Raw genomic sequence first — 144179 nt, 5'->3', positions numbered from 1 at the left:
CAAACTGATTCCGGCTATTCTAATTCCTGGTTTTCTAGTAACAACGGGAGATAATACTCATAAACCCAAAAATGGATCTTACTTACTTTTTTTCAGAGAATGCAGAGCCGATATTCCTAATCTTAGGTTCTAATGATAGGTCTTTTGATTCTGTCAAAAATTACTGCATGTTTTCGGATACAGCAAAAATTTACACCGTAGTTTAGAGTACAATGTCAAAATCATATAAGATTTTCTAAATTTGAATAAAAACTGATAGAGTTTTTACGTCATGTTAGTTGATGGCCATAGAAATCGACATCGATTATACCAGTTCTCGGGCTCCGGTGCCGAAAGTGTTTACAATTATGGAACTCTCTTCGTTTTCTCGTGTTTCGTTCTGCAGGTTATACTAGTTGATGCACAGACAATCCCTTGGTTTCTTTCAAATATCGAAGATAAACATTTTGATTAGAATACCACAGTATGGTATATGAGAATATGATTGAAATGAGAAAAGCATCATTACGCCACTAGGTGGATCAAATCAGGTTTTTCTATATAAATTATTTATTCTTTCATGACGATTCAGGAATCAATGGCAGATAGAACTATTTTCTCATTTTTCGATATTGATAGTTTTCCTAGGATTTGAAGCAGAACCTTAAACTTTATCTTTTTCCTCATGTTTCGTCTTCGACTCGTCAGTGGATAACAGTTTATGTCGAATTATTATGCCACCAAGCAGTTTAACATAAATCGCTAAGCTAACGTAAACTTAAACCTTATGTTGTTTTTATTTGTACTTTAAAGGTACTTTCAATTAATCACGATGAATGACACAAATCAAAAAACATTCGCTACATGCTGAGAAGTCTCCAGAGGGAAGAGTTTTACCATGCGGCTTACTCACCAGACCTGGCCCCATCCGACTGCCATATTTTTACCTCGTTGGACCAAGCACTTTCCTAACAGCGTTGATGAAAATGTGTAGAAAGCGATAGAAAATATTTCGAAAACATTAGCTATAACAGAGCTCTTAGAACTAATGTGTTTTATCTACAAAATACCGGCAATCAATTAAGAGCTCACCTGATATTATGTATTACAATGTGTCCAATGCGTCTCCAGATATGATTCGGAATTTGTTTGCCAAATAAAAACATGCAGTGAACTGGACTCGGTCGCAGTTGCTGTAAATGATGTCAATACTTTTATTTACCCATTTCGAATTGCCGAAAGGAAAGGATTGCAGTACCTGTGTACGATTCGCCAGAAAAACCTGTTGACTATTTTGTATTTTATTTTTGTATACTCGCGTACTCTTCTCCCGACACTGGAAATAATTACCATCGAGTTAACAGCGAGCCACAAACGTTTCGTGGACTGTTTCACGCTTCCCACTAGAAAGTTCCGGATCGAGACGAGCAGTGGAAAAACTGATCACGGAAGAAAAAAAAAAGTTTTATTTACACTTTTGTTCTTCACTTCTTACACTTTACTCACTTACATGGCATCTTCTTGACCCAGCTTCAACAATCATTGATTTTCTAAGTGTTTACCTCGTTAAAGACTCGATGGAAGTTGAAAAGAATGTGCTTTTTACCTACGTTTACATTAGAAATCGTTAGCAGAAAGAAAACTACTACCGACTAACCCGAAAGCACAACTCAACTCTGGAACATTATCTAAATGCAAGGTAAGTTTTTTTACTCCAGTGGAAAAGATTACTTCCAACCATAACCAGAAATCAATTTCCGAATGAACCGAATGAAATCGATTGTAATGATTCCCTTGTGGTGAACAGGAACATTAGGAGCCTTGTTTAAAGTAACAAAGTAAAACCTCCCTCGAAGTGTGACTCGTTCCAAGTTTTATGCTGTGTGGTTTAAAGTGTCACTGAACTATCGTGTTCTGGTGCTTAGCATGCCTCTGTTTATTCAGGCGAAGTGCGGAACGACAGTGAGATCCCACTACTAGTCTTCTTCCTTCATTGTGTTCAAGATGAATGCTCTTTAAATCCTTCACGGAAGAAGAGGAATTAAAGTGGAAAGTGACATTAAGCATGGTTGAAACAATCTACAAATGAAATGTGACTGGCATTGATAAACGACGTGTAGGTTGCTTACTGCCAAACTTTTCAACAAAAATTGAAACAAATACGGCTATTATATTTGTAACATTAGTAGAGTTACCTTATTATTACGCCAATTACTCGACTTTCAGTCAACGAATTGTGATAAAATAGAATAAAATATTTTTGCTTCGACTTTAAGAAGTAATACCACAGGAAAAATGGTCAAAATCTGTTCAATACTGCTGTTAAAGTGACGCGAAAACTCGAAGCAAATGCACTTATTTTCATCTTCTATCAAACAGCAGATCACACTCTAACTAATGGTTTTCGTATATGAGATGAATCTCAGACAAACTTTTAAGTTACAATAAGCCGTCTTTTTGAAAGTTTCCGTTGGTAAAGCTTGTCATCTATTAAATGGAAAAGGTAATGAGCGAACACACTGCACTCATTCACGCAGTTAAGATAAATATGACGGCACTCTGATTCAGCGACTGAAAAAGCCTTCAACTAGTAGATGAAATACGTGTCTATCCTAAATACGAAGGAAAATAAAAGAATTTGAAAATAAAAATTTGTTTGTGGTGCCATTGAAAATTTGCATTGGAAAATTTGACAAATTTACATTGGAAAATTTCATGAGCGTTGACAAATGTGCGCTTCGCAACACCCGGCGCGTATGAAACCACTATGCCGGTAGTCATATTTGTCGTCATAAGATGTGATTTAATTACTGGCCCACAAATTTATCAGCGGGCTTAGACTTGACGAGGTTCTGTTGTATTATGATATTAAGTTTCATTCAAATATGTTTATTTGTTGAAGAATGGCAAGACTCTATAGAAAAATTGACGAAAAATTCCATTCTTCTCAACCTTCAGAATTCTTTTTCAGAAAGTCATTCTAATGATCAAATAAAGGATATTCCACGAAAAATTTCGAATTTGAAAATGCAATAATAAAAATTGTTTGATAGATTTCAATGATTATACATTTATTGAAAGGTTGATTCATGAAATTTCATGAAGGTTGATCATTGAAATCTATCAAATCGTTTTTTAATTATTGCATTTTTAAATTAGAAATTTCGAAACAAATTATCAACACTTAATTATTATTAATTAATTAAATAAACATTAATTTTTTAGACGATTTTACGAATTCTTACCCAATAGTAAGTTACCTGTATGTTTCAACTCACAACTGAAATATCTGAAATATAGAAAACAAAAATCGTACAAAATTCACAAACAAGAAAAAACTAAACAATTCCATTGCACAGAGCTACACCAAACTTTTGATGAGTGCTACACCAGTGGTATCGGTGCAGAAAAAGTGTAGGACTAGTGTAGTGCTATAGATAAAAAGATCGGTTTCAGTGCAGCTTTCGCTATACCGGTGTAGTGCAATTTAAAAACGAAAACGACATACTTGCGATACGGATTTCGTTATTGAAGCTTTCCTTCGCCAACTTTGTGTTCAAGTTTTGTATGCAAGCACTTAATTTTATAGGGTTAAATTTCTCTACCATTATTACCATTCTGCGATTTCGGTTGAAGCGATAAACTTTTTCTCATTATCAATGGAGTTCATTTTATATAAATTAGAAATTAATCTTAAGTATTCAAAATTTACCTTGGGGTAGTTGTCAATTTCCCAGGCGAAACGACATAACATGGAATTTCATCCGAGCTTGCATGACACAAGATCAGAGCATACCAATTAAAGCCTCAAATCGTTTTGTGGCACTTTTTGCCTTGCTGTCTAGCAACAACCTACCTCTAGCATGCTACGCGTAGGACTGAAACGTTAGCTCTTCTATTTATAGATTCGCGTGCTTCCAACAACTTCGCTTTTGCATCGATTGACCAATCAGAGCGATGCTTTCCCTTGGATATATTGCTTACTCCTTCAAAACCGTCGTCTATGGCAGGGAAATCCGGTATGTCGGAGATTTTTAGCAGACAAAATAGGACACTGGTCGCTACTAATCAAAATTTCAATCATATATAGTTGAAAATACGTGGCTTCATACATTCAAATCAAAACTTAGAAATATTTCCAATCGAATGATGAAATAATATTAATAATTAATAAACAATAGACTGAGCTGTGAGTGTTTAAAACCTGACCACATTTCTTCGTGTATTTTTCCTGAGTTTCTGATTTGCACCCCTATATAAAAAATAAAGATGTGTTCCACATCAATATAAGCCATGGGTAATAGGCTATTTAAATGTATCGAACTAAGTAGTATATAATTATTTGCATTCGTACGGTTTTACCTTTTTTTATAAATACAAAAAATAGGTACAGAATTCTCTCAAACTTTTGAACAATTCCCGAGGCCCGGAGAGCCCAGTTTTCCACAGACTCATATTCATATGAAAAGTCGTATACTACCAAACAAGGTTCCTGAATTTCATTTGGATCCGACTTCTGGTTTCGGAACTACAGAATAATATGTGGAACGTAATTAAAATAATGTAATTCATTTTTCTTGTAGATGGCTGAACCGATCTAAGATTAAAATAAAATCTAAGAACTTCCGCTTTGGTTCAAGAACGATATTTCCAGAAAGTTGTTAAGCCCAGTCTTCGTTGCCTTCAACAAGAACGGTATGACTAATCCACGTGAAATGTCGCGAGCATGCATACTTGCAAATAGTGCTCTCGACGTTGCTCTCATATCGGAGCTCACAACTCGGGATATTTGTGCTATCACAGTTGATATGACTATTGATGGCATAGACAGAAAATATGTCTATTGTTCGGCATATTTGCCGCATAACCAACCTTTGCAAGCGATGACTTCTAAAAGGTTGTGTCCTACTGCAGCAAAAGTTACCACTTGTTATCGGCAGTGACATAAATGTGCCACCATGTCATTTGGGGCAGCACAGATATAAATTCGAGAGGCTCTGATATGATGGAATTTGTGAGCAGTACAAACCTGCACCTCCCTTATCTGATCATTATTTTTTGAGATCATTCAAACGTTAAATTTGATATTGTCACATATCGTAATCCCAAATCTACAAACTGGGACCTCTATTAAGAGGGCTTGGCGACTAGATTTTACGGATACCAACCAACAATTGAAACCCAAATTGATTTGGAAAATGTTGTCGACGAGACAATCTCACTCATAGTTGCAGCATATGAAGAGGCTTGTCCACTAAGGAAACTATGCAGAAGAGCTTGAAACCACCGACGCAGAGATGGCTCGGAGGCATTCGTGTCGGCTCGAAGGGCTTACAAAAATGCTCTTCGATCGTCTGAGCGAAGTGGTTGGAAAAGCCTCTGCACAAATGTCTCTAGTCTCAACGAGGCTAGCAGATTAAATAAGTTACTTTCGAAGTCTAAGGACTTTAATGTCGGTTTCTTAAGAACTTCAGATGGTGAATACTTCTCTGAAGAAGGTGATGTACTTCACTATCTTTCTAACACTCACTTTCCAGGATGTATGGATCCATCACTGACAGCTGTTTCCGAGACTATTTCAGGTAGTTAGTCTTGGGCCCTTGCTCGAAGCGTTGTGACGATTGAATCGGTCAAATGGGCAGTTGAGAGTTTTGCTCCGTACAATTCTCCTGGAAAGGATGGAGTTTTCCCAGTGTTACTGCAGGAAGGGTATGAACAAATGACTACTATCTGTTGGCGGCCAGCATTGCCGTCAATTGGTTTCGTTACTTTCGGCACGTCAGAATATACATTGCACATTTAGTGTAAAATAAGTGCGTTGTAAATAGCAATGACTTTACGTCTGCTTAGCGGATTATGTTGATCCGCGAGGTGGCATTAGTAGATCAACATAATCTGCTAATGCACTGATGAGCTGAATGCGAAACGTAAATAATTCATTTCAAACATATTTTGAAGAAAATACTTACTTTTAGTCTTGCGACAGGATATATTCCAAAAGCCTGGCAGGAAATTATTGTCAAATTTATTCCCAAAGGCGGTCGCAACACTTATGAGGAAGCGAAGAGTTTCAGGCCTATCAGTCTTAGCTCATTTCGGTACAAACATGTGATTAGGGCATATCGTGCGATATGCCCTTTTGAATGTTACGAAAAATAATACTCATTACTCAAGTTTTAAACATGAAATTCAAGCATATTGCGCACAATTTCGTAGATTGGGCTTCAATCTACGAGATTATATCGATTATTGTGTAAATGAAGGTTGTAGAGCCGAGAAATGAGCATTATATTTTGTAACATTCGCAAGGGTCTATCGTGCGATATGCCCTAATCACATGTTACTACCAATTTCTTCTTAAAACAGTGGAACGCATAGTCGATCACTATATCAGGAATGTTAATTTGGGCGTGCATCCGCTACATGGAATGCAACATGCTTACCAGCGTGGAAAGTCCACTACAACCGTGTTACATGATGTTGTGTACAACATTGAAAAAGCTTTCTCACAAAAGCAACCTTGCTTGGGAGTTTTCCTAGATATTGAAGGTGCCTTTGATAACGTGTCTTTCAATTCAATTCTGGAAGCAGCCCGTGGTCATGGCGTACCTTCAAGTATCACAAATTGGATACACGCAATGCTTAGCAATCGACTTCTTTGTTCATCGCTTCGGCAAGCAGAGAGTAGAAAGCTAAGTGTCTGTGGGTGTCCTCAAGGTGGTGTACTATCCCCACTTTTATGGAACCTAGTCGCTGATGGTTTGTTGAGGAAACTTAATAACCTTGGATTTCCGACTTATGGTTTTGCCGACGATTATCATATATTGATGACTGGTATAAGCATTAACACTCTCTTTGATTTAATGCAGCAAGCCTTGCGATCTGTTGAGCAATGGTGTTGTCAGCTTGGATTATCTGTAAATAGGGCAAAACTTCAATGGTGCTTTTCACTCATCGTAGGATAATCAGAGGAGCTCGTCCGTTACAATTCTTCGGTTCAGAGGTCACTGTGGTCGATCAAGTTAAATACGTCGGGGTTATTCTTGACTCAAAACTGAATTGGTCTGCTCACATTGACTTCAGAATTAAAAGAGCTTGCATGGCTTTTGGCCAATGCAGACGAGCTTTTGGAAAATCATGGGGACTAAAACCCAGATATATTCATTGGATCTACACAACTATTGTTAGACCAATTTTAGCACATGGATGTCTTGTATGGTGGCAGAAAGGAGAAGTTGCGACAGTTCAGTCGAAGTTAAATCATTTCACGACAACTCCTACTGCTGCTCTAGTGCTACTGTGGCGCTACTGTGCATTAAACCACTACACGTGTTTTTAAAACAAGAAGCATTATCTTGTGCATACCGTCTTAAGCTTACAGGGCTTTTAGACTATGCTACTAGCAACACTCGCTTGTGGTCTCAAATGGTTACGTGGGATGAGTATTTACTCGCTCCTAGTGACCTAACTCTCACATGCAGTTTTTTTTTTCAAAACATTCCATGTGAGCTATTCTCTTCGTGAGGAATGGTTATCAGGTTATTTGGAACGACAACTTGATGAACACATAGTTTGTTATACGGACGGTTCTCTGCTGAATGGTCGTGCTGGTGCTGGTGTCTACTGTCGTGAAATGAGGCTAAAGCAGTCTCATTCACTTGGTAGATACTGTACTGTGTTCCAAGCAGAAATCTACGCAATTCTGTGTTGAGTACAATCGGCACTTCAGCAGAGAATTTGTGGTAAACGAATTTATTTTTGTTCCGACAGTCAGGCAGCCTTTAAAGCACTCAGTTCGAATGATTCACGGTCGAATCTAGTGATCGCATGTCGAACTCAAATTGAAGACCTCAGCATTTCAAATGCTGTTTACTTCTTATGGATACCCGGCCATTCTGGTATTACTGAAAATGAATGGGTTGGTGAGTTAGCTAGAGCTGATGCAACGAATGGTTTTGTTGGTCCTGAACCAGTTTTACCACTTTCAACTAGTTGGATAAAGCACAAGATTCATTCTCTGGCTGCATCCAAACATGTCAGCTACTGGCGGAGCTTGCAAACTTGCGCTTAGACAAAAGCATTTTTACCAGATTTGAATCTGAAAATGTCAAAGTGTCTACAGCATTTATCCAATCTTGAATCTGTGTATGCGGAGCTAATATTAAAGGATATTCTATCGTTTCTCACCCAATGTGGTAAGGAGCTATAGTCATAAGGGTTCATCATTCTTCCTGGAGTGAATGAATCCTTTCTGTATTCACCTCAAACAGGTTTTTAGCAGATTGTTTGGCATCCTTTATGGGGTGCCGAATTTACTTCTTCTCATACATACTGCGAATCGTTCTGCACTCTTCCGGGAATGCAGAATGGTGTCGCTTTTGTAAAAGCTCTAAATCCTCTCGGGAGTTGGAGGTTTTATTACCCGTGCATTTTGGCACCTGCAGATCGTTCAGCATCCTTTCGGGGATGCAGAACGATCTATTTCTTTATGTTTTGTGTTGTTTTCCCACCGCACCCACTTCCCGATTCCCTTCCATTCTCCTTTTATCCTTTCCTTCACATCAGGAAGTTGATGAAAAGCTACGGCAAGGCACAAATCTCCAAATAACTAGGGGAACGTGCCACTTGAACTAATTAGTTCTGATTCCTGATCTGAAGAACTTCCAGTTTAGGAGATACAATTTAATTAGTATAACAATATCCATTCCACATAAATTAATTAGGTTTATCGGATTTGCAGATTTGGATAGTCGAATACAAAATAAAATCATTTCAGTTTTAGCAGTATTCAGTTTTCGATCCGAAAGGTATCCAACAATTTTATTTACACTGCGATTTCTCAAAGATACACTGATTTTCAAAAATTTTGAATCACCAGCTCCTCAGATGAATTTAACTGACTTCGGCTACACCGATTTTCGATTTTTTCATTACAGGGTAATAAGTGATTAAAAACAAAAACTGCCGCTCAAAACGACAGCCAATAAAATAATGTCATTAGAACTAAAACACCGAAGAATATTCATGCAAAAAACACCTGTGGATTGATAAAGTAAAAGGTATCATATCATTGCTAGGTGGATTAGGCACGTTTTTGGAGAAACTTTTAAAATTTCTTAACATCAAATGGACGGCTCAGGCGAACTGGTTATTTCGGTAGAACTATTAAGTTCTGAACGGTTCTTTAAAGTGTGCTGTTTTACCCATCTCTAGTCTGAACCAATTAATCGTCCGTCGTACCACAGGGCTCTCATCTTCTTTTAATTTTTCAGGTAAACGACAATGTGAAATCTAGGACTCTAAGCTCACATTTGTGGAACACTACAATACCATAATCAATAAATCGAGTAGTATGCAGAGATTCATTAAACGCTTCAGTATTAACTTGCAGGACACATATACAAATAAATCTTGGAATATTGTTGCCTAGTATGGAATCCATATATTATTGTTCACGAAGAACGTATTGAATGGATCCAGAAACAATTAATTTTGTATCCACACTTCGCAAATTAAACTGGACCGTATTTCCCCTTCCATCATATGAAACACGACGCGGATTAGCAATGCTTTATTCTATCAACGATATCAATTATCAACATGTTCAGTCTTCGTTACTATTATTGTAATCGAGTTTTTATGTTTCTGGCCAACAAATACGAACCCAAAAACTAGTTTAGTGATAATATAATAGAACTGATTATACAAAAAAATAGTCCGGTAAACCTAATGATGCGCCATTATAATCAATACAGTAAAACACTATCGATTATGCACATATTGTATACATTTACTTCACGAAATAAATAAATAAATTATTCCGAAAAACCTTTTATATGAAGGTGCATGACACTAAATCATTAGGGCTCCCCCTTCGACTATCAACGGATTACACTTCGATCGTCATCAGTTATGTTTACTCCAGTCGAAAAAACCATTATCGTAACAAAATCTGCATACAAAATAAAAAATGTCCGAGTTTGTGCGTTGCAAGGTTTTAAATACGTTATTTACAACTTGAACTGCTTTAAGCACTGATGAGCCGAAGGCGAAACGCGAAGAAATAGAAACAAGATATGTGCTTTTTGCACAAACAAACAAAACCCCTAAAGGTTCACGTTATTCACATTTAGTAGAAAAACCAAAATGAAAATCGGTCAAGTTTAACTATAACTCTTCGACGGCTCTTTCACCCTTTGAATAGACCATAGAGACAATTACATTACTAAAAAAAAGTTATCACCTAAATTCATAGTCAAATATAGCCCAGAAGGAAGTTCACATGATAGTAAAAATATTAATTAACTTTCACATTTCGGATGTCAACGAAATTGATGCTCACAAAAAACTTTAAATTTTTCTACCAACACTAAAAAATTATGATACTAATAATAAAATCACTTCTGAACGCTTTCCGCTGTTAGTGGGAAACCTATTGTGCGAAGTTATACTGTCATCCTTCTTCGAGTTTCATTTCTTTCCTCCACGGTCTTACAATTTCCATCTGATGGAAATGTTATTTTTTTCTGGGCGCACCCCGTGGTTTCATCTCCGCCACACGGAAATGTGTCATCGCCCATGCAAACGCAAAGCAGTATTCATCTGCCGTTGCTACTTTCATAGTGCTGGTGTGCCGCACCATCCTCCGGGATCGACCGTAGGACCTACTCTCAACAGGCAGCGTCGTGGCTAGCAGGAAACCGCCAAACCGATTCAAGGTAGGTATCCAACAGACTGCATCCACCCGCACCCAGCAATAATGCGGTAATGTTCCGACAGTGATGGAAAACGATGGTGAGTGAGAGCTCAAATAGAGAGCTGACATTCAGCATCCACCAGCGAAAGGAAGCTCACACAAAACATTGTGATTTCCTTATGGCAGTGGTAACCACGGATGTGGTCTAAAGGGTCCGGAGACGGACGTCGGTAAGGATTTTTCAGTGCAGCCAGAGCAACGGGAGATTCATTTCTGTTTGTTTATCCTTGAATTATAATGGGTAACCCTAGCACCCGAGCTGTGTTTGCCTCCTTTCGGGACCAGATAAATAGATTCTCAGATGTCTACAATCCTGTTGCGAAGGGTCTTATTTCTTGTTGTAAGCATCAATTGGAATCTCCCTTGACGATGCTCGTTGAAGTTATATCTTAGTGATAAAGGTCAGGTAAGAGAAGGGAAAACCAGTGTCCGACTGCGAACTTTGTTGACTCTTTGCGTGGTGAATGAAACGAATCAATTGGGAACGTTTAATCTCACTTGTGCAAGGTGTTTATATCTGCCTCATTCATCTTAGGATTTGAAATCCTTTGACAGGCTGCGATTCTACAACTCGATTCAATGCAACGTTTCAAGCTTAAGTACGAAAATCACTGCCTTTAATTAGAACTATGATTTCGATAACAAACAAACAAACAAATTTTCATTGTTTCTGATATAAGTAGCGCACTGCTAATTGGGAGAAAACCGAATTTTGAACCGAGACCTGTATTTTCAATCGGAGTGGGCTGGACCGAGTTTCACAAACTATGATTCAATTGAATGGTCTTATTTTTTAAATAATAAATTTTCATATTTCAAACAAATCCCACTTAAGAAATAACCGATTAATAAGTGAAAAAACTTGAAGTGCAACTCACGTCATCGTTAACGAGACTTCGCCTGTAGTTTAGATTAGTTTGAGGCTTTAGTTATTGACACGAATACATATTCCGGATGTAAAAACGTTCCATGATGTTGATATACCGTTTGATTAAGTGTTACAAACAGCTACTTTCCATTGCCATTCCTCACCAGTAACGGTCACCTGATATAACGTGTGAATCGTACTTCAGCCGACAAGATAATATTTTTGTTTTCATCCCAAAACGCTTTGAGATTGACGATTTGCCACAAGGGTATAGAAAGCTCTATGAGATCGTATTTATTGCTGCATAAATTATATATAACACTTTACCCTGTTAATATGGCCCACTTAAGAAAACATTCAGATATTTCTAAATGTACTGATATATTATCTTCGAAAATGTTGGTATTTCTTTGCAATACGTCTGAGGAACATAATTTTTGAATGATTTCGGTAGAAGTGATGAAAATTGATTGATACACATTTTCCAAAACGACCACATTCTCAGTTTTATCGCTTGCCGTTGGCATAAAGCCCCAGCATTGCCTCACAACAAATCAGTGGTATACCCCACTACAAAAGACATGTTGCCCACAACAATGATGCAATATGCCCCTTGAAATGTCGGTATAGAAGAAAATCAGGTAAAGAAGATATTATTTGCATCAGAAATCAATTGCATAATCAATTAATAACAATTGGAAACCAACATTTTCGATCCTCCCAACGCTACTTTTTGTGTTAGTAGCTGTTAGAAATCTTTAAAACAATATTTTAACTGTAAACTGCAAGTAGAGTCATTAGCACTGTTGAAAGTTAATTACTAAGTAGCAATCGACCATTAGACGTTTTCACGGTTAAAATGCTTGTTTAGTCGAAACAAAACCTTACATCGAAAAGCTGCCTAATGATATTTTCAGTTTTTTTTTTCATATTTTCCTGCAAAAGACAACTGCCAAACTTGCATAGCAGAAAGATCTTAGGAAAAGATACTGTTAGTGATGAAACTTTTGTGTAGAAAAGTTTTGAATACTTAAAAATGGAAGGGGAGAAGAGGTTTTGGCCAGTAGGAACACTTAATAACACTTTCCCCTATAGCTCTCTGATAGTGTCAGAACTTGACACTTGATTGTATAAACACATAACACATCAAGCTACGGAGAAACGTTGTGCGGAGTGTGGTTTACAGGAACTCATTGTCACCTGAATTAAAACGTGTTTCATCGGAAGCAATGTCCAATACAGTCTGTTTAAAATATATTCATACTTAGATGTTAGCAATATTAGAACTCACAATCCAGTTTATAATTCAGTCTATGTGTTTTTCGGCAGTGAGAATGCACATATACATATATTGCTAAATAAATAAATAATAAATTTCTTTTTCAAGAGTTGTTTGCCATAAGTGACCACCAAAATTGATTAATAAATTTTCTAGTTTGAAGAACTCGTTAGTAGATGACCAAAATGAACTCAGTTTTAGGCAATAGTGAACAACAACTTTAAAATGGAGCTCACTCTGATTTCTTGATTAAAAGATCTTATAGTCGCGAAAGTGACTGTCAAATTTCATTCGGTTTCGACTATTACAGAAAGATGTAAAATTGTTCAAGCCACTGTATGAAATGGCGGTGCGAAGTACGTAAAATCTCTTTGAAACTGTTGAATGAATGATGAAAAAAAACTTGTTTTAATCCACCTAGTGGTGTAATGCTGCCTTTCTCCAATTATTCATTTCCTCTTTTATATTACAGCAGAAATTCCCCGAAATACAACAATTCGAAAAAGTTTAGATAAGAGTTTTGAAGAATTCCATTGCATAAAACTACTACATTTGAATTTAAGTTAGTGAAAATCTATTCAATTATATGTGAGAAAGTGAAGTGAGCTCCATTTTATCACATTTTATTACAGTTGTCGGTACTTCCGGAACCGAAAGCTGGATTTCGGCATAGTGATACTCGGTTCATTCAACCATACACTAATATGACTTACAATTTTTTTTACGATTCTCTATGACGATTTGAATTTTTGAAAAAAAAATTAGAGGGTTGTATGCATCACGCGACCGATCACGATTACATTAAAAATGAAATAATTCTTAGGTACCCATAATAAATACATAAAGATGATGATATATGCACTAAAAATCACAAATTACAAACTAGCTCTACTTTTAGTGTTTACATTTTTGGCGAATGATCAAAATGACAATTAGATTCTTTCAAAACAATTGATTCTACTCTATTTTGATGCCTTCAACAAATTTTTACATTTGAAAATTTTTGGAAAATATCCTTTAAATGAAAGTCAATTATGATGATTTCAAAGTCACTTAAAAGATCAATTTTGGATACGAACAACCTCAAGATATAAATCTGGACAAATGAAACGATTTTATATCACAATAATTTTCAAGACAGAGAACGTACAAACTTAATCATTTTATAAACAGCGATTAGAGAAGATTTTAAATATTTTGTGAATGTGAAAAATTTCAATAACCGTCAATCAATAAACTCAGTAATAGTGTAATTTCAATTATCCTTCGTTAAAAAGCGTTGATAACCTTTGGAAAGTGTCTGAAAATAGAATGGCAGCAATACAAGGATGAAAATATGAGACACAGTCCGCAGAACATATTTTGTAACTTCAATTTTTTTTATAAATAACTATTTATTGGAATATGAGTTAAAATTAAATTATTAAGATATAAATTGGGTGTTCAGCCACAAGTGGTGACTTTTCAGCCCTGTTATATATATGAATTGGTTATTACCATGAAGACATCATTTGCTTCTGCAATTCTGAGATTTTTGTGTAGGGAACTACTTGTATTGTGTAATGGGGAAAAGGAACTTATATACTAACTTACTAACTAATACAGAGAGCGAATCGATTCCATTGAAGATTGCATCGATTTTTGTCGGAATTTGCTTATAATATTATGTGACATTACATCTAATGGTTCTATACTTGTGAGTCTGTGTAACTCATTTGTACTAAACCAGGTAGGACGCTTCAGAATCATTTTCAGAATTTTATTCTGAATCCTTTGAAGCGTTTTCTTCCTGGTGGAACAACAGCTTTACCAAATTGGTACCGCATAAAGCATGGCTGGTCTGAAAATTTGTTTATAAATTAACAATATGTTTTTAGACAGAGCTTAGAATTTCTGTTTATAAGAGGATATAAACATTTAATTATTTATTACACTTTGCCTGGATTCCTTCAATGTGATCCTTGAAAGTGAGTTTTTTGTCATACGTTAAACCTAAGTATTTAGCTTGATCAGACCATGTCAATTCCAAGCCATTCAATTTGAGAATGTGATTATTGTTTGGTTTAAGAAAAGAAGCTCTTGGCTTGTGAGGAAAGATAATTAATTGCGTTTTTGCTGCATTTGGTTTAATTTTCCATTTTGACAGATAAACACTGAAAATATTTAAACTTCTTTGTAGGCGACTGCAGATCACTCTTAGATTTCTACCTGTGGCTAACAGACTTGTGTCGTCACAGAATAACGATTTGTGACAACCAACGGGTAGATTTGGAAATCAGAAGTGAAAATATTATACAAGATTGGAGCTACGCTCGAACCCTGCGGAACACCGGCTCGTACGGGTAGCAATTCAGATTTACAATTCTGATAGCTAACCTGAAGCGTACGATCAGTTAAATAATTTTGAATCATTTTGATCAAATAAATAGGAAACTGGAAATCAGTCATTTTTGCTATTAAACCTTTGTGCCAAACACTGTCGAATGCTTTTTCTATGTCTAGAAGAGCAACTCCAGTAGATAACCCAGAAGATTTATTTGATTTTATCATGTTCGTTACTCTGACAAGTTGATGAGTAGTTGAATGTTCATGACGAAATCCAAACTGCTCTGATGAAAAAATTGAATTCTCATTTATATGAGTCATCATTCTCAACAAAATAATATTTTCAAAAAGTTTACTGATAGAAGAAAGTAAGCTAATTGGGCGATAACAGGAGTCTCAAGGCAACATCTGGAAGATTTTTAATAAGAATATTAAAAATTCCATCATTACCAGGAACCTTCATGTTTTTGAGTTTCCTAATAATTGATTTAATTTCGTCAAAATTCGTCTCAATAATGTCATCGTGTGATAACACTTGGGTTGAAATATGCTCATATTTCAGTGAGACTTCATTTTCAACGTTCAAATTAAAATTGTGTACACTCTCGAACTGTTGAGCAAGTTTTTGAGCTTTTTCGCCATTTGTAATAACGGATTGTGATTTATTCCGTATTGAATTATTTTTAGCCTTAGGCTTGTTGCCTTTCCGGTTGGACGCAGGCATTTTTGAAATTAATAAAATTTTAAATTAAATTAACTAGGCTAAATTAGTCTTCGATTAGACTCCTAGCTAGCCTTAAAAAAAGGCTGATTAATTTCTTAGTCACTCTAATATCACTCTTTGTATCACTTAGTCACTCTAATATCACTCTTTGTATCACTTAGTCACTTAGTTAGTGATTCAGGTAGCCTTGAAAAAGACTGAAGCCTTGAATCAATCAAACTCTAGGTAGCCAGAAAAAAAAAATTCCAGGAGCCAAGAGCTATACGCGTGCGGTGCGAACGACTGTTCAACACCGACTGTTGTAACTTCAATTGATTTTCACTTTTGCATATTAAGGAACCAATGCATACGCAACCAAATTCCTTAATTTTGTTCATATTGTAACCTGATTTTGTTAATACATGAACGAACATTGTCATAGTTACAACGCTTGTAGTGATAAGACACTTGTTGTTTTGATGTGAATGATAAATTAACTGACACTGGCGGTAACCCGAGTTTAGTAAGGATTCAAATGATACATGTAAAATCACAGATCAGCTTGTCTTGAGTTTATCACTAATACTGTTTTTTATTGCATCTGATAATTCTATATATGTGAGTCGGTGCAACTTATTTGTACTAAATTCCGAATCTTTTGAAGCGTTTTATTCCTGGTGGAACAACAGCTTGTTCAAATCGATACTGCATAACGATTCGCATTGCATTATTTTTGCTACACTCAGTCTGGATCCCTGCTATAAGATTCTTGGAATCAAGATTAGACCAAAATATAATGCTTTATACGACTAAATCAATTTCTAACTATTCAATTAGGTTACACGATTATTGTTTGGTTTAATAATAGGGTCTGAGGGATTATGCTGAGAGATGGTTCTTTGTATTTAGCCACATTTAATGAGCAATAATTATCTATGATTATCATCATAACACAACTTTATACTGAATTTATTTGCGCGCCACCGTGTTGTTTGTATGTTCCTATGGAGATTTCAGTATGCAAACTGAGGAAAATTCATCAATAAATCACAGAGATACAAGCGCTTCAAATTAGGTTCGAAAAATCTATCGTCGATCATTCTAAGTTGGCCTGCTAGATACCGGAGAATCAAGATAAGCCACGGGTAAACTATATTTATAGATTCCCTTTTGTGCTATAGTTCATACTGCGCAAATCGGACGAGATTATGACCTCATTCACCGCAACTGACATTGGCTCGTGGAAAGGTCAATTCAAACCAATTTTTCAATTACGTTACCTCATAAGTTTAAGTTGAATGTTTCCGACTCAATTGGTAGTTTAATTATATAAATTCATCAACAAATGACTGAGTTCTAAGCGTTCAAAATTATGATAGAAAAAGGTTACGCGGTTGTTTTTGCATTTTTTTAAACTGACACCCAGCCTCGTACAGTGAAGAGTTAGCAAAAGCGACAACCCAACGAGCGAACGCATATACAATCTAGTCATCACCTCACTGGACGAGCTACTTGTTTTATTCGCAGTCAAGCAGTCAACTGAAATCAAGAAATGATTTGCAGCATATATTCATAGGCTCCTCGTCGAACTACGCAGAATGATGCGGTGTTTTTATGCATGACGCAAAGTCTCCTATGCCGAACAAGAAAATGACGTCAATTTGGTCAGCTGGGATTGGTGGATGAAAACACAGGTCAATTCTAACCATTTTTTCAATAGTATGCTAATACTGAAACGACGTTGCACTACATGTTTAAGTTAAAAGTTTCCGAATCGATTAATTGTTAAATTATATCAATCCATCAACAAATGACTGAGTTATTAACTTTCAAAATTATGACGAAAAAAGGTTACGCGGCTATTTTTAAATTTTTCAATTGACCCCCGACCCCGTATAGTGGAGAGTAAGGCAAAAAACCTGTTTTGATCCACCTAGTGGTGTAATGATGCCTTTCTCATGTACACACAATATTGTGGTATTCTATTCAAATTTTTCTCTTCGATTTTTGAAAGAAACCAAGAGATTGTTTAAGCATAACATACAGAATAAAACATAGCTTTGATTGCGTAAGTCATCCTTAAGAAAACGAAATGGGTTCACCTTTCATTTGAATCTAAGTTTGTGGAAATCGGTCAAACCATCGCTGAGAAAAGTGAGTGAGATCTATTTTGGAATACATGACCACTATTTCCGGTACTTCCGGAACCGGTTATCGGGAACCAGGATAGCTGGAATCGGTTTGTTAAGTTGCCTACTGATAATGACTATCGATTTGTGTAGTTTTGAGACCAGTTTAGAATTTTTGTCACGTTTTTTGTTTCGCCGGTTTAAGTGACGGTGTACAATATTGAACACACTTTACTCTATAATTCCGGAACCGGAAGTCGGATCCGGATGATATTCAGGAAATCCGTACGGGACCGGAAGACCTTTCATTTGAATCTAAGTTTGTGGAAATCGGTCAAACCATCGCTGAGAAAAGTGTGTGAGATCTATTTTGGTATATATGACCACTATTTCCGGTACTTCCGGAACCGGATATCGGGAACCAGGATAGCCGGAATCGGTTTGATTAGTTGCCTACTGATAATGACTATCGATTTGTGTAGTTTTGAGACCAGTTTAGAAATTTTTTTACGTTTTTTGTTTCGCCGGTTTAAGTGACGGTGTACAATATTGAACACACTTTACCCTATAATTCCGGAACCGGAAGTCGGATCCGGATGAAATTCAGAAATTCCGTATGGGACCACGAGACCTTTCATTTGAATCTAAGTTTGTCAAAACCGGTTCAGCCATCTCCGAGAAAACCTCGTGAGATTATTTGACACATACACACACTCACACACACACACACACCTTTCTATATGAGAAAGGCAAACAAACAATGATTTTTCAAATGTGTTAGACTCTACCCGTCTGTTAAGGTGAAATGTAGTTCCAAAAATGCAGAATTTCACCTGCTGGAGTTGAACGAATCGTCGCACAAAGCATAACAAGCAGAACCGACACATATTTTCAGCGATTGGCGCAGTGGGCTTACCACAAGTTTTGTTGGCTTGGAAAACAGACTCTGTTGATTCGTAGAGGATTTTTTAATATTTCACACTTTGAATATCCAAATTCAATCTTTATTGTTATTAATTACCATTATGTTAGAACCATGAGTATTTATTATTGACCAACATGAGGTTATTTTTATACAATGTATTGACTAACATGTTAATAATATACATACTTGAGTTTAGTAGCAAGCATAGATTCTCCTCATATAGAATGATTGAGAACAAGAAAACTTTCAAGTATTTTCGGTACTTTTGCCGGTAGTTCACCAGGCCCCTCCCGCCAATGAAATTTATGTAAAAGTATTTACTTGATAAGCATGATAGAGCGCAGCCGAATTTCATTATCGAAACACTGTTGGAATAATAAATAATTGTACATTCTGTGTTAATATATTCCATTCCAATTGAGCTTTGTTATAGTTGAGTGACGTTTTGCGTCATAAGTTATTTACCTATGAGTTCGAAATATGGGGATAAAAATTTTCATAGCTTATGCGAATCATTTTTTATTTCAAAAATCAACCCCGTGGAACGGAACAGTAACCGTTTATATATTTCAAAAACCAATTACAACTCGGCAAAGCAAAATTTCAAAATTCTAAGAATACTTAGTTGGGATAAATTTAGTTGTGAAGACTTGAGTGATTTTGGTGTTTCGAAAATCGGTCTAGCTTTTGAGTAATTGATCAAAAACGCTACGCGCGCATTCCGCTAATATGAGCCCTCACCAATTGATGCTTTGGTGCTTTGTTTGGTATGGTGCTGGCAAATGATGAATTATGACGGACACTCTAAATAATTGGCTTTAAGTAGGATGTGTAACTCTAAGCTTGAAACATGAGCGACTGAATGAGTTTTAAAACCATTGGTGAGACTTTAAGACGGATTCGATAGAGACTTTTCCATATTTTAAGGTAAGCTTTAATGGATGGAATAAATAGCGTGTATAAACTGCCTATTTTATTGCTTTTGGAATAAATACAAACAGTAAAAGTAAAGCAAGCCTTTTGTTTCTGGCACGTATCCAGAGGGGAGGCCCGGCAGTTTGAAGGCACATTTCTTAGGCTCTAAGAGGCCGAGGGCAACTTAAATAATTGTTCTTTCACATACTATTTACTCATACATATTTTATACGTACAAATTTTACTTAAATAAGAACATGATTTTAATTTTCTTAAAACACATTTTCTTGGGAAGCAAAATGGCTAAAAAACAAAAAAAAATGCAGTTTTTCCAATGACTGAGTAGAAACATATATTGGGGAATAGGTATAGAGAGAAAAGACTATTGTTTGTTGTATGATGAATAGAGAAGATGTTTGAATATATGATACCGGTCGTGAGGCGGCCAAGGATTTAGACCATGTTCGATATACGCTAACCAAAACCCAGTCGTGTGGTAGAGCCGTGTCTATCACACTGCTTAAGGTGCCGGTAACGGTAGCGCGTATTCACGGAATGCATAAGACCGAAGGTTCGAGTCATGTTTCTGGGCGAATCTTTTTCCAAAAAAATCATCTTTTCTGCGAGTTTCTCATTCATTTGGTTTCTCCAACATATGTTTCCACTCAGTCATTGCAAAAACTGAACTTAGTTATGGCGACTTTATGTCAAACCAACTAAAATTATCAAATCGATAAGATTACACCGTGGAATAGTGGCTTCATGAAGCTTGGTGGTTTCGAGAAACTCCACTGCCAATCAAGCTCGCAGCGTGAAAGACTCTGCGATACGGTTTCATTTAATAGTATCAAAATTACTTTAAATGAAGCTAGATGATATGAAAGTGAAGGTGTCCGAACTATTAAATGCTACAAGGATTAGAACTAAGCGCAAACGTCATAGTTTAAGAAAGATTGTGCAGGTTTTGAAAATATTCTGCAGCTAGGTGCCGAAACATGATTATTCGGGCGAAGGCGAGCGCATTTCGGAAGCATGTTTGGCTATGCTGAGATTTAGATTCATTTTAATACGCACAAGAACAAAATGGTTACCAGACAATCTACGGTAATCTTTATTGCTACATGTAATGGCCTAGGAAGGCTTCATGGGTCGGAAACATCATGATTTTCTGGCATTATCATGGTGTACTTTTGGTATTACATGGGCTGAAAAGTTCCGGGCCTAGCACATAGATGGCGCTAGTTTTATTGCAATCACCTTGTTTTCATTTAATACTAACCTTTAAAAGACAGCTGTTAAAATTTGATGACTTCTATTGATTAATTTGTGAGTTAATGTCCTAAGAGTGACGCTACTTTTGTTACTTTCAGGACAATGGATCAATAACAATTTCGTGTTTTAATTTTATAGTGCTTCTTGGTGGGAAAAAATACCGTTCAAGCGAAGCAATGGCTTGAAAAGTATTATGGAGACTCCACTCCATCAGAAACAACAATAAAACGTTGGTTTGCTAACTTCAGAAAGCAGTGGACGTCCAAATGAAGCGGTATCGTGAAGATATCAAAAGAACGTGTTGGCTTAAGGATCAAGAGTAAACCAAGTTAACTTGTGTTGGTAATTTGAGTATTATGTACATTTTATTTGGTACATATGTCATAGATCTATGTATTCATATATGCAGTTCTACCAGTTTATCAAAGTGCCACGATTGAGTTTTAAACAATCTTTTTTAACAATAATTTATTCTCAAATGAATGTTAAGCCTGACTTTTTGGATGAACTATCAGTTTTGATCAATTTTTCACCAACGTTTGATGAAAAATTGCTTACATTTTATGAATGTAACCGTCAATTCTCTAATAAAAAAGTTAGCAACACTGCATCAATGCATTTGTATTTAATTGCGCTACACAAAATAAACAAAACTAAATATTTTCTGTTCAAAAGCAGTTTTCTGGAAAAAAAAGTAGTTTTACGACAACATTCCACATCCATTGCCTTTCGCGTGTTAAATTAAAGGATTCTATTTTGCGGGTTTACTTATAGAAGGTACGTAAATCTTTATATTGCAATAATTTCTGCAAGAGAAAATTATTATAGGAATGTGTGTGTTGCTAATCAAATGTGTTAGAGGAAGTGAGTTGAAACAGAAATAATTTTTCTTGAGCAGTTTTAAGGAAAACGGAAGAGTTTTAGACTAAGATTTTCGCTTTGCTTGAATTGCAATTTTAAGCAGAATGAACTGATTGGTTTATTTTTCAACCAGCTGGAAGATTTATAAATTAAAATCAGGAAAAGAAGCGCCGAAATTTTTTTTACGCACGCATTGTTGACATTACTCATACGTTTGCAAAGAGTCTTGCTCCTCAATATTGCATGAGCATTTGACTATGTGAAAGCTCTGTTCAAAGTGGGTGCCGCGTTTGCTCACTGTTGAACAAAAACGAGAACGTGATGATGATTCTGAGCAGTGTTTGACCATGTTTAAAAGTAACAAACCGAAATTTTTGCTTCGATATGTGAAAATGGATGAAACATGGACTCATCACTTCACTCCGGAACCAAAACGATCGTCATCTGAGTGAACAGCAACACGTCCAAAGCGCTCGAAAGCACAACAATCAGCCGGAAGGGTTATAGCCTCGGTGATTTGGGATGTGCGTGGTGTAATACTGATCGACTATCTTGAGAAAGGAAATACCGTTAACAGTGAACATTATATAGCGTTATTGGAGCGTTTGAAGGCTGAAATGGCAAGGAAACGACCGCATATGGCAGAGAAAACAATTTTGTTTCATCAAGACAACGCACCGTGTCACAAGTCAATCCAAACAATGGCAAAACTACATAAATTAAACTTAGAATTGCTCCCCCATCCACCGTTTTCGCTAGATTTGGCTCCCAGGGACTACTGGCTGTTAGCAGATCTGAAAATATCATTAGCTTTTCGTTTGAGTGTTTGAACAGAATGATTTTACAAGGATATATTTTTTAATATTACCATTTAATTCTGTTATAAGTATATCACGTCACTATACAAATTCACTATGTATCTCACAACACTATAAATTATGTATAATAAACGTCACATCACATATACGCATTTCGAATACAATTTATATTCTTCTTCAAACCTAACACGCTGAAGAAGAATATAAATTGTATTCGAAATGCGTATATGTGATGTGACGTTTATTATACATAATTTATAGTGTTGTGAGATACATAGTGAATTTGTATAGTGACGTGATATACTTATAACAGAATTAAATGGTAATATTAAAAAAATTATCCTCTGAAAAATATGCTCGCCCGTAAGAAAATTGGAAGAGTTTACTAAATAGTTTTAAGATAATTTTTACACTTCAAATTGATGGCTTTAACAGTCTCTAATAAAGACAAATAACTACTTAAAACTTGAAGATTAGGTAATCCATAGTTTTTCCATGCTCGGAATATAGGAAAGAAAAATCCCGTTTACAGGACGAGCTTCCCTTAACTGGTACTTGCTTCCAAAAAAAAACAAAGTTTTCGAAATCGCACCGATAATTTGATACATAAGCAATCATTAGTAATATTTTTTCCCGAAACGAAATCCTGGGTACGGGCCTGTCTGTGGAAACAGCTTTAAAACAGCAAAACAAACAGCATAAATTCGGCTATACATCTGGCTTATGATATCAGTGGCCTAATTTCGGAACCGACGACTCAGGCCAGTACACGTACATTAAATAAACACAATATTGATGTGTGCAAATAATAAGCAACTGAAATTCGAGTAAACCATGCATACTTTAATATGTTTGTAAACTGACAAAGTTATGAATTAATAACGCACAGAGTAAATATATTTTTAATGCATGTGAACAGGGAAATTTCGGAAAGTTTGCAAGTACGGTAAAATGATGATTATCTCGAAAAATCCGTTCTACATCCAAATCGTCAGGTTATTGTTGAGAGGATACACATTTGTAACAAAAATGGGGTGAGTAATGCCGCAGACGAATACGAATAGAATTGGTAATCGTTCGTATTTGTTGATGCAGCTTTTACAGCTTCGGTTTTAGAATTATAACGGTGCATTTATATTAAGGATTGACTTATTGACGACAAATATTTCTACCACACAAATCAACAAAGCGGAACAAATGAGAGTAAAAATAGCAACATACAGAAGTTTGAAGTCGATTATTTCATTTCGGATTTGCTAATTTCATTAAAGGAACTATCAAACTTCTGTACGAGATTATTTTCTGGCAATCAAAAAGGGCCAAATTATTTGCACTTTGGTATTAATTTCGCACTGCGAAAAAATCACAAAGCTAATCAAATTATACTATAGTTGCACTAAACTGATGATTTTTATCTCCGATTATCAAAGAAGTTATCTTTATAGTTCTTTAGATAACTTGTACAGTCATTATATGGAGTGTTAACCTTTTACACCTACTCAGGTACGATCTGTAGAGTCTGTAAACTGTTTCAAATATGCAGAGTGATTCACTATCAATCGATTATCTCGAATAGGTAGTCCATGTCATTTCTAAGAGAATGTATACCTTTGCTAAGGATGGTAGATGCAAAGCTTCGAAGAGGCCGAGCTCTAGTTGCATTTCTGTTTACATGTTATTGACAACAAAGTTCCAAGTTCACAATTCAGTTCGCTTTCACATCTCATCCAAGTCAGTCGATAAAACAAAACCGCTTACGTTCGGGACGGAAGAAATCAAGTGCAGTATTGTGTAGTGCACAATAGAACGATCTCGAAATGAGTTAACCAAACGAACAGAAGCACCGCCGCTACAAAAGAATACAATTATTGTTGACTTCAGGCTGTGCAAAATTCGACCTACGATACGAGAATTTGAAGGTTTGCTTATAGAGCAAATGCATATTGACATTTAACGTGTGCATTTATTTTAAATAAAATAAGACAAATAATGTTTTTTTTATATCCAGTTCTATAAAGAGTTGGATGCAATTCAATTCGCAAAAGTCAATAACAATGTGCACTATGTTGAACACGAAAACATAAAGTACAACATTCCAGTATACAAGGAAGATAGTGCTATAGAAGTGCGTGTGCATGATCATCCCTCAAGTGTTATCGATCCTTATATTCGCAAAACTATATCCCAATACGGAGAGATTCTCTCTATCGAAAAAGAAAAGTGGAAGAACTTTTTCCCCGATATACTAAATGGCGTACGTTTGTTACGCGTGCGCTGGGAAAAAGCTATACCTTTATATGTGACTTTCGGTCAGGATAAAAGAATGCTGTGCAAATCACTTGTAACATATGACAATCAGATGGCCACATGTCAATATTGCCAAAAAGCTGTTCACTATGGTAAGTCATGTAAAAAACTGGACAAGAAGACGTCTGCACCAAAGGAAAACAGCGCTCCCTCCACACCAACCCCACAAAAAAACCAGTACAACGGAGACAGCCATCAACAGCTATGAAGCTAGCTCTCCAACGAAACCAGTTGTTCCAATCGCCAGCTACAGCTAACAACGCACCGAACCTCCAGACAAATATAGGCAATAACGATCGTTTCGCCAACAACAGTGACACCGAACCAATGGACGGTAGTGTGAATAGCGAACCACTGCTCCCCCCTCATTCGCTGGATAGCAATGAAAAAGCCTCTCCGCAAAGAAAGAAGATTACAACGAGATGCAGTAATTAAAAAAATAATTTCCTTTTTTTTATATAATATTTTTTTATTATATGGCCACGTTAAGCCGAAGAGCGATTGAGTCGAAATAAAAGTTTTATGAATAAAAAAAACTTCCAAACTTTTCTCAGAGATGGCGTGACTGATTTTGACAAACTTAGAGTCAAATGAATAGTCTTATAATCCAATACAAAACTTATATATGTCACTTAGATCCGACTTTCGGTTCCGAAATTATAAGGTAAAGTGTGTTAAAAATTTTATACCAAAACTTAAAAGGGGTAAAACAAAAAACGCAAAAGGGTAAAAGGCCACAAAACTACTCCAATCAGTAGTCATTATAAGTCGCCAAATAAACCGATTTCTGCTATCCTGGTTCTCGGTATCCTATCCCGAAGCACCGGAAATAGTGATCATATTTTCCCAAATGGATCTCACTAACTTTTCTCAGTAAAGGTTCGACCTATTTTCAAAAACTTAAGTTGAAATGAATGGTCTTGGGGTCCCATATGAAATTCCTGAATATCATTCGGATTCGACTTCCCGTCCCGAGGGTAAAATGTGTTAAAAATTGTACACCATCACTTAGAGGGGTGAAATAAAATTCGAAAAAAAATTATAAACTGGTCTCAAAATTACTCCAATCGGTAGCCATTATCAGCAGACGGCTAAACAAACCAATTCCGGCTATTCTTTTGAGAATCGAAGAAAATGATTATGAAGAATACCACGGTATCATTTATGGGAGTATGATTGATATGAGAAAGGCATTTTTTATTTACGACTTCAATTCAGAAATTAAAAAAATCGTTTTTTTTTTGACGATGTCAAACTAACTAGAGATTGTACGAGGAGAAAGATTATTAAAATTGTAGAGCCATAGTATTCAAGAAAGAGCAAGGATGTGCAGATGAAGTGCAGAAAATTGAGACATGACAAAGGTCATTTAAGTAAGCAGTAGGCTTCTCGGAGCTAAGCTTTCACTTTCTACCTATCATTTATAGCAAATTATCTGGTTCCATTGCAATGAAATTTAGTTATGAAATACTTGTCAATCCCGGATTGGCAGCTCAATGGATAGGGCGCTGGTCTCACAAGCCAGTTGTTGTATGTTCGAGTGCCGGCCTGGAGGGATTCTTAGTGTCATTAGAATCGTATTACTAGCCATTCAATGGTTCTGTACGCCAAGAATCGTCTGCGGCAAAGTCTGGTGAAACAGAAGGTAAATTTCCACAAGAGGGATATTGCACCAAAGTTTTACTTTACCAATCCTTCATCTAAGCATAGACTATCAAAAAAGATGGGTGAGTAATGTCAAAGACATAACTAGATGACGTGAATACAAAATAAACTGTCATGCTTTTTCTCACTTCGGATAAGTTTTCCTTAGTTTAAGCGAATTCTATACCTATTTTATTACATATACGTCGAATCTTACTAAAAATTTGGAATAATTGCATTTTTCATGATACTGTAAGTAAAATGATGGCAATGACCGACTTACAACATGTAAAAAAATCAAATGAAACAAAATATTTTCAGTGCATAACGCTCAATATTCGTATTATTGTATTTTCAGAAGTAAGTTTTGGGAAGTGTCGAAGCATATTTGTTAAATTATTGTATCTGCAAGATATAACAATAAATAAGTCATATATTAAAAATAAAAGGACACAATAAAACAAAATTTCTTGAAATATGCTTTATTTTGGCTGCTTGAATTTGTAAACTTGAAATTCATAAGAATATTTAAAACAAAAAGTGTTTTAAGAGATTCATAATAACTCGTCAACTCATAAAGTTATGAGTAGCCTAATTTCCACTAATCGTATTGTCTGTTGGAACTGTCATGTAGCTTAAAGAGTTCTTAAGGAATAACATAGAAGTATAGGTGATCAACCGACCACAACAAGTATCACACTCAGCATTCACATCTCTCGCTTTTGAACCGAATGAGCAGTACACAGCTCATGCCAAAGATTTTGATATGTAACAAAGAATGAATAATTTCGCTACAGGCGAGCGCTTCGGTTATAAATTGAGTGACTAAATTGACCGTCTTAAACAACGTGCACAAATATATCACCCTTATATGGATAATTGTTGTAAGCGAATTCTTTAGCATTTTGCCTCACACAATTCGGGTCGTTTTGCCCCCAAAAATATGAGACGATATATTTGACGATTTTTCTATAAAATTGAAAATATATCGTCTGTATTAGAACTAATTTTAGAAACCCGAATGATTGGCAAAGAAGTTCACTGGTTACAAAATTAAAATCGTCTTCCTCACCCTAGAAAATTACTATGGAACGAACATCAAAAACTACTTATAACAGAGACATAATTGATTTTTCGAAAGTTTTCCAGATATGGTTGAATCATGGCTACCAAAATTTTAAAGTAATCTGTTGTTATGGCGGACTTTCAGCATCATTAAAATTTCAGTGAAAAAAATTGGTAGCTTTTGAGAAAAGCAAAAGGTGCATTATGCCTCGGGGGTACGTTTTACCCCATCTTCCCCTACATCTCAACCAAGTCAGTCGATAAACCAAAACCGCTTACGTTCGGGACAGAAGAAATCAAGTACAGTATTGTGTAGTGAACAATAGAACGATCTCGAAATGAGTGAACCAAACGAACAAAAGCTACCGCCGGTACGAAAGAATACAATTGTTGTTGCTTTAGACAGTGCAAAATTCGACCTTGAAGAACTTGAAGGTTTGCTTAAGGAGCAAATGCATCTTGACATTAAACGTATGCATTTACTTCAATGCAATAAGACCAATAATGTTGTTTATATCCAGTTTATAAAGAGTTGGATGCAATTCAATTCGCTAAAGACAATAATAATGTGCACTATGTGGAGCATGAAAATATCAAGTACAACATTCCAGTATATATGGAAGATAGTGCTATAGAAGTGCGTGTGCATGATCTACCCTCACGCGTCCCCGATCCTTATATTCGCGCAACTATGTCCCAATACGGAGAGATTCTCTCTATCGAAAAAGAAAAGTGGAAGAATTTTTTCCCCGGTATTCTAAATGGCGTACGTTTGTTCGGTCAAGATACAAGAATACCGTGCAAATCACTTGTTACCTATGACAATCAGATGGCCACATTTCAATATTGCCAAAAAGCTGTTCACTACGGTAAGCCATGTGATAAACCGGACAAGTAGACAACTATACCAAAGGACAACGGTGCTTCCTTTACACCAACCCCAAGCAACCCCAGTACACCTGTGACAGTCACCAACAACAGTGAAGCATCCCCTTCAACGAAACCATCCAACGTAACCCCTATAGAACAAAGTACACCAGCTGCAGTTAACAGCTTACCATCTAACCAACCAGCAACTGCAAACAATGTACAACAAGGCGCATCTACAGCAACTAGCAATGAAATCAACAACAATACCACGCACAAGCAATCCCTTGGTTTCTTTCAAAAATCGGAGAGAAAAATTGTGCAAGAAATCCACAATATTATACATGAGAAAGGCAGCACTAGGTGGATTAAAACAGATTTTTCCGTCATCTTTCGGATACATTGCTCAATAGTGATTATTTTAATCCGCCGTGTTTCCATCTATAAAACACCATCAATCAGTCCAGTTTTTTTCAGTTTTCGCTTTACAATATTTCCCAATTCAGTGAAATTTGGACTTTTTCAGATCCTTTATGGTAAAATTGACTCTGTTGACATGGTTCAACTGAAGTATCTATCGACTGTAGTGGCAACCTGCCAAAACTCACAAAAAATTGAGAGGGAGTTACGTGATTATATTCGGGCTTTGATTTTTTCCTTTCTCATTTGCAGTTCACTAGCCTAATTCTGAGAACTCGAAATAAGCAGTATGACACTTTCAGATGTAAAGCAATTCGAAAGATACACGCAAAAGTCAACGATCGCAAAATAACTAGAATGTTAGTTGTTTTTCTGAATTTGATTGGTTGAAATTTGGTACAACTAATCGATTGTTGTTTTAACTAAACTGTCATTTTTGATTTATCGTGCTGGAAATTTAGCCATTACATCAAACAAAGACACGCAAGCAAAATATGTTTCATTTGTTCAACGAATTATTGAATTGTTTGAACTTAAGACGCCTGTAATAAATATTTTCTTACTGTTAGTCTCTTCGGAAAACAGATAATCGCTCACCATTTTATAAAACAAAATGTTGCCTAAGTAGCTGCTTATAGCTCTAACTGAAAACTCACTTATAAAGTAGAAATGTAACAATAGATTATAATTCCCAAGATGGAATTAACCAGCAAAATGTTCACAGGGCATTGATAAAAGTTTACTCCACTTACAGGATGGCTCGCTGAAAGAGCATTTCTAATTCCATTTTCAAGAATGTAGCTGATAAACCTAACGCGATAGGTGCACTTTCAAAAAATATATTATCGCTCACTTCAGCAGCAATTTTTTAGTGTTAAGCGTAGTTAAATACATTTACATGAATTGTCCGAAAATACATTACTCAAAGGTGAAATTAAAACATTAATACTGTGGGAATATCTTTTCAGTGCATCGAAAAGTTTGTTTTACAATTAATTCTTATGTTCTTCTGCATACTTTCACTTACATGAAACGGCGTCTACGTAACTGTTTCATTTCGATCCGACTTCCGGTTCCGGAGATATAGGATGATATGTAAAAAATATGAAATATGAAAAAAATATGCACTCACTCTTTTCAGAGATGGCTGAACCGATTTTCATTAACTAAGATTTAAATAAAAGGTATTATGGTCCCATAGTTTGCTATTGAATTTCGTTTGAATGTGACTTCCGGTTCCGGAGTTATATGGTAATATGTAAAAATTTGAGAAAAAGTTTACACTCAATTATCTCTGGAAAAACTCAACCGATTTTCGCGAACTAAGATTCAAATGAAAGGTCTTATAATATCCTAAAAATTTGTAGAACATTCTATCTAGATCCGACATCCGGTTCCGCAACTAAAGCGTGATAAGTGGAAAATTACCAATTTTATTAGTATTTTTCTACGAACGTTGGTTAAAAACAGGTACAAATCCCATAAAACTGTCTGATAAATTCTTCTAGTTTGCAGAGCTTGTTAGTTTGTGGGCATGAAAACTTAATTCGGCACTACTGGTCCCCTCTTTTCCTGTTCCGAGAGCACCGAAAGAGGAGAAGAAAAACTCCTAAAACTAAATTCACTTCGATTTCTCTGCGATGCTTGAACCGATTTTCACAAATCTTGATTTGAATTAAAGTTCATACTGTCTTTAAAGCTTCTGTGAAATTTCATCCGGATCTGACTTCCGGTTCCGCAGTTACAAGGCGATGAGTGTCAAAGTTTTCAAATCGCTATACAGAGTGACAAAATGTAGAACACCGAAAGAAGAAGAAAACACAAAACGAACAAGACGTGCTTTGTTCTATTCCGTACACGGTGTGTAGTGATGTCAATAATAATACTAATAATGATAATAATAATTATTATTATTATTATTATATATATATTTCTGATATTACATCCTTCAAGATTTTATCTGATCAACAATTCTTCTCCATGTAACTCGATCCATGGCTGCTTGCCTCCAACCACGTCGGCGCCCGATACTATCCAGGTTTCGCTCCACTTGGTCCAGCCACAGTGAACGCTGCGCTCCTCTTTGTCTCGTACCTGCCGGATTAGAGGTGAACACCAACTTGGTGGGGCTGTTGTCCGGCATTCTCACGACATGCCCCGCCCACCGTACCCTTCCAGCCTGGGCTACTTTCCGGATACTTGGCTCACCGTAGAGTTGCGCTAGTTCGTGGTTCATTCTTCTCCTCCACACTCCATTCTCCTGCACACCACCGAAGATCGTTCTCAGCACCCTCCTTTCGAAGACTTCGAGTGCTTGCAGGTCCCCCTCGAGCATTGTCCACGTTTCGTGCCCGTAGAGAACCACCGGTCTTATCAGTGATTTGTACATGGTGCACTTCGTGCGGGGGTGAAGTTTCCTGGATCTCAATGTTTTGTGGAGTCCATAGTAGGCACGACTTCCGGATATAATGCGCCTCCTGATCTCCCGGCTGGTGTCGTTGTCCGCAGTCACCAGTGAACCAAGATAGATGAACTCGTCAACCACCTCGAATTCGTCGCCGTCGATCGTAATACTGACTGCTGCCCAGACGTTGCCTATCGCGTTCAGTTCCGCCAGCCAGCATGTACTTTGTCTTAGACACATTTATCCTCAGTCCTACTCGTGCCGCTTCGCGCTTTAGTCGGGTATACAGATCTGCTACCGTCTCCTTGTTTCTACCGATTATATCCACGTCATCAGCGAAGCACACGAATTGTCCGGACTTCGTGAAAATCGTGCCCCGCATGTTGAACCGCGCTCTTCGCATAACTCCTTCAAGTGCGATGTTGAACAGCAGGCAGGACAACCCATCACCTTGTCTTAATCCCCTACGTGATTCGAACGGTTCCGAGAAACCGCCCGCAATCTTGACACAACACTGTACACCATCCATCGTAGCCTTAATCAGTCTTGTCAGCTTCCCAGGGAAGCCGTTCTCGTCCATAATTTTCCATAGCTCTACACGGTCTACCGTGTCGTATGCGGCTTTGAAGTCGATGAACAGATGATGCGTCGGGACCCGGTACTCACGGCATTTTTGGAGGATTTGCCGTATAGTGAAGATTTGGTCGTTTGTTGATCTGCCGTTGATGAACCCGGCCTGATAACTCCCGACAAATCCATTTACCAGTGGTGATAGGCGCCGGAACAGGATCTGAGATAACACTTTGTAGGCGGCATTTGACACTGTGATTGCCCTGTAGTTTGCACAGTCCAATTTGTCACCTTTCTTGTATATCGGGGTGATGACCCCTTCCTTCCACTCCTCCGGTAGCTGTTCTCTGTCCCAGATCTCTTCGATTATTCGGTGCATGCATTCCGTCAGTTTCTCCGGTCCCCTTTTGAAGAGTTCTGCTCCTAGACCATCCTTACCAGTTGCTTTGTTGTTCTTGAGCTGTTGGATAGCCTCCTTGACCTCGTTCATAGTGGGCACTGGTACATCTCCGTCGGCTGTAACACTGACATAATCTTCCTCCTCCAACGCCTGATTGTCCGCCTGTGCACTATTCAGATGTTCATCGTAGTGCTGCCTCCACCTTTCGATCACCTCACGTTCGTCCGTCAGGATGCCACCTTCCTTGTCTCTACACATTTCGGCTCGCGGCATGAAGCCGTTGCGAGAGTCATTCAGCTTCCTGTAGAACGCCCGTGTATCCTGAGAACGATACAGCATCTCCATCTCCTCTCTCTCCGACTCTTCCAGGTGGCGCTTTTTGTCCCGGAAGAGGCGAGTTTGCTGCTTTCGTCTCTGTCGATACGATTCCACGTTCTGACGGGTGGCTTGACACAACATCGCTGCGCGTGCTGCATTCTTCTCGTCCAATATCTCCTGGCATTCGCCGTCGAACCATTCGTTCCGTCGACTCCTTGGCACGTATCCCAGGACGCTCTCCGCAGCATTGCTGATGGCTGCTTTAGTTCTGGTCCAGCAGTCCTCCAGGGGAGCATCATTGAGCTCCTCCTCCGCTAGTAACGCTGCTTCGAGATGCCGCGCGTAGGCAGTCGCGACCTCGGTGTCCCTCAGTCGGTCCAGATTATACCGCGGCGGGCGCCGGTACCGTACGTTATTCACAACGGACAGTTTTGGACGCAGCTTAACCATCACAAGGTAGTGGTCCGAGTCGATGTTAGCGCCCCGATAGGTTCGTACGTCGATAATGCCGTCCATCAATCAGGACGTGATCGATTTGTGTCTCCGTTTGCATGGGTGATCTCCAGGTGTATCGGTGCAGGAGGCGATGCTGGAAAAACGTGCTTTTTATGGCCATGTTCTTGGTGGCAAAGTCGATGAGTCTTAGGCCGTTCTCGTTCGTTTGCTGGTGGGCGCTGAACCTTCCAACCACCGGTCTGAACTCCACCTCCTGGCCAACCTGAGCATTGAAATCGCCGATGACGATCTTGATGTCATGTCTTGGGCAGCGATCGTATTCACGTTCCAGCTGCGCGTAGAATTCGTCTTTGTCGTCATCGCTACTTCCGAGGTGGGGACTGTGCACGTTAATTATGCTGATATTGAAGAACCGGCCCTTGATCCTCAACCTGCACATTCTGTCGCTGACCGGCCACCATCCGATCACACGCTTTTGCATCTCCCCCACCACCATAAAAGCTGTTCCCAGCTCGTGTGTGTTGCCGCAGCTCTGGTATATGGTGTGGTTCCCGCGAAAGACCCGCACCGTAGACCCCTTCCAACACACCTCCTGCAGCGCTACGATGTCGAACTTGCGGTCTTTCACTATATAGGATAGTATACGCGTGCTTCCGATGAAGTTGAGAGACTTACAGTTCCACGTACCGAGTTTCCAATCTCTTGTCCGTTTTCGTCGCAAAGGTCTGAGCCGATTAGATCCATCCGAATTTTCTTGTTGAACTTCCTGAGCAAGCTCTTTTTATGGGCGGCTAGCTAGGCCTGCGCCAACCTTGCAGTAACGCTTAAGGACCGCGAGAAGAGAGAGATTTGGGCCAGGTGCATATTGAAAGGCGGCTCCAACTCGCCTTGTCAGGGCCAACTGCTTTAGGTCTTGTGGTTTTTTAGGCCTAGAACGTGTAGGGCCCACTACCTCGTCCTACCCACACCTGCAGTCAGCCCCCGCTACATGGTTCGGGTCGCGAGTCACAACGAGTTGCTATCGCGACTAAGCATTATCCACCACCTATGACCCGCCCGGTTGCTTGCAGCTCAGCTTCCCTCATAGTGCTCCTCCTCCACCACAGGGCCCGGGAATTATTATTATTATTATTATTATTATTATTATAATAATAATACTAATAATGATAATAATAATAATAATAATAATAATAATAATAATAATAATAATAATAATAATAATAATAATCCTCCTACATGTTTTATGCTGCTGATTCATGCTGTTTAGCTTGATTACATATGCAGAAGTAACAGAAACGCAGGTTCGTTTCGTTTGTTAGATTACTTTTAATTGGTTTAATAGAAATAGAGAATGAAATGGTAAGTATAGGTTTAACCACGTTCAGAACTGTTCCAATTTGTAGGTCATATTTGTTGCTGGCAAACGAACCAACTTCGGCTTATCCGTTCATCGGAATCCGGTTTCGAAAGGATTGGAAATGGTGATTAAAAACTGCTAAAAGAATCTCACTCACTTTTCTAGGAGATGGCCAAATCGATTTTCACAAACTTATAGGTTCAAAAGAAAAGTCTTATTGTTTCATACGGAATTCCTTAATTTGTTGTTGATACTACTTTCGGTTCCGGAACTACAGGTTAAACAGGATTTATTGAGTTTGTGAGATTAGAGTTTCTGAGCAAATTTTCCTATTTCTATTCAATAAACAGTTGTTTTTGCGAACTTCACGGTTATATCTATGATGTAATGAGTAATATGAGAAAGGCATCATTACACCACTAGGTGGATTAAAATAGGTTTTCGCTGTCTTCGTTCTCAGCCAAGTGACAACAATCGACGTTTGTTAGACTTTTCTATATCAAAAACATTCTATCCGGTCTTCTGCAAGTACTTCGGTTTTATGTTATATAGTTAAACTTGAACAGAATCCAGTACAAAAGGGGAACTTGGGGTAAAATGAAAATGATAGCGTTTCGAACGTTTCTTAAAACGTGGAATCGATTTTACTGATTTGTGGTTAGCTGTATCATACCTTCAAAAAAGTCGTCTAACCGACCAATCATTCGGGTAATAATAATCTACTTACTTCAAACTAAGCCTAACTAAAAGTGTTGTACAAATTTAGCAAGCCAACATTTCAAACCTTCTAACAATTCTTTACCATCTTCGTTCGCTTTTCATTTGCCAACCACAATCAGGGCGCAATTTTGATAAGATTTTGACCTGGAAAACACCCAAAAATGTTTTGTGACATCATGTAAATGTAATTTTCACAATTTCTGAAACGACCGATGTTTAAAAACATCACAATGTTACGAGGGGTAATAAAATGTGTTCTATAAACAATCCCACCGATTTTCCCATTAAATTTCGATCGTGTTTGAATAACTATTATACACCAAAGTATCTTATTATCATTTTGTTGTACATATATGAATATGTTTCATCTCGGTTTCAACCTTCAGGTCTTTCGCCGAGGGTGCCTCTTAATATCACCTATTCAAACAACAAAGCCGTTATGTTTTATCTTCCTATTAGGCCCCGTCTTAAATTCGACAAAGTTTTTCATTTCGGAGCCGGAATTGTGAGGGTTCTGGTTTCAAAATATCTTCTTATTAAATGGATTTGTAACTGCAAAAATAATCGATTCGAACTTCAAAACTACTGCTAGAAATTTCCTCAAACGTAACTTTAAATCATCGTTTTGAATTGCATGGAAAATAATTTCTGCAGGTTACGGAAACATAAAATATGAGTTTTGCTCTTTATTGGCAAACAGCTCAAGTAATTGATTTTCAAAGACCTCTCTTGTTCTCAATTTCTCATCTCTAAGAAAAACTTGCCTAGCATTGCAAGCAATAAATGATAGCTATATAGAGTTTCTGACGAGTAACTGTAGACGTTCGAGGTCCGGCGTAGTCCTGATGGAACACCACACCTCATCTGTTGCCCAATTCTGGAAATTTCTGATCAACCGCCAGCTTAAAACGATCCAGTTACTGACAGTATTTAGTGTTCTAGTCCAACCCAACCACGAACTGTTATAAACATAGATTAATTTCGTTCCGTTTGGTGAAGGCTTTGCAGATGGACATTCGATCCATAATGTGTTTTGCGTTAATTAATGCGGCTCCGAAGTATCAAGCTTCATATTGAATTCAAATTTGTGCAAATGGTTTGATATTACTTCATGGAATGAGACGTCCTGGACCTAACAAATAAGAAGTCGATTGTTTTCCGTCAAAACTTTTTTATGTTTCAGTATAATCTCCATCTAAAGCGATAACCCTAACTCCAACATTCTGATACCCTTTGAAAAAAGGCGGGTGGGTAATGTCAGAGACATAACTGGATGTCGTGAATACGAAAACAACTGACATGTTCCTTAACACTTCCGGATATCAATTAGTTGATCAATTGTATGAAATTGTATGTAGAATTTGAAACGATGCACCTAAAACTAAACTAAAGTACAGATTAGTTACATTTAACATTCTGAAACACAAATCTTATGAAATAACCAGTATAGTTTTTATAATAAAATAATGGTGGCTCTGAAAAGAACCTTTAATGAAAGCGTTTGTGATGGAGAGTGATGAGTTGAATTCGAATTCCGATGGATGCCGCTAACTTCCGTCATCTAATTCCAGGCTGAACTGTTGTACGTGGGTGCGATACTGATATGGTTGGTGTAGGTGTAGCGTTTACAACCGATTATAATCTTCCAATAAAGAAAACATTAATTCGCTGGGTTGGTCAATGATACAATAGGCCTAATTCATTGAACGAAACTATCAATATGCTATAAAGACTCGTTTCTAGCATTCAGGAGGGTTAAATTGCGTAATTCTCTACAACATTAAACTCTGGAACATTTTTCGCAAAAACAAAGAAGGCTTCACTTGATCTCGATTACTGTGAACTTCAAACAGCGAAAAGTGCACAAATCTGACCAAGCAGTTCTAGATTTTCACTAAACTGAGGATTTGCGAACAACAAATCCTATTAGTTCTTTAGAAAACTTTTGAGCCATTAGAATGGCTGATTTTGTGTAATGCTCTCCACCGTTGTTTTTTCATCAATGCAAATGACTGGCAGCTGTGACGTAATCGCTCTTGTCGGAATCGAAACTAGCTTTGCAAACGACACACAACACATCTGCTCGCAGTGGCGATAGAATCCAAACTGGTCCAATTTTTGTTAAGAGGTTTATTTTTCGTGATTTCGTTTGTAGCTTTTTCACTAATGGGCGGTCCTAACGGCTATAAATATAGCCGCATACAGAATTTTAAAGTCGATTATTTTGCATAATTTATTGAAAGAAACTATCAATATGCTGTAGGGATTCGTTTCCAGCATTCAGAAGGACCAAATTGAGGAACTCACTACGATATTCACCACTTTTCGGAACATTTTTCTCGAACGATTTGTTGCACAGCAGCAGATATTTTGTTCTCTTCCTCAGAACGCGTTCTGATTGGCTGGTGTTGACATGGGTCAAATGAGACAGGTTAGTGTACTATTTAAATACTTCAATGCTTCTGCTATACACGTTTAAGTTGAAAAATTTCGATTCTATTGGTAGTTAGATTATATAAATCCTTCCAGGGATCACTGAGCTATGAGCTTTCAAAATACGAGCAAGGCAAACGCGCCTTATGGATTATCCCTTTTGATACTCGTTTGTACCAAACATTTCAGAAAAGTTCAATTTTGAATTATTTGAGATTATGTCACACAACTGATAATTTTACCATAAAATTGTGATCATATTTTCGATAGCGTGTAGCAAAAATTATGTTGATTCGTTAGATACAACAAGAGATATTCATGATCAAAAACTTATCACTCTCTCAGAGGGTAAATTTTGAAAAGGCACACCATAGTAAAGTAAGTCGCATTCACGACAAAAAAAATTCGTTTCCGCAATAGCCTCAGCATTCGACGAATATTTGTTTTCCTGAGAGAAGGGGAAGAAATTCCTTTTCAGGTTTGGAAATAGATAACGGTCGCTGGGGGCCAGGTCTGGAGAATACAGGGGATGGTGGATGAATCCGAACAGCAAATCATTCAACTTCACCGTTCCATTTTTTATCAGGACATGAAACTTGTCTTTTTCCATATCTTGATGAAAACTGGAATTCGTCTGAAACGACCAGCTATTATTGAAACACTATTGGATAGATTGTCATACAATTTTTCATTGGGCCATCTAGAGGCTTGCTCTCAAAAAAATATTTACACGGTTCGAAGCTATTCACGTCTTTTCTGTGGGTTGCTCGGGACTTTTCATTTCATGTAGTAGTATCGATCGATCGATCTTTAGCTCCTAGAAAATTCAACGACCAATAACATACTGAAAAACTTCGATTATCTTTGTGATATTATCGACATTTATGACGGCACGTCTATCTGGGCGGGGAGCATCTTTGATACAAAAAATTCCTAAACACAATCGACAAAACCAAAATCGCACGGAATTAGCTGTTGTCGTATCGAGAACATGAACACCACTTACAATTTCAGTCATCCGGCTTGAATATCCGGATTTGTCAAATAAAAACTGATAAATGTTCCGCATCTTTTTTTTGTGACTTTCATTTGCACCATTCTACATTTTTCATTTTACCTTGGTTTGTATTAGCATTAATTTTAACCAGTTTCGAGGAAAATTTCAGAACTCTTCGATCAGAAAAGTGCCAAACAAAATGATTTTATTTTTATTTCCACATCCAAACTTACTCACTTACATTAAATATGCGCATTCCATCTCCGAAATATTCAAGCGTCAGAAATTTTTTTTTGGAATTCACGTCAAGTTCAAGAGGGAATTTTCCGAGACTTAAAGAAGAAAAGGAAACAACTATTTTGAGTGATAAATTATGAAAAACAGTTCTTTTCGCAACAAAAGGCGAGAGGGTAATGTCAGAGACATAACTGGATGGTGTGGATATGAATAGAACTGACATGCTTTTTCCACACATCTGAATATCGATAATCGCACGTATTAGTTGATTGATTGTGTAAATTTTATAAACTTTCAATACTTTATTTGCACAATTGTAATGACACAAATATAAGACCGAACAAACAAGAGCAACAAATTACGATTGAATAAAAAATGCAAAGTTTAAATTCATTCATAAATTGAAAAATCCTCAACAAATCGTTTTAAGCCATCTAACATCTCTAAATTTATATTAATAATTAGTATGACATTAATTTCTATAGCTTACATGTCAAAACCGTTTCAAAAATACGAATTGAAGACCGATTCGATAGAATAACCACAAACCAAATGCTATCACCTTCGATTTTAAGAATTCTAAATCTATAAATTGTGGATATCAACTCGCAAAGCGTGGATAAAAAGCATCTATAATTCCTTTAGAAGTTCAATACTGATATGATATCGATCGCACAAACTAGATATTTTCAGTGAACATCTTATAAGCCCATTGTAATTCCATATATAAAATATCTTGTTCGAATAAAAGCTAGTTTAATAAAGTTTTGTCATCATGCAAAAGGTTTTGATCTGTAACAAAGAATAAAAAATTTCACAATAGGCGAGAAAATCAACTACAAAAGGATTTTGATTATAAATTGAATGGCTAAATTGGCCGTCTCAAACAACATGCACAAATGTTGTATCCCTCATATAAGTAAATTAAAAATACACTTTTTTTATAAACAATACATTGCTAGTGCCTGTTTTACTAGCGAACAAAATATGTCGTAAGCCAACTGCACTCAATCACTGAAAACATTCCGTATTATGTATCGGTTTCGCACGATACGCTTTGTGCGATGATTGGTTAAATGCACTAAATTTTACTTCAATGCTCTTTCCTACCTAACATGTTTTGTGTCATTTGTCATTATCTCATGGTTCAGAAATATTCATCACAAAATGTTGATTATATTTCCAATTATATGGAAAAAAGTAAATTTTTGCTTCAAATACAACAAGAGATATTCTCGATTAAGTTGGCAAGATCAGGTAATTAACCCCGGTGGGACCTTGGTCGTATGCTAACAAGAAAAGGGGAGCTTGTCTCCACTTCACGGAGAGCGAGCCTATCCGAGAGTCTATTTCCCATGTTAGGGGCGGCTGATTACCGTCCTTGTGTCACCGTGGGACTCTAAACAGTGCTGATATACAAAAATCCAATTAGCCACCCAGTCAAGGAATCCACTTCGCCTCAAATTTTCTATTGCGAGCTTATAAGGAACACTATTAAACGCATTCGAAAAATCTTCATACAATGCATAAATTTGTTGTCGTTTCTCGAGTTTGTAAATCAGTGATGAAACATAGCTCATCATGTTAGTCGTTGTTGATCGTTTCGTGACAAAATCGTGTTGGTCAATGCTGTAATCTGTAGCTTTTGACGTCATGATCGTTACCAGTTTTGTGAGCCGGAACGTAACAGCCTCTTTCCATTTTGCCAGAAATAAACACCCAGCTAAGGAACAATTAAAAAGCAGCGAATTTTCAACAAGTGTTTTTCATTAGCTTATTTCCCAAAAAGATGGAAAAACGCTAAAGTAATTCCTATCCTTAAACCTGATAAAAACCGACCAGAAACATCAGCTTACTTTCTTCTATCAGTAAACTTTTTGAAAAAATTATCTTGTTGAGAATGATGTCTCATATAAATGAGAATTCAATTTTTTATCAGAGCAGTTTGGATTTCGTCATGAACATTCAACTACTCATCAACTTGTCAGAGTAACGAACATGATAAAAGCAAATAAATCTTCTGGGTTATCCACTGGAGTTGCTCTTCTAGACATAGAAAAAGCATTCGACAGTGTTTGGCACAAAGGTTTAATAGCAAAAATGTCTGATTTCCAGTTTCCTATTTATTTGATCAAAATGATTCAAAATTATTTAACTGATCGTACTCTTCAGGTTAGCTATCAGAATTGTAAATCTGAATTGCTACACGTACGAGCCGGTGTTCCGCAGGGTTCGAGCGTAGCTCCACTCTTGTATAATATTTTCACTTCTAATCTTTCAAATCTACCCGTTGGTTGTCAGAAATCACTATTCTGTGACGACACAAGTCTGTTAGCCACAGGTAGAAATTTAAGAGTGATCTGCAGTCGCCTACAAAGAATTTTAAATATTTTCAATGATTATCTATCAAAATGGAAAATTAAACCAAATGCAGCAAAAACGCAATTAATTATCTTTCCTCATAAGCCAAGAGCTTCTTTTCTTAAACCAAACAATAATCACATTCTCAAATTCAATGGCTTGGAATTGACATGAACTGGTCAAGCTAAATACTTAGGTTTAACGTATGACAAAAAACTCACTTTCAAGGATCACATTGAAGGAATCCAGGCAAAGTGTAATAAATATATTTACAGGTGATTTAATCTCTCATACGATGTAATTTATAAAGACTGTGACTGTGACTAGTAAGTACGACTGTACAAATTTAAATGCACCTTTTATCTGCCAAACAAATGTGTGCTTCTGTGGCTCCGTCGATTAACAGACTGTGATCCAATGATTCCCGGTTCAAGTTGCGGCGGTCGCTATCAGTATTCATTTTTTCTATTGCAATGAATTTCATGTCATGGAATTTGAGACACAATATTAAATGTTCTTCCACGTAAATTTGCGTGAACTGCGACGCTTCATTTATGTACATCTAATAAGATGTAAAATCACAGGCATTTTTCGAAGTGTGAACATTCGAAAGTAGTTTGAATCTTTGCAATTACCTGTAAACTTCCTTATTATTGAAAAGACATGAATCGCATTTACGTTAAGTGTTGGTTATAACTTTTAATTTAAAACGAACACAATTAGTTGCTTCGATTAGTTTAGTTTGCTACTTTTTTGATATTTATTATTATAATTTTTTGTTGCTAATTTGATAGTTATTGAAAAAAACATCAAACTTTTGCATTGCTTGCATTTTCCTACAATTTACAATCGATTTCCTACAATTTTTTCTCAGATACAATGTTTGTTTAAATAACAGTTTAAAACAAATTGTACGTCAAAAATTTATCCGAACCGGAGCAAGTCATACATAATTTGCTCTACAGTTATACTGAATCTCTAAAGCTTAATTAGATAGCTAAGTTCCAATATTATCAGTCACAACTCGTTGCGATCCACTGAATACGATTAGAAAAAATAAAACTTACACGTGACGTAAATCCAGGCGGGGCAAGATTTCTTTAGTGATGACATAACCCTACATCTATCAACATTTATAAATTAATTTTATGTCTGTTTCGATGTCAACTTCAGCTAAATGCTACGAAATTACATGTTTTAAGTTATAAATTTATGTAAGTTGCGACGCTCCTTTTATGTGCATCTATAGAGACGCAAATTTACACTATTTTTTTCCAAGTGTGTACCGTGTACGTCTAAGTAGAAGTGTTGGCATTACATTCCCTTTGTGGAACTTTATCTTTCTGTTTCAATGGACTTCGCAGCCGATTCATACACACAAAAAAATTGAATTTTACAGGTGACTCAATCCCTTATACAATCTAATTCATAAAGACCTAATTTGTCAAATGACGGAGAATTTCATTTGTAATGACTTTATGTTCGATTAGCATGAATTTTACTGGTTTCGACTGTAACTTGCATTTTGCTAGCAGGTGCGACTGTATGCACTTAAGGTCTGAGGACAGTGGGTCGCGTATAGATTTTGAATCTTCCTCCCTGACTCCCTAAATTCCCTTTGCGTCTGTGTGTTTTGGAGCCTTGTTGAGTAAATTTGATTTCTCCCCTCTTCTCTTCTTTTCCCGGACACCACCAGGAAACTCAAGCGAATAAAATGGCGGATGCATTGAAACTGGCTTTGTTTCACAGAAGAATACAAGACTTCTTTTTTATCACGATAACATATATGTTTTTATGCACTAATCGCACCTAAACTAAATTACCTAGACTTTACCACGGTAGATTAATGAGACAAGCCTTCAAACCCGAGATATTCGATAAACAAGTAGTGGTATGCAATTCCGAGAGTTCCATTTTACAGTAGTTCTTTAGACTTTGATTTGAAATGGAAAAATTACAAAAAACCTACGTCTTTAGCATACTGTCCTCAGCCCTTAAATGCACCTTTTACCAGTCAACCAGATGTGTGCTTCTGTGGCTCCGTCGATTAACAAGCGTACTTTGTGATCCAATTGATTCTCGGTTCAAGTCATGGCGGTCGCTATCGGGATTATTTTTTTTATTTCATTAATGTCATTGAATGAATTTAAGACACAGTATTGAATGTTCTTCCACGAGAATTTGCGCGAACTGCGACGCTCTATTTATGTGCATTTAATAATGTGTAAAATCACAGTGCTTTTTTTAAGTGTGTAGCGTACATAATTGAATGGTTAGTACTATGATCCTACTAACACTAAGAATTCTTCCAGGTCGGGGCTTGAACATACGATAACTGGCATGTAAGACCAGCGCCTTACGCATTGAACCGCCAACCCGGGTGTAATCGTACGTACTCTACTCTAAAATCCTTTAACATATGATAATTCAACATTTTGTATTTCGGGAATATACCAAGCATTCGATTGTACGTCGTTGATCATCTTTCTCGAAAATCACATTGGAATGCATCTATCGAGGATCCTTCCAATAGTCGCAGTCTGCTGAACAGAATTCTGGATACTGGTATATAAAAAGCATAGAGAAGTATTATGCCTCGTTAGTTAGTACAATCAAGTCTGCGGCTGGTCACCGCAACATATTTTGCTTCAAGGGAGGCCATCGAGCTAGTCCGAATATGGTAGGGTATCCTTTTTTTTGTCGTGAATACAACTTACTTTACTATGGAGTGCCTTTTCAAAATTTACCCTCTGAGAGAGTGATAAGTTTTTGATCGTGAATATCTCTTGTTGTATTTAACGAATCAACATAATTTTTGCTATATGCCATCGGAAATATGATCACAGTTTTATGATAAAATTTTCAGTTGTGTGACATAATCTCAAATATTTCAAAATTGAACTTTTCTTAAACGTTTGGTATAAACGAGTATCAAAGAGGATAATTCATAAGGCGCGTTTGCCTTTCTCGTATTTTTAAAGCTCATAGCTCAGTGATCTGTGAAAGGATTTAAATAATCTAACTACCAATAGAATCGAAATTTTTCAACTTAAACGTGTATAGCAACAGCATTGAAGTATTTCAATAGTACACTATTGAAAAACATGTCTCATTTGACCCATGTCAACACCAGCCAATCAGAACGCGTTCTGAGGAAGAGAACAAAATATCGTCTGCTGTACAACAACAATTCTGTATGCGGCTATTTTTATAGCCATTAGGACCGCCCATTATTGAAAAAGCTACAAACGAAATCACGAAATATAAACCTCTTAACAAAAATTGGATCAGTTTGGATTCTATCGCCACTGCGAACAGATGTATTGTGTGTCATTCGCAAAGCTTGTTTCGCTTCCGACAAGAGCGATTATGTCACAGCTGCTAGTCGTTTGCATTGGTGAAAAAACAACGAAAAGGAGACAACGGTGGGGAGCATCACACAAAATCAGCCGTTCTAATAGCTCTAAAAGTTTTCTAAATAACTATTAGGATTTCTTCTTCGCAAATCGAAGGTGAATATCCTCAGTTTAGTGCAAATCTAGAACAGTTTGATTAGATTTGTGCATTTTTCGCTGTGTGAAATTCATAGTAATCGAGATCAAGTGAAGCCATCTTTGTTTTTGCGAAAAATGTGAAAAAGGGGAGTGCTTGCATAAAGTGAAACATTTCAAAAATATTTTATCAAATTTTTGAGCCAATATTAACAAAACTCTGGAAGATATGTATATTTATCTTTCCTTATCTTATACTGCGAGGAGGCAAGACCTCGGTGCACAAGACAAAAAGTTCTGCTTCGATTGTCTTGAAAATTATACAAATCATTTTTGAAATGTTTTTTATGACAAAATACAAAGAAAAAAAAGGATCACTCGAAAGCGTAAGACGCTCTAACTTGTTTCTTTCGGTTTTATAGAATATAAGCTTTAAATAAGTTTTTCCAACCATTACATACATTGTCATAAAAAAACGTTCAAATATTTTATGGTAGGGAGAAGATATTTCCCAAAATAAAAGAACAAAGTTTGGTTCGCACAAATAACGGCAAATTTTTTTTCAGAAAATGTACCGAAACTTTGAATCGACACTGTATTTATTCTTCATTTTTGAATCACAACGAAAACGGTAACCGATATGAAATCATTACCTAACTTTGTTTTGTCAAATTTTGTTGCGGTGACCAGCTGGCGGCCAAAAACAGTCAATGCGATCATGTCGTAAGAGTTAGGTTAGCGGAAAGTTACTGTGACTTAGTATTATGAGATGTGAATTCGTAACACTATTTTGACTTCATTGTCATCATCATAATCCGGCTTGTTTCGTTGGGTTTACCATGCGACTATTATTTAACATAGGATTTATTTTCTTTTTATGCATAAATTACAGGTGCGCCTAGTTGACCAAATAACCTGATTGGAACCGGTTTTTCACATTATCAATCACATTTTTTCATAAAATAAAACATCTTCGGCAATTATTTCACAACGTTCTGGTACCACTGGTCCAGAGATTTATCTGTATTATACAGATTTGCACACGCACATACCGATTTCATACAGAATACAGATTTTATACAAATTTCCTAGATTCAATACAGATTTATACCGAATTCACAACAATATGAAAGAACAAACTATACTTGGTGATTTTGTCTGAGCTCTCTTTGGTAAAAGTGACGATATATACAGATTTTTTATTCATGGTAAAACAGAATCTCCATGAAATCATCTGGCATCTCTGCACTAGCCAGTCGAATAAACCATTCGTGCGTCGACCAAGTCACAGCCGAGTGATTTTGAGTTCAAAATGCTTTATATTTTCCTTGTCACATTACTGTGAAACCAATGGTGGCAATAACTCCCGTTACCGTCTAATATCGCTAAGTTGTCGTCCCAGTCCAGAGAAGGAAAACCCATTTTCGCAGTTTCCCTGATAATTAAAACACCAACGCAATCGAACTATTCCGAAAGCATGCCAGACAACCGCAGAACAAACGAACGAGGTATGACGATTTTGTCAAGATGCAAGTCGGGCTATCATCGTCGGTGACAGAAACCGCCTGGAGATGAGTGAATTGAAAAGAACTGTTCTCAAAACCTGGGAGCTATGCGATTGTTATGGGTCAATGAGGATGACGGGTGGCGTCGGAAAACGACATGACTCTGCGCATGGGATGCGAAACGAAAATGAACGATTCGACTTGGTATGATGGCACAGCAGAGTGGTGGTGATGGTGGAGGTGGTTGTAACGCAGTAAAAATCCTTACGGATACGTGGTTTGAATTTCGATTTGCATACCTTTACCACCTCCCGGATAGCATTATTCAGGGTGTTTTGCATGCTTTCATGCTGAAAAATCGTTCGTTTTTGTTACGAATTCGAACGTTATTTTTCATAGTCTCCCGTATCGCTTTCTTACATGTTGTTACTTTGTTCCCGTGTTCGCCAATTGAGACCGAAGCACCAAGTCGTGCGTAATTGAAGTAAAGGTTGGGGATGCTATCATCATTTAGAAGCATTCGAGATATTTCCGCTTCGATTGTTCCGATGATTTTTTACAGGCAGCAGGACGGATGGCAACATAAAGATGAATAATTTAAGCATTTAGTACTTCGCAATAAATCTGTCTGATGTATTCACTTGGAAAGATCACGAAAGCTACATTATCGGTGCTGAAATTAATCTCAATTCAGTTGTAGATATGCTTTCTATGATTTTAGAATGTTAATCACCAGAATGTTGTTTCAGGCTTCTAAGAAACAACCTTTGTTCGATTTTTTTTATTTTTGGTCGTTGTTCAAACTAAAAACTACGTTTTATCACACACAAAATCCGCTGTAAGTAACAAAAACGAAAAGGTACAACACTTTTAAAGTTTATTGTCTATAAAATCGAAGAAAGCAATGCCTTTCTCTGGAAGGCGGGTATTTTTTCATAACAAAGCATTTCAAGAATATTTTGTCAAAATTTCAGGAAGCACACGCTTAGAAAAAGTTACTCAGAGTTTGAGTACTAGTTACTCATTTTCAAATGATACATGGAAACGTCAAAAATTGAGTAATGTTACCATCAATGATAATGAGTAACTCTTACTCTAAATTTGAGTTTAACGCAAGAACTCGTTTTTATGTTACCATTAGCAAGATCAGTCTAAAAGTTGTAATAACCATTTGCAGCAACATGTTCTATTTTTTGTTATTGAGATCGCTTATTTCAAGGGTGAGTCGCTTAGCACAAAACTGTGTCTGCAAAAAACCGGAATGATAAACTGTGCTCTAGGTTGGGCAATCGACGCAGATATTGTGTCCAGGAGTGCTCCGTATTGTGCTTCAGAATGGAAACGAATATGTCCAAATGTCATTAATGAGGAATAAGTATCTGATTGGTCCCTCAGCATTACTAACATGTATGTTAATGTGCGATTGATACACTACTCCAAGCGACCGCCACTTGATATAATGTCTCGAAGTTAGAAATCAATTGTGAAAGGAATAATAAATAAACACAGTAAGGTTATTTCAAGTATTGCGTTTCAATTAGTTAATATTTTAATGCAATACACTCAGAAAAGGAGCAATTTTTACGCAAATTTGGTATATGTGGAATAAAATTTTACTCAAAATGTGAGTGCTAATCACTCTATTCTTGGCACATGTACAAATAAAGCATTACTCAGTGAATGAGTCTATTTTACCCAAACATCGTTTCCAGTGTAAGAACTCAAATTTGAGTAACTAAGGACTTAGTCTAAATTAAGGTTGTTCCACTTTTTCTTTAGATGAGTGAGATCTTACTCATTTCTCAGTAACAATTCTTAAGCGTGCAGAACCCTTGAACCTGAGCGCAGAGATCTTGCCGCTTTGCAGTATGAGATACGAAAAGATAAATGCCCATAACTTCCAGAGCTTTGTTCCGGAAGGAAACAAAAATTTGACAAAACATTCTTGAAATGTTTTACTATCAATGATAATTGTGCACACTATATGTTTCAACAGAATACATAAACTAGTAGATATAAAGACGTACTGCGATGAGTCCGACGATATACAAAAATATATTTCTGCTTGACAGTGTGCCGTGTCATACTGGTAGTCTAAATGAGGATACATTAGAAGATTGGGAAATATTATCGTATCCGCCGAACTCTTCTAAAGAATTTAGAAAAAGCCTCATCGAATGTTTTGCTTCGAAAAAAAAAACAAATATCTTGGGATGGTATCCAATTTTTTTTTGTCTTTCTTGTTTGAGTTTTCTTTATAACAAAAACATATTCTCCATCCATCTAGTGGTGTGATAATGCCTTTCTCTTAAATTATCTTAATTAATCGATCTAGTCATCACAACATTATTTTTATCTGTTTAATTAGGGTAATTTCTGACACAAATTGGGGCTCATTTTTATATCAATTCATTCAGATTGATTCCAAAGCACACAAAATTATGCCTAAGCGTTTATGTCGTATATATTCGGCAACATTTCTCTACCCATGTGTATCAGCATTAAGGATCAAGAGTAAACCAAGTTAACTTGTGTTGGTAATTTGTGTATTACGCACATTTAAAAAAATTTTTACTGATTCTGTTGTTGAAGTAAACTAACTATTTATTACATGTCAACCCAAGTTGAGTTGATATTATCGGCAATGTATATGTTGATCCAATTCTGCTATACCTTTACATCTAGAAAAAAATTTATTTATGATCTTATTTGTGTTTAGATACAACAATAATTGAAATGTAAATGTACCATATTAAGTTTATATGTCTTATAAACCAGAGAAATTTTTTTCCACGTGAATAAACAGCAAAAAACTACCGACGGTGCACAATACTCGTCGCACAGGAACGCCGGGACTCAATCTCAAGCAGCTACGTAGCATTCGTACTTCAGAGGAATACGCGCAACAACTGGAGTTAGTGCTATCAACGGAAGAGCAGCTTGGCGCGGCGACTCTTGAAGACGGCTGGAGGAACATACTATGAAGCAGTACTATGACGAGCATCTGAATGGCGAAGCACAAGATACAGAGAACGGTACAAGAATCAATCTCGGTGCACGCTTAGCCGACGACAGATTCCCAGCTCCTGATCAGTCGAAGATAAGTGAGGAGATCGGCTAGCTGAGGAACAACAAAGCCGCGGACAATGACCAGTTGCCAGGCGAGCTGCTCGAACATGGAGGAGAGGCACTGGCTAGAGCGCTGCATTGGATGATTTCTAGGATTTGGGAGGAGGAGATTCTACCGCAGGAATGGATGGATGGAGTTGTATGTCCCGTCTACAAAAAGGGCGATAAGCTAGACTGTTGCAATTACCGCGCAATCACATTGCTGAACGCCGCCTACAAGGTACTCTCCCAAATTCTTTGCCGTCGTCTATCACCGATAGCTAAGGAATTTGTAGGGCCGTACCAAGCGGGATTTACTGGAACCCGCGCCACTACGGATCACATATTCGCGATAAGACAAGTACTCCAGAAGTGTCGTGAATACAACGTACCCACGCATCACCTATTGATTGACTTCAAAGCGGCATACGACACAATCGATCGAGAACAGCTATGGCAGATCATGCACGAATACGGTTTCCCGGATAAACTGACGCGATTGGTCAAAGCAACGATGGATAGAGTGATGTGCTGCGTCCGAGTATCTGGGACACTCTCGAGTCCCTTCGAATCTCGGAGAGGGCTACGTCAAGGTGATGGACTTTCTTGTATCTTGTTCAATATTGCCCTGGAAGGTGTGATTCGAAGAGCGAGGATCGACACGAGTGGTACGATCTTCCGAAAGTCCGTACAACTTTTTGGCTTCGCTGACGATATTGATATTGTGACACGTAACCTTGAGAGGATGACGGAAACCTACATCGGACTGAAAGCTGAAGCTAGGCGTATCGGACTGGCCATAAATGCGTCGAAAACAAAATACATGAGAGGAAGAGGCTTTAGAGAAGAAACACTATGCCTCCCACCACGAATATTGATAGACGGTGACGATATCGAGGTGGTTGACGAGTTTGTGTATTTGGGCTCACTGGTGACCGCCGATAATGCCACCAGCAGAGAAATTCAGACACATATTTTGGCAGTGAATCGTGCGTACTTTTCTCTCAGAAAGCCCCTTCGATCGAGAAAAGTACGCACGCACGGAATCGACCATCTACAAGACGCTCATCAGACTGGTTGTTCTCTATGGCCACGAGACCTGGACTATGTTGGCAGAGGACCAACGCGCCCTCAGTGTTTTTGAAAGAAAGGACCATCTATGGCGGAGTGCAGATGGAAGACGGAACGTGGAGACGGCGTATGAATCACGAATTGCAACAGCTGCTAGGAGAACCACCTATCGTACGGACAGCTATAATCGGACGTCTACGATGGGATGGGCATGTCATAAGGATGTCGGACGACAGCCCAGTGAAAATGGTTCTTGAATCTAATCCGACTGGTACAAGAAGAAGAGGAGCGCAGCGAGCAAGGTGGATCGATCAAGTGGAGAGTGATCTCCGAAGCATCCGTGTCTTGAGTGGCTGACGACGAGCAGCCATGGACCGAGTTATGTGGAGACGTATTCTTGATACAGCAAAGGACATCCCAGGTCTAAAGCTGTTCGGTAAGGTAAGTATGAAATAGTCTGAGCAAAATATTAGATCTCTGATGTGTCGAGTATGAAACTGAAATAAATTACATTCATTTTAAAATTATTAAAAGATGATTTCGCTTGAACGAACTTGTTTAGTTTAGAGAAATATGTAAGAAAATTTCATACAGTTTCACACTTCGTACTGCCATAATTGCAGGAGTTTCTCTTTTCTCAATTTGGATTATAAATTTTTTTTCAGTGTTTCAACTTTAGTTGTTTTTTTTTCACTTAACCATCGCTTCGTTCAACATACATATTTAAAAATATTTATTCCTAGTTTTTCTAGAGAACTCTTTCTTATCAATTTTTCTTAGCATCTAGGAATAAATCTATCTGCCTATATTAATAATTAAATAAATCTGTTTCACTGCTTTTGTGATTTATTGAATGCATAAAAGGAAAATATTGGATATGATTAATCATCTCACTCTGGATAACCGACAGTAGTTTTTAACTTGAGGGTCACGTCACGCTTTAAACTATTACAATAAAAACCAATGATATTTCCCGCTAGCCAGCTTCTCTGATAAACTTATTTGGATATATTGGTTTAAGAAGGTTTCAAAATTGTCTTTCATCGCGCTTCATGTGCAATTTTTGTTCTATAAATTGAAAATATTGTCAAATGAATGATGTGCCAGATTTCGTTTCGTACACCAGATTTCTTATTGAGAACATACCAAGACATATCTCAGATCTTCTCCCATCTCTACTGATACATATCCTATTCTGTGATACTCGTGGAGATCCAGTGGTACCAGATGTACTCTAGAAACAACGAGTGTCGGACTAATATCCTTTTCCTACCTCAGTTGCACAGTCTTTGGTCGTGGCCGGCATCGTTATTGATTATATAATGAAAAGTTTTGAGTGAGTGAGTGCACAGTGAAAATGATTTACTACTCCCAAGTATCATTTTTTTTTGGTTCATTGTGTATTTTCACTCACTCGATCAATCACGAAATGCAACTACGGGCGGTCTACTGCTGCTTAGCTTAGTTTGAACAGACAGATTGATAGGCTAGTACTAAGATCCTACTGACACTAAGAATCCTTTCAGGTCGAAGCTCGAAAAAACAACTGGTTTGCGTGAACATTTTGGCTCATGATAGAACCATGCAAAGCAAAGTAGGCTGTAGATCTTACTGGGGGTTTTTATTATAATCAAAGGTTCGGTTACCCTACCACAAACGAATTTCCAGACATGACAGTCACGATTTTTTTTGGCGCACATCTACGGTCCTCCGTGAAGCTGGCACCAATGGTGATAAATTGGTTGCACTGCTGAGTTCCCATCATACATTCCTAATGCAAATGTCAAACCGTGAGAACCCTTTCGATTCGGTAGCTCATTTGTATATATTGAGATTTTATGGCACACTTTGGTTGAAATGATAACGATGCAATTAATCTCGCGCTCCACCAAGCGGTGAGTGCGGTCATTTCAGAAGGTACCGGGAACGAACCACATTTTTCAAAAATATTTATATGCACATACATGTCTTTATTATTTATCTTTGACCCTACCTTACGATACGGTGCCACGTTAAAAAAATTGTCAACCTTAACTTAAGTCGTGTTTTCCAGCTTGCATTTTGAAAACCAGAGCATCCCTTTTTTGAAGGATATGTGTGTATCATCATGTATACTCTTTGATTTTGACTCTTGATCATTAGTTGTGGAAATGCATCTGAAGCAAACGAAAAACACGTGTCAGAATTTGTCTAATGCATCACGGAAATTCACACTACTCGTAGTTGGTAACACTGTTGATTGTGTCATCAGTACACTAAAAGTGTTCGAAGAGCATTTGTCGACATCCAGGAGCACTAGACCAGAAAGAAATCAAGAAATCCAGTTGCTGCTTCAGAAAATTCGTCTTCGGTTATTTCAGATTGAAAAGCACAACTTATATAATCGTTCACTAGGATTTTAAAATACGGTCTTTTATTCGTCGCATTTATTCATACTGACAAGCCATTCACGAGTACCGTACATCTGAAGAAACAGTTATTTGGATCCCACAAACTGACCTAATGAAGGGTTAAAATGCATCAACCCTGTCAAAAAAATTGAAGACGAATCTCATTTGAATGATTTATTTAAAATTATGACATGTACTCCATTTTCATAGAAGTAGATTTTTTAATCACTGAATACTGAATAATTTAACTAGTTAAAATTTGCCAGGACGACCGACGCTTATCCCCATCAAAATCATTCTGTCTTTCATCATTTGACTGACGCAAAATTATTCATGTCAGTATATACGCATCGATTGGAACATTTCGTTCCTCCTTTTTTATTCGAATTTTACTACTGACCAGTAATCCCCTCATGTTTTGTGAACGAAGCGAGACATGTCTAGATATATCAGCAGCATAATCTTACCATTCATTTCAAAGGATTAACGTATGGTTATTAATATATATGAATTATTCCTAGCCCATGATTAGAATCACAAATGCAAACTGCAGTATTGATAAGATCGGAAACTAAATATGTCTTAATTTATTGAAAAGTGCAACATACCGAAACACTTCCAGCAATGTTCGAGTTTATTTCATGCAAATATTGCTTTAAGATGAAGCAGTTATGTAGATTGATGGTATCTAAATACGATTTGCTTTACATGCCAATCGCTGGCATCCGGTAGGACTTGGAATACGTGTATAAACATCCCTAGATCCAGGCGATCGATTAAGAAAAGACTTGAACTCAATCATGCTCATTCTATTGATTCCATTTAGTACAACCAGAATCAGACATTTCTCCGAACGTTGCTCACTAACTAATAACGTTTGTAGTACAAAAGTAGACTGACCTCGTTTGGTGTTGAAAAATAATGCAAAAGATACCCAGTTATAGGAACCGATGAGAAGGTATACGTTATTAAATGCTGCTCAAAATCATAAAAGAAGTATGCCAAGATTTCCCACTCTATGGAGACACTGACAGCGCTTCCCGGATAAAATGTGATAGCAAAATAATATCATAGTAATAGTTCATTTTACTAGCATGGCTTATTTAGGCATAATTTAATTATTTAAAATGCAAAATGCTTCAATTTGGTATGTGTGCTTATTTTGCTACTATCCCGTAATCTAGAGATAATATAATTTATGTAGATATGAGACCAACGTATTTAATATTTTGATAACTTCTAGAGAAGTTTCAGAAATTTGTAGTGAATTTAGTGAAAATGCAAAAATCTAATTTTGTGTGATGTTTTGGATTATAAAATGTACAAACCAAGTGAAATATTTTCTTCTTATTTCATTCATTCATTCATTCGATATTCACAAACTGGAGTACCCACACAGAGTGACGACATCTCATCCGTAATGTTGATAACAATTCAAAACATTTATTCCGAAATGTTGGCGGCTTCGTTACCTAACCCAGTTATCACTCTAACTGCTGTCAAATTGTTCGCTTGAAACCTAGTTCTGACGTTGTTGATCTGAAAATCGAGCCAGTTTCGAACCTGGTTTTTATATCAGGTTTGCTCGAGCCTCCGTTGCTAAGTGCGAAACAAACACAGTTTCTTTTAATGTGGAACACATTTTTGTTTTCTATATAGCGGTGCAAACTAGAAACTCAAGAAAAATACACGTCGAAATGTGGTCAGGTTTTGAACAATTACAGCTCAGTCAATTTTGTATCAATTATTAATATTATGTCACCATTTGATTGGAAATATTTCTACGTATTGATTTCAATGTACATAGCCATGTATTTTTAATTCTATATCATTGAAATGTTGATTAATAGCTAGCAGTGTCCTATTTTGGCTGCAAAAAATCTCCGGCATACCGGATTTCCCTGCCATAGTCGACGGTTTTGAAGGAGTAAGCGATATATCAAAGGGAAAGCAGCGCTCTGATTGGTCAATCGAAGCAAAAGCAAAGCTGTTGGAAGCACGCGAATCTACAAATAGAAGCGAAATTATAGCTAACGTTTCAGTATTATGCGTAGCTTGCTAGAGGTAGGTTGTTGCTAGACAGCAAGACAAAAACGTGCCATAAACGATTTGAAGCTTTTATTGGTATGCTCTGATCTTGTGTCATGCAAGATTGGATGAAATCCCATGTTATGTCGTTTCGCCTGAGAAATTGACAACTACCCCAGGGTAAATTTTGAGTGCATAAGATTAATTTATTATTTATATAAGATGAACTCGGTTGATAATGAGAAATATTTTATCGCTTCAACCGAAATCGCAGAATGATAGTAATGGAGAGAAACGCTATAAAAATAACTGCTTTCATACAAAACTTGAACACAAGCTTGATGAAGAGAAGCTTAAATATCGATATCCGTATCGCAAGCATGTACAAACATTGATTTGTAATTGCATACATTTGGGCTAATGATGTAATTTCGTCGGCTACGAAACAAATACAAATCACGATAAATAGGGTCTATATTCTGGGTTCGCGTGTTCGGTGTTGATTCCTAATGAGGATCAATCTAAGCAGACTCTTGTGCATTTGCGGATTCAAAAGTGTGACGATTAATTGAAAATGTCAATTATTAGAAATTTTGGTTGAATTGTTCCACATCAACGGCTCGAACAACCCCATGGGGCTGATCCTTGTAGTTTTTTTTTATTCAATAATATAATTTTTTTAAGGTACACTGCTTAAGCTCTAAGGTGCCAAGGGCTTTTCTAATTTTATTAACGATTAACTTAAAACTAGGATAGAATAATTGGATAATGTTGTATTGGGGTCGCAGTGGTCGACTTTCCAGCCTTCAGCTGGCGATCGGCACTGGCCGATGGATTGAATATGTCATGAGTCTTCCAGGTGACGTTGGCCGCATCCTTCGGTCCGTGTGGGTCCGCGGGAAACACCCCCAGGCTACGAATACCCGACGGGTGGCCCGCATGCTGTATATAGACTAGAGCGGCCTTCCGTGGGCGATGATGGTGATGTTACAGAAAAGAACGAAAAAAAAAATAAAGAGTAGTAAACATTGCGGAAAACGAAGTAAAAAGGGAATATGGGAACGAAATGACTAAAAACGACAGAGATCTAATTAGTTGACATCGAGATGGTGAAGAGGCGGGGAGGGGGGAAGCAAAAAGGTTAGTAACGACAAAAAGATCTTGTTAGTTCCGATGAAGATGGTGGACAGGGACGGGGATCGAAAGAATCGGGAGGATGTTAGTGTCGATCCTGTAGGAGGAGATTATACTTTATGAGCGAGATATAACAGATTACACTTGTATATTAATGTGTTTTAGGTAATTGTATATAAGAAGCATATATGAACTATCCCGACTCGCCAACACATCCCGAACCGGAACCTCAGGCGGTCTACCTCGGGCCCTGAGGGATTCCAATAGCTCCGATCTGGCGTCGCGATACTCTACGCACGACCACACGACATGCTCGATGGACTGATAACCATCGCCACAGGTGCAGAGCCCGCTCTCCACGATCCCGATACGCCAGAGATGTGCGTTGAATGTATAGTGATTTGACATGAGACGTGGCATAACATGAATGAAATCACGACTCACGTTCATCCCTTTGAACCAAGATTTCGTCGATACCTTAGGGATAATGGAGTGTAACCATCGTCCCAGTTCGTCATTCGTCCATGAAGTTTGTCAACTTTCGAGAGTTTTCTGACGAGAGATACTAAAAAATTCATTGAAGCAGATTGGTCTTTCATAAATATCACCTTCTAATGCGCCCACCTTAGGCGATGAGTCTGCCTTTTCATTACCCGGAATGGAACAATGCGAAGGGACCCAGACTAACGATATTGAATAAGACCGTTCAGATAAAGTTCTCAAGTGTTCCCGTATTTCCCCAGGAAATATGGGGGATACTTTCCTGGCTTCATTGCCCGGAGAGCTTCTATTGAGCTTAGACTGTCCGTGACAATGAAGTAATGGTCTTTGGGCAAGGTTTCAATGATCTCAAGGGTGTACTGAATGGCAGCTAATTCTGCGACGTAAACTGAAGCCGGATCACTGAGTTTGTACGAAGCGGTGATGTTCTGATTGAAGATACCGAAGCCTGTGGACTTGTTGATGTTTGATCCGTCAGTATAAAACATCTTTTTACAGTTGACTGTTCTAAATTTGTTATTAAAGATAGTAGAGGCCACTTGAGGGCGTACGTGATCCGGAATTCCATGAATCTCTTCTTTCATGGATGTATCGAAAAACACAGCAGAATCAAAAGTATCCAAGAAATAAGCACGGGAATTAATATTCTGAGCCATGTAATCAAAATACAAGGACATAAAACGGGTTTGAGAATTGAGCTCAATTAACCTTTCGAAATTTTCAATCACCAGAGTATTCAAAATGTCGCATCGAATGAGCAAACGATATGAGAGATCCCAGAACCGGTTTTTCAATGGGAGAACGCCCGCCAGCCTTTGTTTGCAAATTTTCGAAATTATCACTTTGAGAATTTTGGTTACCCTGATCGTTTAGTTGGTTTTGGGGTTCATGGTGAAAGATGTCTCGCATGATTCGAAAGCAATGTGTTGGCACTACATTCTTTCTGTGGAATTTGGCCTTTCTGTTTCAACAGATTTCGCAGCCGATTCTTAGCATACAGAATCATTTTATGGCTAGTACTACGATCCTACTGACACTATGAATCATTCCACGTCGGGGCTCGAACATATGACAACTGGCTTATAAGACCAGCACCATATGCATTGAACCGCAAACCCGGGCGAATCAAACGGTGCACAAAACAAATCCAGCCGCTGATGTGCATAGCACATTGTTAAAAAAAACTTCAAGGATCAGCCCCATGGGGTTGTTCGAGCCATTGATGTGGAACAAGGCAACCAAAAACCTAATGACCGATATTTTCAATTAATCGTCACACTTTTGAATCCGCAAATGCACGAGTCTACTTAGATTGAACTTTATTAGGAACCAAAACCGAACACGCGAACCCAAAATATAGACTATATTTGTCATGATTTGTATTTGTTTTGTAGCTGACGAAATTACATCAATAGCCCAAATGTATGCAATTACATGTTTGTACATGCTTGCGATACGGATATCGGTATTTAAGCTTCTCTTCGCCAAGCTTGTGTTCAAGTTTTGTGTGCAAGCAGTTATTTTTATAGCGTTTCTCTACCATTACTATCCTTCTGCGATTTCGGTTGAAGCGATAAACTTTACTCATCATCAATCGAGTTCATCTTATATAAATTAGAAATTAATCTTATGCACTCAAAATTTACCCTGGGTTAGTTGCCAATTTCTCAGGCGAAACGACATAACATGGAATTTCATCCGATCTTGCATGACACAAAATTAGAGCATACCAGTTAAAGCTTCAAATCGTTTTATGGCACTTTTTGTCTTGCTGTCTAGCAACAACCTACCTCTAGCAAGCTATGAGTAAGACTTAAACGTTAGCTATAATTTTGCTTCTATTTGTAGAATCGCGTGCTTCCAACAGCTTTGCTTTTGCTTCGATTGACCAATCAGAGCGCTGCTTTCCCTTTGATATATCGCTTACTACTTCAAAACCGTCGACTATGGCAGGGAAATCCGGTATGCCGGAGATTTTTTGCAGCCAAAATAGGACACTGCAAGCTATTAATCAACATTTCAATGATATACAATTAAGAATACATAGCTATGAACATTCAAATCAATACGTAGAAATATTTCCAATCAAATGGTGACATAGTTAATATTAATAATTGATACATAATTGACTGAGCTGCAATTGTCCAAAACCTGACCACATTTCTACGTGTATTTTTCTTGAGTTTCTAGTTTGTACCCCTATATAGAAAACAAAAATGTGTTCCACATTAAAAGATCCCGGGACCGACTGTGATGACGTTTATAATGTCAAACTATCTTCATCGTTCAGAACATTGCTTCCTATAAGGAAAAACCGGGCAAATCTAGTAATGGTTTAAGAAGTGTTACCTGCACTCTAATTTAAAATAAAGATTTGTGGTATTCTGATTTTAACGTGACCAAATTAAGCAGTCATCCGGAAAAAAATGTGAGCAAGTTTTGATAATCTTTGTGGATGAACACAAAATCAAAGTCCGACTGAACTGGAAGTGCATTTATGATCGTATGCGAAAATCTGGGCATGAAAAAAATCTTTTCCAAATAGCTGCCTCGTTCGATCATAATCTAACAAAAGCAACAACGCATCAACAATCCAGAGAGCTGGTCGGCACTGTTTAGTCGCAATAAAAAGGATTTCTTGCATTGGTATGAAACAGTGAACGAAACATGGGTCTATCTTTTCTCTCCGGAATTGTTTCAATATTTAGACGATGAAAACGCAACAGGTAACTGCAACAAGTATGGCGTCAGTTTTTAGATGCTCGAGGTATAATTAACGTCGACTATCTTAGAAGGAAGTACCAACAAAAGTTTTTAGTTATTAATGTGTTAGGAGCTATTAAAGCGTTTGAAGTATGGAATCTTAAAAAACGGCCTCATATGAAGCAGAAAAAATCTTTAACCAAGACAATGCACCGTGCCACAAGTCAATGAAAATAATGGCCAAATTGAACGTATTGGGCACCGATCTTCACCCACCATATTCTCAATAACCTAGCCCCCAGCGACTACTTGTCATTTGATGATCTGAGAGAGTCATCGCCGCAATTGAAGCCTATTTTAAGGCCATGGACAAATCATTCTATAAGTATGATATAAAAAATTTAGATGTTGCTCAAGAAATGTTGTTTTCCTAGTTAGTTTCTGAGCTTTTTGGACGATGTGGAAGCATCCTTCTCTACGGCAGTATCGAACCGCATAGAGTGCAAGTCGATTCGACACTGAATTTGCTTTTCTGTGAGTAATTTTCTCAAATGTGAACGCACTCATTGAAGAGCAGAAATCATATGGAAACCGTGAACTTATGTATACGAAACCGTTATATCAATTAGAGGAATGACCATGGTTTGAAAAACAGGGAGAATTAGATATTGTTCGTGGTTGAGTTGTAGATGTTCAAAACCTAACCACTGTCTATATGGATTTACTTCTATATTTTGAATTTGTACCCCGGTATAGAAAACAAAGACGCAATCCTACGTCAAAAGATTTTGCGTGATTTCATTTATGTGAAGATAAATAATGGAAAGGCGAGATGTGACAAGGTTGATTTAAGCAAGCTGAAATCTTTTACTAACTTAACTTTCGCAAGAGGAGTTGAACCAAAGCATCTTATCAATGCAAATCACTCGAGTCTCTGGTATGTTAGTTATCAGAAGTTGTAACTTTCTACTAGCGGCTGCATTCTCGTACACAATTAATTCTTCACTATCTCTAATAGTGAAAAAGTAAAAATAGCATGATGGGTTTACATCAGGTAGCGGTGAGTGCAGCGCTACTGAATACCGCTTACAACCTAGGCTAAACAGACAGCACGCTGTGACTTTTATTCTGATGTTCAACTAGCTGTATAGAGATTGAGAAAAATATCCATACAGTGAAGAACTCAACGTGTATAAGAATTCTGTCCCAAGTAGAAACTGATAACTTCTGGTAACTTTTCTTTTACCGGTTCGTATAGTAAATGGTAAAAGACCTTTTTCGGTACTTTCCGGCATAACATAGACTCGAGTGATTTGCATGAATGAGATGCTTAAACTCGACCCCTTTGGTTAAAGGTAAAAGTTAAGTCACCAAAAGATTTCTGCTTGCTCAAATTACCATTGTCACGCCTCACCTTTTTGTTGTATATCTTCACATCCTCTACCTTGAGTACTAGCATTTTATAATTCTGATTTTATTTTTTATTCTCAGTTACAATAAAACTATTTTTATTGTTATAAATGATACTAATATTACTATTATTTGTTGTTAGAAATTTCAGGTGGGTAATTACCCACCTTTTTGGAATTTTCGGGTGGGTAGTACTACCCACCGTACCCACCTCTTTCACCGGCCCTGCCTCCGGAGTTGACTTCCTTGGCACGTTTGTTCCACATTTTGGTCATCTGAGTCCCGTCCTGAGTCGTTTTTTACACTTTTCTTAAGCTTTCGCTTCTCTATCGCCCAAAATCTCTCGATGGGCTAGAACTGCCGGCAGTTGGATAGATTTATGTTTTTATCGATAAATCTACGTTATTGTCACGGTAAAACTGGATGACTTACCGGCTGTAGTGGCAACTCGCCAAATGTGACAAAACTTTACGGGACCTTTTTGGGCTCTAACGAAAGGTGGTACGCGGGTTTTGAGGATTCTTCCTTGTACAGCTTCGAGTTCATCGTCTTATTCGTCACGAACACTTTGGTCTTTGCTCATGTATTATGCAATATTTATCAATATTGTTTGAAGTAGTTTTTAGTGCCTACGTGAAAAGCTTTAAGTCATTCTTGTAATATCCAGTCATTTGAAAAATTACGATAAATTGAACTACAGCATATATGGATATACTATTTGATGTCTTTTCCGATCGAATTAGTTTTCATTAATACAACAAAACCCTGCCTACTAGACACCAACGGAACCCACTGTTCCAAATCAATAACGAAACTGTTATTGATTGGTTTCTGATGCGACAATCACCAAATCGAACCATCTCCTTTAATAGGATTAAATTCGACATCCCAAGCCGTAGGAGTATTTGTTTATCAATTTCATGCACGCCAAAAGTCAGCAACCCTTCATTGAATCCACATAAATGCTTCCATATCCCCAAAGCACAATTCAATGTATGAAAAATGGATTGGGAAACGTTTACTCTGCAGAAATGCTGCAGATCCACCCTCTTCGCTGCTCTTCCATTCAGCCAGGACTCGCTAGGGCTCGAGAAAACACCGAAACTCAAACAAAACCCCGACAGCTCGAGACTGGAGAAAGTGGAAACATAATCCATTTATAGCACAAATTTGAATGTGTGTGATATAAAGTAAGATATCAAATTGGTATCACAAAAGAAACACGGGATAAGATGTTCGCATTACTTGCTGCTCTTGCTGATGAGGAGTGCGCCGGATGGGTAGGATAAAGTACCGGCTGGAGAACACAGCAACAATCGGAAAGGATCTTTTTATATTAAACCCATAGCCGAGGAAATGCTTTCTTTGCATGACGCTGGAGCACTGGATGCTGTTTCGACCCGATTTGTCAAACTATTTAATTGATTGATACCAAAAGTTGATTGATATTCCTAAATCTGTTTATTTATCAACTTATGGTATATGGAAAAGTAGTACGTATTACAAGCACTCAAATCGTTTCAAATTATTGCATCCATCATAATTTGAAGCAATAATATTCGGTGCTCAGTTTGATTTCTTTACATTTGTTACGATTATATTCATTTATATATTATTTATTATCATCGGACATTACAGTCTAAATGATAAGCCCGTTTGAGTGTACCAAAACATTTCAATGGCACTATTCTCAAAAAGGCATGAAAACCGCTTTTCCAATACGCTAAAATTTACACATAATACATACATAATTGTCGTTAACTATACAAACATCATATGTTAATCATACAAACACCAAAAGATAGTACACATAAATATCACAGAAGTTGTAGTCTTCGTATAGAGGATGCACATTTTTTTATGAGTCGCCAAACTCGAAGGTACACTCTGCTCTTGAAAAAGTACGTATCACTGAAGAGGCTGGTTCGTGAGATCCATAACTTGTCCGATGAAACATTGTTGATAATAACGACACATCGCGAGTTCTTCTAGTGGCTCGAACATCCAAATGGGATAGCAGTTCGGGTGCTTCAATTTCACCATTCGGAATTTTCGCAACTGTTCAGGACTGTTCGCTTTTTTAGTTATAACACATGGATCAATAAGTCCCGAGACTAACAATGGAAACAACATTTTTTTTGCAATTTTTTTTTTATTCATCAACATATTCACCTGTTAGGGTGATACAATGGTTCCAACGTTTTTCCAATTTTTCAATAACATATTAATAAAAAAAATTATTTTTCGCTTCAAAATAAGCTTCAGTTTCAGCGATGACCTCCTCATTTGAGCCAAATCTTTTTCCCTGGAGCATTTTTTTAAGATCAGCAAAAAGCCAGTAGTCACTGGGGACTAAATATGGCGAGTATGGGGGGTGGGGAAGCAGATCAAAGCCCAATTCGTTCAATTTCGCCATTGTTTTCATCGACTTGTGGCAGGGTGTTTTTGTTCCATCGAAAGCAAACGCGGCACCCACTTGAAAAAAAAACCTTTTTCATGATCAATTTTTCATGAAGGATAGTAAATACACTTCCATATGATATCTGTGTCATCTCAGCCATCTCACGGAGCTTCACTTTACGATCTTTCATTATAATTTTTGTCACTTCACTCACATTTTCCGGTGTAACGGTTTCCACAGGTCTACCCGAGCGTTCCACGTCATTTGTGTCGGTACGACCACGTTTAAACTCGGCCAACCACCGACAAATCGTTGCTTTTGATGGACAAGAGTCCGGATAACATTTTTCAATCCATTGTTTCGCTTGCACGGTGTTTTTACCCATTAAAAAACAATGTTTTATCAAAACACAAAACTCGGTTTTTTCCATTTTTTAAACAAACTACAAAACGACTTTACTCCAACCTCGATAACTCAGCTGTTTCTGGTCGGATCGACTTAAAATTTTGACCCGTTTCAAGCAACTAGTACTCTAGAAAGACGTGGTTACTGGCTTACTACGAGCGCCATCTCTGCTTCAGTCTCGGGACTTATTGATCCATGTGTTATGTAGTCGCGTGCCATTTCGAATACCAGGTAAAAATTCCGCCTCACATATTATCTTGAATGTACCGTTCTCAGACCTGTGGGAAAAGGTCATGTAAACGCACTTCTTCCGCACCGTTAATCACGCTTATAGGGATTTTGTATTTAACACTATCATACTCAACACTATCCACCTCATAGTTAACCAAAGCGAATGCAATTACATCTCGTTCACATCTAAACAAGTTACAAGCGATGTTAAATTGTATTTCATATACATCTTTTACGTCTAGAAGCATTCGTATTACATTCATTCTTTTTACATCCTCTTCCAACATCGCTCGTATCTTTGCAGCACTTGAAATCAGTACAAATTGAATTTGATCGCGAAGATCAAGTTTCAAACATTTGTAGATCATATTTGCTCATTTTGACTACGCACTATTGTTCACTACACAATGTATTATTTTTGACATTGTCGGTTGAAGTGTGATTGTGTTAAAAACTATTCGCACTATTCCGGGACGACCGGGACGGGACCATCCGGGACGCGCACCGTCGGCGCCGGGAAAAGCTCAACGAGGAATATCGGTGGCAACCAAATGGATTTTATCCCGGATCCGGGATTCCAATACATGCACACACCGGCAGCTCCGTCATCGCCGATGAGGAAAAAAACGTCCCGGATAGTCCCGGTCGACTCGGAATAGTGCGAATAGCGTTTTAATTCCGTACATTTTTTGTTTCGTGAACGGTATGACAGGTTTCGATTGATGGGCTAGCTAGGAAAAAACAAGTGATGCAAGATCGCCCGTACAAAGCTGTTGGTAAAAGTATTTCGGTTTCAGCGGCTCAGAGTCAAGAACTCGAACAAATGAACTACGTCGTAATTCTCCTCAGTTTATAGCCAACGGAAAGCGAAGTTAGTAGGACAACAGTACCACCTGGAGAAAACACTGCGCTGGCTTTCCATGGGTTTCGAAAAAAAATTGAGTTTGCATGGGAGATGAACTTAGCTCACGTCCCTAGCCAATTGTAAAGGTCTAGAGTTGCAGCAAAGTACGATAGTATTTCGACCAACCGAATTGCCCCTCGCTTCTCCAGCAAATTCCCAGTCAGTAAACGTAGTGGAAGTTGGCAAAATTAAAACCGGAATAAATTATTGGTTTCATAATTTTGCTTCTCCGTTTTGTCTGTATGTAAGTGCAGTCAGAAATTGCTAGTAGAAGCATACTGGCCAACCTATTAAAAAAGATTCTGTCGCCAAAATAATTGAACCCAAGAAATGTGTACTCCGCCACATAAACTAGAAGCGAATGAAGGTCGTCTTATCTCAAATAACCATTCGGGAACATAAATTAGTGTCGTTCGCTACAAAGTCTGCGTGGTTACTGTTCTAAAGTTACATAACCTTGAAACGAAATACTGGAGAAATTGTTGCTTGTTTAAAAAAAATCAGATAATGATTGCAGAATAAAGTTAGAAATTGTTGCGAAAGTTCAAGTCTTCTCCATGGTGAAACCTTCATTTGAGCTCTTACTAAATTACCTCGATCTTCTATTTATGCCACCACATCAAATATCCATGTTTTAACATTTCTCTAGTAAAATTTGCATAAATTTCATAAATGTACCTGAGTTTGAATTCCCATGTCTTACCACAATCTCACCTTTCCTAATTGTAAACAGAACAATCGAGTCGCTTTCAACTCTGCAATCAATGTTGAGCCTAATAATTGAGATTTTCATTTAAAACTATCCCCAAACAGAAATAAATTGATACACGCTGTTTGAAAGGGTTTATATTGGAGATGATTTTCCCAAAATGTTAATCCTTCAACTGCCATATTGGTGGAGTTAGGGTGGTTCTTCTGATTTTCATTTTATTTAAATTTTTCAAAAACCTCTTTAGCAAAAAAAATGAAAAAACATGAAATGTTTTAAGAATTATGGGAAACCTTTCTGTTTTTCCAGAATTTTTCAACATGTATTTTATGTGAAAAAATATGTTCAAAATTTTCGAATTTTCTTTTAATCGCACTTCAATTTTGGCACCACTCTAGATTATACATCAAAAATTTATCATTTACGCTGTATTTTTTCAGATTGTTAAAAAATGTGGACGGGTATAATATCAGACTTTAAAAAAATAAACCATGAGTCTCCATCAAATTGTCATCATCCGATGGAGACGTATAGTATTTAGTTCTGAAAGCATATATCACATGTCGTTAGAACAAAATACCATGTGTTCTCATCTACAACTTGAGCTCAGGGCTTGAGTATTGACGTATTTAATAATGATAAAAGAATTTTAGTCCTTATGTTATTCACACACGCCCGCATGCCTGGGTCAATTTACCAAGCAATGACGTAGGGAATGCATTAGTGACCATGTGTGCCAGCGGACGGTTGTAATTCGTTTCTAACTTCAACATTCAATATAGTTAATATATGATTTGGATACAATAAATGTGAAAAAATGTAAAATGACTTATCAGTCATAAATAAAAACTTTAAACCGTATATTCTAACCTAAATATTTGTCAATTCATTAGTTCTAATTCATGTTTCTCTCACTGGTCCTTCGTTATGAAAATTCGTGCTTAAGCCATGAACTCAAGGTGTAGATGGAAACGCATGGTATTTAGTTCTAAGGGCATGTGATATATAATAAAAAGATCACACGCGGTGGTCTTTAAAAAAAAACTTTTTATTCCTTTAATTAAATTTACATTTAACACTATGCTATGCTAACTGAACTCGTCGCGCGATTGAAACTGAATGTATGCCCTACCTATCGAGGTTCTACTTAATGGTTCTAATTGCTGATCATGCTATATTGGCCTGGGGGTGAAGTCCACCGGGCTGGAATGCTTGCAGCGGCGTGTTCGAACGAGTTGGCAAAGTCCACCGGACTGTACTGCTGATGTCTGCACTTCTGCAGTGGCGTGGTCGAACGAGTTGGGCCGTTGGTGATTGATCAGTATGTAACTCCTCCGGGGGGTAAAAAAGCGTGACCTCACGCGTCCTGATTTGGTTGATCTCCAGGTGATGGGGTCTTGGGTTTACTTTTCCTAGTAAGTTTTGATAATATTGTGCATAATGACTTTCTGTAGAGTAAAAAAGCAAAAACAGATACTGTTATGGTTAATGCCGTAGAGATGGAGATTCCTCCTAGTAGGCTCCAATCCCAAAGTTTGTTATTGTACTGCATTAGATAGACATGGTCGATCTTCTTCCTGTTGGTTATTGTAAAGTTGTTGATTAATTTCAGTACGTCGTCCTCTGGTTGCAGTTCCATTACAAGGTTGTGCATTGCTCCATGTAAAATATTTGTTGTTATTTCCTTCGTACTCGATGTAAACGATTCGTTTCTGTAGGAAATGCTACAGTTTGAAAATGATATTAGGAAATTTCCGGTCAAATTGCGGTCATCTGGTCCACAATTGGTTTGTATTAAATCGTTCCGGGCATTATTAATAAGTATCATGCCGTCTGTAAGGAGAGAACTTTTTGTCTCCAACGATTCTTTTGTTGAGCATTTGCTCGTCTTTCCTTCTATCAAAGGTTGTATACAACTATCAGAATACTCACGAATGAAGGCGCTGCGTTGAATATACGCGGTCGGTTGGTTCGTGGAGTACAATGTTTTTCCAATTTTTAACAGATAATCTGGAAACTGTGTGATTATCTGTCCATCTTTCGTCGTTGGAATTATTCGAATGATGGATCCTTCTTCTTTTTCCAGCTGTGGGACCTTTATGATGTACAAAAGGGTTTGATCGTTGACAGCTACGCTGGGTTGCACGAGGTTTAGTGCTTCGTCCGGGAGGTCCGTCTGAATTCCCTGATCTTCTAAGATTTTCCTGATGATGAATATCTCATTCAATGAGAGTATTTTGTTGCTGGTTATTGCCAATTTGGAAAGAATAACGGCGTCTGCTATGTCCTCTAGCAGCTTGTTGATAACGTCTATTTTTATCATGGTGACGATGGTCTCCATTTCGTCCAGTATTATTCTGTTTTTTGCTTTGTTCTCGATGATTGCGTTGATACTCCTGGTAATTGAATTCAGTCGGTTATTGAGCTGTTCGTTTACCTGGTATTGTTGGTTGTTGTTGGCGATCAACTCGTTCATTGTCTTGTTGATGATCCTCAGGTCTTCTGCATCTGGGCTGCCTCCTATCCATTTCCATGCCGTTCCGAAAGATTCCAGACTTCTGCGTCCCCTGTGGTTCCTAGGCTTGATCTCTACAAAATTTGAATATAATTCTTTTATTTTGAATTTTGCTATTTCTGTTAAATGATTGTTAGTTTTTTCGTGAACAACGTTGGTTAAAAGATTAACTGTGGCTTCTATATTTGTCAAATTGATAGGATGTATAATTTTTATATTCCCTGTTTGAATTCTACATTTGCCTGTAATCAATGTTAAGAGAGGTTGCTCATTTATGTTAGCTATTTCTAATTTCTGGGCCCTAACGTCAATTATTGCGACGAGCATGAATATTTTAAACCCTATCATTATTGGAATTTGATTAATTATTGATTATTCAACTAAACTTGTACTATTAAGTGCGTAATAACGCGCTGGAAAGAGAGGAAAAGATTGGTGTTGTCTTGTCGTTCTGTCTGTCGATAGCGTCTTCTCACGTATCCATGTAACATCGATCGCAACTGTGGCCTAAAAGAAAAAGAAGATTATGATAACTTTGGTTCTAATTTTTTTTTTGTGTGCTGCAAAGAAAAATTTTTTTATTTGTTTTTTTTTTTTTGTCGTGATTCCTGGAGGAGGGTACCGGAACCTGTAACGAGAAAGAAATGAATAAGTAAAGTTGAAATTTTCATCTTCTTAAACGTTTAATTTTGCTCTTGTTACGTTTTACATTCCTCGGTATTTTAACTGTTTTGATACCATTTTCGATACATTGAGCGATTGTAAAGCGGGGGTCTAACTTTTTTCGAGTACCCTTTTTCACAAAAACGTCTTTGCCAACATCGACTACGGGTGGATCTTCCTTGTTAGCGTTGTACTTTTGCATGTTCTTTTTGGCTTTGTTTAAGTGAATTATGGCGTTATCGAAAATTTTTTGTGAAGCTTCTGCAATTTCGAGAGGGTTTACCAAATTTCTCTGGTTAAATATGATCTCGTTTGGAGTAAACGAGGTGGCAGAATGGACCGTCTCATTGTAGAGTGAAGATATTACGTTCAACATTTCTGGTGAATGTAACTCTGGGTATTTATGTTTGTTTGTGTTGAAAAGTTCTATTATTGTGCTGTGGGTTTTTTCTATTTGACCGTTGGATTCGGATGAAGATGCGAATTCTATTTGAACTCCTAAATCTGCTAGGAATCCTTTAAGTTGAATACTAGTAAAGGAGGCTTCGTGGTCACAGACTATAGTACGTGGTGTTCTGAAGTTAGCAAAATAAGTTGTAAGAGCATTTTGAATGTCTAGAGTATTTCTCGTTGCAATTGGAATTAACTGAAGGTGTTTGGAGAACGCGCAGATGAGGGATAGGTAGTTGTGGTTGTCTATCCCGAAAATATCCATATGTACTCTCTGGAATGGAGTTTTTTCTATTGGTCTGGGGGTAATTTTTATATTGTATGGTTTTCGCTCATACTTGTGTTGGAAACAGATGCGACAAGAATTGTTATACCTTTTGATTTTTTTCAACATTTTTGGAAAATAGTAAGAGCGTTTGAGTTGTTTCTCAACTTCTTGAATGCCACGGTGTGCTCTTTCATGTTCTTTTTTTACTATCGAATCTTGCCTGTGCTCGGAAGTAACATCATTTACCATATTTTGCGTTATGACGAAGTGTGAAGGGGAGTCCGAAAAATGTTCACGGTACGCTTCTTGGATTAATTGAAGTGTATCTTCTGGAGCATGAATTGCAGTTTGTTTGCCGTTGTGGTAATTTTTGAGTGTTTCAATGATTAGGTTCTTATCCAAATTGTTACTGCAAACTGTTGTGCGAGTGTGGTGAGGGAAAATGGTTTCCTGTGTTGTGGTGTTTATTCTGGCATGTTTGAAAGTAATTTGATTCTTATATGAATTGATGGGACGTTCAGTGAAATGAAGAAAGAAATCGTCTGATGTGTCAGCAGAATGGACGGTGTCTACGTCAGATTCAGCGGCATTGTTTTGTACAGATTCTCCATCAGTGTCGTTTCCGTTTTCTAAAGCGTTAACTTCCACTTTCCTACTCAAAGCATCGGCAACAACGTTCGTCTTGCCGGTTCTGTACTCGACTGTGTAGTCGTAGTTTTCGAGTTCCAGTCGCCAACGTAGGATTTTTAGATTTTTTGTAGAGGTCTTGATAAATGTTAGTGGCTTATGATCGGTAATCAGCGTGAACTTATGTGCGTATAAGTAAGGTCGGAACTTCTCGACGGCCCAAATAATCGCTAACGCTTCTTTTTCAGTCGTGGAGTAGTTGACTTCGTGTTTGTTCAGAGTTCGGGATGCAAAAGCTATTGGGTGATCTTTTCCATCATTGATTTGGGATAAAACAGCCCCTAGAGCATAATTTGAAGCGTCGGTTGTTAGTACATAAGGTTTCGAAAAGTCTGGGTGAATCAGAATTGGGTCCATTGTCAAGATTTTTTTACATTTCTCAAATGCCTGAATGTAAAGTGCGTCAGTCGTGTCCAGTTCTCTGTCTTTCTTTAAGTACTTGGTCATTGGGTATGCTAATTTGGAGTAGTCTTTAATGAATTTTCTGTAATAGCCCAGTAATCCTAGGAACTGCTTAATCTCTTTCTGAGATTTGGGTAGTTCCCATTTCTAAATTTCTTTAATTTTTTCGGGGTTTGGCTTAATGCCTTCGGCTGTGACAATGTGGCCTAAAAATTCACAATCTCGCTTCAAAAATTCGCATTTGTCGAGTTGAATTTTTAAGTTTGATTGTGCGAGCCTTTCAAGTACTTTGCCTAGATTTTCAAGATGTTCCTGGAGGTTTTTGCCGAAAATTATTATGTCATCCAGGTAGACATAACATACACTACCAATGAGGTCTCCTAAGATGGAATTCATCGCTCTTTGAAAAGTGGCGGGTGCATTTTTTAAACCAAATGGCATCCGCAAAAATTCATAGTGCCCTAAGTCTGTACTAAATGCAGTCTTCTGTCGCGATTTTTCGTCGAGTTCTATCTGGTGGAAACCAGATTTCAGGTCAAGCGTGGTGAAATAACAAGAGCGCCCTAGGTTGTCTAAAATGTCTTCTATCTGTGGGATGGGGTGTCTGTCGTCAATTGTTTTGTCATTAAGTTTTCTATAGTCTATAACTACGCGAAATTTTTTGATACCAGAAGCGTCTGTCTTTTTTGGGACGACCCAAATAGGTGCATTCCACGGAGATTCTGAATGTGTGATAATTCCGTTTTCCAGCATATCTTCTATTTGGTCCTTGACAGTTGTCTTATGAGCGTGTGGGTATCTGTACGTTTTCGTATAAATTGGAATGTCGTCGGTCGTGTTAATTTTGTGTTTAATTTTAGTCGTTGCTGTTAATTTTTCGTTATCTCTAAGAATAACTCTGTCGTGTTTTGCAAGAGTTTCTAAAGTTTTTAATTTTTCCAGTTCGGTTAAATGGTCTGTTCTAATTAATGATTCGATTGTCTCTGTCGGTATTTTGTCGGTTTGTTTAGCCTGGGTAAAGAAATTGTTTACTTCGAAATTATTGACCTTCAAAGATAGTTTTTTAACAGGTATTTCCGGGGGTACGGGGTTATTTGTTCTGACGAGAAAGGTGGTTTTATATTGTTCTGACTTGTATAATCCGGGTTCAATAAAGATATTTTTAGTTAATTTTGAAGGCTTGGTGACAATCCAGTTTCCATTTTTGTCACTTGGTAGGGTTATAAAATGGTTGAACTGTTTTGATTTACGCCTGATTGTGTACTTGTGAAACTTAATCGTTTTGTTAAGTACATTCAGGGTTGAATTATTGTAATCAAGTGTTGCATTAAATTTTGAAAGGGTTTCTGAACCTATCAATCCATGGAAAAAATTATGAAAATTTAATTCATAAACCGGAATTGCTGGTAATTCTGAGCCTAAAAGTGTAGCCATACCTCTTGACGAGATAGTCCTACTTCCACAAAAATTTTTGGTGATAGTTGGTTTAATTTTCTTAGGATTCTTAAGAATCCCTGGTCGAAGAATGTTTTTGTTTGCGCCGGAATCGATCAAAATGTTCAGAGTAATGTTTTCATTCGTGTCAACAATTTTTAAGTATGGTAGGAAGTCGTGTTGTTTTACGGATCCGTGTCTGGCGTCGTCATCGTGCAAAAATTTGCTTCTACATCGCTAGAGTCGTCGTCGGAATCAATTTCTTGATTGTTGACGAGCTTCCGATTTAACGTCAGTCTGCTTTTAAGGGATGGGTCGACCTCCATTTGGTCCGCTTTTTGTTTATTCTCGACATTGCTGTTGTTGCCATAGTTTTGAGTTCCTTTTTGATTGGTGTGATTTTGGGTTCCTTTTTGGTAGCGGCCATCCGATTGCGTTTTTTCCTTTAGTGTTTGCCTACTATGTCCTGCCTGAGAAAACAACTGTGATGATATTTTTTCGGCAGAAGTGAATTTGCAAAGAAATGCGTAAGCATTTTCTATATTCTCAGGTTTTGCTGCCTGAGCATATCCAAAGTACGGGTGTCTAAGCCCCGAAATGAATGCGGCTAGTGCGTCTTCGTCGATGAATTTGCAGATCACTGCCCAGTTGTTGCAGTAGTCCGGGTTTTGTTTAGCGATCGTTTTGATGTTTTGCACTATTTCTTTGGTTCGTCTAAAATATTTGTGGATGTTCATATCCTCATTTTGTTTGTTGGACCAAAGTTGAGCTTTGTATGTTGCCAGCTCTTGCCGATCGCCGAATGAATCTAATAAGATGATTTTTACATCATCGAAATTAAGCGGATTACCCGCGAGGCAAACCGCGTCTTTTGCGATGCCTGTGATTTTATTGAGCACCGCTTGCTCATAAATTTGAAATGTTTGGTCGTTCACGAGGTTTTTGAAAACGTTTAGGGTATTTTCCGTAGAGGTAATCCAAGATTGGAGTTGTTTGCGGTTGCCATCGAAAGTGGGAATTCCTTTAATCGGATCAGGAATTCTAAAAATGTCACCTGCCAACTGGGTTTGTGGTGCGGTGTTGCTTCTTGAGGAGCCAGGGGGGCTTGCCATATTCTGTAGCACTGTATCGTGCGCTTGCTGTTTCGATGTTATTTGTTGAATCGTCACATTTAAACTTGTAACTTGATCTACTAACTGCGCGAGCACTTGTTCTGCTGTTGGCGCTTGCTGCTGCTGTTGTTCGTTGAGGGACATTTCTTCTAAATTGATGTCGAGATTTGCAATTGGTATGTGCGCTAAATCTCCTGAATCGTTTGAACACTCACTATTGCTATCACTGTGTTCGTCGTCGCTTTTGGGTGTGCGTATCGCGAACAGGATTTCTTGCAATTGGCTCATAGGGTTTTGAAAAAAAATTCAAAAGAAAAGGGTTTCCAACTTGTCGTCTATCTGGTAGTGCGTCAAGTCGGGACAGAGAAATCGTCTATCTGGTAGTGCGATTTTCTGTAGAGGTATTGCGTCTATCTGGTAGTGCGCGAAACCTCCTCGTAAATAACACTGCACTTAGTTAAAAGGTCGGATAAGCCGAAAAGACACCACAAATTGTCGCCTATCTGGTAGTACGTCAACGGGACAGAAAACTCGTCTATCTGGTAGTGCGAATTTTCTGTAGGAGTTTGCAAAATCTCCTTGCTAAAGACTCACTGATCACTTAAAAAAAAGGTTTGTGTTACTCACGGTTTTGCTGTCGTGTCCTGTGTAGGCCGGGCTGACGATGCTGGTTACTCCAGGTGTTGCTTGCGGGGGGATCCTCAACTCTGTGGCGATGAAATCATCTACGTGCCACCGATGCTTTGTTCTCTTCGTATGAACGCGGCGGAATCACTGTAACTACGTTTTCGTGTTCGTAATTTTTCCACTTAATCACAAGCAATCACTCAGCCGACTCCGGACGGCTGCGCCAATAAAAAGATCACACGCGGTGGTCTTTAAAAAAAAACTTTTTATTCCTTTAATTAAATTTACATTTAACACTATGCTATGCTAACTGAACTCGTCGCGCGATTGAAACTGAATGTATGCCCTACCTATCGAGGTTCTACTTAATGGTTCTAATTGCTGATCATGCTATATTGGCCTGGGGGTGAAGTCCACCGGGCTGGAATGCTTGCAGCGGCGTGTTCGAACGAGTTGGCAAAGTCCACCGGACTGTACTGCTGATGTCTGCACTTCTGCAGTGGCGTGGTCGAACGAGTTGGGCCGTTGGTGATTGATCAGTATGTAACTATATGATGTTAGAACTAAACACCATGCGTCTCCATCGGATGATGGCAATTGTATGGATACGCATGGTTTTATTTTTTTAAAGTCTGATATTATATCCGTCCACATTTTTTTAAAAATCTGAAAAAATACAGTGCCATATACTCATAAATGATTTATTTTTGATGAAAAATCTAGAATGGTACCAAAATTGTAAGAGCGATTAAAAAAAATTCGAAAATTTTGAACATATTTTTTCCCATAAAATACATTTTGAAAAATTCTGAAAAGAATCAGAAATGTTTCCCATAATTCCTAAAATATTCCTGATTTTTTTTTCAATTTTTTGCTGAAGAGGTTTTTGAAAAATTTAAATAAAATGAAAATCAGAAGAACCACCCTAACTCCACCAATACGGTAGTTCTAGAACGAGCGTAAAATTATTGAAATCGGTTGATTCATATCCGAGAAAACTGAGCCGTAATGAGATTGGTCGTTTACGTCACTTATACCATTTTATCTCCAGAACCAGAAGTAATAGCCCTTTGAACTCGATCAATGACCCAATATCAGCTTTTAAACGAGCCTGGAATCATTGTTAAAATCGGAGAAGCCATCTCAATTGAGCGGTAAAAGCAACGGGGCGGTTTATTCATAAAAGTTTCTATAAATTAATTGGATTATACATTACTACAAAACATGTCGATTTACTACATTTTTCCGTACGGGCCATTGCTTTGCAAATTATTTTACAGCACAAAAGCTTTTTCAAACACCAAACTATGTTGTCATTTGTTGTTCGCTTTTAAAATAATATGAAGAATGTTTCATTATGCAGCAAACTGTTCGTTTGTTGTGGTTTGCATTATACTGCGACTGATGAATTCTGACCTAAGTATAGTGATCAAACACATATTCATTATGTTACTAGATACAGTTAGTTACTAGAATCCGGCTTATTTATTTCATTTAGTATGGCACTCATTCTAGTTTCATCGCTTCTCTTTGTTTGTATACCGAGCTGTGAACGTACCCCGATGAGCACTCAGAGCATTAAACACAATTCTCTCGTCGGATCAAAAACGTCTCTCAGAAATTTCCTCCTCATATATCAGCAGTTTGGTAAGCGTTTTACCTTAACCGGAAGGGCCATGGAAGCTGTATCGGTTTGTGTACTCTTGCCATAAACATCATCACCACTCAAATTAGTACGATATGAGCGCGGTTCGCATTGACACATGCCTGCGGTTGCAAGCTGCTTACGAGCGATGCTTCAGTTTATGCTCGCAGGAAGGCTCGTGGCTATGCTCTAGGCTAAGGCTCTTACGTGCGGTCCCGGTTGAAGTATTATGGGCGCGCAGAGAGAAATTTATCAGTAGAACATCTAATTAGGACCAAATAACATCGTGTTCACTGCTTCTCCTGTCGTCGTAGCCGGAAATTTTTATATCGCCGCTGACACATTACTTAGACACCGCATAAACGATTGCCGGCTCAAAATGTAACGTAATTTCTGTTTGCACTCGTTGCCCGAAATCGTAAACCGACCACAAGACTACGCACTCACTAAAGATTACGTTTTACAACCGAGGGGCCGAAAGTAAGGTTCAAACAGCAGAGGGAAAGCAAAATTTTGATTAAATTTTGATGACTAACACGAACGGACGACAAGCATAAACCAAGACGAATCGTAAAATCCTGGCAAAACTTGCCAAAAGTAGTACATCTCGAGTATGGTTGGGATTTGATGAGGAGAAATTTGAACACGTAGGTCATGGCTCGCACAGTCCTACGCTACAACAAATGGCCACCGAGGGGCAACAGCTGAGAAAGTGTTTCAAGTTGAAATTTTAAACAGCACTATCAAATTACGTGACGTTCGCTCCTTTCGTCAGGTGAGTAGGTGGTTATCCAGAGGCAAAAGTAGAACACAATGGATGCATGTATTCGAGAATTTCGACAGAGTTGATGAATGTTATTCAGTATCCATGCTTTTCGGGGGGAATTACATGTCAAACATCGAAACGATAGTCAATCGAATTCTGTTGTTGTCAGGATTGAATTGAAATCCTAATTTGATTTCAGTTTACGATTGAATGTGTACGAATGGTAATAGTAAAACGTTAACATGGCGGCCAACGACACTTTTGCGATTCACCAGTCCAGGGGATCTTTCTTCAATTCCTTTGTCTAATTTTGTTAACTGACGGCAAGCCACTTCCGAGTTGATGCTTTAATTCGCGAATAATAACTCAAAATGAACGGAACGTTCTTGATTCCACCAAACAGAGAGTAGTGATTTGATAAATACGGGCTTTTGGTGTGATTTGTGTTGGCTCCACTGTTTTGTTCAAGAGTCTGTTTTCGCTCCACTTTATGGTAAACGATCCATTTTTCATAACTATTTTCTTTAAAACGAATAGTTTTTGTTACGTTTTAGAAATTAATAGCAGATATTGTTGCGTTCAGTGTGAACCGTAACCTTAACCATCTGAACGTTTGAGCCCTAAACTTGGTACTATTCTACACAGCAACAGTTTAATAAAAAATTAGAAGATTTAAAAGTTCTCTTATTATTTGACCAATTTAAATAATTAGTATGATTTACTGTGAACTTTGATAGCTCGAAAATATTCCACAGTACTTGAAAGTTGATAGTTCATCAGTACATGTGTTTTTATTTTCGTAGGAAATTCAGCGTGGAAGAAAACCTTCTAAAACCGCAAAACAATCCGACATTTGTAGAAAAATTTTTTAATGGAAAACCGACACAAGGTCCGAACAATGGCGCATTCTTTTACATATCTAGCACCACTGCTACTAGTTTTTTCTAAATAAATGCGTTTATTTCATAGGTAATATACGTAAGTTTTTCTTCGCCTTGGCATCCACAATACATAGTACTTTAAACCTAACACATTTCGAATATCATATTAGTATGTTGGTATTCATTAGGTAATCTAAACTCTGTTTTTATCAATCGATTTGCTATTATAAATTACATTAAATAAAATACATTTATTTTATGCATGACCTTATAACTATTTCAGGTTTGTTTGTATCAGTTCATCACTTTTATTCAGTATCATATAGTTGACTATTGGTTGAACTCATGGAAGAGAAAACAGTCTAACATAAAATAAAATTTAAATAGGAACTCCAATGAACTTAATGAAATGATAGAGAAGTTTCGTGTCAGGAAGATCACGACAAGCAAGAATGTCGCGAACTGGGACATTGGATAGTCTACCTTGAGTACGCAAGGAATTTATTAGTTGAGATCTCACATCACGATACTTCACGCATGTTCAAACAACATGGTCAATATAGCGATAACCTTCGCCACAAGCACAATGATTATTCTCGGAAAGTCCAATTCGAAGGAGATGTGTATCTAACGTGTAGTGATTGGACATGAGTCTGGACATCACACGAATGAAGTCCCTACTTACATCCAGTCCCCTGACCTATGCCTTTGTCGATATTTTAGGAATAATTGAGTGCATCCACCGACTCAGATCGTCTTTATCCCAAAAGGCTTGCCAGCTGGCAAATGTTCTTTGCCGAGACGCGCTATAGAATTCGTTGAAAGCAATCGGTCTCTTATAAATTTCACCCTCAATAGCACCACGTTTGGCTAAAATATCGGCTCTTTCATTGCCCGGAATGGAGCAATGAGCCGGGAACCTAACAGTTTCATTTTGCCCGAGAAAAACGGTTCATTTTTGCCAGCAGCGTTTGAGCGAATGGCTTCGATTGCACTCAGACTATCTGTGAAGAGAAAATAATGACTGGGAGATAATGTGACGATTACACTCAAACTATAATGAACTGCTGCTAACTTTGCTATATAAACAGATGCAGGTTCTTGAAGCCTAAATGAAACCGAAACATTATTGTTGAACATATCAAACCCAGTAGTCTCTTCAATTCGTGATCCGTTCGTGTAAAATATTTTCTCAGAATCAATATGCCTAAACTTACTTGTAAATATTTATGGGATTTCCATCGAGCGTAGGTGTTCCGGGATTCCACGCACTTCACGCTGCGTAGATGTGTCGAAAAATAGAGTTGAGTCAGGGACATTTAGGAGGGTGTCACGGATAGAAATATATCTTGAAGGGTTGATTTCCTGTGACATATGTTTAAAATATACTGTGAAAGACCTCCCGCCAGAACTTCAAGACTCATTGTATGTGTCGAACGCATGTAGCGCATGAATTTGCTCAAGTTTGGTAATATGCGAGTTGGCAGCGGAACGAAAGCAAACGCATCCATATTCCATCACTGAAAGTATCGTTGTCTGATACAATTTTATTAGATCTTCCGGATGAGCACCCCACCAAGATCCTGTTATTGTTCGAAGAAAATTTACTCTTTGTTGGCATTTTGTTATCTGATACCTAATGTGTCCTCCCCACGTGCATTTGGAATCAACCCACACCCCGAGGTATTTGAAAGTCAAAACCTGTTGGATCATTCTTCCCATCATATGAAGCTGAAGCTGCGCGGGATCATGCTTTCTTGAAAAGACGACCAGCTCTGTTTTCTCCGCAGAGAATTCGATATCCAGATGAACAGCTCAAACGGACAAGTTATCTAAGGTATCTTGCAATAGTTTCTACAGATCAATAGCTTTGGGTACAGTAACTGAATCCACGCCATCATCTGCCAATTGTCTTAGTGTGCATGGGGTTACTAGACAGCTGTCAATGTCATTCATGTGAAAATTATTGAGGAGAGGACTGAGGCATGAGCCTTGTGGGAGACCCATATAGCTTATTCTGAATGTTGCCAAATCGCCATGTGAAAAATGCATGCGTTTCTCTGACAAAAAGTTGTGCAAATAATTGTTTATAACCACTGGGAGTCCATGTTGGTGGAGCTTGTCTGAAAGAACATCAATGGAAACTGAATCAAATGCTCCTTTAATGTCTAAAAATACAGATGTCATTTGTTGCTTTTGAGCGATGGTAATTTGGATATCAGACGAAATTAATGCAAGGCAATCATTCGTCTCTTTATTTCTACGGAAGCCAAACTGAGTATCTGACTACAAACCGTTCGTCTCGACCCAAGTGTCGAGACGTCGAAGAATAATTTTTTCGAACAATTTTCTGATGCAGGACAATATTGCAATAGGTCTATATGAGTTGTGATTCGAAGAATGTTTTCCCGGTTTTGAATGGCGATAACTATCACTTGCCTTGCCTTGCCTCAATATTTTGCTCAAGAAACTTGTTCAACAATTCCAACAATTGTCTTTTTGCAAGGTCGGGCAGATTCTTCAACAAGTTGAATTTAATACTGTCCAACCCAGGAGCGTTATTGTTACAAGACATGAGTACTACGGAAAATTCCATAATTGAAAAGGGGCTATCAATGGTATCATTATTTGGAGAAGATAATAATGCTATGCGTAGGAACAGAATCAGGACAAACTTTCCTCGCCAAATCAAATATCCATCGAGTATTCCTCACTCTCATTTCCTACGTTACGATTCCTCATTCGTCTGGCCGTATTCCAAAGAGTGCTCATTGAGGTTTCTCTTGACAAACCTTCGACAAAATGTCTCCAATAGCTACATTTCTTGGCCTGAAGTATGCTCTTGTACTTGGTTTCTAAAATCAAGAATTTTTCAAAATTTTGAGGAGTTTCTCCTCCTTGTTTTAAGAACGTCTTGAAAGCATTTTGTTTCGCGTGTTTAGCATGTAAGCACTCTTTGTCCGACCAAAGGGTTGGAGGGCTACTGTTAGACGATGGACCAAGAAATCGTTTGGTTTGTGCTTGCTCTGCGGCCTCCAGAATAGAACAAACGATGAAGTCATATTCTATATAGATGGATTCGTGAAACAAAATTTCACGGATTAATTCTTTCTACTCCATTTCCAAAACAATAATCATGAATCACGGCTAGATTTTTGTGTGTGCATACCTTAGTTGAATCCAAGTATAAGTAAATTGATTTGAAATTGATTCCTAATTTCAGTGTTTCTTCTACCAGAAACTGGTAACTAGTAATTGATTTGTCAATTAACAAAATCTTCAAATTACAAGGAATTAGTCAAACTGGAACTCATTATATTCATCAACTAACATAAACCACAAATAATAATAATAATAACGTTTTAAACATAATCATGTAACTCCGAAACCGAAAGTCGGATTCAGAATACATTCATTGAGCCATAAGAACTTCCATTTGAATCTAAGCTAGTGAAAGTCGGTTGAGTGTTCACTATAATATCGAAGTGTGTTGAATTTTAGTGTTCTTAACCTCTAACCGGCTCACCGGGTTTTCTATATTTAACACTCATCTCCTGGAACCGGATCCAGGCAAAAATTTGAAGGTTTGTAAGGGAAAATAAGACTTTTAATTTGCAACTGAGTTTAGAAATGAGCTCCGTATTAAAATGTTTGACAACTATTTACTGTACTTCCTGTACCGAAAACCTTGGACGGGAGCAGCCAAAATCGTTTAATTTGGTCCTCAACTAATAAGATTTACTAAATGAAATAGATTTTATCATAGTTCCGCAAAGTTTTCACGCTCTTTGCATTGTCATTTTGTATGACGGTTTGAAATTTTTAACACTCATCACGATAAATGCCGGAAATTGGATCCTGATAAAATTTGGCAGCCACCTATGGAACTATAAAACCTGTTGTTTAAATTTATGTTTATGAAAATCATTTTTGCAATCTCCGATCAATCCCTCAGAAAGAGTTCCATTTCATAATTTTCGAACACTATTTCCAGTTCTTAAAGAACCGGAATAAATGAAGTTAGTATGTGGTAATCTATATACATATATATATATATATATATATATATATATATATATATATATATATATATATATATATATATATATATATATATATATATATATATATATATATATATATATATATATATATATATATATATATAATAATAGCTGAAAAAGTGTGTGTAGCTAATGTTCTTTGGTATGCGCGGACCGATCTACAAATTTTTTTGTTCGAAAAGTGACATTTATGCGGAGGTTTTAGGCTATAGTATATAAGGAAAGTCCTTCAGGAAAGTAGAAAAAACTAGAAAGTTGGCTCGTTTATGGAGTTCTGGAATGCTAGCTAACTGTAGAGCAAAATATGAATACTAGATTATTAATAAAATCGTTTGGAGCAAACGAGCTGCCAAAATTTCACTGAGCCTACTTGATTCACGTGTTTCTTTATTTCGAATCACATGTTCAATTAAGTAAGGGCGCCAAATGAACAGCATGCAGGTTTCCATTTTCCGATATATAAATTTGAATTCAATGTCGTGAAGTCAAATTATAGAACGAATATAAGCAAAGAAAGTGATTAACGTTTTTATAATTCGTTGCTTTCCTGAAACTCCTGAAATGTGAATCGTATCTTCACGATAGTTATAATTATTGCTGTCACAATGCACTGAGACAACAGGATTGAAGTGTGCTGGCACTTCAAATTAACACCTCTTACTCAAACACCAAAACTGTATCAGAGTTATTCGAAATTTCAAATTATTTGCATTTTAGTGGCTATGAACAGTTTCGTCCAATGTACTCGAACCAACCCGTTTGCATCCTATTATTGAATTTCATCGATGGAACCGAGATTTGGGAACTCATCGACATGTTTTACCTATTCGAATGATTCACTCTCTTGCTCATAAACTGTCAAACTGATTTTGGTTGTATTTTGCTTGGATCATTTGGGACTGCAGGAAAAATCTGCTTTAAAGTGCGAGGTGTACGTGTATTCTGGGGAAAAATGTTGAGATCGAATCAAAAACAATTGTCAGATGATTCGTTTTTACGGAACATTCTACCATTTGACTTTACTGATCGCGAGCAATCATGAGGGTCGATCGATTATTCTGACTTAAGAGTATTCGGAATAATTTCTATCCAAAGATAATTTTTGAGCTGTGAGAAGTTCACCGGGACAGCTCCTGGTGCAGAAATAAGAGGAACAAGTACAGAAGGTAAGTTCAGGAAAAAATAAAGAAGGTACAGGAACAAGTGCAGAAAGTACAAAACCAAGTACAGAAATGAGGGAAACAAGTACAGGAGGTACTGGCACAATTGCAGAGAGTGCAGAAAAAGGTACAGAATGTGCAGATGGTACAAATATAAGTACAGAACCAAATACAGAAAATACTGGAACAGGTATAGAAAGTACAGAAACAAATTCTGAAAGAAGCACAGGAAGTACAGGAAAAAACACACAAGTTACAGAAACAAGCACACAAAGTACAAAATAAAGTGCAGATAATAAAGTAACAAGTACAGAAAAAAGTTTAAAGTTCAAAAGTTAATCGCAAACGTTGTCGAGGCAACAATTTTGAATGGCAAATTAGAAGAAGAAAAAGTATTTATTCAACGCATTCCAATTATGCCCACTGATATGACATTTCAATATTAACGTCATTTTCTAATCAGTTTAACTTTTGTGTTACCGTCAATCATCGTTAGGGGTTTTAGCGTGGGCAGTCGTTATCAGTCTGTAGCATGAATTTAGAGTTTTTTTTTGTCGTTAATACGACTTACTTTACTATGGGGTGCCTTTTCAAAATTTACCCTCTGAGAGAGTGATAAGTTTTTGATCATGAATATCTCTTGTTGTATCTAACGAATCAACATAATTTTTGCTACACGCCATCGAAAATATGATCACAATTTTATGGTAAAATTATCAGTTGTGTGACATAATCTCAAATAATTCAAAATTGAACTTTTCTGAAATGTTTGGTACAAACGAGTATCAAAAGGGATAATCCATAAGGCGCGTTTGCCTTGCTCGTATTTTTGAAGCTCATAGCTCAGTGATCTGTGAAAGGATTTATATAATCTAACTACCAATAGAATCGAAATTTTTCAACTTAAACGTGTATAGCAAAAGCATTGAAATATTTCAATAGTACACTATTGAAAAACCTGTCTCATTTGACCCATGTCAACTCCAACCAATCAGAACGCGTTCTGAGGAAGAGAACAAAATATCTGCTGCTGGACAACAAATCGTTCGAGAAAAATGTTCCGAAAAGTTGTGAATATCGTAGTGAGTTCCTCAATTTGGTCCTTCTGAATGCTAGAAACGAATCCCTACAGCATATTAATAGTTTCTTTCAATAAATTATGCAACTCCGAAATGAAATAATCGACATTAAAATTTTGTATGCGGCTGTTTTTATAGCCGTTAGGACCGCCCATTAGTGAAAAAGCTACAAACGAAATCAGGTAAAAAAAAGCCTCTCAACAAAAATTGGATCAGTTTGGATTCTATCGCCACTGCGAGCAGATGTATTTTGTGTCGTTTGCAAAGCTAATTTCGCTTCCGACAAGAGCGATTACGTCACAGCTGCCAGTCATTTACATTGGTGAAAAAGCAACGGTGGAGAGCATTACACAAAATCAGCCGTTCTAAGGGCTCTAAAAGTTTTCCAAAGAATTATTAGGACTTGTTGTTCACAAATCGTAAGGAAATATCCTCAGTTTAGTGCAAATTTAGAACAGTTTGGTTAGATTTTTGCACTTTTCGCTGTGTGAAATTCACAGTAATCGAGATCACGTGAAGCCTTCTTTGTTTTTGCGTAAAATGTGGAAAAGGGAAATGCTTGCATAATTCATACAATTGATCAACTAATTGATATTCGGAAGTGTTAAGGAACATGTCAGTTGTTTTCGTATTCACGACATCCAGTTATGTCTCTGACATTACCCACCCGCCTTTTTCAGATGGTAAATTGTACGCTGCCTGTTCGCGTTTCGGCAAACAATCGATTTTATATATTTTGTCCTGTTGTCCGCGATATAAAAAGATTGGGGCCACTATCATAGACCATTATAATGATATTTTTCTTAAATTATAATAAAAATTTATCAGTAGTTTTGATTTTCCACATCTAATCTAATATTATTGCGCTACAAAGTGTGCAAGAGTCCGCTAGTTTCTGTATAAAATGTTCAAAACGACGAATGTGACAATGAGAGATTCTCTTTGTTTACTTTCTCTTTCGATTATAGCGTAATATTCCTGCTTTTTTCGGTAATTTCTTCAGTGCAGATTCAAAGATGATAACTTTAATTATTATTATCGGTAAATAATTGGAGTGAAGGATTGCTAAGAGTACCATAATAATCGAAAGAGAAAGTAAACAAAGAGAATGTCTCATTGTAACATTCGTCGTTTTGAGCATTTCATACAGATTTAGGGTTTTTTGTGCTGTAGGTGCATATTACCGATTTTATCATATCTTTACGTTTCGTCTTAGACTCGTCAGTGCAAAGCAGTTCAAATTGAACTGCTGGATGCATAACTCGGCAGTTCAATTTGAACTGCTCTGCACTGACGAGTTAAAGCCGAAACGTAAAGAAATGATGAAGTTAGTATATTTTACAATACGATTTTGCAGACATTTTGTGTCCAATTTCTAGAATTCATATCATTTGCACGCTCACTTATGAAAAAAATCTATTCAAATCAAAAATTCTACAACAATCTGCGAGTAATTCCGGAACCAGGAATAAATTTTTAAATTCAGGAATTTTTGATACGATTCCAGGACCTTTCATTTGAATCTAAGTTTTCTGATAATCGATTCATTCATTTCCGAGAAATGTAAGGGCCCATAGAAAACTGTAACTCCGGATCCGGATATCGGATTCAGATAAAATTAAGGGATACTTTTTTTGCATAAGAATGTCTCTAAATGTCTCAAACATTTATGAAACGTCGAGTTTGGTGTAGCCTCAAAAAGTTGAATAAAAAAAAACAAATATTACCAAGTTCCAGAGATGACTTAAAAAATATTGTACGAGATAACAGTAGATTTGTACGTTTCGTGAACTTCTAAAAAAACAAGAAACTTCTATAAAACAAGAAACAACTTTAAAAATTCGCATTAAAGAACGCATAACTAAGCTTTCAAAGCATAAGAAAGACACATAAAAACCGTTTTGCTCAAAAGAAAGTTTTTAGAGCGACTTTTAACTTTTCTATATACTGCCCATACTCGTATATCAGTCCCATATGAATTTTGGCCATTTTTGAGTTACACCGGCGGATAAGGTCTATTTTTACCCTACTTTCAGAAATTGCAAAAATAATCTGGGGTTAGTTCAGTAAAGTGTGGAAAAAATATCACGTCGGGTTTGTCCCATATGTAAAGTACTCGCATATCAGTCCCACGCATTAAAAAGCATATTTTAGTACCCAAAAAACGTACGTGTTGTATAATTTTTTTTCAGGCTGCTGAGCCAGTATTTAGCACTGGCAGAGCATGCTTAAATTCCGCTAATGTAATGCCATTTTTGTTTTTAGCACTGCACATGTGTAGTGGAGCACCGACTGTACTCGCTCCATCTTGGGTGTAATCAAGGTATCATTTCTATCCTACACCGGTGTAGTAAAGCAAAGTCTTGGCATTACATTCCTTTTGTGGAATTTGGCCTTTCTGTTTCAACAGACTTCGCAGCCGATTCTTAGTGTACAGAATCATTGCATGGCTAGTACTATGGATCCGGTGTAGTGCCACCGTTGAAAACGAAAACGTTATAAGATAAACTGTCTTTGAATTGATCTTTGGATACAGGAAATGTTTGTTTGCTAAAAAAGAGTGTATCATAGTATGGAGTTTACATAAAGTAGGTAACTAAAACAAAAAGAAGCCATGTGAATCGAAACTCCATGTATTCACAGATTTAAGTACGCTTAACAGGTAAGTATACCCAAAAAAACTTTTTGCCCTTCTTTGATTAACAGTAGAATTACAGTACTACTACAGTGTACTGGTTAACACTGAGCTTTAATTGAAAATAATCAGTTGATTGCATGTCCAATACATCGACTTTTTTCTTCGCTTTCTATACAGTTTTTACAAATTCTGGGTATGTTACTGGCTGATTCTGACGCATCGCCTTCTCCACAGCAGCATGGAAGGAATCGGCTGCCATAAATGTATGACCTGGGTCAAAATATTTTAGTTTTATCTCTTTCATCTGAATTGACGGTGAGTTGATCAGCTACACCAGTTGAAGAAACAGTCCCCAGTTTTTGTTTTGTGCCGCGCAATTATCAACCCAAAAAGTAATCCTGTTCATTTCAGTGCATAATTACTCGATAAAAACAACTGAAAATGTCATTGGCTGTCCTGCCCGTAACAGCTTCATTCCACAAGCATGCGATAACTGTATTCGATTTTGCATAATCTCCGACAGGTTTCATTAAACGTCAAAAGACGTTGGGAGAAAACTACAGTCTTAAACCCTTCAAGACGGGGCAGTTGGATGGCCTACAAAAACAAATACCAGATTAATTTATCTCAAACAATGTAACTATATTTATGTGCTCAAAATGTATCCTATATTCGAACACCTTCGCTACAATGAAATTTACAGAATCAGTGAAATGTGTTGGCTGAAACCATAGAATGAAAACTAGTGCATATTATTGATATCATAATACTGAAATAGTCGAAGAAATTTACAGAATTGTGTAATACCCATTTGAATGCGGTGAATCAAAGTATGATCTCACTATTTTACTATTAATATTAATGTATTCGCCTTTTGCAGATCCACTTTTGCTAGTACTATTTCGTTCGATTTAATTTCTTGACCATCTGCGCGATATGCGTCTCTTGACTGCTTAGCAAGCTTCAAGTGTTTTTCGTACTTTTCGCAGACAGAACAACCATGACTTGAATCAGTATCTTTATGGTTTGATCGATTTTTATGTTGCTTAGCTATGGTGCACTTTTCACATTCTTCTTGACCAAGCTTGACAAGTGAAATGTTAAGTTCCTTGATAATTCTAGAGAAGAACGTGTAGCTAACTGTCAACATAGGGTGAATTTCTTGGTAATGATTGTGCATTTCTTTCATGATGATATCTGAGGGTAGGTAAAGTCTATTTGGAGCATGCTCACGCCGATAATGTGAAACTGTGGGGTTGTACAATATAATGTGCGCTTTTACAGGATCCTTCTTCGCAACACTTGTGCCATACTTTCCTCGTTGCTTCTGCATGGCTACTCCTTCCACATCATAATGTAGACATCGATATATTATATTTCTGTTGAAACATATTTTTCAAATTTTGTTATGAATTTATTCAATTGTTTTACCCGCAATGCTTCCCGTATCCAATGGTGTTAAGAAAAAATTCTCGGCAAACTTGCACGACGGTTTTGTCGGGTGATTCAAGGGAGAAGCGATAAGTATATAATTTACGAGGATCGTTTAATTTATGATGATAACTGTTTCTCGTTCTCATAGGTTTACTCTTTCGCGAATAAAAGCCACTTGACCATTTTGGTCCATATTCCAGAATGCTTGATGAATATTGATTTGATCGTTTTTCGATATCCCATTAGTACAATTTTTCCGACAGTTACAATGCATAAAATTAGGGGGATGTAAAATGCGGCGCTTCTTTGCAGAAACCAGCTTACGATATTCCATTTTGGATATTTTGCGTTTCGATCGCAACTCCTCGCAAAAATAGCTTCCTTCAGAATCAAACGTTTCAGCTCTTTTGCCATCACTTTGACCAAAACCTACAAAATCACTGTTTGAGCTGTCTTCTGTGGAAGTGTCTCCACCATACAATTTAATTGCATCAAGAGCTGACATGATATAATAAACTTAAATAAATCGAATGATTAAAACATTAAACTTGAAATTTTGCCACGTGCGAAAAAAGCATAGCATGCTAAGATGGGACTGGTATGCGAGTATCTTTTTGTTCTTCAACAAAAGTACTCGCAAATGGGTCCCATCTTGTTGCGTAACAGATTTTACATAAACGAATGACAAAATATGCAATATTTCATTCCAGATGAAAAGTTTATAATGTAATCCATGTATGTGATTCAAAAGTACAACGGATTAATCAACACAGTGGCGGAAAAAAGCGAATTATTTCCGAAATATTTATTCATCTTTTTCTCAACTTGTCGATTTTCAATATGGGACTGATATGCAAGTATGGGCAGTATAAGGAAGGCCTAAATTTTTATGCCTCGCTCCATCTGAATGCTCAATAATCGCGTTAAAACATCCAAACTCATCTATTCATTGCATGTGACCGAATTGACCAGGCAGCATATAAGGATTAGGAAAAACATATACTGAATTGAATCAACTTAGGACATTGGCATTTAATTGACACTCGTTGCATACGCTCTGATCAACGAATTCATTTGAAAACTAAATGCAAGGAAAATCTGTTTGCTTTGATGTTACCGCTTGTACAGACACAGTCAATTAATTGACTCGTTCAATAGTTTGCTGATTTGACAAATTCACGCTTACGATCACCAATATTCAATATTCAACTTATAGCATTACGCACAATGCATCTACTGATAAACGAAATCAGAACTTTGTCTCTACAACAGGATTTAGACCATTCATACGTCATTAGTGTCATTTTCGCTTGATGCCAAACCTAGCCCAGTTTTCACACTAATTGCTGTCAACCCATTTATTTGAAGCCAGTTTCGAATCTAGTTTGCTCAGATGTGAATTTTTATTATTTTCAACTTAGCAGACCACTGAACTGGAAAAATGTGTTCACTATTTTTCGAAAAAGTAGCAAATCTTTGCACATGCTTCCTTAAGAGCAAGCTATTGAATTGCATATTTTTTCACACGCCATCCTGTAAATCCGAAACCGGAGATCCGATGCATATGAAATACAAAAAAATATAGAGCTGATTCGAATTTTACCCTTACGATATGACTATTTTCGGAACGGATTTGATAAGTACATGCCGAAAATCGATGTTTTGAGTCGTTCTGAAATCCAAGACGGCGGCTTGCGTTATATCGGTATTACTTGGAAACCCACATTCTAAGAGTTTTAAGGAATATCAACTACCCGAAAGTCGCCACGCCACACCTCACAATCTCGGTAACGACTAGAAAATATCGTAGCCCTTAAAAAAAACATTATAGCTGCATTATTTAAAGCCACCTAGTAGAATGAAATCGCTTGCCTTTGTGCTTTTTAATCACATCTTCCGTAAGTCGGAGGATTATTTTCGATTTTCTAAATTGAGCTGATTTCTGGTATTCGCAATATCACTGTCATAAATTTATTTTGTCATATTCAATAACACCAACAACACAGCTTGATTCAGCTACGAAAGCTGTGTAGATTGGCACGCACCGATAATAACATTCGCTCGACATTTCCCGGATATTCGGAAATGTTTTTGCTGTCAGTGACAGACGCCTTTTAATGTCAACCGAAAATTATCCGGTTGTCTTAAAAATAGCACGTTTCGCACATATACCAAGAGATATACTACACTCAACCCGCGCGGCTTGAAATAAAATTAAAAAAGTCACATGTCCCTGAAAATTGGAAAATGCGTGTGTCTATTTATAGCCTTTACCCGTTCACTAAGTGCTCCTGTGAGCTAACAGAAAGGGCTCATTATAGCGTTACCAAAGCAGATGGTTGGTTATGCGTGGGTTAAACTTTTGTAGCTATCTGAAAATCAGGTTTCCAGAGTGGAAAAGTTATTTCCGAACAAATTGAGACCTTGTAGCGTGACCCGAAATTCGTACTTCAACTCGAATTGTGTACATGTTCGATAATTTGCCGAAAAGATGCATACCAAGCAGGGAACAATTTGCGGTAACTTTTGTTTCTAAGTGCTGTTGTAGCAATCACGTGGTTTCAATTAAAAAGTTTGCTTCCGTCACTTCGATATGGTTGCCTAGCTTATCGATTAAGCTTTCTTTCCCTACCTAAAGTTGGAAGAAGGAACATCGGGCGGCAATTTAGAATGCGCCGCTTGCGTAGATGCCGATTGCCTATTCTCTCCAATTCTGTCTCTCTTTGCTGTATCGTGACCTTTGGACTCGCGAAGCGACGATGCGACTTACTTTTCATGTTCTTGATATTCAAACATTGACCCGAAGTTCGTTGATTTGGGGATATGAGACGGTTAGATGTGGACTACTAAAGGGAAAACGAGAATTCGGTTCGGTTCTGAGTAGTCCAATATGGGTTCGTAATGCGATTTCCGGTTTCTTAAATCCAAAATCTCGTATCTGAGGATTAACAGTTTCTCTGATCAATCATTTCAATTTGATCAGTGGAAGAGATCAGAGTGGTTAAATTTGTGTAGTTCGTGTTCGAAACAGGTTAGTCTTATAACATGAGACTTTTTTTAAAGCAGGCAAAGTTACAGAGTTTATTTCAAATAGGTATTAGCGCAGTTAGGAGTTAGTTGAAAGTGCGGAGACTTTGCGTGCAAGTGCGAAGACCATCAAAAGGTAATAAAAAAGGTTAACGTACGGCGTGTAGACAATAGCTTACAATGTCGATCAGCCGTACGACGGCTTTTAATTTCAGATTTTGCGCTTGGTGAAGCTACAACCGCACCGCCAGCAAAGTTCATCCGTCCTCCTGCCACCACGCCTGATCCATCTGCTCGTGACCGTATGGTTAGTTACCATCAAAACGAAGGACACAACGATTCCACGTGTCATCTGCGGCCATCGCAAATTCGCCGCGTGCCGGACTCTGCTCCGTTTTTTGTTGCTGGTATGCTGTTTTGAGGTCCAACACTACCAGCAGTTACCCTTCAACCCGAGGACCTCACCCGGAGAATCTGCGCTAGGAAGCGCAAATATCGACAGCGACACATCTGCGCGGAATTAGTACCGTGCGCAGCAATACGACGTAGCAGGTAGCAGAAAGAAGGCTGGTCGACTAATAAGAGTGAGTAAACGCCTAAACCCCTGCGCAGGGTGATATAAAAGCTCCGAAATTATAGTACAGTCCAGAATCTCCACCCGCACTTGCTAGGGCCCTGAACCGGGAAATAAAAAATGTAATTTTTTTTGTATATAGGAAATGTAATTAGGAGTAAGTTAGGATAATATATGTAGTGTGTCGAATTAATGTTCGAATATAGTTTAGTAACTAGGAAATTCGAATAAATGTTCGAATTTAAATAGAAACCGTTAGGTGTTTGTTGGTCGAATAAATGTTCGATAGTGATTCACGTTCTTAAGATTATGTGTTGTCATTTGAAGTAATATTCCGGTAGTTTTGTCTCTTTAAAGGGTCTCTGGTTCGCGGTCGTTTCGTTAATAGTTTGTGTTTCAGTACTCTGGGTTGGACTGCTCGGGAAAACAGTCCCCACTCTGGTTTCTTCGCTGGCTATTATTTGGTTGTTCTTAGGGGTTCTGCCAGTGAGGAATCTGCGAGTTGGTTGGGAAAATCGGTTGTTTATTCGCGGATTCGTTAGGTGATTATTAGGGATCGACCTTTGACTCGGAGTACCCTTTGATGTTTGCGTCTTCCGTTTCGTTTTCCCCAAGATTATTGTAATCTGACCCGCTCTGAGGCGGAGTTTCTAGTCGGGCAACCTTGAACGTGACAAGTGGTCCTCGTAAGAGGTGGCGCTTAAGCCACTTGTTCGTAGATCTGGGAAACGATACAGCAGACAGTTCCGTTACACCGTAGTGCACGCTACATTTTGGCGCCCAACGTGGGGCCACGTTTCTAGGGAATTCGGAAAAAAAAATCAGATATAGATATAGTTTTTTTTTATTAATACATAAGGTTCACGTTATTATTTGCATTTGTTTCCATCATACATTTTTTGTTGTTGCAATATACTCTATTTTCTAATAATAATTCCTTTTCTAGCTTCTTTAATAAAATTGAGTTCGGTACGTTGTCGGTACATATATAAATATATTTAAAACAATCATAATAGTTGTGGTGGTGTTGTGTTATTTCCATTCTACGTTTATACACTATTTTGATTATGACCAATAAATACCCTCACGCGGATCATCTGACCAATGAGGAGGTAGATTATGAGTTGGTCATACGGGGTAGAACGGGGCAGGTGAAAGATGAGCCTGAAGCCAAATACCGGCTATTGAGGAATTTATTTTATGAAGATGCACGGGAGAATAGAGATTATCCTTCTCCGTATACCATTGATCAGGAATTTGATTACATTTTGGGAAAATTAGAGATTTTGAGGGGAATGTTGGACAAAGGACCCGACGATAGAGTTACGTCGCGTCTAAAACATTTTTTACTGCGAGTAGCGCGATGTAAGACTCCCGATTCGTCGTCCGAACGAATGCAGAGAGAACTCTTACACGAGATACGGGCCTTGTTGAACAGAACTAATGGACGGAAGATAACTGAAGGAAAACAGAGTAGAGAGTTGGCTGCCGACACTCGTAGAAGCGATTTGTTGTCCCAACATGAAGAATTAGAAGTTGTGGAGGACATACTGGGAGCGGAAGGACGAGACGACCAGCAAGATCTGACGAAGGGAACTTATGATCGTTTTGGCTCCAATCAAGGTGCGATCAAGAAGCAGTTGGAACGGACACCCGAACAGGTGTCACGGGTGGAATCTAGCCAGCAACAACAAGCATTGCTGAGTCGAATCGCTGAACTGGAGAAGGAATTATCGGAGACTCGCTTGTCCGCATCAGTAACTGTAGTAGATAGGCACTCTGAGGGAGAAAATCCAGGGGAGCCACTCGGGTGGCGTTCCTCGAGACCACTTGGCTCGCGAACCGCTAGCTCGATGCCGGTTGATCAACATATTAGCCCTCCTACTACCAACCTTCGCCAGATGTCCAGATCCTTTATCTCGCGGAACGCTCGGTCCACGTTCATGGAAGGAGCCATCTATTCTCATCCGGGTATGGACCGTACAAACTTAGATCCTCCGCAACAGTTTCGCAGCGGTTGGTCCTCCGGTTACGTTCGAAGTACTCCAAAAGATCGACCCGCCGAGAATAAAAAATGGGACCCTCCAGCGACTAATAACTTCTGCAAATATGCAGGCACTTCACACCGCGAGCGACGAGATAGTTTGGTTTCAGGTGGCTCGCGAACGTATTCCGAGGACTCCCGTCGGCAGGGCGTTGTATCCTACAACTTGGGCGAATCCTACCGTTATGCTTCGGACGAAAGTACGGATGACGAGAGGGATTGGCGTACCAGAGATCATCAACCAAGGAGAGGTAGAGAAGACCATCGACCACGGAGAGGTAGAGAAAGAGAATGGTACACCGAGGCGGATCAACCAAGAAGACGTAGGGAAAGGCGAATAAGCGATGCTGAAATACAAAACGCCGATCGACGTATGGAAAAGTGGCACCTAACCTTCAGCGGAGATGCTCGTCAACGTCCCTTGGAAGATTTTCTGCATAAAATTCGCCGATTAGCAAAAATGGACCGAGTAGCGGATGATGTACTTCTGCAACGTGTTCATACGATCCTCCGGGGAGCAGCGTACGACTGGTACCTATGCTATTCCGACGAGTTTCTCGATTGGAATGATTTTGAAGAGAAAATAAGGTACATGTTTGGGAATCCCAACAAGGATCAAGGAAACCGCCAAAAAATTTACGAACGAAAACAATTTCGTTATGAAACATTTCTGACTTTCAAAATGGAAATCGAAAGATTGAACAAACTCCTGACGCGACCGTTAGATTCGGACCGAATTTTCGAGGTTATCTGGGACAATATGCGGCCTCACTACCGATCGAAGTTGGCTTGTCGAACGGTACGTGACCTCAAAAAACTGGAATACTATGCGTACCGCATAGATGCACATGACCCAGCGTACCGCCAGACGCGAGAAGGACTATCGCGACCAGCTCATATCAACAGAATCGAGGTTGAAGGAGAAGAGGAGGATTCGTACTCATCTTATTCGGAGACCGAGGAGATAAACGCGATAGGAAGGAGGTACGATCGTGAGCGGAAACGACCCTCGCAACCGCCGCAGCAGCATAGCGTTAACCCAGAAGCAGGGAGAATAGTTCCCTTGTGTTGGAATTGTCGTGCGACTGGACACTTATGGAGACAGTGCAAAGAAGAGAAACGAATCTTCTGCTACGTCTGCGGAACTCTCGGGAAGACGACGACTACATGCGAGAACCACCCCAGAAGTCCACCGACGGACACCAAACGGTTAGTGGGAAACTAGACCAGGAATGCAACGAAGGGAACGATGGCATTCCTACGAATTTGAAAGTTCCCAGTGATTTACCTTTCGATAACCCTTTCCAAAGAGTCTGTGAAGTTAGAGTTCAAACCGAAAGCTGCCCACACATCTCTGTTAAGGTATTCGATACCGATTACGACGCTCTACTGGATTCTGGAGCCAGCGTTAGCGTTACCAATATTAAGGATATCGCGAAACGAAATGGTTTAGAACTAGAACCGAGTCCTTTAAAAATTGTGACCGCTGACAAAACCGTACATGAGAGCCTTGGTTTGTACAATTGCCGATAAGATTCCGGGGCGTAACAAAAATCATTCCAACACTCGTAGTGCCACAAGTATCCCGAGCGTTAATCCTGGGTTACGATTTTTGGAAACGGTTCGGCATTCAGCCTATGATATTGGGCGAGAACGGCTTCGAACAAATTAGTACGATTCAGGAGATCGACAGTGCAAAACCCAGTCACGAGACAGTACAGATACCGATGCTACCCATTACAACACTTCCCGTTTTGCAACAAGGTGAGCCGGATGAAACTCTGGATATCCCTGCTTTGGAGTTGCCGGAAGCTTCGAGAACCACACCGGAAACCATCGAAACAGAGCACGAATTGACACAAGGAGAACGTATACAACTCGTGGAAGCAATTAAGTTGTTCCCGTGTACTACCGAGAATCGGTTAGGGAGGACATCTCTATTGCAGCATGAAATCGTGTTGCGAGACGAGGCCAAGCCAATACGAACGCCTTTATACCGTTGTTCCCCGGCTGTACAGGCCGAAATGGAAGCAGAACTGGAGAGATATAGACGGATTGATGCCATCGAAGAGTGCACCAGTGAGTGGGCAAGTGCCTTAGTTCCCGTTCGGAAAGCGAACGGAAAGCTTAGGGTATGTCTTGATTCCCGACGAATAAATGCGTGGACCAAAAAGGACTCCTATCCGATGCGCAACATGGGAGGTATATTTCACCGCCTGGGTAAGGCTACCTATTATTCGGTTGTGGATCTGAAGGATGCGTATTTCCAAATTCCGTTGAAAGAGGAATGTCGGGATTATACCGCCTTCAGAACCCCACAAGGCCTGTTCCGTTTTAAAGTTTGTCCATTCGGGTTGACAAACGCCCCGTTCACGATGTGCCGCTTGATGGACCGCGTAATTGGATTCGATCTAGAACCTAATGTTTTCGTATATCTTGACGACATCGTAATTGCAACGAAAACATTTAGCGAGCATGTGCGACTTTTGCGCATTGTGGCGGATCGCCTAACCAAAGCCAACCTTACGATTTCTCTTGATAAAAGCCGTTTTTGTCGAAAGCAGGTAACTTATTTGGGTTACTTGCTTACGGAGGACGGAGTGTCGATCGACAACAGTCGCATTTCTCCAATTCTCGATTATGCTCGACCAAGAAACGTAAAGGATATACGCAGGCTGTTAGGGCTTGCAGGATTCTATCAACGTTTCATTCGAGACTACAGCCGAATTGTCGCTCCAATATCTGACCTGCTTAAGAAAGCGAAAAATAGCTTCCGATGGACTGATGCGGCCGAAAATGCGTTTGAGGAACTACGAACGGCTCTTATATCCGCGCCAATCCTTGGAAACCCTGACTTTAATCTTCCATTTACGATCGAGTCGGATGCTTCTGACAATGCAGTTGGAGCAGCCCTTCTGCAACAACAAAACGACCAACAGAAGGTAATCGCTTATTTCAGCAAAAAACTAAGCAGTACCCAGCGGAAATATGCTAGCGTGGAGAAGGAATGTTTGGGAGTATTGTTGGCGATCGAACACTTCCGTCACTACGTCGAAGGCACTCGGTTTAAGGTGGTCACCGATGCGCGTAGTTTGCTCTGGCTCTTTACCATCGGGGTAGAATCCGGGAACGCCAAACTGCTAAGATGGGCCCTTAAAATTCAGTCTTATGATATCGAGCTGGAGTATAAGAAAGGTAAAAATAACATTCTAGCGGATTGTCTTTCTCGATCGGTGGAGACCATCTCACTTCAGCAGGCAGATCTGGAATATCGGAATCTTGCAACGAGAATCTATAAAGAACCCACCAAATTTCCGGACTTTCGCGTGATAGATGAACGGATTTGGAAGCTCGTAAAGCAGGATAGCAAAATAGAGGATGCACGATTCCAATGGAAAAGTTACCCTCCAATGGCTGAACGAGAAGAGTTAGTTCGCGATGTACACGAGAGCCCACCTGGGTGCAGAAAAAACACTGGCCGCTTTGAGGGAACGGTATTATTGGCCGAGGATGAGTAGCGAAGTAAAACGTTTCTGTCGAAGATGCTTGACTTGTCAAACCAGCAAAGCCACGAACCAAAACACCACCGCACCGATGAACGAGCAAAAGAAAATCGTTCAGTACCCCTGGCAGTTTCTCGCAATGGATTACGTCGGTCCACTTCCAGCATCAGGGAAAGGTCGGAGTACTTGCTTGTTGGTAATAACTGACCTTTTCAGCAAGTTTGTAATTGTACAGCCATTTCGACAAGCTACTGCTGACTCGTTAGTCCATTTCGTCGAAAACTCGCTGTTTCTGTTGTTTGGCGTACCGGAAGTTATTCTTTCGGACAACGGAACTCAATTCGTTTCTGCTTCGTTCCGAAATCTGTTAACTCGGTACCATGTGACCCATTGGAGGACACCAAATTACCATCCGCAGATTAATGACACCGAACGAGTTAACCGAGTGATCACCACCGCCATACGTGCTTGTATCCGCAAAGACCATCGCGAATGGGCAAACAATTTACAACAAATTGCCAGTGCGGTACGGAACTCAGTACATGACGCTACGCGGTATACCCCGTATTTTGTGCTATTCGGAAGAAACATGGTATCGGACGGGCGTGAATATCGGCACCTCCGAGATGCATCTTCCACTCATGATGGGCAACTGAAAGACGACGAACGAGATAAGCTTCTAGCAGATGTCCGGAAGAACCTCAAGTCGGCCTACGAGAAGCATTCTTCGTACTACAACCTTCGGTCGAATGCCAACTGCGCTACCTACTCTGTTGGAGAACGAGTCCTCAAGAAGAATACCGAGCAATCGGACAAAGAGAAGGGTTTTTGCGCTAAGCTAGCTCCGAAATATGTGCTAGCTGTGATAAAGCGAATCGTGGGTTCTCATTGCTACGACCTAGAGGACTTGAAGGGAAAACGATTAGGCATTTTTAATTGCGCATATTTAAAAAAGCTCAATTCCCAATCGCCTTCACCTTCTTAAATGTTTGTGTTTTTATAGCTATGTACCCTCTAGTGAGGCAACAATACATCTAAGGATGTACGAAAATAATTAAATAAAACTCTGGTTTTTTCGAGCTATGTATCTCGCACTTAGTGAGTGGAGACAAATGCACCATGATGCGCAAGCTCTGGTTGCCTAACATACGTCCAACCATGCGACGTGTACCCCCACAACAACATTTATTTACTGGGGACGTGTGGTTGGTTCCGTTCAATTGGAATTCTGGAACGAGAAATCTACCTTATTGTTAGTTACTACTGCGCGTATAGCCTATCCCCTCGACCAGAAATCAGAGCGAGTTCCTGGCGTTAGTCGGAACGATGAGCTATCAATACCAGAAACTCCGAGCCAATGAGGCGTTGAAGAGGAGTACCAGCAATGAGAAGCTTAGCGAGAGTTCAAGATCGGGGATGCTTGAATGATGACCGTATAAGACTCGGATGACCTTCACAAGGTCGATGACGAGCAAACACAAGTCAATCGAGCTGGCAGTAACAACTAATGATAAGGAAAGCTTTCGTATTCCGAAAGAAATCCGCTGGAAAGTCTGAGGACAGGGGGGATTGCCTGTCGGGATTAGTTCGGTATTCTTTTCCGAGACCGAGATAGAAGAGGTGTTGTGCTATTCACAATCACCCCGAAAATTGTAAATATTTTTCCTTTCGGTGTAAATAATGTTAGTGTTTTTACACTACATCGAGTCTTAATTCTAAGTTAGTACCTAGCTCTGTAATTTATTAGATATAGCCTGCTACTTAGAACTAGATATTCATATTATTTATTTATTTATTTATATACACCTTTTTTTTTTGCACAATTATTTATAATAGGATACGCATGATTTTTTTTTGCATGCTGATTCAGATTTTTTTTCATATTGCATATTTATTTTTTTATGCTAATTTTTTTTTTTCATTATATTGCATATTTTATTTTTTTTATATGCTATTTATTTTTTTTTCGGCATGTATATAATTTTTTTTTTGCATGCTCGTGATTTTTTTTTCTGTGATATTTTTTTTCATTCTCTTTACACATGTTTTGGGTGCATAGAGTTCTGCATAAAACTTATTTAGTATAGAGATTTATTTTTTTTGTAGTTTAGTTTGTCTAAATACTAAATTACTAAATATTTACCCTGATCTATAGTGTTTAAATCCAACACTATTTACATAGGGACGGTCTAATAATCGTTGGGTCACTGTAGCACTGAATTTCTCGTGACCATTATTTTTCCTCCATGTTCGGTTGCTCCTGAAAATCAAATAATCCTATTAGATTCTGTTCAAACACTTACCTGTTATTGGAGTAAAACTCTCATTGCCGGTATCCACAGGTTTCTTCAAAACCAACTGCGTTTCAGGAAGTCCCGGGAGCGATGTCGGCTTTTCCTGGTGTATCTCCTCCTATGGATTCCTATCCTAAAACTAAAAGAAAAAAAATAATTAATAATAAACTTGCCGTCTGCTAATCTACCGTTCCGTTGATTTCTAGCCCTATTTAAATTACTTACCTGTAGAATTTAAGGAATTTAATTCCCTTCAACACAACACTACACTCCACTTCAATTGTACTGTTTACTTTATTTTGACGTTTCGTTTCGTGGCTAGGTTGGTGGTTCATTGTGTGCGTGTAATGTATGAAGCTTTTGGAGCTTTTTTATGGCAGGGTATTATTATGCTTTCTTTATGTTTCATTTTGGCCGAAACAGATTCGGTGTTAGAAACATAATGTAAAGTGGATGCATAGGGTAATGTTTATGTTGGTTCAGTATGTGTGTTCATGTGACCGAAATATATCTCGGTGTAGAAACCATGCTGAGACAATAGGAATTTTGTTGGGAGATAATTTGGCAGATTTCTCATTGACCGATGCATTTCGGTGTTAGAGTTACTGTCTTGGGTACGTTTATGGGATATTATGTTTGTTGTTTAGAGAGTGTTGTCCAGTAAAGGTTCTGGGGTTCTCTTGAAGATAAAGCAATGCGGTGAGTTAGAAGAAGGATACCTTTCCAACTTATGATTGGAGTAGTCCGGAGATCTAACAAACCTGTTACAGTTATGTTATAGTGTACTGTCATATGTGTTGTATGGGAATCGGCTTGATCTAAAATTGTAATATTTTAGATGCAATGCCATAATTTGGGAATTTATGTTTATAGTGTGATTGAGGGTGAACTGCCAACAGAGTAGCGGACGAAACGTCGAAGATGCTCCGTTTCTGTACCGATGTTGAACCTTATGACTTCAGTATTTTTTTTTTGTATATAGTAGATTAAGCTTCTAATCGTGATTGCGAGTAATATATAAGTCTTTAAATCTCTTGGCTCGATATTTTGTTGTTTGTCCAGATTACGATTACGAAAATTTGGTTTTACTCCTTCAACCAAATTTTCGTAAAAATCGCTGGGGTATTATGTAGCAATCACGTGGTTTCAATTAAAAAGTTTGCTTCCGTCACTTCGATATGGTTGCCTAGCTTATCGATTAAGCTTTCTTTCCCTACCTAAAGTTGGAAGAAGGAACATCGGGCGGCAATTTAGAATGCGCCGCTTGCGTAGATGCCGATTGCCTATTCTCTCCAATTCTGTCTCTCTTTGCTGTATCGTGACCTTTGGACTCGCGAAGCGACGATGCGACTTACTTTTCATGTTCTTGATATTCAAACATTGACCCGAAGTTCGTTGATTTGGGGATATGAGACGGTTAGATGTGGACTACTAAAGGGAAAACGAGAATTCGGTTCGGTTCTGAGTAGTCCAATATGGGTTCGTAATGCGATTTCCGGTTTCTTAAATCCAAAATCTCGTATCTGAGGATTAACAGTTTCTCTGATCAATCATTTCAATTTGATCAGTGGAAGAGATCAGAGTGGTTAAATTTGTGTAGTTCGTGTTCGAAACAGGTTAGTCTTATAACATGAGACTTTTTTTAAAGCAGGCAAAGTTACAGAGTTTATTTCAAATAGGTATTAGCGCAGTTAGGAGTTTGTTGAAAGTGCGGAGACTTTGCGTGCAAGTGCGAAGACCATCAAAAGGTAATAAAAAAGGTTAACGTACGGCGTGTAGACAATAGCTTACAATGTCGATCAGCCGTACGACGGCTTTTAATTTCAGATTTTGCGCTTTGTGAAGCTACAACCGCACCGCCAGCAAAGTTCATCCGTCCTCCTGCCACCACGCCTGATCCATCTGCTCGTGACCGTATGGTTAGTTACCATCAAAACGAAGGACACAACGATTCCACGTGTCATCTGCGGCCATCGCAAATTCACCGCGTGCCGGACTCTGCTCCATTTTTTGTTGCTGGTATGCTGTTTTGAGGTCCAACACTACCAGCAGTTACCCTTCAACCCGAGGACCTCACCCGGAGAATCTGCGCTAGGAAGCGCAAATATCGACAGCGACACATCTGCGCGGAATTAGTACCGTGCGCAGCAATACGACGTAGCAGGTAGCAGAAAGAAGGCTGGTCGACTAATAAGAGTGAGTAAACGCCTAAACCCCTGCGCAGGGTGATATAAAAGCTCCGAAATTATAGTACAGTCCAGAATCTCCACCCGCACTTGCTAGGGCCCTGAACCGGGAAATAAAAAATGTAATTTTTTTTGTATATAGGAAATGTAATTAGGAGTAAGTTAGGATAATATATGTAGTGTGTCGAATTAATGTTCGAATATAGTTTAGTAACTAGGAAATTCGAATAAATGTTCGAATTTAAATAGAAACCGTTAGGTGTTTGTTGGTCGAATAAATGTTCGATAGTGATTCACGTTCTTAAGATTATGTGTTGTCATTTGAAGTAATATTCCGGTAGTTTTGTCTCTTTAAAGGGTCTCTGGTTCGCGGTCGTTTCGTTAATAGTTTGTGTTTCAGTACTCTGGGTTGGACTGCTCGGGAAAACAGTCCCCACTCTGGTTTCTTCGCTGGCTATTATTTGGTTGTTCTTAGGGGTTCTGCCAGTGAGGAATCTGCGAGTTGGTTGGGAAAATCGGTTGTTTATTCGCGGATTCGTTAGGTGATTATTAGGGATCGACCTTTGACTCGGAGTACCCTTTGATGTTTGCGTCTTCCGTTTCGTTTTCCCCAAGATTATTGTAATCTGACCCGCTCTGAGGCGGAGTTTCTAGTCGGGCAACCTTGAACGTGACAAGTGGTCCTCGTAAGAGGTGGCGCTTAAGCCACTTGTTCGTAGATCTGGGAAACGATACAGCAGACAGTTCCGTTACACCGTAGTGCACGCTACACTGTCTCGTACTTCGTTTCCCAAAAGAGGGTTAGCAGCTTTCCTCGTCTGTATCATGGAAACGATATTCACACAAACTTGATTGCTCATATTTCGATTGCCGCAGGCAGCGGTTCTTTCCATGAAGCTATCACTTTCTCGCAGCAGACCTCGAGAAGGGAAAATGTAACCTAACACTTGGAAAATTCTATCGCTAGCGAAAATCCGTTTCGAAAGCCAAACTTTGTTCTAATTGGTTTTACACTTTCCAGATTTTTACGGCTGACGAATCGATGATGGTGGTACAACTGGATGTTACAACTAAACAAATATAACAGAAATTGTCTGCTAGGCAGCAGACTTACGGGAATTGAAATTTATGATAAACTTTGCAGAGCTGGATCCACAAAACAAATATTGTTTAAATTTGCAATATTGAAATGTTCCCTGTTCATACAATCAGCATATTTCTATGCCCCAAACGAAAACAGATTGTCATTCTATGTTCCCCAAGGAATTTCAAAATCAGAAGGAGTTTGTTTACAAAGGCCCAAATATCGATTTTATTAATTATGAGACCCATTCCATTTAGTGCCAATGAGAAGCAATCAAATATTTTGCTTAAAACTGGATGTTGAAAATGCGACAGGGAATATCTTTCGCATAAGCCAAGGCTTTTGGCTTACGAAGCAAATTTGCATAGACGATGGTGATAGAAATCTATTTCCGGGATTAAAGGAGCTGATTGATGTTGAATCATTTTCCGTTGCGAGAGAACACGAAACGACTGGCGCAAGCGAATGTATTTGCAGACTGTCGGAAGCCGAGATTAAGTTAAGTTATATTTATGGTTGTGGTGTTCTGCTCTGTATTTAGTGATTTCCATCTGATAATGCTTCTGCTGATGTTCGACCAGTTTTGTTTTAGTCCTACGCATTGTGGGTAGACGCACCACTAGAAATGACAAATTTACCATTTTCAATTTGAATAATTTGTCACATTTGATGTTCAATATTTCTCCAGCCGGAAATCTTAAATTTCGTTTTCATTAGGTTTTCTCAACTGCTTTTACTATCGAATATCTTTTTGTTTGAGTGGAAAAAGCCAATATCGTAACTGGAGTCACAAAACCAGCGGACCAATGAGATATAATGATGAGAGGCTCGACGACAGTTAGCGAAACCGGTGCCAGTCATTCTAAGCTCATTCAAAACATAATGTATAGCTCATTCAAAACATAATGTCTAGCTCACCTTTCAATTCAAAAGGACGAATTACGAAAATGTTTGGCTGGGTGTCAAGTCGAGGACCAATCTTAAGCAAGAGATGTTTCGTCCAGCTAGAACGTTATTGAATTGTTTTGAAATTGTATTGTATTCATAAAAATTGCACCAAAATTTATCAAACCCAAGATTTTTTTTGATAACTGCGTCCTGTTGTTTACACCTTTCTCTTCTCGCTTGTCTTGGCATCACTAAACCGGTTCGACTTCCGATACAATTGAAAGTTGTCTCGGTTCGAGATATAATTGACAAGAGTGATTGATTTGGAGCAACGTGGCAAACCCGGGCAGAACTCCGATTCTCGGATCATGAACTGTTTGAGTATTTCTGGCTGAAATTGAATCATAACGCGCATTACATTAGTTGACATGGTGTATTTTTGTTATCTTAGTCTACTTTGCAGTACATATTCAGGTGTGTTTAAAATTAGAAATTTTGCTATGCCTTCGAAAAGCCAAACAGCTCAGTAATTTGAGCTCATATATTATTCTGAATCATTTTCAGTATTGAAACATTGCGGCTTCGAGCAATGACACTTCAAACACTCTAAACAGTTATCTATTTATTACTCCGTGTATAATTTTACACTGTTTTGTACATATTTGATATTCAAGAATCCAAGTAGTCAAATGGTGAATGGAGAGATAACTCACAAGTTCCTATCTCATGCCTCCCCGAGCATCTATGATGACATTTGGTCAATAGAACGGCGTCGACTGGGTGCTATTGTCTTCTGCGTTAGTAGCAGAATGAGAAGGTGCGGAAAGGCTTGTAATTTGAAGCCCATCCCAAAGTGCAATATTTATCATAGTATATTTCAACATGTGGTTCTGGTGTTTGTTGCATTATTTGTTATATATTGTTTTGAATTATATTACATTGTATTATGTTGTTATTATTATTATAATCACTATAATCATTATTATTGTTATTATTATTAATATTATTAATATTATTAACATTATTATTATTATTATTATTATTATTATTATTATTTTTATTATAATTATTATTATTATTATTATTATTATTATTATTAATAATATTGCAGTACTGCGACAAAAGAAGAGCATAACTTACACTGCGACATCACGGTTCGGATAGTAAATGGTAAAAGACCTTTATCACTACTTTCCGACATACCAGAGACTTGGGCGATTGTTCAGATGCCTAAGCCCGACTCCTCTGGTAGAAGGTAAAAGTTAAGTTACTAAAAGATTTCTGCTTGCTTAAATGACCCTCTGTCACGTCTCTTCTTTTCCATTCTATATATTCACATCCTTGCTCTCTCTTGAGTATTATCATTCTATAATTTTCATTTTCTGTTTCTACAAAAATGGTCTCTGGTTAGGTGAATATCGCATAAAAAGTTATACATTATATCATAGCATATTATTTCTTATATTGTCTTCTTATATTATATTTAGTTATGTTATATTATGTTGTATAGTATTATACTGCATTGCATTGTATCATATTATATTGTATTAAATTATATTATAGGTATATGTATTGTGTTATATTGTATTATATTATATTATATTTTTTTTTTCATAAATACGTTTATTTCTTAAGGCAGTTTACATAAGTTTTTCTTCGCCGTAGCATCACTTTTACATAATATTCTTATCCTAATTTAATTCTAACACAGTCACAACGTTTTGCATTTATTAAAACATATTCTCTTATTACTTAAATATCACCTTAGGTAACTCGTCATTAATTATGAAATCTACTCGGAAATATTATTTGAACCAAACGATTAACTTCTATAAATTATAAAATAAGCTGTTATTTTCAGACATTTTGTTAATAATTTCATAAACTGTTTCGAGTTTGTTTGTATCATTACATTATTTTTATTCTAATTTAGCTATTGGTTGAACTCATGGACACAGCTGGGATCAGAACTAAGTCTTGAAAGGGGCCTTTATTAAATTGAAACTCCAGTTTTCTTTATGAAATGATAAATAAGTTTCATGTATGAAAGGTCACGACAAGCAAGAATGTCTCGAACTAGGATATTGGATAGTCTACCTTGGGTACGCAAAGAATTTATTAGTTGAGATCTGACATCACGATACTCCACGCATGTCCAAACGACATGATCAATATCTCGATAACCTTCGCCACAAGCACAATGATTAGTCTCGGAGAGCCCAATTCGAAGGAGATGTGCATCTAACGTGTAGTGATTGGACATGAGTCTGGACATCACACGAATGAAATCTCTACTCACATCCAGTCCCCTGAACCATGCCTTTGTCGATATTTTCGGAATAATTGAGTGCATCCACCGACCCAGATCATCTTTATCCCAAGAAGCTTGCCAGCTGGCAAGTGTTCTTTGGCGAGACGAGCTATAGAATTCGTTGAAAGCAATTGGTCTCTCATAAATTTCACCCTCAATAGCACCACGTTTGGCTAAAATATCGGCTCTTTCATTGCCAGGAATGGAGCAATGAGCCGGGACCCAGACTATAGTGATTAGATAATTATTGTTCAATATGTCGTTCAGGCACTGTTTTTTTTTGCCCAGGAAAAACGGTTCAGTCTTGCCAGTCATGTTTGAGCGAATGGCTTCAATTGCACTCAGACTATCTGTGAAGAGGAAATAATGGTTTGGAATTAATGTGACGATTACACTCAAACTATATTGAACTGCTGCTAGCTCTGCTATATAAACAGATGCAGGTTCTTGAAGCCTAAATGAGGCCGAAACATTATTGTTGAACATACCAAACCCTGTCGCTTCTTCAATTCGCGATCCGTCCGTGTAAAACATTTTCTCAGAGTCAATATGCCTGAACTTACTTGAAAATATTTTTGGGATTTCCGTCGAACGTAGATGATCCGGGATTCCACGCACTTCGCGCTGCATGGATGTATCGAAAAATAAAGTTGAGTCAGGGACATTTAGGAGGCTGACACGGATAGGAATATATCTTGAAGGGTTGATTTCCTGTGACATATGGTTAAAATATACTGTCATGAATTTTGTTTGAGATCGAAGCTCGACTAGTCGTTCGAAATTATTAATTACCATGGGATTCAGCACCTCACATCTTATTAGCAGGCGTGATGAAAGCTCCCAAAATCGATCTTTATATTATATTATATTATATTATATTATATTATATTATATTATATTATATTATATTATATTATATTATATTATATTATATTATACTATATTATATTATATTATATTATATTATATTATATTATATTATATTATATTATATTATATTATATTATATTATACTGTGTTATATTATGTTATATCATATTATTTTAAATTATGTTACATCACAGAGAACAGATATCCAACATACATTCAAACGTGCAAAGTCGTGTGCAACGACGATTTTTAACGGATTTTCAGCTGTATGCTTTTCACAGCGTCTCAAAAAAGTTTGTACTAGCTTGGATGTCTGTTCTCTGTAGTTATATTATAAAGGGTGATTTTTTAAGAGCTTGAGAACTTTTTTAAACAATAAAACGCATAAAATTTGCAAAATCTCATCGGTTTTTTATTTTAAACGTTAGATTGGTACATGACATTTACTTTTTGAAGATAATTTCATTTAAATGTTGACCGCGGCTGCGTCTTAGGTGGTCCATTCGGAAAGTCCAATTTTGGGCAACTTTTTCGAGCATTTCGGCCGGAATAGCCCGAATTTCTTCGGAAATGTTGTCTTCCAAAGCTGGAATAGTTACTGGCTTATTTCTGTAGACTTTAGACTTGACGTAGCCCCACAAAAAATAGTCTAAAGGCGTCAAATCGCATGATCTTGGTGGCCAACTTACCGGTCCATTTCTTGAGATGAATTGTTCTCCGAAGTTTTCCCTCAAAATGGCCATAGAATCGCGAGCTGTGTGGCATGTAGCGCCATCTTGTTGAAACCACATGTCTACCAAGTTCAGTTCTTCCATTTTTGGCAACAAAAAGTTTGTTAGCATCGAACGATAGCGATCGCCATTCACTGTAACGTTGCGTCCAACAGCATCTTTGAAAAAATACGGTCCAATGATTCCACCAGCGTACAAACCACACCAAACAGTGCATTTTTCGGGATGCATGGGCAGTTCTTGAACGGCTTCTGGTTGCTCTTCACTCCAAATGCGGCAATTTTGCTTATTTACGTAGCCATTCAACCAGAAATGAGCCTCATCGCTGAACAAAATTTGTCGATAAAAAAGCGGATTTTCCGAATGGACCACCTAAGACGCAGCCGCGGTCAACATTTAAATGAAATTATCTTCAAAAAGTAAATGTCATGTACCAATCTAACGTTTAAAATAAAGAACCGATGAGATTTTGCAAATTTTATGCGTTTTATTGTTTAAAAAAGTTCTCAAGCTCTTAAAAAATCACCCTTTATTATATCATGTTATATTAAATTATATTATATTATATTGTAGTATACTGTAGTGCATTATATTATGTTATATTTTATTATATTATGTTATATTGTGTTGTAATGTACTATATTCCATTATTATCTTGTATTATGCTCTAGTATATAGACAACGGGGAGGGGCAGGGAGTGCGTCAGGGTATCTTACAAGGGAATGACTGGATGATGGAGTGGATTGCCAACCAGAGTCACGCGGGGGAAGCTTTGTGTTTCTCCCTGAAGGTCTGAAATGAGTAAGGGATCAGGGTCATGTCGCCGAAAGCCGTTTCGCCGAAAGTCATTTCGCCGAAAGGGTCATTTCGCCGAATGGGCCACTTCGCCGAATGTCATTTCGCCGAAAGCCATTTCGCCGATTCCTGCTATTGTCTTAAAATCGTAATGAGAATCGGTTTAAAATAAAGACAAATTGAAGATGATAACGTTAACGCCCGTTGTACTTCTTGAATAAAGATTGATTCTTGAACCTCAGAACGGAGTTCCCAAAGAAACTTGTTGACTATTACCCTTTAATCATCAAAGCAAGTCCATAGGTATCTACCAAGCAAATGTATGTGATATTTTCCGTTTACTAAATTAAAAAATATCTAATGCGGCTTCGCCACATCGATTTGATTCGTGTGCTGTCCGACCTCGCTACCGCTCCACAGTGATGCCATGGTGGCAGAAATCCAAAAAATCAATTATCCTGCAATTATCAATATTTTTTTCCTGCACTGTATTAATTTTTTTGAATTCTCAGATAAGTGAAGGATTATAGTTTAAAGTATACAAATTTTTGAATGAGAAATAATCTCTCCATATCCTCTCAAAGATAGGGTATTGTAAACTTTCTTTTCATCCTTCCATACAAAATAGATGGTGCAATGACGATGTTTTGCAATTAGAGTTCTATATAGGTAGGAAAAGGCTGCCACTGTTCAATAGTATTTGATTTTATAGCATTTTTTCTCTACTTTTCAGAAACCACTATGCGATTCTGCACATTTCTGCACCTGAAAGGTTATTTTCAATAGTTTGCGGGGTCGACAATAAAAGTCACAAGTACAAGGGCTTTTGTAACTGAAGTCGGTGTCAGTAAAATTTAAATAAACGGCTTTATGATAAAGGAAATCAGAATATTTATAACATACATAATATAAAACACCTATATAAATGTCAGTATATGAATCTTTTTGTAATATATCAGGCGTTGGAATAAATTATTAAAGTTTCATGATTTTTAGTGAGAGTATCATTGCAGTACCGTTTTTCAAAGCATAGTCCATCGTTTTTCAAAGTATAGTCCATCGTTATATACCACCAATAAGACTCAGATATCACGTTTGAAAAATTCCTATTCCTCAGATTCGACAAACGAATCGATCCAATTTTTGGTGGTGTCGTAGTTTTTGACACTGACCTGACAAGTTATGCGCTATGGATTGGAGCAAATGGCAACCGTATGTCTGATAAAAAATGGCAGCTGGGGTAGAACTTTTCATTGCAGCGATTATAAAAAAAAGCTTTTACAACTTTCGAAGCATGCAGTCTTGCATTGTCATGAAGACAAAATACTATGCCATCTTCATCTTCATCTTCATATTGCGTCCGCTTTTCATGCAATGCTTTGTCCAAACGCATTTGAGTATATCATAATAAATAGCGCCCAGTTGATCCCACCACATGCACTTGTTCTGTTCTCCGGAACTTTCTTGTAGTCCATATAAAAATGCCCAAATTTGAACCACGAAAACCACTTTATGCACTTATTTTTTCGTCATTTTTCATTTTACATAATTTAATAAGATACTTTAACATAATAAAAATCCCCTATTTTTAGTAAAGCGGTAGTATTCAACCTAATTTTATTTTGTACTTGTGTTTGTGTTCTTTCATAAAGTCGAAAAACTTAAAAAATGCAAAGCATTTTCCAAAAATTAGAATATTTTTTAAAAACAAAAAAAAACACTTTTCTGATTGTTACTCTCCCATCTTCAATCATAGTGCAATAAAGTACATCAGTTGTATGTTACAGCATATCAGAAAATAAAAATATTAAGATAAGCCCTTCTGGAGAAATTGATATTTTCAGGACATAAGGAAGTTTTTTTTCTCTGTGTATACATTTTCCTTACAGGTTTAATCATTATTTGAAACATTAGTTAAAGCTCCTAATTAATCACGAAATAAATAATAATACACAAGTTAATTTATTTTTAAAAAATTGTCATTTTCCAGTCCATAGCAAACGGTGCATCATGTCACTTTTAGGTGGATCGAATATTTTTTCATACGTTATCAAGATGGAAATATATTCAAAGACCTCAAATTATTAATATTTTTTTTGTTTCGATTATAGAGGTTTTAACCTTAGGGTCATTCAACGCTTCGGGCCAGAAAAATTTTCTGACCCTATGTGCGGGGTTGGGAATCGAACCCAGGTGGGCTGCGTGAAAGGGCATCGACTTATCCATCACGCTATACCCGTCCCCGAAATTATTAATAAAAAATCATCCAGCTGACGTTTATCGACATATTTGTGGTTTTTGCCAACTTTTGTTTGGAGAGGCATCACTGTGCGCTCGTTCGGACCAAACTAAAGCAAAGAAACCTAGCTTTGAGTAGACCGGGCAAACGAGGCGGTTACAGGTTTGTATGCAAGAGGCCGCCGCTTCCGACGGCGGGTCGGCGGCCAACTCAGCCGTTCATCTTTTACATTTTTTCCAGAACACAGTTTTAATACTCATACTTCATTTATACATATAAACCTTTGAAGTAAATTTAATAATGTAGGAAGAAATATCCAGGTGAACCAATATAGCTTGTGCTATTTTTATGAACGTTAAAAATCTAATTATTCCACCTAGTGATGCAATGATGCCTTTCTCATATTACTCATAACGTCATAAATATTACTGTGGAATTCGCAAAAAAATGTTCATTGAATAGAAATAGGAAAGTTTGGTCGGACTTAATCTAACAAACTCTACAAATCCTGTTTACCCTGTAGTTCCGGAACCGGAAGTAGTATTCACAACAAATTTAGTAATTCCGTATAAAACTGTAAGACTTTGAACTTATAAGTTTATGAAAATCCTACTTTGAACCTATAAGTTTATGAAAATCGTTTTGGCCATTTTGAAGAAAAGTGAGTGAGATCCTTTTTGCAGTTTTCAATTACTATTTCCTATACTTTCAAAACCGGATTCAGATGACCGGAATAGCCGAAGTTGGATCGTTTGCCAGCAAAAAATATGACCTATTAATTGGAACAGTTTGAACCTAGTTAAACCTAGACTTACTATCTCATGCTTTATTTCGATTAAACCAATTGGACGAAATTTCTGCGTTTTTGTTACTTCTGCATAGGTAAAGCTTGCTTCATTTAGAATTGGACCAAACTTGTGCTCATATTGCGGCGCTCCTGGTGGACGGATTTGGAAGTTTTTGGCGCCCACGTGTCGGAAATTTTGTCAGCTTCACGTATGATTTTTGATATTCCGCAAATCGACTGTACTTTGTAAACAATCAACATGGAAGCCGAAAGAAGGGAAAAATTGTACACAGTTATTTGGAAAATCCATTGTGGTCTGCATCTAGGCTAGCTAAACAGCTGAAATTGCCCAGAAATACCGTATGGCGCGTTATCAAACGGTATAAGGAAACATTGACGACGATTCGGCAGCCTCAAGCCAATCGTCGGTGTGGAACTGTCAACCGGAAACTGCGTGGTAATATTTTGAAGACGATTAAAAGGAATCATAATCTGTCGGACCGTGATTTGGCCAGAAAATTCGGTGCTGCCCATCGTACCGTGAGGAGAACTCGACTCCGGGAAGGAATCAAGTCGTATCGAGCTAGCAAACAGCCAAATCGTACCATAAAACAGAATAGTGTGGTCAAATTTCGTGCTCGGAAACTATATGACCAGGTGCTGACCAAGTTCGACGGGTGTCTTCTGATGGACGATGAAACCTATGTCAAGGCTGATTTCGGGCAAATCCCAGGTCAAAAATTTTACTTGGCAACGGCTCGGAGGAATGTTCCAGACACATTAAAATTTGTTTTTGCCGACAAATTTGCAAGAAAATTTATTATTTGGCAGGGCATTTGCAGCTATGACAAAAAAAACCAAAAGGAGTGTCTCCAAAAACGAATTTTGCCGTTCGTTCGATCCCACGACCTTGCCGTAATATTTTGGCCAGATTTGGCAAGCTGTCATTACAGCAAAGTCGTTCAAGAATGGTATTCAGAGAAAGGGCTCCAGTTTGTTCCGAAAAACATTAACCCATCCAACTGCCCCCAGTTCCGCCCTATTGAGAAATACTGGACAATCATGAAGAGAAGACTCAAGGCAAAGGCTGTCAAATGTATCAATCAGATGACGACCTAGTGGAATAAGATAGCTAAAACGATGGACGAAGAAGGTGTACGCTGCCTAATGAGCTGTGTTATAGGAAAAAAAATTATCGAATAATTTTATCCGTATTTTTTCTTAAAAGTATGAAGTAAACGCTACATTTGTATAAAAAAGATCTTGAATTTAATAATAAATAACTGAAATACAGGCAATTATCTTTTTTTCCAATTCTACCTGTAGCAAGCTTTAGGTCAAACTAAATAGCATGAGCCAGCAGCATAAAACTTGTACTAGGATTATTATTATTATAGTTATAATTGACATCACTACACCACCGGCACGGTATTACTGCACTACCGGCTGTGAAAATAACATTTACATCGCGAAGCTTGAATTTTTCAAAATTAATTCATTTGACATTCTTTTAATCTTTCGGTCCTATCTTAAAACAGCTACAATTTTTTATCAATCGCTGCGCCGTCTTTTACTAATATTACACACCAGTAGCAGACATCCATAACCGTTTCAGTTTCTCTATAGCGTATATGATATAGAACAAAGCACGCATCGTTCGTTGTGTGTTTTCTTCTTCCACGTTACGCGTACCGGTGTTGAACATATTGTCATTCTATATGGCGGTTTGAAAACTTTAACACTCATCGCCCTGCAACTGCGGAACCAGAAGTCAGGTCCGGATGGAATTTCGCAGTAGTATTTGAGACAATTTGAGCATTAATTCACACTAAGATTTGTGGAAATCGGTTAAAGCATTGCTGATAAATCGAAATGAGCCGGATCGGGATGAAATTCAATAGCAGGCTATGGTATTATGATACCTTTCAATTGGATCTAAATTAGTGAAAATTAGTTCAACCATCTTCGAGAAGAATGAGTGCATAATGCATACGCACAAACAGATACATTTGCTCAGTTCGTCAAGCTGAGTCGAATGCTATATGACCTCAGTTAAACGGTCGACATTCACAGTAATTGCATAACCTTTTTCTATGAGAAGGGCAAAAAGTGGTTGGGCGAAAAAAAAATTATTTCTTATATTTGAGATGATGTTCTAAACCTACAATCGTATATATTCTGAGGTTTCCCCATGCTCTCGGAATATTTTTCTAACAGCAACAAAAATACCGAAAAATCAAAAATACTTTGAGATGTATTTATCTAAATTCATTACTTTAGTGATAGCCAAACGAAAAGTGTGGCCGCGCTTTGTCCATTCCATGATCTGATGTTGATTGTATATCGACCAGAGAATCAATAAATACAATTTTAAATTAATAATTTGAATTTTCTCACAATTTTAACAGTGCATTTATTCCAATGTTTGATTTTTCACATCGTCACTTGATTCAGAAGGATCAAAATGATATCCGGTAAAAAAATTGATGTTACGGGTTTCGAATAAACTACATTCCGCAAGTAACGCATATAACGACCATGACAGATTGTTGGGATGATTTGATTATAAAATCATTCGTGATTGTTATAATTTCATTAGAGGATAACATTATTTGTTTCTTGAAATTGTTATTATGGCAACGTTAAGAGAGGTGGTGTAAGGGATGAACAGTTTTGGAAAATCGTTTTTTTTTACATTTCCCTGTAGTTTAACATTTCAAAAATATTGTAAAAATATTCACAGTGTATATATAAGATTTGATTGTTATTTGGGATGCAATGAATAACTCGATAAAAAAGAATTTTATACATTAACATATTTCAGCATCATGAATGCAACTTACATGTTGTACACAGATAATTTTTATTAGTCGTATAATTGCCCATTTCCACTTTATATTTACGTTATAAACGTTCTAATAGTCGTATTGCATTTGTAGAGAATCGCACTGAATTTACATAAGGTGGAATTGATGTTGATATATAAAGCGTGACAAAACTTAGCATCAATTTTTTTCATTATTTTTCATAGGATTAAGATTAATAAATTAATTGACCGACGCGAATTTGACCAAATGAAGAATTCGGGACATCTTAGAAAGAATGTGTATGCAGCCAGGAACTAGTTTGAACAATATTGGAAAAAGTCAAAACTTGTCGTCAAGCAGTTTGTGCTGAATCTAATAAAAAACTATCTCAAGCTAGCCAACAATCGCTAGTCTAATAAACAGTACATTAAATAAAAATTAAATATCCAACACTTTTGTTTTCATTATTTTTACGTTTCGTCTTTGACTCATCAGTGCAGAGCAGTTCAAATTGAACTGCTTAGTGCTAAACTCGGCAGTTCAATTTGAACCGCTAAGCAGACGTAAAATTTCTGCTATTTACAGAACACTTTTTATTTTGCAACGAAGTGCAATGTCTTTTCTGACGTGCCGAACGAAAACGTGTTTTCGACTATTTCTGGCCGATGCAGGTATGGTCATTTAGGGGTTAGCCAAATTTTGTGCTAGGGCACATAACCGTTTTCATTATTTTTACGTTTCGTCTTTGACTCATCAGTGCAGAGCAGTTCAAATTGAACTGCTTAGTGCTAAACTCGGCAGTTCAATTTGAACCGCTAAGCAGACGTAAAGTTTCTGCTATTTACAGAACACTTTTTTTTTGCAACGAAGTGCAATGTCTTTTCTGACGTGCCGAACGAAAACGTGTTTTCGACTATTTCTGGCCGATGCAGGTATGGTCATTTAGGGGTTAGCCAAATTTTGTGCTAGGGCACATAACCGTTTTCATTATTTTTACGTTTCGTCTTTGACTCATCAGTGCAGAGCAGTTCAAATTGAACTGCTTAGTGCTAAACTCGGCAGTTCAATTTGAACCGCTAAGCAGACGTAAAGTTTCTGCTATTTACAGAACACTTTTTTTTTGCAACGAAGTGCAATGTCTTTTCTGACGTGCCGAACGAAAACGTGTTTTCGACTATTTCTGGCCGATGCAGGTATGGTCATTTAGGGGTTAGCCAAATTTTGTGCTAGGGCACATAACCGTTTTCATTATTTGGCTAACCCCTTTCATTATTTGGCTAACCCCGTTTCAAAATTTGGCTAACCCCTAAATGACCATACCTGCATCGGCCAGAAATAGTCGAAAACACGTTTTCGTTCGGCACGTCAGAAAAGACATTGCACTTCGTTGCAAAAAAAAAAGTGTTCTGTAAATAGCAGAAACTTCACGTCTGCTTAGCGGTTCAAATTGAACTGCCGAGTTTAGCACTAAGCAGTTCAATTTGAACTGCTCTGCACTGATGAGTCAAAGACGAAACGTAAAAATAATGAAAACGGTTATGTGCCCTAGCACAAAATTTGGCTAACCCCTAAATGACTTTTGTTTTGTTTTTGCAATGACTGAGCGGAAACATATATTGGAGAAATCAAATGAATAAAAAACTAACAGAAAAGATGATTTATTGGAAAAAGATACGCTCAGAGACAGGACTCGAACCTGCGTTCTTATGCATTCCGTGCATACGCACTACCATTTCGCCACTCTGAATCTTGTTATAGTCACTCTAAAACGCCAGTCAGACATGGTAGAACGTACATCGAACATAGTCTACTTCCTGGCCGTCACCCGACCGATACCTTACATCCAAACATCTTCTCTGTCCATCAAACACTAGTCTTCTCGCTTTATACCTATTTTTTCACTCAAGGAAGTTTTTGTTTTATTTCCTCTGAAAACTAGGTTCGTCCATACATTCTAGGGCACATATTAGCACCTAATATTTTCTAGACTGTTATAATTATTTTATTTACGTTTCGTCTTAGTCTCGTCAATGCATCACAATTTGTGTTGATCTTTTATGCCACCTAGCACCGTATTAACTGATCAGTTCTGTACGAACACTCGCTCGTGACGGTCGACCTTTTCCTTCGCTCCGCTGCGTGCGACAGTCGGTAGGTGTTTTTTTTTCTTTTTCTTCGCGAACCGTAGATAGATTAACCGTTTTCTCGGTCGCATTTTTTTCGCCATCCGTTCCCGCCTACTCTCGTTAAGGCAAGAAAAAGTTCTCACCGCGAAATATAGTGCATTTTAAACAATTTTCAAGTGCAACGTTGTGAAACAATAAAACCACGTCCGCGGACCCACACGGACCGAAGAATGCGGCCAACATAGAAAATTACCATCGCCATCTGGAATCATCTCATCCTAAATTCAATTCACCGGCCACTACCGATCGCCAGATACTATATTACATAATGATACTACTCTAGTTTTAAGTTAGACGATAATTAAGATTAGTAAATACCCTTGGCATCTTAGAGCTTAAGCAGTGTGCCTTAATATTATATTATATTATTGAATAAAAAAAATGAAATAAAACCACGTGCTCGGGTCAGCCATCTGCTGTACCCGGGGCAGAGACAGTAGTGAAACCGCATGGACGGTACCAAGTGAGTTAGCAACACGTGCTTCAGACGCCATCTCTACCAGGGCACGAACCCCGCCACCCGGCATTATATCGCCATTTGTAGTGTTGCAGTGCCTGTGTTAGTGACATCCCCAACACCCGACCACCGTGAATACGGTCGAGTTAGTGTATGCTAGTTGTTACCCGATCACTGTGGATACGGTCGTGATAGTGTGGCAGCTGCGATCTTCGCCCGTCGGAGCCTTCGTCGCCGCCGCCGATCGTCCCCTCCCACCGGCCGAACCAAATTTCGGCAAATAGCTGAGCAAAAGACCGGACACCTTTAAACGCAGCGGTAAGTCTTTTTTTCTCTCTTTTACTCCGCAATTACATATAATAACATACCCTTGAATATTTATCATACATTCCCCCAACCCACACCCCTCTCACCCTAGCAATGACCGGGCCGGACCCCCCTGGGGGGGGGCCCTTCCCAAATATGTCTGCCGCCAAGCAGCTCGCTCCCGGCGTTCATGAACACCGGGGACGAGATTGATAGGCAGACACTTCAGTTAAGAGCCGTGGGAGAGGAAGGTGCGGCAGACGTCCGTCTCCCCGCCGACCCCTTCCTAATTCTCAGAAGTGTCCAAAAAGTTTTGGGGAAGGACCCGCAGAAGGTGATCTCCGCGTCCAAGGAGGCGAGAGGTACCCGGTATGCGATCCGGACCACGTCCCGAGCCGCATACTACGCGCTGCTGGGCTTAAAAGAATTGATTAATGGACAGAGGGTGGAGGTAGTACCCCACCCAAACCTTAACCAGGTGCAGGGTCTCATATACGATCCTGACACCAAAAACGTAGAAACCGACGTAATCTTGGAGATGCTCCGGCCGCAAAATGTCGTTGCGGTGAGAAGGATAACCAGCAGGAGAGACGGAGTCATCTCCAATTCCCCCCTGCTAGTCTTGTCTTTTTCTGGTTCCATCCGCCCCCAATTCGTGTACGTTGGCCTGATCCGTACGGCGGTAAAACCGTACTATCCTTCGCCCATGATCTGTTACCAGTGTGGTAGATTCGGGCATGGGAGCAGGACCTGCCCCAATAAGAAAACATGTCTCGCCTGCAGCCTTGAACACGAGGTCTCCGAGGATACCCCATGCCCGAACCCGCCGAAATGCGTCAACTGCGGCGGGGGTCACTCCGCGCGCAACAAGCAGTGCGAAAAGTTTCAGGAGGAGGAAGCCATTGTTAAACTGAAGGTTGACAATGGCATCTCCTTCCCCGAGGCAAGGAACATGATGAGGACCAGTCAGGCAAGCACTTCTTTTTCTGCAAAGCTGAAGGCGCGTCTATCCGTAGAAGGGGAAGAGAAGGATCGAACAATCGCTCTCCTTCGCGAAGAAATTCGGACTCTTCGTGCTGAGCGAAGCGGAGACTTCAAGAAGCCCGAAAACAGCGCCCAAAGTAACAACCAGACGAACAACTACCAGCAAGAGATCAGCGACCTGAAGTCCGCCTTGGCCAACGCCATGCGGGAGATATCTAAGCTGACCGAACAAATCCGGCTCCTACAGACGGAAGGCAATAACCAGTCGCGATCCCGAACAAAAACGCCCCTTAAAAGACAAGGCAGTGATGGCCCCACACCTGCAAAGGTACAGGCTCTACCAGTCAACGCGGAAAGTACTCAGACAGCCTCCCCGGAACGGTCCCGAAGGGATAAGACCAACAAGGCTGCTAAGCGCGCGGAGAACCCCACCCCTGTCAGCACTGGTGGCGGCAAGGGCAAGGGAAAAAACGCCAAAGGGAAAGTACAGAACCAACCGGACCCCACCCCAGCTAAGGATCAGGCCAACGTTAAAAAAAACCCGCTCTCGTTCTTTCTCCATGTCAGTAGATTCGATATCCATCTCCAGCGCCGAAGCTCAACCGGACATGCCAATAGATACCGAAATCTCTGACTAAATACCCCTCCCCCAGGGACAACACCCCCCCCCCCGTAATCACCCTCTTCACACCACAAACTAAAACATCTACCGGGCAGGCATCCGAAAGTTCAGCGCGGAACTCCCCCGCGGTGCTCTCGAATCCTGCCAATTCACCATCTCATAGTTTCGACTCTCCACATAATGTCCCTCACAACAACCAATATCAGACCCACCCCCACCCCCATTATTACAACAACCTACCCCTGCCGGGAGACCAGTGGCCTTCCCGTGGACCTGCTCCGACAGATCCCGGAGAAGTGAGTGCGGTCCGCCCGCCAAATATCCAGTTACCCGATCACAACCACTCTCGAACTTACTGTAGCGCTGCGGATTTGAATCGACTCCCCGCGCCTGCCCCCCCACCAGTTTCGGTGGCCTTTTGGGTCCAGGACAGGGAGTTACCACCGTTAGCTGCAGAGAATTCGAAGGACAGAGCAAGCTGCTCCAGCCCCATCCCTGGATGCTCCTGGCACCAGACGGCCTGCTGTCGCAAGCACGTCACAGTATCATCCATCTTTAACGATGCGCAGTTGCATCGTCCCGAACTGGTCTCACAAGGCGGGCCGTGCAACACCACTAGGTCACCCGAAACTCCCCCATATAACCCCCACTCCTTCACCCAAACGGATAATGGCGCTAGACAGGCATCCACCCCCCATTCTGGGGGGCTGGCTGTTGGGTCTGACACCTTATCCGTAAACCTCAGTGTCAGTTCGTCTTCTTCAGATACCGTCAACCTGTCCACCCAATCCACGCTAGCCATTCAGTGGAATGTGAACGGCTTGCGTCAGTCGCTCGGCGATCTCCAGCATCTCGTGGCCCTCCATAACCCCGCCGTGATCGCGCTACAGGAGACGCACATTGGCAACCACAGGGACATTTCCCCGTGGCTCAGCCACCGCTACTCCTGGAGTGCAGCCACCGGTAATAATATTTACCAAACAATAGGTCTGGCAGTCAGAGATGATGTTCCGTCTCAACTTTGCCTCATAGACACCGACCTGTTGGCTGTGGCAATCACAATAAAACTCCCGATCCCCTGCACCGTGGCGTCCGTTTACATCCCGAAAGATGTTAAAGGGATAGGCCGGAAACTAGAGGATTTCCTCCAGAAACTCCGACCCCCCTTTCTCGTTCTGGGTGACTTCAACGCTCACCACGTTTCATGGGGATCGGCGAGGAGTAATAAACGTGGGGAAGAAATCCTGCGTGCGGTCGAGAAGTGTAATGCCGCGGTGTTAAACGACGGCAGTCCAACGTTTTTCAGAGGTAGCTGCAGGTCAGCCATTGACCTCTCTCTAGCATCCCGTTCATTGATCAACACATGTGGTTGGTACACATGGACGGACGGTGGAGGGAGTGATCATCTACCAATCTGCATCACGTTGGACCGTTGTCCACCCCTCACGTCTCGCCGCCGTAGATGGATTCCCCATAGAGCGGACTGGAAGGGCTACGAGAATTGCATCGAGGACCAAATCCCTAGAGGCTGGCTCCCCTCGGTGGATGAGCTGGAAAATATTATCGTCATGGCAGCCGAAAAACACATTCCACGCACCAGCGGAACCCCGCCGAAACGGGCAGTACACTGGTGGTCTCCGGAAGTGGCAGCAGTGGTTAAATCCCGTAAAAAGGCCCTTAGAGCCTTACACAAAACCCCTATCAATCATCCATCGAGAGATTCCAAGGCGCAAGAATTTCGTCGCCAAAGAAATCTCGCTCGAGAAACCATCGCTAAAGCGAAAGCCGACAGCTGGAATAGTTTTCTCAGCGGAATCTCTGCAGACTCCTCCACCAAAGAACTTTGGAGGAGGGTCAACGCCCTACGGGGGAAGCGGAGAATTAAAGGATTTGCCCTCGAAATAAACGGTCGGTATTCTTCCGATCCGACCGACATTGCCAATCACCTGGGAAAATATTTCGAATCCCTGTCGGCAGACACGGCGTTACCAGAAGCCTTCCTAAATCAACTTCGGAAGGCTCAACTCCCCCCTGTGTCTTTCCCACTCGGACAATTCGAACCATATAATAGGCCGTTTTCCGCGGAAGAGTTGAATTTCTCACTCAATTCCGCCAAAGGTAAATCTACGGGCCCGGACAATATCAGCTACGATATGCTCCGGCATCTTCCGCCCGCAGGCCGTTTGGTTCTTCTATACCTATTCAACGAAATATGGTTTTCTGGGGCTATCCCAGTTAGCTGGAAAACAGCCCATATCGTTCCAATTCCCAAAGGTCGCACGGGCTCTTTCACAGCTCAAAACTTCAGACCTATAAGCCTTCTCTCGTGCACGGGAAAAATCCTTGAGAGACTAGTAAACAGACGCCTCGTCACTCTTCTCGAAGAGCGTAGTTTACTAGATCATAGGCAATTTGGCTTTCGCCAAGGGAAAGGAACGGGAGCCCACTTGACGGCTCTGTGCGATACAATCCACAGCGCAATCAATGAAGGGCTACACGTTGATGCACTGTGCATAGACATAGCTAAAGCTTACAACACAGTCAACCGGGAAGGGGTCCTTCAACAACTGGTTGACTGGGGCATCAACGGGCGAATGGGTGCCTTCTTATTAGACTTCCTTAATCAAAGAAACTTCCAAGTCTCCATAGGCGGATCCCTTTCCCAACCATTCGCTGAAAAAAATGGCGTCCCCCAAGGTTCGGTACTCGCCGTAACCTTATTTCTAGTGGGGATGAATTCCGTTTACAAATTTCTTCCCAAAGGTATACGTATCTTCGTATACGCAGACGATATTGTAATTATCGTCACTGGCAAATCCAGAAAAATTATTCGAAGAACCACCCAACAGGCGGCGAACGCTATCCGCAAATGGGCGGATAGCGTGGGCTTCAACATCGCCCCTGAGAAATGTACCCTTTCACATTTCTGTCGGGATCATCATATCAACAGCGAATCTCCAGTCCGGATAGGAACTGTCCAAGTACCGTTTGTGAAATTTCCCAGAATACTCGGCGTCACCTTCGACCGAACCCTGAGTTTCACAAATCACTTCAGCCAAGTCAAAAAGGATTGCGAATCCCGACTTAGGCTGATACGGACCATCAGTGCAGGACACCCGAAGTGGAATCGCCATAAAGCGATTAACATTGCCCAATCACTGATATGGAGTCGCATTTTTTACGGGATCGAGGCAACGGCAGTAAGTCGGGACAACCTGATAAAGGTTTTTGCTCCCACTTATAACAGGTCCGTTAGGATTGCCTCCAATCTTCTCCCTAGTACCCCAGCTGTGGCAGCCTGCGTTGAGTCGGGACTCCTCCCATTCCGCTGGTTTTCTGCCTGGATCATCCTCCGTAGATCCCTGGGTTATTTGGAGAGAACAGCTGGAGGAAACTGCCTGCTATTACAAATAGCTAAACAGCTACACAAAAGTTTTACTGGCAAAAACCTTCCAAAATTGGCTCGTCTTCATCGAGTTTGGAGGAAACCCTGGTATCGGGAAAACCTTCCCAAACTCGAAAATTCGCTGGCACAAACTACCGGAGCCAAACCTCTCCCAGCAGCTGCCAAAAGCAGCTTCTTTCAGCTGACCTCGGACAGGTTCAAAAACATACCCGCCTACTATACTGACGGGTCACGTACTGACATGGGTACGGGGATCGGAGTGTGGGGCCCCAATGTCTCTATATTTCTCAGTCTCCCTCCACAGTGCTCCGTGTTCTCTGCAGAAGCTGCCGCGATTTATGCGTGCATAGAAAAGATCCCCCCGGGATCCGAGGCTGTGATCTTTTCGGACTCCTTGTCGGTTATATCCGCCTTGGAGTCGGGAAAATCCAGACACCCTTTTGTCCAGGCAATCGAGACATATTGTGGTGATAAAATCACAATATGCTGGGTTCCTGGACATAGTGGGATCCCGGGTAACGAAGAGGCAGACCTCCTTGCGGCTATGGGCAGAGATGCCGCAAGATTTGCCCATATTACTCCAGCTGCCGACGTGTTAACACAGTTCCGAGGAAAACTTGTCGAGCATTTCACTCGGCACTGGAGAGCCGCAACGGGGGTTCTACCTAAGATCAAGGGCGATCTGGCCAAATGGTCGGACCGCCCGGACCGCCCGGACCGCAGGGAACAACGGGCACTGTCACGCTTAAGAACCGGCCACACTAGACTTACCCACGAACATTGCATCTCACGCGCTCCCCCTCCCTTCTGCACAAGCTGCGGAGAAAGGCTCACCGTCGAACACATCGTCGTCAACTGCCCGGAATTCGCCAACCTACGTGCGCAGTACGACATGGGCCTTTCTCTTCGCAACTCGCTGTCGAACGAGCCGGTATCCGAAACAAAAATGATTTTGTTCCTGAAGGATGCCCGGCTCTTCGACAGCCTCTGAACCACCTAACTTCCCTACAGTCTCGTCTCACTAAACCCATTAAACCCTCTTTAGGTCTTGTCTCGCACCAACTCACTTGTCTCTTCCAACACCATCTTACTTGATTAGTCTTTCCACACCACCACGAACAGTCTGCCCGCACCAACACTAACAACCATTCCCTAGTCTTGCCTCACACCTAAACAGCCCCTCAACAGCAATAGCCCCACATTAACTGCAATCTCCTTTCCTCCTTTTTTTGTCTTTTCACCAACTGCTGCATCCATCTGCCGAGAGGCGGCTCCCCCGGAGACGTTTACCGCGGCCCTCAACCGGTATTGCGACGGCAACTGCGGCCCATCGAAACCCCTGGAACGGTTATTGGAGGGGGACGAAAGGCTTCGTAGGCGACGGAAGGCGAAACACAATTTCATCCCGCGGGCCATCCGCCGGGTGCCCTACCCCCGGGGATGTTCACCGCGGCCCGGAAGAAGGAACCAGGACACGACCATCACACACTTACCATCGGCCATCCGCTGGGGGCGCTACCCCGGTAACACTCACCTCAACTCGGAAGGAGGACAACCGAACAACTTGCGACACAGCAAGCGGCCATCCGCTGGGGGCGCTGCCCCCGGGGATGTTCTCCGCGGCCCAGTAGATAGACAACTTATGTCGAAATTCACCGCAGCCAGGAGTGGAACCTTCAAGAACACTATGCCCTTTAAAAAAAACATAGATTTAAGCTTCAACCCCCTTCCCCCTACCCCTGTCTCTTCCTGACTCCACAACAAAACCCAACCCAATGTCTCCAATATATAACTTAAGTTTCTGTACCCTGCACCCGGCTCTCTCTGTCTCCCCCACGTCCTTGTCTTTGTCTTAGTTTTAATAAATGAAATGTAAAATTACACATTGTAAAACGCCCCCCAACCCCACTACCAGTATACCCCCTCTCCCAACCCAACCCCAAATCCCTACCCCATTAGATACAAACCCGGCGAAAGACCATAGTAAGGTTAAAACCGGGTATAAATAAACTTTAAATTAATTAATTAATCTTAACTGATGTGCATTTTTTTAACAATTCTGGCCGACTCAGGTGGTGGAATTTTATAGGTCGGACTATTTAAGCGCTTAGATCACACAACTGATTGTGATTTTCTTTACGTTTCGTCTTTCGGTTACGAGGGCCACTACTTATATTTCAGGAATAGCGAATAATAACAAAAATTTTTAAGTAAAAACGGCTTTATAGTTTTTCAAAGTATTCTCCGTTCGAACCAATCAAAAAAGCATTTTGCCACTGTGAAAATGATACCTTAAAAACATGGTTTTGAATGCTTCAACAGCATCTTCTGGTGTCGAAAACTGTTGACCACGAAATTATTTCTTGATATGCGGGAATAAAATGAAACCAAATCAGGGCTGTACGGCGGATGACCCATCAATTCGACGTTTTGGCCGGTCAAAAAGGCGCTGGTTTGAGCTGATATGTGAGAGCTCGCATTGTCATGATGGAGGATGATTCGTTTTCTCTTGTTCGTTTTCTGAATTTCTCCAAAGACTTCAGGCAAACAAATGGTTGTGTACCATTAAGAATTGACTTTCTTACGTTGCTCCAACAGCACCAATCGACACGAGCCTCTTTTTGAGCGATAGGCAAATTCTTCAGGATCCAACGATAACAAACCCATTTTACGGCCAGGTGTTCATGCAATATTAATTGCACGCGTGTGGAACTAATCTTGCATTATCAATTCATCTGGTTTCTTGCAAAACAACTGATTTTGGACGACCTTCACGAAATTCGTCGGCGACCACGATTGAATTTACTATACCAGCGATATACAGTAGTTTTTGATGGTGCTTTATCGCCACACAAAGAACTAAGTTCATCGACACACTCTTGTTGAGATAATTCACGTCGAAAGTGTGATTTAATCCAACGAAATCCTTCTCTTGATATTTACATTTCTTAGCCAAATTGATTTTTTTAACTCACTGTAAACAACATAAACAATTAACTCACTGTAAACAACATAAATAAACTTTCTGAGTACGTTTATGTTATAAATTTCAAACTTTATTTTGGTGTTGCCAGATTTTATCTATTGACATTAGTGTGGCCAGTTTCCGAAATATAAGTAGCGGCATACGTAAGAGTTTATATTCATATCAAGTCCGGCTTTTTGCATTAAATGATTTGATTAAATTTTCACTTATCTATATTGAGCATTTGTTATCATTTAAAAAAAAATATTTCGACGTAGGACTACGTCTTTGTTTTCTAAAGTTTTCTAAAGTGAAAATTTCATTGCATAAAGTGAATAAATTCATCGTACTGTATTAGTATAAGAATAATATCCTTGATTCCGTAATTTCGAGCTCACAAAACTTTTTATGAGAAAAAATACAACTGCAACTCTGTCAAACCATTCCCACACTATTAGAAGCAAAAAACTTGATTTCATTGATTTATTTTTATTCCCAGAAGAGAAAACAAAGCAACCGTCTGGAAAAATTCAATCCCAAACTCTACTAAATCTCAATTAAATCTATGAAACTGTGACACGATAATGCATCAAAATTTTGTATATTTGCAAGCTTTAACACCTTGCATTTTTGTTGGCGTTTTACATGGGCATAACCAAATAACTTTACGTTTGGTACACTGGGAATGCGCCAAACGTAAAGTTATTTTTTAGCACTTATTTTAGCTATGCAAAGCTCCATTCTCCGTTCGATTTCATTGCAGACAGATGGGGCCGGCGAACCCGGCGAACTTGAAGTACAATGGCACTGAACCTGAAATTTATTGCGGTATTAAATGGCGGTTCCACAGCGGTGATAAAAAATACGGCTGACCTGTACCGTGGAAAAAAAAAGGTACAATGCAAGTTTGTGAACATAACTTACTGGAAGAATACATATCGAGGCTTCCGCAAATGGGTCGAATTAAACTGCTATTATTATTAAAAAAAATGGGATATGGTTCACGTTCATAATCTACATAAGTCTCGAAGGTAACATCTCATATGCCACTCGGATTAGTTTGTTGAGAATGGAATTTAAGGTACGATTAAACGGTGAGTGCCAAGGGGAGAGTCGCTTAACACAAACTATATTGTGCCTCTAAAAACATCCGTGATATACTGTGAGTCTAAGTGTGCCACGCTGTGCTCCATGAAACAGCTACTTGTCAAAACTGTGCCCTTTGTGTGCCGCAACTGTGCAACTGTATGAAAACGAAAGTGCCAATATTGATAAATACACCAACGCATTGTGTTAATGTGTGATTGGCACATTGTTCTAAGTGTCCTCCCCTTGGTGAGTGCCCTTTTTCGAGATACTTGATTGAACCATTCTAGTAAGTCAAACGTGATTCTAAAGCTATTCGCAACACTTTGATGAATATCCGTGCTAAATTGATGGCCTGTCGTATAATTGAAAACTGTTAAAAATCTCAACGCGAATATTTAAAATCTGTTCTATTTTCGTCTTCTTTGATAGAGTGCAGCTTATTGGAAGGTAAAGTACAAGATCAACTCTACCCTACTCATTATTTGAACCTCCAATTAGTTTAAAAATTCGTGAACTATTTACTGTTCATTTTGACGAATTACTTTATGGGGCACCATCTGGAAATTCACTCTGTACAAGAATGAGCAGAACTTAATAGTAAATATCTCTTGTTGTATTTAACGTAGCAACATATTTTTTTCTCCACATCATCGGAAATATTGTCAGCAATTTATGGTAAAATGTTCAGCAGTATGGGATAATGGATTTTCTAAAATAATTGGTTGGTGGATATTATCTTAAATAGTTGTATAATTAGTATTTTCAAGACAGGTTTGACTAGTAAGTTATTGAGATAAATGTCATATTAATTCCTATCATAAATTTATAGTCAATAGTCATAGATGGCCATGAACAATTTGCTGTTGATTTTTCAAATGTTAATGAATATTTGAATGAAATTGAACAACGATTACAAATCGCTCTCGCCCACTGTAATTTTTTTCTCTCTTGTTTTCCACCTTATATTTGTACCGTTACAATTCTGCAAGTGAAGCATAGAAGGTTTGTAAAATTCACACCATCAATCAACTGGCTCGAACGATTATCGATATTCGGAGGCGTGAAAAAGCCAGTTTTTATTCAGGATCGAAAATAAATCTAGATCTCAACATTGTGATAGACATGTTCTAGTCGTAGATAAAAAATAGATCAGCCCATACAAAATGAAACAGCTTTGGAAACAGCCTAAAGCTTGCTAAAATTTGTTTGTTAAAATTTGTCCTTCCGATAGTTATTTTTGAACTAGTAATTTCATTTGACTAAATTTTCGAGCCAGATGAAAAGGATTTATTTCGCGCAGTATAACAATTAAACATTGAGAAGAACTAATCAAAAGATCTTTTAAGGAAACTCTTCAACTTCAATTCTCTAAACATTTTCTTTTACGAACAGAGTAAAATCAGATTGATCAGAACGGTTTTGCCTGTCTGTATAGAAAGGTATTAGAATTGCTGAAAACATCGACTTTCGAACGGAGCCTCAGAGACCCATAGTGTTATATACCATTCGACTCAGTTCGAAGAGATCGGAAAATGTCTGTGTGTGTGTATGTGTGAGAGGTGTGTGGTGTATGCACTTTTCAAAGATATTTGAACGCGCTCAATTTTCTCAGAGATGACTGAACCGATTTTAACAAACTTAGGTTCGTTTGAAAGTTACTGTCGGGCCATCGATCAAGTTCAAAGATCAAATGGCTGTGACTGTTGGTTCCGGAGATATGATTGTATATGTGACGTAACCCACAAAACACGTTGATTTTTACCGCTCTTATATATATAAGGGTGCCAATATTTTGGGATCACCCCTAATTTCGTAAAGCGCTAGTGCTCAAAAGTTTAAGCACCTCGAAAAATGTCCTCATGTAAAATTTGAGCTAAATCGGACATGCGTAAGGGATGCTGCCCGGCGGTAAAGGTTTGAAAAATTTCGATCTTGAAAAAGCACCATAGGGGGTGCAAAATCTAAAATTTTTTGATACCAAAAGTCTCAAAGCTGCATGAAACGTCGAGATCGATTTTTTTTAAAAAAATCAACCTTCTGGGGCCTAGAAAAATTTTGATATTTTTTCCCAAAAAGTTGATTTTTTCAAAAAAAAAATTTACGAGACGACACCAAATCTCGACGTTTCATGCAATTCTATGCCTTTCGGAATTAAAATTTTTTTTTCGATTTCAGAAATTTCATGTAAGGCTACCGTGTGATGATTGTTGATTTTTTACCCAAAATGGAAGAATTGGACATGCCTGACATGTGGCGCGGGTTGGTGGTTCAATGCATAGGGTGCTGGTCTTACAAGCCAGTTGTCGTATGTTCGAGCCCCGACCTGGAAGGATTCTTAGTGTCAGTAGGATCCATAGTACTAGCCATGCAATGATTCTGTACACTGCGCGGTCAGTTGAAACAGAAAGGCCAAATTCCACAAAAGGAATGTAATGCCAGCACTTTGCTTTTGACATGTGCTTTCAGCAAAACGATACCGTCTTTGGTGAACAGGTTGGGTTGGTAAACGACTGGACAATGCGCAATTCAGGCTCCAATGTGGTTCTTAGCCTCTTGTCCAGTAACTCCTATCCCTACCTCCCCGCGGTGCCGGCTGGGGTACGAGTAACCATAGGAAAGATCGGGTAACCAACCCCGGTGGGACCTTGGTCGTATGCTGACAGGGAAGGGGGGGCTTGCCTTCTCTTTACAGAGAGTGAGCCTACCCGAGCGTCTGTTCCCCATGTTAGAGCGGCTCGAAACAGCGTCTGTTCTCCATGTTAGGAGCGGTTGATTACCGTCTTTGTGTCTGTGTGGAACTCTAAACAGGGCTGACACGATGGCCCTCCGGCGAGACAGGAGGTTGGTGCAGGCCTAACAAGTCGCCCTGAAAACACTTGTTACGAATAATCAGGATATAAATACGACTCGGAATAATCGGCAAAGACCTACGCGATGAAATTAGGACTGCGATTGGAAGCTTAGCACATGGAACTGCAAATCGCTTGGCTTCCCAGGATACGACCGAATGCTGCATAATGAGCTTCAAATCCGCAGCTTCGATGTCGTAGCACTGCAGGAACTTTGTTGGACGGGACAGAAGGTGTGAAAAAGTGGGCATCGAGCTACCTTCTACCAGAGCTGCGGCACAACCAACGTTATAGGAACGGGATTTGTAGTGTTGGGCAACATGCGCCAGTGCGTGATTGCGTGGCAGCCAGGCGCGGCAACTATGGTTGGGCAAAGCACTTCAGTACTCCAGAAGTGTCGTGAATACAACGTACCCACGCAGCACCTATTCATTGACTTCAAAACGGCGTACGGCATACAATCGATCGAGATGCACGAATACGGTCTTCAGGATAAACTGACGCGATTGGTCAAAGCAACGATGGATAGAGTTATGTGCTACATCTGAGTATCTGGGACGCTCTCGAGTCCTTTCGAAGCTAGGCGTATCGGACTGGCCATAAATGCGTCAAAAACAAAATACATGAGAGGAACAGGCTCTAGAGAAGAAACACTACGCCTCCCACCACGAATATTGATAGACGGTGACGATATCGAGGTGGTCGACGAGTTCGTGTATTTGGGCTCACTGGTGACCGCCGATAATGACACCAGCAGAGAAACGTATTTTGGCAGGGAATCGTGCGTACTTTGGACTCAGAAAAACCCTTCGATCGAGAAAAGTACACCAACGCACGAAATTGACCATCTACAAAACGCTCATTAGACCGGTTGTTCTTCGCTGTATCAAGAATACGTCTCCATATAACTCGGTCCATGGCTGCTCGTCGTCAGCCACTCAAGACACGGATGCTTCGGAGATCACCCTCCACTTGATCGATCCACCTTGCTCGCTGCGCTCCTCTTCTTCTTGTACCAGTCGGATTAGATTCAAGAAGCATTTTCACTGAACTGTCGTCCGACATCCTTATTCCATCGCCCAGCTTAGCCCATCGTAGACGTCCGATTTTAACTGTCCGTACGATGGGTGGTTCTCCTAGTAGCTGTTGCAATTCGTGATTTATACGCCGTCTCCACGTTCCATCTTTCATCTGCACTCCGCCATAGATGGTCCTCAGTACCTTTCTACCGAAAACACTGAGGGCGCGTTGGTCCTCTGCCAGCATAGTCCAGGTCTCGTGGAACAAGCGGCCCAATGAGCGTTTTGTAGATGGTCAATTTCGAGCGGTGGCGTACTGTTCTCGATTGTAGGGTTTTTCCGAGTCTAAAGTATGAACGATTTCCTGCCAAAATACGTCTCTGCTGGTTTCATTATCGACGGTCACCAGTGAGCCCAAATACACGAACTCTTCAACCACCTTGATATCTTCACCGTTTATCAATATTCGTGGTGGGAGGCGTAGTGTCTCTTCTCTAGAGCCTCTTCCTCTCATGTATTTTGTTTTTGACGCATTTATGGCCAGTCCGATAGGCGTAGCTTCGAAAGGACTCGAGAGCGTCCCAGATACTCAGACGTAGCACATAACTCTGTCCATCGTTGCTTTGACCAATCGCGTCAGTTTATCCTGAAAACCGTGTTCATGCATCTCGATCGATTGTATGCCGTACGCCGCTTTGAAGTCAATGAATAGGTGCTGCGTGGGTACGTTGTATTCAGGACACTTCTGGAGTACTTGTCTTATTGCGAATATGTGATTCCGCTTGGTACGGCCCTACGAATTCCTTAGCTATTGGTGATAGACGTCGGCAAAGGATTTGAGAGAGTACCTTGTATGCGGCGTTCAGCAGTGTGATTGCGCGGTAATTGCAACAATCTAGCTTATCATCCTTTTCGTAGACGGGACATCTCCTCCTCCCAAATCTTAAAAATCATCCAGTGCAGCGCTCTAGCCAGTGCCTCTCCTTCATGTTTGAGCAGATCGCCTGGTAACTTGTCATTGCCCGCGGCTTTGTTGTTCCTCAGCATGCCAATCTCCTCACTTATTTCCGAATGATCAGGTGCTGGGAATCTTTCGTCGGCTGAGCGTGCACCCTGATTGATTCCTGTGTCGTTCTCTGTATCTTGTGATTCGCCATTCAGATGCTAGTCATAGTACTGCTTCCACCTGTCGACCATCTCACGTTTGTTCGTGAGAAGGTTACCACCGGTATCTCTACACATTTCGGCCTGTGGCGTGTACCCTCTGGATCAGGGTCATTTCTTCGAAATTTCTGTCTGTTCCGCGCCTGTCTGTATCGTTCCTAGTTCGCTCTCGTGCGGTGTTGCAGCATCCTCGCCCTTGCTGCATTTTTCTTTTCGACCAACTGCTGACATTCCCCGTCAAACCAGTCATTTCCTCGATTCGATAACCTCGTATCTAGTACGGTTGAAGCAGTGCTACTCACGGTAGACCTTATATTCTTTCAGCCGTCTTCAAAAGTCGCCGCGCCCAGCTGCTCTTCCGTTGGTAGCACTAGCTCCTGTTGTTGCGCGTATTCCTCTGCAGTACGAACGCTACGTAGCTGTTCGAGCTTGTCGATAGTTTTGAGCGCATACAAACCGTGACAAGGTAGTGGTCAGAATCAATCTTGGTAGTGCGGTAGGTGCGGACATTGATGACGTCGGAGAAGAATCGCCCGTCGGTGAGAACGTGGTCGATTTGATTTTCCGTGATCAGGTGATCTCCAGGTGGCTTTGTGGATATCTTTGCGGGGGAAGAAGGTGCTTCGGACTACCATTCCGCGTGCAGGCTCTCCAGCCCGATCATGGGGATGTATACTGCCTCCCGGCCTACCTGAGCATTCATGTCACCGATGACGAGTTTTACATCCCGCCGTGGGCAGCTGTCGTGGGTTTGTTCCAGCTGCGCGTAGAATGCTTCCTTCTCGTCGTCGGGTCTCGTCTCATGTGGGCAGTGCACGTTGGTAATGCTGTAATTGATGAAACGGCCCTTGATCTTCAATACGCACATTCTATCACTGATTGGCTGCCACCCAATCACGCGCTGGTGCATCTTGCCCAACACTACAAATCCCGTTCCTAGAACGTTGGTTGTGCCACAGCTCTGGTAAAAGGTAGCCGCTCGATGTCCACTTTTCCACACCTTCTGTCCCGTCCAACAGAGTTCTTGTAGTGCTACGACATCGAAGCCGCGGATTTGAAGCTCATCATGCAGCATTCGATCGTGTCCTTGGAAGCCAAGCGATTTGCAGTTCCATGTGCCAAGCTTCCAATCGTTGTCCTTTGTTCGTCGCGTTGGTCTTCGCCTATTATTCCGAGTCGTTTTTCTTCATGTTCATGTTGGAAGGCTACACCACTCAGCAGTTTAACATAACCGCTGCTTCGAAAGAAAAAAACGTGCTTAATCCACCTATCAGTGAGATGATACCTTTTTTTATCAATCCGCATGTGTTTTTTTTCATGAATATTCTTCAGTTTTCATGACATTATTTTAATGACCGTCGTTTTAAGCTGCAATTTGACATTTTAATCACTCATTACTCTATCTAAAAAGGTAACAATCGATTAAACTTTTCATGATATGTCGAAGTGAGTTCCACTTTAGAATTTACGGTAATTTAAGGTACTTCCAGAGCCGGTATTCAGGAACCAGCATAAACCAATCCGATTCGTATGGCCATATGACGAATAAATTGCAATAGTTTTGAGTCCAACTTTCAAGCTTTTCGGGATTATCATCTTCTATATCGGTTTGAATTTTAAAAATTCATCCTCCTGTAATTCCAGAATCGGAAGTCGGCATTGAATAAAATTAATTAATTTTGTGTGGGACTATAAGTTTATTTTAATTTGAATTTTTTTCTGAAATTCGATTTGGCTTTATTTGAGAAAACGATTGAGCTCTGAGAAACGATTCGATACTGGAGCCGGAATTCGAAAATCGGTGTAGCCGAAGTCAGACAAATTCACCTGATTAGTTTACATTTGTTTCAATATGTTTAAAAATCAGTATAGACATCTTTGAGAAATCGTAGTACGAGTTAAATTGTTGGGTGCCTTCCGAATCGAAAACTGAATACCACTAAAACTGAAATAAGTTTATTTGGTTGTCGACTATTCAAATCAGCAAATCTTAGATGATTCTTAGATATCATTTGAATCTTAGATCGGTTCAGCCATCTACGAGGAAAATAAGTTACAAAATTTTAATCTCGTTTCACATATCATCCTGTAGTTCCGGAACCAGAAGTCGGATCCAAACATAATTCAGGAACCTTGTTTAGGAGCATACGAATTTTCATATTAATCTAAGTTTGTAGAAAACGGTTGAGTCATCTTCGAAAATAAGGTAAAAAATTGAGTGAAATTATTTGTCACATACGCATTTGCTGATCTCGACGAACTGATTCAAATGGCATATGGGTGTTTTGTTCTTCCAGCATTTATTGCTGTAAGCAGTTTAAATCAATATAATTATGAAATTGTTCAGAATTCGGAAGTACTGCCATCTTTCCAATATGTCATATTCGAACGATTATGTGATGTGATGTGATGTGATGTGAAATGAAGCCACCATCAGTTCAAGGACTTGCTAGTGGATGCGGGTAGACTTACAGTAGCCCCGATATGACTCATCCATTCACCTTCTTACTATAGCTGTTACCGAAAAGCGAAGTTGTTCCATAAAAAAATTCAATTAACACGGCTATCTTTACTGGAAAATAAAAGTGGTTCTTCCCGATTGCAAAACTGCACTACACTAAAGAGCGGTGTATATAAAAATAAAGCGATTCCGATAAACGAAGTTTGATTCAGTCTTCTTCCTATAGCGTATTACACTTCTCCATTTGTAGCTGGCACACGTGGTGCTTAAACAAGTTTCACTTTGGATGAACTAAACAGAATTACATTGTGCTGGTCAATCCCACAGATAGTATTAAAGCTACAACATACTATCAATTTTCATGATTTGCAAATGAATAGTGATGAGCAATTTTTAGTTGGATAAATTGTATTGAACGATATAGCGCAATGTAGAATTGATTGAATCCCCGGAAACGCAGGTCAGTAAACGAAGGCTGTATTTTTCTGTAACTCTTAAACAAAGTTTTTTCCACCTCTGTGTTTTGATTTTAATTCACGCCGGAGTTTACCATCATGATTCGAAATGCTAACCACAGTCCAGAATTGAAAATATCGTACCCGTTTTGCGTCGCGACGATTTAAATTTTCAACACCCATCATCCCATAATTCCGGAATCGATTGTTAGATCCGACTGAAACTCAATGACTGAAATACGTCTCACTTCCTCGGGGAATAAAAAATAGGTTTTTTTTTATCAGTTTTTATCTTAATTTTAATAGAATGCTTAGAAAGTTGATAACGTAATTGTACAGAATTGCTTGAACTATAATAAGTTTTGACAATTTGACAAACCACATCTGAAATGATATGTAAAAAATTACCAAAATAAAACAAAATTTCCTGAGAATGCAAATTGATCAATTTTGTTTCCTACTAATTTGTTAATGTTTTTCAACTATCTCCAAGCTGAATAGTAAAGCAAAAAAAAATTGCAAATTATGAAATACATTCATTGCCCGAATGCAACTATACTCTAATGATGCTGTCAATTTTCATTTGTGAGAAATAGTTTTGATCGGCCGTTTTAACACTCGCTTAAAAAGAACAAAAAGTTTTACAAGTAAGTAGCAATCAAATTAATCCAATTCTTGTTTTATTGCGAGTCTCGTTTCGCATTTCTTCATGGTCATCGGAAAAAAATTCACTCGAGCTTGGCAAGAATCCTGAACGTTCGTCGTTTGTTGACAAATGCTCAAAGCGCTACATGTTCGCCTAGTTTTATTATATTAAATAACTATTTATTGGAATATGAGTTAAAATTAAATTATTAAGATTTAAATTGGGTGTTCAGCCACAAGTGGTGACTTTTCAGCCCTGTTATATATATATATGATTTGGTTATTACCATGAAGACATCATTTGCTTCCGCAATTCTGAGATTTTTGTGTAGGGAAAATTCTAAACCTACTTGTATTGTGTAATGGGGAAAAGGAACTTATATACTAACTTACTAACTAATACAGAGAGCGAATCGATTCAATTGAAGATTGCATCGATTTTTGTCGGAATTTGCTTATAATATTATGTGACATTACATCTAATGGTTCTATATTTGTGAGTCTGTGTAACTCATTTGTACTAAACCAGGGAGGACGCTTCAGAATCATTTTCAGAATTTTATTCTGAATCCTTTGAAGCGTTTTCTTCCTGGTGGAACAACAGCTTGACCAAATTGGTACCGCATAAAGCATGGCTGGTCTGAAAATTTGTTTATAAATTAACAATTTGTTTTTTAGACAGAGCTTAGAATTTCTGTTTATAAGAGGATATAAACATTTAATATATTTATTACACTTTGCCTGGATTCCTTCAATGTGATCCTTGAAAGTGAGTTTTTTGTCATACGTTAAACCTAAGTATTTAGCTTGATCAGACCATGTCAATTCCAAGCCATTCAATTTGAGAATGTGATTATTGTTTGGTTTAAGAAAAGAAGCTCTTGGCTTGTGAGGAAAGATAATTAATTGCGTTTTTGTTGCATTTGGTTTAATTTTCCATTTTGACAGATAATCACTGAAAATATTTAAACTTCTTTGTAGGCGACTGCAGATCACTCTTAGATTTCTACCTGTGGCTAACAGACTTGTGTCGTCACAGAATAGCGATTTCTGACAACCAACGGGTAGATTTGGAAGATCAGAAGTGAAAATATTATACAAGATTGGAGCTACACTCGAACCCTGCGGAACACCGGCTCGTACGGGTAGCAATTCAGATTTACAATTCTGATAGCTAACTTGAAGAGTACGATCAGTTAAATAATTTTGAATCATTTTGATCAAATAAATAGGAAACTGGAAATCAGACATTTTTGCTATTAAACCTTTGTGCCAAACACTGTCGAATGCTTTTTCTATGTCTAGAAGAGCAACTCCAGTGGATAACCCAGAAGATTTATATGATTTTATCATGTTCGTTACTCTGACAAGTTGATGAGTAGTTGAATGTTCATGACGAAATCCAAACTGCTCTGGTAAAAAAATTGAATTCTCATTTATATGAGTCATCATTCTTAACAAGATAATTTTTTCAAAAAGTTTACTGATAGAAGAAAGTAAGCTAATTGGGCGATAACTTGATGTTTCTGCTGGGTTTTTATCAGGTTTTAGGATAGGAATTACTTTAGCGTTTTTCCATCTTTTTGGGAAGTAAGCTAATGAAAAACACTTGTTGAAAATTTTAACCAGGAGTCTCAAGGCAACATCGGGAAGATTTTTAATAAGAATATTAAAAATTCCATCATTACCAGGAGCCTTCATGTTTTTAAGTTTTCTAATAATTGATTTAATTTCATCAAAATTCGTCTCAATAATGTCATCGTGTGATAACACTTGGGTTGAAATATGATCATATTTCAGTGAGACTTCATTTTCAATAGGACTCACAACGTTCAAATTAAAATTGTGGACACTCTCGAACTGCTGAGCAAGTTTTTGAGCTTTTTCGCCATTTGTAAGAAGTATTTGATTTCCTTCCTTGAGAGCAGGAATAGGTTTCTGAGGTTTCTTAAGAACCTTAGAAAGTTTCCAGAAAGGTTTAGAATATGGTTTAATTTGTTCAACTTCTTTAGCGAAATTTTCATTTCGCAAAAGAGTAAATCTATGTTTAATTTCTTTTTGTAAATCCTTAACTATGTTTTTCATAGCAGGATCACGAGAACGTTGATATTGTCGTCGACGAACATTCTTCAACCGAATGAGCAGTTGAAGATTGTCATCGATGATAGGAGAATTTAATTTAGTTTGAGCTTTGGGAACTGAAAGATTTCTAGCTTCGATAATATAATGATTCAAATTATCAATTGCTGTGTCGATATCCGCAGAATTTTCTAAAATAGTTTCATAATCCACATGATTTTCAATGTGAGATCTGTAATCCAACCAATTTGCTCTATGATAGTTGAAAATAGAACTAATTGGATTAATTATAGCTTCGTTGGAAAGTCTGAATGTTACAGGAAGATGATCTGAGTCAAAATCAGCATGAGTAATCGGTTCACTACAAATGTGACTTTGATCTGTTAGAACCAGATCAATTGTAGACGGGTTTTTCACGGAAGAGAAACAAGTAGGATTACTGGGATGAAGAACTGTAAAGTAACCAGCTGAGAGTTGATTATGAAGTATTTTACCATTACTGTTATTTTGCCTACAATTCCACTGGACATGCTTAGCATTTAAGTCCCCTATTACGAAAAATTTCGATCGATATCTTGTAAGTTTTTGCAAATCGCCTTTAAAGAAATTTAATTGTTCGCCGGTGCATTGGAATGGCAAATATGCTCCAGCGATGAAATAAATTCCATGAATGGTTTCAACTTCGATTCCCAAGCTTTCAATAACTTTAGTATTGAAAGAAGGTAAAATTCGATGTTTAATTTGCCGTTGGACAAAAATGGCAACTCCACCACCAATTCCAGTAAACCTGTCAAATCGATGAACCACATAATGTGGATTACTTTTCAATTTTACATTTGGTTTAAAAAAAGTTTCTGTCACAATGGCAATATGAATTTTGTGAACTTTGAGAAAATTATAAAATTCATCTTCACTCGATTTCAAAGATCGAGCATTCCAATTTAAAATATTCAAATAATTATTTAACATCACTGTTAAATTTTAAATTCATTATAATATTATTTGCAAATTTCCATCCGATTTGAAATGCTTCAAAAAGTGATGAAGTCGAATTCATTTGGATGATCATTTGAAAAAGTTGATCTTGTAGGTAGATCATTTTATTTTCAGTTATATCGCCTAAATCGACTTCATTTAAAGAAGCGAATGGCATTGAAGGAATATTTGTAGGTAGACTGCCATTAGAAGAAGATGATTTGGCCGGTCTACCTATTAATAAATTGTTTTCGTTAGAAGAAGAACTGCAAGGCGGTCCTGTGTTTTGATTATTTACATTAGAAGAAATAGGAGATAGATTTCTACCTAATATACCAGCATAACTGACATTAGAAGAAGATGATGACGAGGTCGATCTACCTGTCAATAAATTGTTTTCGTTAGAAGACGAATTGGCAGGTGCCTTAGAAGAATTTTCAGGTATGTTCTGTAAATTTAAGGTCGTTGATTTGACTTGTTGTCTAAGCGAACGAGCGTTTAAAATTTTTTCCCTGACAGGACATTTCAAATAATTGGATTTATGATTTCCATTGCAATTTGAACATGAAAATTTATCAGTGGTTTCATTCATTGGACAAGCGTCTTTCGAATGCGATTTACCACAATTCAAACACCGTATATCCATATGACAATTTTTGGTTCCATGACCGAAGCCTTGGCAACGACGACATTGCGTTAAGTTAGCAATACGATTATGCCGTTTATAATGTTCCCAATGAATTTTAATGTGGGAAATGAAACGTACTTTTTCTAAAGTTTTCAAATTGTTTACATCACTTCGATTGAAGTGTATTAGGTAAAGTTCATGGGAAATTCCAGAGCGTGGTTTAGAAGTACCATTCGCTCTTTTTTTCATAAGTATTACTTGGGAAGGGGCAAAACCAAGCAATTCTTTTATTTCATTTTTAATTTCATCAATACTTTGATCATTTGATAATCCTTTCAAGACAGCCTTGAAGGGTCTGTCTGATTTTATATCATATGAATAAAATTTATGAAGTTTTTCGGACAAATATCGAATAAGACGTTCGTAATCTTCCAATCCATCCACCAAGACTCGACATTCTCCTCTTCGTCCGATTTGAAATGAGACTTTTACTTCCGGGAGAAAAGTAGAAAGCTCAGTACGGAATGCTTTGAAGTCGGAAATCATCACCGTCACTGGTGGCATAGATTGATGTTTCTTCCCAGAACGACAAGCGTCCATTTTGGGAATTTTTGAAGAATTTTCTTCTATGTCGCTACAATCGGATTCAGGAAGAATCTCGTAAATATTGTTAGACGGCATAGGATCAACGGAAGGGAAATCCGTCCGTTGTCTTTTATTTTTACATTCAGATTCTATAAGATCGTGAATGTTATTAGAAAAATGTTGAATAACGGATTGTGATTTATTCCGTATTGAATTATTTTTAGCCTTAGGCTTGTTGCCTTTCCGGTTGGACGCAGGCATTTTTGAAATTAATGAAATTTTAAATTAAATTAACTAGGCTAAATTAGTCTTCGATTAGACTCCTAGCTAGCCTTAAAAAAGGCTGATTAATTTCTTAGTCACTCTAATATCACTCTTTGTATCACTTAGTCACTTAGTTAGTGATTCAGGTAGCCTTGAAAAAGACTGAAGCCTTGAATCAATGAAACTCTAGGTAGCCAGAAAAAAAATTCCAGGAGCCAAGAGCTATACGCGTGCGGTGCGAACGACTGTTCAACACCGACGATGTTCGCCTAGTTTGCAATGTCCCAGTGAATCGCGTTCCGCCCGTTAGGCAATATCTTCTCTCTGATTTTTCCAGATGGAACAAGATTGAATATAGTATTGTATGCATCGTTGTACGTTGGAAATTGGAAAAGATTTTTTGCTGTTTTACTATTCCACATTTAAGGTTATACAATATACAATGGACAATCTGTGTCAATTAGAAGAAACAAAGAATCATAATGCCAACGGATCCAATGTTATTATTTATTTCCATTATCTCAGTAACTGAAATCAATTACCGACACGAGAGTTCAATGGATGATGTACAGCCGTCGCATGCGCTTCTAATAATATCGTTGAGAGTAATTGAGCCGCAAAATGGCTTTGTTCAAGTGATATAGTAAGGCCATCATCGCCATCAATCAATCCTAGCAGCATCCACTGGTGGACCGGATCTTCTCGACAAGAGCAGCGCAATCAATTTTACATCATCTCACGGCGAGGCTCACATTTCACTTTATTTCCTGTTGATGGCCATATGGACTCCAGTCGTTGTAAATAAATAAGTCCACTCAGATCAAAATCAATTCCCTTCAATCTACGTCGGAGCGTTGATTAATTTAAATTTAACTGAGCACCATCGGAGCCCTTTGTTTGTTAAGTGATTTTAATGATAATTGAATTCCATCAGTACCTACTAATATTTTCGATTTGAGTTATGGACTTGACCAGCTGAAGCTTTCGGAATGTATTTCTATGTGCCTTCTGACACACAGATCGTTTAGATTTATATGTATCGTTTAGTAGTAATCATTGAAAAGATCTGTAATTTCAATAAACATTTCAAGTAAATTCCATGTCATTTAAAATAACGGGCAAACAGTTACCACTGTTTAGGATTTAACACTTATAAGCGAAAGCTATCACGATTGGCCCCAAACTTTAAAACATCATCGGTATAAGTTTTTTAATAATCGTGCAAAAATCTACAATCTTAAAAACGGTTGTCATGTTTTTGTCAAACAAGCCTTGTAAGAATTCACTACTCGTTGAAAGTTGGTCAAAAAAGTTTTTTTCTTTCGTCAGGTTTTAAATTTATCAACTATCCGCAGGTGTTAAATTTATTATTTCGTTATGAAAACAAAAACAGTATGATTCAACGTAGTGGTATAATGGTGCCTTTCTAGTTAACATTTGATAAAAAATCGATACAAGTTATATATTTTGGTATTTTTGACAATCTGTTGTGTTTTGTAGTAAGTTTTTACGGTCTAGACCAGTGATTCCCAAACTGGTCCCTACAGCCCACTAGTGGGCATTGGCACATTTTCAGTGGGTAGTAAACTCAAAAAACTTCGAAACTTAAAAAACCTTTCGGAGAAAGGCCCTGATTAAAATATATTCATGCAAGTTTATATAGACATGTGGGCAATGAATCATTGCGAAAAACAACTCCATTCCAATCCATCAGTTGCAAAAATTATGTGATTAGTGCATCATTCAATGGCGAATGTCAGCAGTTGGTCGAAGAGAAGAATGCAGCAAGGGCGAGGATGCTGTAACATCGCACTAGAGCGAACCAGGAACGATACAGACAGGCACGGAACAGACAGATCACGGTTTTCCGGTGGAAAAAGCGTCACAAGGAAGACCAAGATCGCGAAGCGGTGGAACAGCTGTACCGCGCAAATGACGCACGGAAGTTCTATGAGAAGGTGAACCGCTCACGTAGATGCTACACGTCACAGGGCATGATACCAGTGGTAATCTTCTCACGAACGAACGTGAGGTGATCGACAGGTGGAAGCAGTACTATGACTAGCATCTGAATGGCGAAGCACAAGATACAGAGAACGACACAGGAATCAATCTGAGTGCACGCTCAGCCGACGACAGATCGCTATGGCAGATAATGCACGAATACGGTTTCCCGGATAAACTGACGCGATTGGTCAAAGCAACGATGGATAGAGTGATGTGCTACGTCCGAGTATCTGGGACGCTCTCGAGTCCCTTCGAATCTCAGAGAGGCTTACGGCAAGGTGATGGACTCTCTTGTATCTTGTTCAATATTGCCTTGGAAGGTGTGATTCGAAGAGCAAGGATCGACACGAGTGGCACGATCTTTCGAAAGTCCGTACAACTTTTTAGCTTCGCTGACGATATTGATATTGTGACACGTAACCTTGAGAAGATGACGGAAACCTACATCGGACTGAAAGCTGAAGCTAGGCGTATCGGACTGGCCATAAATGCGTCAAAAACAAAATACCTGAGAGGAAGAGGCTCTTAAGAAGAAACACTACGCCTCCCACCACGAATATTGATAAACGGTGACGATATCAAGGTGGTGGGCGAGTTCGTGTATTTGGGCTCACTGGTGACCGTCGATAATGAAACCAGCAGAGAAATTCAGAGACGTATTTTTGCAGGAAATCGTACATACTTTAGACTCGGAAAAAGTTCGATCGGGAAAAGTATGCCCCCGCTCGAAATTGACCATCTACAAAACGCTCATTAGACCGGTTGTTCTCTATGGCCACGAGACCTGGACTATGTTAGCATAGGACCATCGTGCCCTCAGTGTTTTTGAAAGAAAGGTGCTGAGAACCATCTATGGCGGAGTGCAGATGGAAGACGGAATGTGGAGACGGCGTATGAATCACGAACTGCAACAGCTGCTATTAGAACCACCCATCGTGCGGACAGCTAAAATCAGACGTCTACGATGGGCTGAGCATGTCATAAGGATGTCGGACGACAGCCCAGTGAAAATGGTTCTTGAACCTAATCCGACTGGTACAAGAAGAAAAGGAGCGCAGCGAGCAAGGTGGATCGATCAAGTGGAGGGCGATCTCCGAAGTGTCCGTACCTTGAGTGGCTGGCGACGAGCAGCCATGGACCGAGTTATATGGAGACGTATTCTTGATACAGTAAAGGACACCCCAAGACTATAGCTGTTAGGTAAGGTAAGCATCATTCAATTCTTGTGAGATTTGTAAGAAAGAAAACAAAAGTTAGAAGATGAAAATTTAAGTGCTGTTACTGTTGATCAAATAAAAATGAGTGTAAATAATTCCAATGTTTCATTAGAAATTCAGATCATATCTATATTCCAAAATCCTTTCATACAAAATACAGAGAAAATAATTCAGGTCCAGGCTCAGAATCCAAATAGTCAGAATAATTTTCAGAATTCGAATCCAAAATCTAGTTCAGAATCTTGAGGTCATCCAGAATTCAGATTCATGTTCGGAATTCAGGTTCAGAATCCGGCTTTCCGGTGCAGAATTTATGTGCAGATCAAAAATTGCTGTCCGAAATTCAGACCCCGAATCTCAGGACAAGAACTCATGTCCAAAACACACGAAAACTTATGTATCCTGTCAGGAGTTCAGGTCTACAACCCAGGTCCAAAATGCAGGCCGGAATTCGGATCCCGATTTTCACTCAAGAATCTAGCTCCATGTTCTGAAACTAGGTCCAGAATTCAAATCCACAAATCAGCTGAAGAGTCAAGGTTCAGGATCTAGTTTCAGGTTCATAAACTCTGTCAAGAGCTGATCCGAGGTCAAAATACTAACCCAGAACCAAAGTCCAAGTCCAGCTTGAAAATTAAATTCCAGAATCCAGATGCAGAATTTAGGTTCAGGTGAAAAAATCTCTGTCAAGAATTTTGGTCCGGAATTTGAGTCCAATTTCAGAATTCATATCCATAGATCCAGAATTGAGGTCCAGTATTCCGTTCCAGAATTCAGATACAGACTAAGAATTCACTTAGATAACAAATTCATGTTCAGAGGTTAGGTCAAGTTACTCAAGTAAGGTTCAGTTTCTGAGTTTCAAATATAGTACGGAATCCTGGTCTGGCCTAGCCTCCAATAGGCCTAGCTTTAGTTTTCAGTCCGATGCATGTTTCCATGATCTTCTCATGGTTCCGTGTCACAATATCATCGTCGTCAGTGAAACCAAAAGGCTGTACGGACTTTCGGAAGATCGTTCCGTCAAATGGTGTGTCTTCTGATAACCGATCTCGTCTGGGTGCTACCGCCTTCCGCGGTAGTAGCAGAATGAGAGAGTGCGAGCGAGCAAGGGCGCGATAACCATACCGTAGGCACAATTAAATACCTGTCAGCTTTGTGTGATGGCAGACAACAAACGAGGCAGGGGATTGGGACAGGCTTTATGTAGGTATGTATCTGTGCTGCCCCAAATGACATGGTGAGGATTTACGTCACTGCCGATTATAAGCGGTAAATCACTTTTGCAGCAGTATGACAAAACCTTTTTGAAGCCATAACTCGGTGAAGGTGCGTTATGCAGCAAATATTCCGAACAATAGACATATTTCCTTTCTATGCCAATCAATCAATAGTCATACCAAATGTGACAGCATAAATATCCCGAGTTGTGAGCTAAGATATGAAAGATACATCGAGAGTGTTTCTTTTATATTTTTTAACATGAAATTCTTGCAATAAAATTTAAAACATTGAATCGGTTCGGAAAGGTGAGACCGACGCAGCAGTATGCTCCGTTTAAAAATATGATTCTATAGATTTATAACAATTTATAAAACAAATGGTAGAATTGGATGAAGCAAAAATGTTAGTTCGTAATTGAAATTAGTTGATTATGCAAAAAATGTCTGATGGAAATATGATTTCTAGTTTTCTGATTTGTTGTGAGATATTTTATATAACTGCTGGGGAATTATGTCCAAAGCAAATGAAAAAAACTAAGATTGTGATCGTTTTGAAAAATGAAAAATTAAATTATAAAAAAAACATGTGTCTCAGTATTACATATAGAATTATCTCTATATGTTCCTAATGCGAGACAGTAAAAAAAAACTTTCTCCTAATTTATATCAGAAGAAGAAGTTTGGTCCAGTCCAAGGATTTGATCATAAATTTAAATACGAAACTAATGGTTACTGAAGCAATGGGCCGCATGAAAAACATATTAAATAAAACCACTAACTGCTTCATGAGATTTTCCTAATTGAATCGAAACGAACGTACTTGGGATCATTTCAAGTGGTCGTAAATAACGTTTGTTCTATAAACGGAATTATCCTCGCTGTTCTGTGTCGGGGTATTCTGTACAATTACTATTACTAACGCAAAATTTCTCTTTTGTCCGAATAGAAAAAAGGAGAAAAAAGCTCTGCTTACTTCGCGGTTGAATTCATTTCGGACCTTCGCCAGATTTTCTCTGCTTGACGAACCACTCATTCGGTTATAATGGGCTAATTTTCTGCTATGATTTATGATGAATCACCGTCGCGTTGCGACGAAGTTGCGTTTTTTCTCGGTTTATCTATAGCAAAGCAGAAGATGCTCATTTTTTCTCCTCTTTACTTTTCTGCTGATCTCCGGTGAAATTCGCGAAAAAGGCAGAACCGGTGCGCCCTGAAGTAATCCTTGTGAATTCAGCCATCATGCAAAGGCT

At 38.7% G+C, this 144179-nt stretch overlaps 1 protein-coding gene across 1 annotated transcript; it reads left to right on the top strand.

The window, feature by feature from the left end:
- The first annotated feature begins 96489 nt into the window (after positions 1–96489).
- LOC131429119 (uncharacterized protein K02A2.6-like) lies at positions 96490–97335 on the top strand. Its single transcript, XM_058593167.1, has one exon. The coding sequence runs from the start codon at positions 96490–96492 to the stop codon at positions 97333–97335; it is 846 nt and encodes a 281-aa protein (XP_058449150.1).
- Positions 97336–144179: the final 46844 nt, after the last annotated feature.

This window comes from Malaya genurostris, chromosome 2, assembly GCF_030247185.1.
Source record: "Malaya genurostris strain Urasoe2022 chromosome 2, Malgen_1.1, whole genome shotgun sequence".
NCBI lineage: Eukaryota > Metazoa > Arthropoda > Insecta > Diptera > Culicidae > Malaya > Malaya genurostris.
This window is presented reverse-complemented; position numbering and strand designations above follow the sequence as displayed.

Excerpts from the sequence above, each read along its gene's own strand:
- LOC131429119 (XM_058593167.1), top strand. The coding sequence starts at position 96,490 with ATGGATTACGTCGGTCCACTTCCAGCATCAGGGAAAGGTCGGAGTACT.